The sequence below is a fragment of the Rhodamnia argentea genome, chromosome 3 (genome assembly GCF_020921035.1).
Source record: "Rhodamnia argentea isolate NSW1041297 chromosome 3, ASM2092103v1, whole genome shotgun sequence".
Taxonomy (NCBI): domain Eukaryota; kingdom Viridiplantae; phylum Streptophyta; class Magnoliopsida; order Myrtales; family Myrtaceae; genus Rhodamnia; species Rhodamnia argentea.
The window spans coordinates 10,594,789-10,720,800 of NC_063152.1; the positions used below are offsets into that span (position 1 = coordinate 10,594,789).

The 126,012-nt window shown below is 38.7% G+C and overlaps 7 protein-coding genes, 2 long non-coding RNA genes and 2 pseudogenes across 16 annotated transcripts; 5 read left to right on the forward strand and 6 right to left on the reverse strand.

The window, feature by feature from the left end:
• Nucleotides 1–7,717: 7,717 nt before the first annotated feature.
• Nucleotides 7,718–8,618, reverse strand: LOC115726873. The gene is made up of 2 exons (XR_004013617.2): nt 8,255–8,618; nt 7,718–8,055 (listed from the first exon to the last, which is right to left on the reverse strand). It is a non-coding gene; the product is annotated as an uncharacterized LOC115726873 (long non-coding RNA).
• A 12,539-nt stretch (nt 8,619–21,157) lies between these two features.
• On the reverse strand, nt 21,158–22,884 carry LOC115726866. Of its 4 annotated transcripts, XM_048276017.1 has the most exons (4): nt 22,444–22,597; nt 22,325–22,331; nt 21,869–22,027; nt 21,158–21,564 (listed from the first exon to the last, which is right to left on the reverse strand). In XM_048276017.1, exons 1-4 carry the CDS (start codon nt 22,467–22,469, stop codon nt 21,310–21,312), a joined length of 447 nt encoding a protein of 148 aa, XP_048131974.1. In that variant the 5' UTR covers nt 22,470–22,597; the 3' UTR covers nt 21,158–21,309. The 4 variants fall into 4 exon arrangements, with proteins under 4 accessions (XP_048131974.1, XP_048131975.1, XP_030512796.1 ...); XM_048276018.1 differs by lacking the exons at nt 22,325–22,331; nt 22,444–22,597 and adding an exon at nt 22,675–22,884; XM_030656936.2 differs by lacking the exons at nt 22,325–22,331; nt 22,444–22,597 and adding an exon at nt 22,693–22,870.
• LOC125314232 lies at nt 22,196–22,489 on the forward strand. The gene is made up of 2 exons (XR_007197794.1): nt 22,196–22,336; nt 22,451–22,489. It is a non-coding gene; the product is annotated as an uncharacterized LOC125314232 (long non-coding RNA).
• Nucleotides 22,885–33,723: 10,839 nt separating the features above from the next.
• On the reverse strand, nt 33,724–35,154 carry LOC115726865 (protein E6-like). The gene is made up of 2 exons (XM_030656933.2): nt 34,467–35,154; nt 33,724–34,215 (listed from the first exon to the last, which is right to left on the reverse strand). Exons 1-2 carry the CDS (start codon nt 35,063–35,065, stop codon nt 33,939–33,941), a joined length of 876 nt encoding a protein of 291 aa, XP_030512793.1. The 5' UTR covers nt 35,066–35,154; the 3' UTR covers nt 33,724–33,938.
• Nucleotides 35,155–40,398: 5,244 nt separating this feature from the next.
• On the reverse strand, nt 40,399–46,119 carry LOC115726879. 5 transcript variants are annotated; one of them, XM_030656948.2, is made up of 9 exons: nt 45,879–46,119; nt 44,731–44,858; nt 43,956–44,003; nt 43,695–43,808; nt 41,914–41,982; nt 41,766–41,822; nt 41,435–41,590; nt 40,986–41,066; nt 40,399–40,895 (listed from the first exon to the last, which is right to left on the reverse strand). In XM_030656948.2, exons 1-9 carry the CDS (start codon nt 46,051–46,053, stop codon nt 40,830–40,832), a joined length of 894 nt encoding a protein of 297 aa, XP_030512808.1. In that variant the 5' UTR covers nt 46,054–46,119; the 3' UTR covers nt 40,399–40,829. The 5 variants fall into 5 exon arrangements, with proteins under 5 accessions (XP_030512808.1, XP_048132336.1, XP_030512809.1 ...); XM_048276379.1 differs by having other exon boundaries at nt 41,914–41,958; nt 43,956–44,009; XM_030656949.2 differs by having other exon boundaries at nt 41,435–41,557; nt 43,956–44,009.
• Nucleotides 46,120–47,642: 1,523 nt separating this feature from the next.
• LOC115726875 (triose phosphate/phosphate translocator, chloroplastic) lies at nt 47,643–51,743 on the reverse strand. The gene is made up of 12 exons (XM_030656943.2): nt 51,395–51,743; nt 51,237–51,311; nt 50,948–51,013; nt 50,776–50,854; nt 49,691–49,811; nt 49,472–49,567; nt 48,989–49,101; nt 48,770–48,847; nt 48,553–48,669; nt 48,299–48,398; nt 48,087–48,187; nt 47,643–47,870 (listed from the first exon to the last, which is right to left on the reverse strand). Exons 1-12 carry the CDS (start codon nt 51,661–51,663, stop codon nt 47,853–47,855), a joined length of 1,233 nt encoding a protein of 410 aa, XP_030512803.1. The 5' UTR covers nt 51,664–51,743; the 3' UTR covers nt 47,643–47,852.
• A 5,830-nt stretch (nt 51,744–57,573) lies between these two features.
• Nucleotides 57,574–58,414, reverse strand: LOC115726872 (protein DMP4-like). The gene has a single exon (XM_030656941.2). The coding sequence runs from the start codon at nt 58,223–58,225 to the stop codon at nt 57,587–57,589; it is 639 nt and encodes a 212-aa protein (XP_030512801.1). The 5' UTR covers nt 58,226–58,414; the 3' UTR covers nt 57,574–57,586.
• A 10,043-nt stretch (nt 58,415–68,457) lies between these two features.
• LOC115726863 (UDP-glycosyltransferase 13-like) lies at nt 68,458–69,968 on the forward strand. Its single transcript, XM_030656931.2, has one exon. It carries the CDS (start codon nt 68,570–68,572, stop codon nt 69,956–69,958), a length of 1,389 nt encoding a protein of 462 aa, XP_030512791.1. The 5' UTR covers nt 68,458–68,569; the 3' UTR covers nt 69,959–69,968.
• A 2,972-nt stretch (nt 69,969–72,940) lies between these two features.
• Nucleotides 72,941–74,358, forward strand: LOC115726862 (annotated as a pseudogene).
• Nucleotides 74,359–77,893: 3,535 nt separating this feature from the next.
• On the forward strand, nt 77,894–79,383 carry LOC115726871 (UDP-glycosyltransferase 708G1-like). Its single transcript, XM_030656940.2, has one exon. It carries the CDS (start codon nt 77,909–77,911, stop codon nt 79,301–79,303), a length of 1,395 nt encoding a protein of 464 aa, XP_030512800.1. The 5' UTR covers nt 77,894–77,908; the 3' UTR covers nt 79,304–79,383.
• Nucleotides 79,384–90,085: 10,702 nt separating this feature from the next.
• On the forward strand, nt 90,086–91,895 carry LOC115726861 (annotated as a pseudogene).
• Nucleotides 91,896–126,012: the final 34,117 nt, after the last annotated feature.

Below are 126,012 nucleotides of genomic sequence, written 5' to 3' on the forward strand. Positions count from 1 at the left end.
AATCGTACTAAACACACCCTTAAGCTTGTCTCCAAATTAAGCAAGTAATCCGACTCACTTTCACCCTGGATCTTGGTGTCTTTTTCTTACGGTGAATAATAAATGACTCTTCAATGGAAAATTATGCTTGTATCTCCATTAAATTACGCATTGTTGTTGAATCTAAAAATAATGTCGGTGTTGAATACTTGACATGAAGATGAAATATATGCCATATACTTTGAAATTTATTGTGATAGATTCTAGCCATGCGAGGGTAATTGTTTGTTCATTGGGAGTTAGGAATTGAAAAGGAAGATTTCAAATCAAGGTATTATATAACGTGATTGATCTTACTTGGAACGTATATCGAATATAATTTAAAGTTCCATAATCTTGTTCCTACCCGACGATTGAACTCATGTTCAAGTATCGGTACTTATTCCATGGAGAACATTAGCCCCAAAAATCTACAATAAAGAATATCAAATATTATCTCGTTATGTTCAAGCATCGGTACTTATCGTATGGAGAACATTAGCTGGGAAAAACTTACTATCAATAGAAGAGTAATAGAGTTACAATCTCTTAATCACTCAATTGTTTTCTTGTTCTAAATTACACTCAATACCAAAATATTTGACCTCATGTAAATGCCCAATAAACCGCATGAAGAATTACCTCTCGGCTTTCAAACAATCACACCTTCAACAAGACAAGCAATCTCAATCGGATACACTGCATGAGAAAAACCCATATGAACTAATTTGACTTGGACACCATGCCCAGAAATGCGAGCATCTAAGAAACCCCCTGCTTTCCTTTTTGGGCATTCATACACTCAAACTCAAGACATAAATTAATCCGAAGATACATGAGTTTAATATAGAAAGAAGTAATCTTGGCTAGCTCTCATAGAACATCCGTCGAATTGTTGAGAATGTCGGTAGTTTAAGCAGGTTTCCTAACTCTTTTTTTCCCATTTTAGATATGAATTCAAAATTATATTTTTCTTTCACATCGAATACAAAAGAGTAACAAGAGGATTATCAATTTTTCTCTCTGTAAGTTTTTTGAGTGAGTTCTCTATGGGATAATATTTATGGATTTCCTTGGATATAATCTAAGTGTGGAAACACTCTACCATGTGAGTGATTATAATTATTTGATTCTCTAATTATTAGTGTATTATTTGCTGTTAGTTCTCCCTGTTGAGTAGGTATCGACAGTCGGACTAAACCATCTACGTAAAACTCTTATGGTCTTTGTTATTCCTCATTTATTTCTTTGGTAATTTCATGTAGATTTAATTGCAAGATGTGTTAGCGTTATTTACATTATATTATAACAATTGGTATAATATCTAAGGTTAGGGTTTCTAGAGTTGATTTAGGGCTTTCGCTTGTCTGATCATTGTTTGAAAATTATGTTGTTGCAATTATGACTAGAGCGAAACTTGAGGTTGAGAAGTTCAATGGGAGGAATAAGTTTGTGTTGTGGAACATTAAGATGTTTGCCTTGTTAATAACCCAAGATTTGGAAAATGTGTTGGATGGCAAAGATAAATTGCCAAAAACGATGAAAGAGACCAAAAAGATAGAGTTGATGGAGAAGGCAAAAGGCATAATCCTATTGAATTTGTTTGATGGGGTATTGACTGATGCGGCTAAAGAAAAGGATGTCACAATGTTGTGGCAAAAATTAAGTTACTTCCTCTAATGAAGAGTTTAAACAATCGCTTATATATGCTGAAGATGATGTTTCAATTATGAATGGTTAAAGGCGCATCCGTTAGAGCCCAATTAGATGAGTTTAACAAATTCATGACTGACTTTACAAATGCCAATGAGGTATTGCTTGATGAGAAACGAGGTATGATGTTATTGCATCTCTACCAGATCCTTTTAACACTTTATGGATTCACCGCTAGAGGGGCGTGTTATGATTACTTTGGAAGAGGTAAATTTCGTCTTATTTTCTAAAGAGCGATAGAAAAAAAGTTACGAGAAGATAACTTAGCGCAAAATGCGACGCAATGTTTGGTTCTAAGGTAGAGACAAGGGAAGAGAGTTTGAAGGTAGTAAATTGACAAGTCGTTCTAAATCAAGGTTCAACATTCGAAACCGTAAATGCTATCTATTGTGACGAGGCATAGCACTATAGGAGAGATTGTCTAAAGTACAAGGGTAAATGAGTTAATTAGTAGCTCATTTCGATATAGAGTTTCACCATATGGATGTTAAAACTGCATTTCTGATTGGATATCTCGATGAGGAGGTCGGTGTTACTCGAAGGCTTTGTAGCAAATAATTCAGGTAAGCTTATATGTAGGCTGAAAAAGTCAATTTGGCCTCTAGCAAGCTTCTAGACAATGGAACTTGAAGTTTCAAAATGTTGTCACTTCATTCGATTTTGTTTAGAACAAAGTAGATCGATGTATATATTGCAAGTTTAGTGAGAGAAAATTTATTTTTCTCGTACTTTATGTGGACGGTATCCCGCTTGCGAGCAATGATCATGGATTACGATATGAGACAAAGTGGATGTCGTCAAAGACTATGTTGACATGAATGATCTTGGTGAGACGTCTTTTGTCCTTATCATTGAGATCCATAGGGTCGTTCTCGCTGTGTATTGATTTATCTTAGAGGGCACATATTGATCGTATTTTAAAAAGATTTAATATGAAGCATTGCAAGTCAGGAATTACTCATGTCATTAAAGGTGATAAATTGAGTCTGTCATAATATCCTTATTTTTAGATGTTGAGAAAATCCAAATGAAGAATATATCTTATGCTAGTACACTTGAAAGTATCGGGTATGCTCAAGTTTGCACTAGACTAGATATTGTTTTTACAATAAGATTTCTAAGTAGATATCAATCAAATCCATGATACGATAACTGGGTTGTCGCGAAAAAAGTTTTGAGGTACTTAAAGAGGACTAGAGACTATATGATGATTTACAATACGATCAAAACCCGTAGTTAGTAGGATATTATGATATAGACTTTGTTGGCTATAAGATGACATGAAGTCGACAACATGATACATCTTTATGTTAGTAGGAGGTATTATGAAAAAGTGAAACAGAAATTCATACCGTTATCTACCATGCAAACGGAGTTTGTCGCATGTTTTTTGGCCTCTACCGAGGCTATTTTTCTGTGGAACCTCACTACAGAGTTGATGTGTTTGGAAAAACCCCTAATTGATTTTGAAGTTGACAAAATAATCCATATTCTCTAAATTCTGAGTTAATGCAATGAAATGCTTATTTTATAGATTGTCTTAATGTATATTTGAGTGTTAAAGAATGGTTACGCAGGATTGAATCTAGCGGGAAAGGCTTAGATGATGTCCGATGGGCTTAAACGTTATAGAAGAGCTTAGACATTGAGCGAAAAGCTCATATGTTGTAAAGAGACTCAAGTTCTGAGGGAGTATTTCATGTGCAATGACTAGATTATCGAGAGATATATTCAAGATAGTTTAATTGAGATTATTTATCATAACAATGGCTAACAAATTAAGCTGGATTCGTTCTTGAAGATTATCAATCAAGGACGTGAATTAAGGGAGACGAGGATGACTGACCTTATGAAGAACTCTATCTATGGAAATTCAAAATCATGATTGTATGTGTCATTTGATTTAACGGGAGATTCTTTCCTTTGTCAACCTCAATGGTTATGAGATCCTTTGTATACAATCTCATCCAAACGAGAAGTTTGGAGAGTGATCCTTTAGATATCTTGCAACGGAAAGTTGGAGACCAAGGAGTATAAAAAGAGATCTCATGGCTGAAGAACACATGATGAGAGAGCAAAATCTTAAATTTCAAGATCAAGAGAGCTTTGCATCTTTCATATACCTTTGATCCAAACACTATAATGCTTGGAAGAGTGCATTCAAGTGTGTGAGTGTTAGGCGGGAAGTCTTTCGACCCAAGAGTTGTCACCGAGTTGTAATCTCTAAGATATACACTAGTAGAATCCAGCTAATTGGCTACCAATGTAAAGAAGTGGACGTAGGCTTGAACAAAGCCGAATCGCTATAAACTCTCTATGCAAATTCTCTATCCCTTAAACTCTTTGTTATTATAATGTGATAGTTGAATTGTGCACACCGCTGTATTTAAGGACACTTTAGATCTTATTAGCAATCATCATCCGAACTAAGCTTTAAGCTTATCTGTTTATATCCCGCAATGATTTCTAAATTTCTTTGAAATCGTCTATTGACCTCCTCTATGTGATAATGCTAGAACCAACAGAATGTACTTGACTTTGTGGATAGGCCTATACAATTGTATTGTGACACTAACTCTATAGTGCTGTTTATTAATAACAACAAAAGTCTCGGAGGGTCTAAGCATTTAGCGATCAAGTTTTTTACCACAAAGAAAACGGTTTAGAATAGTGACATTATAGTAAAATATATTTTCACAGATAACATGGTTGCGGATGCACTAATTAAAGGTTTTCGCCATTGTGTATTTGAACGACATGTCGTTAGCATGAGTTTATAAACATCATGAGATGCTGTTGTTTAATGGAAGTTGTTTTGTTATTGCTCTAAAAAAGTTTACATATGTGTATGTTACATTTTGTAACATTTACATATGTATTAACTCGTTTGCACCGATAAAGTGTTTATGTGTATATTCATCTTAAATACAAATATTTGCTGAAAAATATCAAGGTATTGTGTAAACCTTGAGTAAATGCTATGGACATTTAATTATTCGCCTAAAGGATATGTTTTGTTACACATAAAGTAAAGTTAGCTATAATGATAAGATATATATGGGTTCATCATAGTCATAAGGATATTATCGGATGGCATATAAGATATTGTAATATTTATGGAGAGAGAAAGTGGATTGACAAAGGGGATGACACATGAGGCATCCCTCTTTATGAGATGTTATCAATTTGCTACCATATTGAATCCATTGTGACCATGAATGACACTTGAATTAATATAATGCAAGTGGGAGAACATAAATTTTTTTCTAATATAGCTTCATTAATTGAAATTGTAATTTGCCATTTCATGATATTGATATAATAAGGTAAGATACAAAAACTCTTAAGTAATTTAATATAGGGCTGGCTTGTGTGAGTTGAGTAAAGCCCGGCTGGTGATGAGAAGATCCGTGGTTGAAACCGTATAAACAATCCACAAGTCTCTCCTTTAACCCCAATGCACAAATAACTTCACATAAAGAGCAGTTATAGAACTTGAATCGTGAGGGATAGCCTCATTGAGCTAGTGATATAAAGGGCAATAGAGGAGAAACACTTGAGCTTTGAATAATCGCTTTTTTGTACCAAGAATGATGGATTTCAAATTAGGTGTGCAAATCTCTTTCCTCCATTGTTGTGTTCTAGATTCTAGCTATGGTGATCTTAGGACGCGCATGATAATATTTCTGCTTTAGAAATCAACTTACGGTTAGAAATTGACTTTTCTACTTCTACTCAGAAGCATAAATTGATTTTTCTACTTCTACTCTAGAAGTTGATTTACGATCATAGAAATTTATTTGGTAATGGTAGAAAATTTCTGCTTCTAAAACATTATTAATAGAAAATCTTCTATGAAGAATTATTTTTGACAACCGAAAAATTTCTACTTCACTTTTAAACATTTTAAATTTCTTTAAAAATAATTTTTATTATTAAAAATATTATTTACTTCTTAAAAACAAAAAAAATATTTATTTATTTTTTACTCCGGTGGTGGCAACAAAGAAAGGGCGATGGTCGGCGGTGGGTGGCGACGGTGGTGGTCGGCGATCATGGCCAGCGGAGGGTGGTGGCCAGCGGTCACAATCGGCGGCGGCCGGTGAGAGGCGACGGGCAATGGTCGACGATTGGTGGTAGTCACGGGCGAAGATGGGCAGTGGTTGACAGTGGTTAGTGGTTGTCGTCGGCGGTGGTGGGTGTTGGTGGTCGGCGGTGGGCGGCAATGGAAGTTGGTGGAGGTTGGCCTAATCGAAAAGAAGATGAATGCATAATGAAAAGAAAGTGAGGCAACAAGTACTTTGTGAGCTTTTTTTTTTTTTTTTTTTTGTCCAAGCAGTATTTTTTGAGTTGAGAAGCTACTTTTTTTAACTTCTCAAATTGAGGAAAAAACAACTTTAGAAGTGAAAATTCACTTCAAAAGTAGAAATTTTTTTCAAAAGTAAATTTTTTTATCAAACGGATTTCTACTTCAGAAGTTACATTACCAAAATCATTTATACTTTAGAAGCACTTCTGAAGTAGAAATCCACTTCCAGAAGTGTTATCATGCGCACCCTTAAGTGCCATTTTCGCCGCTTACAAACTAAGCTTGAAAGGATCATAAAAAACAACACCTGTCCCATTAATCAAGGTGGTTCTTCATCTTGAGTAAACCCCAGATCTTCAAAACATTAATGAGAATGAATTAACCCTTACCGGTGAGTGCGGTCCAATCTTAAAATTAAGTTAAAAAAAGCTTTAAATAAGGACAATATCATCTCATTCTCTGTCATTAAACGTATAAAACTCCGGCATCCTCCGGAAGGTATAATTGCTATTGTGTAGCTGCTTTAGATCCTAGCAATGCATGCTGGGGACAATGTTGGTTTCAACTTGATTGGGTAGGAAAATCCCTCTTAGGGTTTCCCCCGCCATAAGAAATCTGAGGGGGAGTCGCTCTCCCCCTCCCCCTCCCTCTCCCTTTCCCCCTCTCGTACCCTTTCCAACTCTCTACCTCTGTTGTTCTCTATTTTCTTTTCTCATTTTTCTCTTGTTTGGGAGCTTTTCTCTTCTAGTTTAGTCTAGATCTAGAAGCTTCTCTCTCCCATTTCGGAGAGGTTTCTATCCCGATCTACTCTAGATTTCAGATTTTATGCGTGTATGATTTCGGGGTATCGCTTTCCTCAGGTTTCGTTGATGATCAAGTTCAATTTTGAAGGAGATTAGAGGAGCGTCGTGAAGGTTTCGCTCTCACAGGTATCAAATCTATGTTCGTTTAACCTTTTTACTTTGCTTGGCGATGGTGTTGAGGAGCCTAATATATGCGCGCACCATCGAAAGACAAAGCCGTAGAATCAGATGGAGTTCTCAATGTGTGCTAATTATCGAAGACGGATTCGGTATTACCACCAATTTTGATGTGAAGAAGCCATAGGTATATTATTTGAGCGTATGACCTATAACCTCGTTCTAATGATTTCCCTTATTATCTAGAGCTTCTTTTACGTTGAAATTGTCTAGAATTTGTCTTGATTTAAAGTTTTTCTTTTTGAATTGAGATATTTCTCTCTTCTTTTGACTGTGATGTTTTTCTTTTATATTTCGATTGAAGAAGTGAAAGCAACGTGATTTTGACCCCAAAAAAAAAAAAAAATAGTGTTCTGCAATTTTCAAGCCAAAAGGGCCTCCAATTTTTTTTTTTTTCCTTTGTCGAAAAAGGGCCCCCAACTTGTTCGGCTGAAGATGGACAAAAGAGAAAGGACGAGGAGGAGCATAATCCAGGAACATGGAGATCAACAACCCTTCAGAAAAATTCCCAGAAACATCAACAACCTTTCGTTCTCGAGTTCTCGAGTGGACACAGGATCCATACTGTATCGGCCGTAACTCATGCATATTCCTAACCATAATACTTGCTCACCGCCAAAGCGCGACAACGAGGTTTGAGACTCAAATTGATAGAACCTTCACTTAAACCCTCATGCAGAATCTAGCCAATCATTCCAAACTTGAACCGACTCTCAATCATCTATTCGATATCTGTATAAACAGCAGTACGCAGTGAGTCGCCCCAAGACGAATCAATGAACAATTACAATTTGGCGCAATCATCTCGCCACATCCGTGTCATACAAAATGGCTTCAATCCCTCATCGGAGACTTATTTATATGAGCTACATATAAACCCTCCGAGATCGATCAAAATGAGGTTATCTACAAAATGGTTACAGCAGAGGAGGCCAAGTTCCATCTTCTGCACGGGGTCAGAAGGACCTCGCTTCAATCTCTGATCTCTCCATCGTCCTTCTAATTGGTTCCTACCAGCCAACAAAACCCAGGAAGCTGCAGCCCAAAACACAGAGAAAAAAAACAGAAATTTGTAAAGAAAGAAAGGAAATTTCAAGGAAATTACGGAGATCGAAGGAAACCCCTTTCGCTTTTTTCCCCTAATTTAAGGTAAAGGTTAAAGAAATCGGGCAACAAACGAATCGAATCGAATCGGAAAAGCAAAGCAGGATCGGAACCAGGAACAGAGGCGAACCTGAGGGATCGAATGGCCAAGTGATGAGTGAGGACGTGGAAGAAGAAGTTGGCCCCGTGAAGGAACACCACGACCCCCGTGCAACCCAGCACGAACAGCTCCACCATCATCTCTTCTTCTTCTTGTTCGTCGTCTTCTCGTCGGAGCACGCGGAGAAGAGAAAGCAAGAAAACCAAGAATCTCCGAAAGTTTCAGATCAAAGTCTTAACTTCTGGGGCTCGGGATGTGCTTTTTCTGTTGCTGCGCTCTCCTGTGACGATGACGTCACCCGAGAGGGGACCCACCAACTGGACCGACCAACCCAAGTGCCCCCGTTTAGCTTCCAATAATTTGGGGCCAAATTACGCTTATGGGCTTGAGCGGCGGGCCCTCTTCTTGGGTGACGTCAGCATCACCCTGGGCAGGATGGTAAATTCGACGTCGTCCGCAAGTCCCCGCCGCCCTTGGCGGTTTCCCGGTGGCTCGCGACTTTCGTGGAAAACGAGGATGTTTGTTGGCCGAGGCTGGGTGGGTGGTGGGCGGAGTTCGATGCCCCTTCGCATCACAAAAATACATAAATTTCGATTTAAGCTAGGATATATCTATATATTTTTGGGAAGAACTGTAATGAAACATTAAATATATAAAGAAATTACTAGCCTAACAATTGGATGGCATGGATCAGTTATTTCTTATATTTATCCCTCGATCCTTGGTGACGGCACTGACTATCCCTTTTTGGACGTTTAATTTCGCATTCAATATTGAGCGTACGGTTCGACTCACAATTACGTCACACGAATCACGGCACTAAAAATTGAGGTTGGCCAGGCCGTCGCCACAACCTCACCAAGATGGTTACCGATAAAGGGAAAATCTCTCCACCACGAGTTGTCCCGCGTCAAGGTACGGCAAGATCCGACGAGCGGCGACTGAGGTCAAAGTTGAAGGGTGGATTTCGGCCGGACGAAGAAATGATGGTAAAGAAAGACCGAGTCGCCCCCAAAAGCCCCACCCACACAAAACCGCCCACCTTCCATTCTTTTTCTTTATTAACTGCGCCGACCAACCGCCTCTGGCTTTGGCCCCTCCTCGTCTTTCGTTGTCTTGCGCACGTCAATTCTTCGCTTACGTTTGGTTTTTTTATTGATTGTTTTTGCAGATTGATTCTCGCCTTTGTCCCGACATGATTGGGTAATTTCCGCCCTTTTGGGTTCGTTATTTGTCACTTGTGATTGGGGGCCTCTTGTGAGTTATCTTCAAGGAATTCACGTCTGCAGACTCCTTTAAATTTTTTTTTCAAAATTATGAAACTGTGATTCATACTTTTCATTGTCAAAAAAGTGCAAGAGTCCCTGCTCACATAGCGAGGGCCCGCGAGAGCCGCGCTCGGCAGAGATCTCAAGGGGATAACGCACCCTGAACACTAGAGGTTTTTTATTGTTTGAACTCGTATTTTATTGCTAATTTGAGTTTGGACACACGAATAGCTATCATTATATATAATGTCTTTCTCTTTGTAATTAAGAGATGTGGCAGAGAGTTGATAAATCTAATTATAATGGAATTCTCTATTGGATGTAATCTTAATTTAAGAGTAAATCGAGATAAACTCTTGGGTCTCGATTTTGTTACGATTGGCGCATAATCATAGCGAAGTAAAACTAGCGAGAAAGAAAAAATTGAGACACGAAATTTTATCTTGATTCAACCCTAAATTAGAGCTAGTCCAACAGAGAATTTTATTATAATTAGCATCTCGTATCTCTTGTTACATCACTCAATTACAAGAGAAAAAAAATGTATATATAGCAGTAGTTATTCATGAGTTCAAGCCCAAATTATTAATGAAAAATTACGGGCTTAAATCGTAGAAGTCATATGGTGTCTAGGAGACACCGTCCGTTGAGACCCCCACCGGAACGACTCCCCCGGACTCCCGCCCGCTCGGCATGGAGCGAGACTCATGTGCTTTTCTGTTGTAGGGAAGTATGAGCCACATCCCAATATATTTTTCTTTCTCACTACTCTTTATTTCATTACGGTTGTGCCACCAAATCCTAACGAATACAACTTATAAGTCCATGGACATTCAAATTTGCAAGAAGACAAGAATCTAGGAATTCGCTTCCATAGCTTGCGCGTTAGAGATATATCCCACGTAGCTTGAGTATGAAATTGCCGGGCGCCGAACATTTGTGTGGTTTCCTTGTGCCCCGACAGCCTAAACTTTTCGAGTGGGAATTCCTAACTATGTATCAAAGTCTCAATCTGATTTCTTTATGTCCAAACTTAATCAATCATTCGAGTGCTAATTCTCTTACTCTTGTTGTCGATGAGCTGAATTACTCGAAAAGTGGAAAAATCTTGTGTGAATTGATGTGGGTTTTCGCAAAGTTTGTGGCGGTGTTGTTGGTAAAATATTGGTCAAATGGAATGAACAAAGGAATCGGACTCTGAGGCGTGATAGTACTTTCTTTAAGGAATTATTTGCCCCACAATGTTGTTAATGGTTCCCGGCAAAAATCCTTCGGGATACAACGTAGTCTCAAGCGAGAATATTAGATAGCAATTCTAATATTTCTTCGAGAACTCTCTAGGAAACAATTAGAAACGAAGACTGTATTTCTCTTGTTTGAAAGGACGAAAATTGAAATTAGAAGTTGTGAACAATGAGCAGAATAGTTGAATATATAAAGAGAAAAGAACACACATTTTCACATCCGAAAAGGTGTTAATTCTCACATACATTTTCATTGTTCGAAACAGTTTTTTTTTTTTTATAAAAAAATAGCAACTCTTCGTGTCTAATAACCGATAGTTCAAACATATCTCTTCATGTTCGAAACTATACGTTCAATCACACCTTTTCATGTTTGAATAGGTAGTTATTTTCGAACTGACACAAATATTGCAAAGGTTGTAAAAGTGTTTTAGAAAATAAGCGCCAATTAAATAGACACGACCTTTGTATCCTTTCATCAATTGAACAAATAAAATAACCGTCAAGTGGGACAAGACACCTCTTCATTTGTTTTACAAACAAACCACCAACAATCCCCCACTTTGTTTGTAAAAAAAAATTAAAAAATAAATTTTTTTTTAAATACAGCCAACATTTCCATGAGATTAATATACCTACATAAAGGTCTCTTTCGAGTTAAACCTCTATTTAGTGCAAGTATCTGAAAACTCTATCAAAGTTACAAGTAGCTTGGCTTTAAACTTGTTAATCTAAATAATAGAATCGGACATACCGCACATATACTGACCTCTTGTTTCAGCGAGAAGTTCATAATTACTCAACACTATTATGACCTTGTGCTTGTTCCTATTTCATAAGCTCTCTAGAAAGTAACCCCAACTTTCATAAGAAGCGACACCACTTCTAAGCCCATATAGGTGAAGTATTACCACGTGTTTCTGTTACTAATAAACACGCTACTAAATCGTATTATACTTCATTAAGAGTATAACTCAGTCTCTAAAACGTAACAAACGATGCTGGCTTCTCATGTCCGGGGTAATGTCGGTATCAAACAATCACTTTCAAGAACTTGTTTTTACCCATTAAACCTTATAACTAGTAATGTGCTAGCATTAGGTCGAGTTACCATTACTGGTGATTTTAATCAAAGGGTTTCAGTCCCATTTCTTTTGAGGTCATGTTTACCACATTTCTTGGAAGAGCCTTTGTAAAGGGATCCGCTAGATTCTTGCTTGACCTCACGTAAACAATTGTTATGGTACCATCATGAATCAATTGTTTCACGTACTCATGTCTCATACTGATATGTCTAGACTTACCATTATAAATGCTACTATAAGCCTTTGCTAAAGTAGCTTGACCGTCACGATAAATAAAAATAGGAGGCATAGGACTAGGCCATAATTTGATATCTATCAATAAATTTCTTATCCATTCAGCCTCTTTCCCACTTGCTACTAAAGCAATAAATTCGGATTCCATAGTTGAGTGAGCTATGCATGTTTGTTTCTTGCTCGCCCAAGAAACAGCACATCCACCTAACGTGAAGATCCATCCGGAAGTAGAATGTTTATCTCCCACACTAGAAATCCAACTAACATCGGTGCATCCTTCTAATATTGCCGGATAATTGTTATAGAACAATCCCAAATTTTTAGTTCCCTTAAGATAACAAAAAATTCTTGTAATTGCATTCCAATGTTCTATATTTGGATTGTTAGTGTATCTACTCAACTTACACACGGAAAAAGCAATATCGGGTCTAGTACAATGCATCGCATACATTAAAGACCCTATAGCACTTGCATATTCAAGTTGTGCTCTTGCTCTACCAGTATTATAATTTAATTTGACACTAGTATTATACGGAGTACTTGTTTCTTTGAAACCAAGATGTTTAAATTTATTTAACATTTTCTCAAAATAATCACATTGGCTCAAGGAATAACCCCAACTATGTTTTTTTAACTTTAATACCTAAGATAGTATCTACTTGGCCCAAGTCTTTCATTTTGAAATTTGAAGTTAGATACTTCTTAGTCTCAATGACTCCAGCCATATTAGTTCCAAAGATAAGCATATCATCAACATATAAACAAACTAGAACACCATAGTCTTTAGTGAATTTAGAATAAATACACTTATCAGCACTATTATGCTTAAAACCATTATATAATACGACTGAATCAAATTTCTCATGCCACTGCTTTGGTGCTTGCTTAAGCCCATAAAGAGATTTGACCAATTTACATACTTTCCTCTCATTTCCAGGAAGAACAAAACCCTTTGGTTGTTCCATGTAAATTTCCTCATTTAAATATCCATTTAAGAAAGTAGTTTTAACATCCATTTGATTAACACAAAGATCATAAATGGATGCTAGAGCAAAAAGAATTCGAATAGATGTTATACGTGTTATAGGAGCATAAGTATCAAAATAATCTATTCCTTCTTTTTGCCTATACCCTTTAGCTACTAACCTAACCTTAAAAGCTTGGACAGTAACATCAGAGTTGTATTTTCTTCTGAAAACCCATTTGCACCCAATAGGTTTAGATCCTTTTGGTAAATCTGCCAATACCCAAGTATTGTTGGACATGATCGAGTCCATTTCATCATCTATAGCTTCTTTCCAAAAGGAAGCATCTTTAGAAGACACAGCATCACTAAAAATTTTAGGATTATCTTTTAAATTTAATATTATGGGGTATTTATTTACCACATTATTATCTCTGTCTCCTTCTATGAGGAAAACATGAGTGATAAAATCTGGACCAAAATCCTTTGATTTTCTTGCTCTAGTGCTTCTCCTAGGTTCAATCATGATTTCGGAATCATTTGTTATTTTCTCATGAGAATCTATGTGTGTTTCTATGGGTTCTGAATTATTTGTATCTTGTATTTGAGCATTATTCTCAATAACTTCAGAATCCGTAGAATACTTATTCTCGAAGAATTCAACATCTCTTGATTCTACAATGATATTTGAATTTAAATCAAGAAGCCTATAAGCTTTATGTTCTCAAGCATATCCAAGAAATACACTTTTCATAGCTTTAAGACCAAGTTTTGTTCTCTTAGGATCCGGTATTCGGTAATATGCCAAACACCCCCACAATTTAAGATGTGACAAGTTTGGTTTTCTGCCTTTCCAAACTTCATATGGACTGATGTTATTTTTCTTGGATGGTATCCTATTATGAATATAACATGCAGTAAGCAATGCCTCTCCCCAAAGATTAATCGGTAGCTTTGAATTCGAAAGCATACAATTAATCATTTCTCCTAAAGACCTATTCTTTCTTTCAGCCAAACAGTTTTGTTGTGGAGTGTACGGTGCCAAAACTTGATGAATAATACCATGTTCTTCACAAAAGGCTGAAAAATTGTTTAGGAAATATTCTCCGCCTCTATCTGAATGTAGGACTTTAATTTTCTTTTCTAATTGATTTTCCACTTCAGCCTTATATTTTTTAAACATAGTAAACGCATCATCCTTTGATCTTAGGAGATAGATATATAAGTATCTACTGCAGTCATCCACAAAGGCAATGAAATACCTTTTACCACCACGTGTTATCATGCCATTGAATTCACATATGTCACTATGCACCAAATCTAATAAATTTGAATTTCTCTTAACACTAGGAAATGATTTCTTTGTTAACTTGGACTTAGCACAGATTTCACATTTATCAAATTCTCCATTAAAATTTATCAAGTCTAACTTTTTCATATTACGTAAATAGCGAAAATTTAAATGTGCCAATCGACTATGTCATAAATGAGGAGAATCAACAATGTAAGCAGAAGACACAATATTATTATTGATATTCGGTTGATACATGCCATCATTGGCGTAACCCTTTCCTACAAACAGCCCATTCTTCGACATGATAACCTTATTGGACTCAAACAAAACCCGAAACCCCCTTTTACAAAGCGGATCAACAGAAACTAGATTTCTCCCGATTTCAGGTACAAATAGTACATTAAGAAGAGAAACCTTCTTTCTAGAAGTAAAATCTAAAATGACTGTGCCTTTTCCAACAACATTTGCAAGAGTTTTATTTGTCATCTCAACATCTTAAAGATGCACTTCAACAATCTCTTCAAAGTGCTTAAACATTGATCGATCCTTGCATATGTGCACAGTTGCACCGGAATCGACCCACCAAGTAGATTCGACAGTGGCAGAATTGACTTTAGAAATCATTGTCATTGAATCCTTAATCTTTTCAGAAATATTCAAGTTCGAAAACTTGGTTGAAACCATGGCCACATAGTTCTCTTCAACCATATTTGCATCTGCCTTAACTGTTGAAGTATTCTTGTCCTTGAATGTGCTCTTGCGGTGTCCGCACTCCTTTGCATAGTGACCCTCCTTGCTACAAACAAAGCAACAACCATTTTTCTTCTTCTATGGCTTCTTAAAATTTTGTCCTCTCTTGCGTTTCAAGTTTTGGTAGATTTTGGACTGAAATCCATTTCCCTCCACAAAATTCACTTTAGTATCATACAAAACAGATTTATCACGTAAACGTGACTCTTCCTCAATGCGAAGATGTTTTTGAATTTGATCCAAAGTAATGTCCTCGGATTTATGCAGCATCCTTTTTCCATAATCTTTCCAACTAGGAGGCAATTTTGCAATAATTGCTCCAACTTGAAAAGATTCTGGAATATCTATCTTGAGAGCACGAATTTTATTGACCAATACTTGCAATTCATGGACTTGTTCCAATAAGGGTTTAGTATCAACGAACTTAAAGTCAAAATACTTAGCGATCGGATATTTGTTCGTACCTTGCTCCTCTGCTTTATACTTGAACTCGAGCGCATTCCATATTTCTCTAGCAGACTTCATCTCGGTGAACAAGTCATAGAGACAATCGGATAATGTGTTCAGTATATGGCCTTGACAAAGCAATTCGTATTCTTCACGTTTCTTTCTCTCCTTTTTGACCCTCTCAACATCGTCTATACTAGGTTCTCCTCCTTCAATGGTAGGCACCGGATCCTCTATAGGCATTAAATTGGGGTCGAGGATATAGGAAATCTTCAGGGCGGTGAGGAGAAACATCATCTTGTCTCTCCAATGAGCGAAATTGTTGCCATCAAACCGATCCAGTTTCACCATATCCTGGTTCATAACCTTGATTGATTCTGACTCCATTGTTGAACGAATAATTCCTTAAAATTGTTGGTAAAATATTGGTCAAATGGGATGAACAAAGGAATCAGACTTTGAGGCGTGATAGCACTTTCTTTAAGGAATTATTTGCCTCACAATGTTCCTAATGGTTCCCCGCAAAAATCCTCCAGGATACAACTGAGTCTCAAGCGAGAATATTAAATATCAATTCTAATATTTCTCCGAGAACTCTCTAGGAAACAATTGGAAATGAAGATTGTATTTCTCTTGTTTGAAAGGATGAAAATTGAAATTAAAAGTTGTGAATAATGAGCAGAATAGTTGAATATATAAAGAGAAAAGAACACACATTTTCGCGTCCGAAAAGGTGTTAATTCTCACATACCTTTTCATTGTTCGAAACAATTTTTTTTTGTTTTAAAAAATTGCAATTCTTCGTGTCTACTAACCGATAGTTCAAACATATCTCTTCATGTTTGAAACTATACATTCAATCACACCTTTTCATGTTTGAATCGGTAGTTATTTTCGAACATACACAAATACTCCAAAGGTTGTAAGAGTGTTTTAGAAAATAACCGTCAATTGAATAAACACGATCTTTGTATCCTTTCATCAATTGAACAAATAAAATAACTGTCAAGTGGGACAAAACACCTCTTCGTTTGTTTTACAAACAAACCACCAACGTACGTAACCTCCAATGTCGGTGATGCGAAATTCGGTGATCGACCATCATTTGTACTTGAAAATTATGACAGATCCGTCTTTGAGAAATGAGCTAGTCACTACAGGCTATACCAAGTTAAGTCACTTTTTAGATTTATTTATTTTTAATTAGGTTATGTACCTTTTTTTAATGTGAAATGAAGATTTCATTTTGACCACAGAAAAAAAAAAAAAAAAAAGAAGAGAGAGTCTAATGTCGTACAAGATTTGGAGAGAAAGTGATCTGTAGAAGTCACTCACCACGTCTAATATTCGAGAAAACAAGACAAAAGACAAAAATTATGAAAGAAACTCATTGAGCAGCTCTCAACCAAAATGAAGGGAAAAATGAAAAAGAATACGTGTTAAATGTTTAAATTAAGTTTGAGATTGAATTCCCAGGATTTTTCAACAATCGGGTGTAAAAAACATTACATAGAGCTAGTGTACATGCAATCCTGTGTATTGATGAAAAGAGGTTGATGACTGGTGGATATAGAGCCCACCACAAGGTGTGAGAGCCGGGTGCCGTTTAGCTTGAATGTTGACACCTAAATTTTGATTTCCCTTTTTAGTTATTTTTGCATAAAAAATTATAGCTAATTTTAGTTCTAAAGTAAAAAAAAAAAATCAATTTTCTTTATGCATCACAGTAGTACTCATTTGTGTCGATGGCCAAAAAAGTGATGAATAAAAAATGATGACGGGTGAGAATTCGTCCGGAGTGAAAAGGGAGAGAAGCAGAGTCGTTCTTAGGGAGCTCCTTTTCCCACGATGCACAGGTTCTTCAACACAAAAGTCCCACCATGAAGGTCAAAGCAAAAGGGAACAAGAAGAGAAGAGAAGCTCTGTTCCTTCTCCATGGACTGACATTAAGGGAGGACTTCAAAAAAATTTTCTGCTCACAATAGAGAATTCACGTGAAGATTAAAGAGCAAAAGGGAGAGGCTTCGGTTTCTAATACACCCAATTCCTCCTAGCGTCTGTTGTTCCCGAGACCTGACATTGGCCGATGACGTCCTTGTTCGACTCAACAATGCATCCGGCGCTGACCTTGCTTAATTCAGCATCAACTCGACACGGCATCGGTCTTCAAACCGTTCTTTGTTCAGTTTGGAAAATTGCCTCGATCGCCTCCGGTGGACTTCTGTTCATCCGCCTAAAGCACATTATTGCTCGCTGTTCCTCCAAGCGTTATCCAAGGTCCTCCTGTGCTGCAACTTAGAGCCGAACCCACCGATGTTCGGTGTCATCGCTGCCGCTTGTCTAGCCGGTTGATTGGTGTTAGAGTTTGGTTGTTAGTGAGATTAATTTTGTCTTTGTCCAGCCTGCTTTTTCCTCTGACGGTGCCGTTAGTGGGTTTGGCTTTTATCATGGAATATCCTGAAAATCTCTCCTGTTTTGGCCAAGATTGGGTTAACAGAGAAGAATATTTGACTGAGACGCAAGGATATGAACAAACAAATCAAATTGGTAGCGGAGGAGATTATTTCTCAAGGTTTCATATATTTACTTTGAAGGAGACGAAAAGAAAGGTTCTTGCAAGGCTGGCGTTCAGATTTTAAGAGATTTGATTTCTAAAAAAGATACGCATGAGCCATGGTGAGGATAGAGACGAAAGCTGAAATATATCTTTAAGCATTCCCAAGAGGAAAGAAGCTTTTGTTTCTTTCTTTAATCCAAATTCATCCTCGCCTATAAAAGTACACTCATGGTCACAAGTGGAGGGCGAACGGTCATAAAAAAAATACACGTGAGCTTAGAGAGGCAAAAGGGAAGAGGTGTTCGGTCCAAGCAAGCTTTGGTGGAAAATCCTCCCCCGCGGCATATCATCCCGACGTCGTTTAGTCGTCCGCCATCCACCGAGACGCTGCCACCTTCTGCCATCCAGTGCAGCGTCCCAGCTCCATCATCCAGCCTTGCATCATCCCAACTCAAGCTCGTGCAGCCTTGTCAATATCTAAGGTTCATTCGCACGCTCGAAGTCGTCAATACCCTGTTGTCCAGCCCCTGTTCACACTCAAATCAGCTTTATTTGGGTGGTAAAATAGCTCGTTCTTTTGTCGTTATTTGAGATCTAACAAAGCTACGTCTGGTGGTGGAGTCTTGGCTATTTAGAAGCTTGATTTGCTGAAAATTTGAGCTAAAAAGCGGCTATTTTGGACAGATCACGCAGCGCAGATTTTTTTTTGGAAAAGGTAACATGTTGCAACTTTAGATTGTGGATTTATGCTTATTCAGTCGATAACTTGCACTTATACTATTGTATCTTGCTGAACGTGCATCAATTTATCATTAAAAGTTGATAGAGCAAACCCTTTTCATCATAAAAGAATGGACTTTTAATTGACTGCCAAAAAACTTTTGAGACGTTGCTTCGGTGCATCACCTTCAATCAACCTTGGCTTTTGCATTCTATGTCCTTGTGCATATTTATTTATTCATGTGATTGATTGTTTGTTAAAATTTGAACTTTAGTAAACAATCTTGCCCATAACACATGCTCTCCAATTGTGCCTTGTCCCTCGGAAAAACGTACATTAAAGGCAACATATGACTTCGATCTCGAAGTACGATCGTGCCCGTACGTATGAATTGGATATCAAATCCTCGATCTCGAGGAGCGGATCGCTAATTCCTAAATAGAATTTCAAGGTTTGCCCTACGTATATAGGGATGACGGTAATTCTATAATATATTCACTTGCTAACCCTAATCTCGGGGGATGTTGTGAATAAAAATCGGAATTTCGGATTTGAAGGTGTTTTATGGGCAATATTGTTTATTTTTATTCAAATTTCACTGTTTTCATGGTTTAAATAATTTCCTAAAAAATCCCAAAAAAGATGTCATGTTTTCTTAAGCTAAATCATATTTCTCTTCACTTTTTGCATGAAAATAACGGCTAATAAAATTAGGACTTTGAGAAATCAATTTCTTAGTTAAATTAGATTTTACTTCACGTTAGGGTAGTTTTTACCTTTATTTTTTCATGAATCCGAAAATACACAAAAATATACCAAAAAATACCATCCACGTTGCATAGCATTATAGTTTAGTTTGCATTATTATATTTTCCTTGTCGTGTATATTTGCCACATCATTATGCCATGTCACGTATTTTTGCCATGTCATTACATCTCACATGTCATATAGGTAGATTGCATTAGCATTGCATTTAATAAAAGAAAACCCAAAAAAAAAAATTAATTCAAATCATTAAACTAAGGATTTTTCATGAAAATCGGGTACCGAAAGGGCATTAATTGAAAAGTTAATGTAACCAAGTCCCCGAATCCATTTAATCTCTGGTTCGTATGAAATAAAGTATTTTCTCCCGAATGCTTTATTTAGGTTTCTAATCTACCTACCACAAAAGATTAGTGGCGGCTCCAATTTAAAATCTTGTCATGTAATTGAACATAAGTTGTGATTCGGTAGGGCTTGGGAGAGTCCGAATTAGGTTAGTTAATCTAATTAACCTAATAATCCGTTAACCTGAAAAAATCAATTTTTAGGTTGCGACACTGAACATGAGCAAACCGGCTGGATCGACCGTCTTGGGTCCGATTTTCAGGAAAAGCGGTTCGGTATCCGGTTTTATGAACCTAGAACCGGCCCATGACAGATCGGTTTCCGATTTCAAGAACGGAACCGCCACCTTATCCGGAAACCGGTTTAACCAATTTGAGTCTTGAGTTTAACCAGTACTAAATCGGTTACGAAGCCTCTTTTAGAAAAAGAAATACTTTAGCACCCATTAGGAATTGAACCAGAGACCTCAACCTGAACAAATGACAATATAACTACTAGATCATTTTATAGGAAATGGTCCAACTTTCATATTTCATTATAAGAAATTGATATTTACTAGACACATGAAAAGCTACGATTCATGAACCAGCTGCTCAGAACCAATGGTTTGATTTTGGAACCGAGAGTAAACATGGTCGGTTCCAAGTTCCGCATCAATAACTTGTTCACCCCGAAATCGATGACTCCTTGTCCACTGATGATTTCTAAAGGCTAAAATTTTTCACACTTACTATTGAATCTATCAGTCAAAGCCATTTAATGAACTCATCTCAACTCTCACTCAAACCAATCCTGAAAAAAAAAAATAAAAAAAAAAGCAAAATGCTAGCTTTGTCGCCGGTCATCCTATGTGGTATGATTGCGGAGGATGGTTGTTACCGACGTGGACAATCTTTATAATATTCTTTGAAATTTTACAATTATTTTTTATGAATTTCTTTTCTTTTCTTTTTTGAGAAGTGAATAATGAAGGGAAAAAGAAAAGAAAAGAAAAGAAAGAAAGTAATTAGGAAAATTAGCAAAAAAACATTAGAAAATTGCAAAAATCGTCCACATAAGCGCGGGCCATACTAGGTAGGATGGCCGGTGGCCACATCACCGAATTAGACAAATTTTGGCCGAGAAGGATTATATTGACAAATTATCAAAACGTTGATCAGTAAATTGGTCAAATTGCAAAGTTTAAAACTGAATTTACCGTTGTACAATAGATTTAGGACGTTTTAGACAATTATCCCAAAGAAACTCCAATATTGTCAAGTGTTAAACCAGAAATTCTCTTACTAGGCCTGGCCCAATAGGCCATCACAAGAACAGCAACATAAAGGTATGTTTCTCTTGTGGATACCGTCTGCGATAGATTCAAGCGTGTTCAACATAGTTTGACAGCATCACCTACACGAGGAACAATCATTTTGGTTTGCTCTTACTTGGGGTTATTCTTACGAGGATGCTAAGTAGCAATGGAACGCAGATTCCTCGGGTTACATCTGCTCGCCTCCCCTTGGTTTTCTCTGAGAGAGAGCCCCTTACCAGTCTCGTCGCTGGTTCTTCATGCCGAATCGAATTCGAGTCGGGCAAGTAAAAACGCTGGCTGTTGCTGGGTCTGATCCCGATCAGGCGACCAAGCGACACGCTGCTGTCTTGGAAGAAGGACGCCGACGACTGATCAGTCTCGCAAGAGAATAAGGCAACGTTCAACTCATTACACACAGCAGGCAGAATGCTAATACTAGGAAAGCGCATACTAGTTTCGAGCCAATTGTCACGAGCAACAAAAAGTTTGAAGTAGTTGAAATCATCCGTCGTGATTCCGCGATTTCTTTTGGTGATTGAATGGTAGTTAGAAAAATATCAGGACCCCAACTGAAGTGAAGAAGTCCATGGTTTAATGCACCAGTTACACTAACCATGTTCTTCTTACATTGGAAGAGAAAGGGCCTAGTGACAATATTGAAGGTAGAATTACCTCTGTGTCAAGGGCAGAGGATGATAACGAGGAGAAACAGGTTGAGGGCGCGCGAAAAGATCGGGGATCGACGGTTGCCGATTGTAAGCTCTCGAACAGCCTGAGTCTCAAGTTCATAATCTCGAGCCCGAGCGGCCATCCGATTCGCGCCTCCAAGTCCTTTTACAATAGAGATAAACCTCGGTCTCTTTCAAATCATGCATACAAAAGGCAACTAATAATTCCTATTCCATATGATTTACAGAGGAACAAATTGGTAAGAGGGGAATCAGATAAATTCACATAAAGCATTGCCAAGAAGAATGACAGCCCGAGTGTCCAGTGTCCTAACTGATGTTCTAATGACAAATTGAAGTCAAAATGGTTCCTTTTCAATGCCATTGTCATCACAATGAATCAGGGTATCAAGCTCAGGCATGCCATGACAATAGCAGCTCAAGAGCTCGGAAACCGTACCAAACTTCTTCAGTTTTTGAAGAAAGCAGAGGACTGTCTGATGTGATTCAGCCAGATGAAAAACTGGCAAATCAAGAAGAGTTATGATTCCATCTCTCTCTGTCTCTCATCCTGTTAACAAGAAAGGCGCTGAAACTGAACCCATCGAAGGGTCGTACGACACCCGCGAGAAGCTCTCTTTCTCTCTCTCTCTAAACTGATGGCGGCTCCGGAAAGATCGACGAACATGGTCGTGTCAATGGTCCGAAAGAAGATTCATGGAGGTAAATCATGGACGCTAGTTACAGTCCTACTGAACCAGCAGAATTCGACTAGAATGAAGAACAAAATGAAGTGGGAGATCACATAACTGCTAATAGCTCTGTTACCTCTGTATCCATCTGGTGTTGTAGAGCCCCGTACAGAGAGAAGTCAAAGATAATGAAGATCACTGATCACCCAAACGCATTAAAAGCTTTCGCTTTTCCGGATGGTCCGTTCATAGACTTGCCAAGTCTCTCAGGCCCCCCTAGAAATTTCTTTCTTAAGCATTGGTATTTAGTGCATTATGGCCCCACTGATCTGGTTTTAGCCTTCAAGTCATAGTTGGTGCAGCTCTGAAAATTACCGCAATCCTTCCCTAAAAGGAACAGATTAACCGCCCAACCTTTACAGCCAAATTGCATGTTAGGAGTGCGCAGCAGAAGTCTCCAAGAGAGAGCTTAAGTCCGAATCCGTCAACATATACAGTTGGATCCACCTTCACTCAAAAGCTTAAGCCAATGAGTTATGGGTCAATTATGATATATTAACTGCCTAAGACCACATAAATTCTCCGATATGGTACTTCTTTGACAGGACTCACATGTATATCTCAACATTGCCAATCAATTATGTGTGTTGGGAAATCTCGCTAATCTCACAAGAGATCTTGGATTCATGTTTCGACAAGCGAAGCGAATCACAACATTCACACATTCTCGGATGAAGTTACCGTTTGAATGTACACGTACCGAGTTCTTAATGGAAATCCGATTTCAATCTACCCTTTGAACGGTTTGATCAAGATTGTGCAAGAAAAGTTTGTTGACCACACATCTCACGGTTGAGAGACAGAGGAAGGAAAGGGAGAGAATGAGAAGCGCTCCGGAATGTCACCTGTCAGTTTTTGGATGGGTGAGACTGAAGGTTCAGTCTTTGGTGCATTTGATGTCCTCTCTCTAATTATCACTCTCCTGTTGATTGAAGACAAAATTGAATGCGAGCATTGATGGATCATCACCACCGTGAATTAAACGTAACGTTACATCTCGTGAAGACTCCGTAGCTGACACCCTGACTTCACCATGAAAATAAAAAATGAATAAAATTACATAAAATAATGAGCAATCGCCACAGATAGTTCATCAACTTTGATTTAGCGTGTAACGTCGTCTTTCAACTTTTAATTTGTTCAATATCATTTCGAGATTGGTAAATATTCAATCACGTCTCATAATTTATTCAAGTTGATGGTATTCACCGATGTGACTTTCAATCCGCTAAATTTAAATGGTAGACAACAAAAAATAAAGTAACACATCAATTATCCAAGTAAGATATCTATCTCAAATCAGGTTATAATAATCGACATCATCAAATAACGATAAATATACTAACGCCCTTAATTTTTTTCCTATTTCCAAAGTAAATAGATTTAAAAAAATGGATAAATTGACTCGTCAATCTAAAACTCTAACTCAACGTATAATAAGCAATGTCATTAAATAATGTTCAATTTATTGTTTGAGCAAACGGACGGACTATATTAAATATTCACCAATTGTTTATGGACCACATTAAATAAATCAAAAGTCCAATAATAATATTGCATGTCAGGTCAAAATTTAAAGATTATTTGTATTATTTTTTTTGTGAATAGAAGGATATAGTGAGAGAGTCTCTAGACTTCGAAATTCTTACAAGAAGCGCAGCGGGAAAATTAGTACAAGTAGTGCTAGTTGGCCAATTCCTAAATCACTCAATTTATAAATGGACACCCGTTGAAAATTATTTTGTCATTGTAGTAGTGGTTGGCCTCTCCAATCATAGCTCACAGGCTGGACCATCATATCAAAGAGAACCCCAGCTTCATAAGTATTGCTACGGAGGCATCTTGTAATATTCCACTGTAGTTTTCAAGTACTTGGAGGATTTCTGACCATTGGTTTCTAGATGTCCGAGTTGCAAAGTCCGAAGCTACTTGTCAGAGTTTTCTTTAACTCCTCTTTATTAGGGGTGATCGGTTTCCAATCTAATCCGATTCTCCTCAAACATCGAGAACTGGACAGGTGGTCTCGGTTTTCAATTTTTCGAAACTAGGAACCGAACCACCGGTCAGATCCAATTCCCAGGCGATTCCATTGGATCGGACACATGCAAAAAAAAAAAAATACATTATTCCTAATATGGAGCACATGAGCTTGGTTACTTTCAAAAAATAAAACAGAATGTAACTAAAAAATAGAGAGTGCCAATAGCTTCTCAATTTGATAAAATTTCTTGGACACCCTTAACAAATAAAGAGAGAGTAACTTAAAAAAAAAATTGATCGGTCTTGTCCGGGCGGTTCGGTCCTAGGACTCTAGAACCGGGAACCGGACCGCCACTCCCGGTCCGGTCCGGTCCTGGTAGTCCTAGTTCGGGTGGTCCGATTTGCTCACCACTACTCTTTATGCTCAATTTATTTTACGAAAAATGAATAATTTGAAAATGATATATATATTTTTACAATTAAAATAATTAACTAATGAATATTTTTATTATCAACAATAATTTAGATCTAAATACTTTTGGGGACGATGCAAATATTTTTTGTTCACTCGTTTTTTATAGCAACATAAACGATCATTTTCAGAGAAAGATTTTTTGAATTTTTCATTTTTTGCCAAACAAACGGAGCTTAAAAGAAGATGAGAGTGGATTGGGAATCCGTAGGCTTGTTGATTATAATAAGGCGATGACACTTAAGCATATTTGGATTCTTTTCACCGATAAAAAGTCCTTGTGGTGCAAGTTGATTCACTCAACTTTCTTGAAGAAAACAAACTTTTGGGTAGCTATTCGACCCATCCTTTGTTCTTGGGCGTGGAAGAAAATATTGGACCTCCGCTCCGAGTTTATTTACAGTTTAGATGGAGGGTCGGCAATGGGCTTTCGACATCTTTACGGTTTGATTGTTGGCATTCCCTTGGCCCCTTACACAAGTTGTTCTCAAATGGGGAAATTAACCGATCAAGGATTCCTCATGATGTATCCGTTCAATCTTTCTATGACTCGGTTTGACTTCCGTCTTGTACGTTGGACACCATCTTGGCTTGGCCGGAGCCAGGCCCTTCTTTTGTTGCCAAGAGATTGGATGAACTTACTTGGCAAGGTCACTCATCCGGAGCTTTCTCGGTTGCTTCAGCTTGGGAGCTCATTAGACCAAGACCTAGACCAGTCCATTGGCATTCTTTTGTGTGGGATCGCATCATTACCCCACGGCATGCTTTCCTTATGTGGTTAGTCTCTTTCAACCGTATTCCCACTCAAATTTTACTGCTTCAATATCATAGGATAGTTTATGGTGTTTGTGCTTTTTGCTGCTCTAGACCGGACTCCGTTGACCATCTGTTTTTTGGTTGCGCGATCACCGGTAGCTTAGCTTTATTTTGGGCCTCTAAATGTAATTTACATTGGCGGAACCGTCCATGGCACGATCATATCCGTTGGGCGACACATCACCTTGGTGGGCGGCTCCTTCTCCCACTGTATTGCTAGATTTTCCTTCGGTGCCTTATGTCACTTGATTTGGACCGAGAGAAACAACATCTTGTTAAGAGATAAACCTCTTCTAGTGCCGGCAATTATTAATCATCTTGTCAAGGTTGTCAAAGATAAAGCTCTCTCTTTTGGTCGCATTAAAGATGATCTGTGCAGTAGGCGTTTGCAAAGAAATTGGGGCCTCCCTCCCTCTATTTTTGAGGAAATTCCCCGTTGCCTTGTAGTTGGTCTTTCCTTTTTTCTTCCTTCTGGCCACTGTTTTGGCTATGTAGATTCGCTCTAGGCTAGACCGGTTATATAGTGGTTTCTTCTTTTCCTTTGCTCGACCGCTTGTTTGGCCCTTTACTCTTGTTGTTGTATTTTGTTTTGCCGCTTTACCGTTGCACCCATTAGGGCATATTAGTGTGTCCTAATTGGGTCATGATTTTTGTGTCCGGCAATCACTTGTTCCGGCTCTTTGGAAGTTATATACATACTTACTTTACCAAAAAAAGAAAAAGAAAGAAGAAACAACAGAGCTTAAGTCTACCTTGTCAATCCGATCAAAGGCATCGACACATTGTCTATGCTAGAATCAGTGGACTCACAAGGGATTCCTTTCTCATAACTCGATTGCAAGGTGCTTTGTAAGAATTAAACATTAATTTATTCAATGTGATTTTTGAACTTTTAGTACATATTCAACTTAGTCTTTGAACTAGATCATCTAATGAGCAGATTGAATCCAATGATATAATATTTTATAAGACTAAATTAAAAATTTACCAAAAGTTCAAGGTTCACATTGAATAAACTAAAATTTCAAGAATCACATTACACATTCTGTTAAAGTTGAGGGATCATATTGCAATTGGGGCAAAGTTCCAGGACTATTCGTGTAATTACCCTAAAAAGGAAAAAAAAAAAACAACTTGGGAATTATGAAGATAAATCGATGCACGTGTTGGTTAGAAAAGTTTCACATCCGGGATTTGATGTGGAATAAAGCAGTTAATAAATCTTATTCGACCTGTAATTCATTGGCTTAGGTTTTTTTGAGTGAGGCAAGTCCAATTGAATATCTTGGTGAGACCGCTCTTGAGTTCTCTTTGCTGATCCCGCGGAAGAACTTCCCAACAATTTGAATGGTTCTCGTATGGTGCTGAGATAAGAGCTTCACTATGGCCTCTGGTTCTACTTCTTGCTCCATTGGGCTTCAAATAAACGAACTCGCCTTGTATGGGCCTGGGGTGGTTTGTAAGCCCATAGAGAAAGGCCTTTGCCTAGGTTTAGCGAAATTGGACCAGCCCAATAAGCTGAATCCCCTGTTCTGAGCCCATCCAGACAACGGATGGGATACAGGACTCACTCATGCTGATGTGATTCTAGGATTTTTTATTTCGTTGCTTCGAGTTTAAATTAGGGGTGATTGGTTTCAAAGGTAAGTTCTAGATCAAGAACCTAAAATCTACCATGTCAAAGTCGGTTTTCTAATTTCGGAACCAAGAACCGAACTAGTTTCCTTAGGAACAAGCCTGAAATCTACTCAGCCCATTTCAGGGTCAACCCACGAACGGAGCCCAACTTTAAGTATTATAATTGTTCAGAAAAAATTGTTTATGTGAATAATATGTGGTAAAGTGGTTAAGGCATGATGGATTTCCTAATCTTCCTAGGTTTGAAACCCATCTCCAAAACATTTATTTATTTTTCAAACAAAGTAAGAGAGAGAGAGAGAGAGAGAGAGAGAGAGAGAGAGAGAGAGTGTGAGAGAGAGAGAGAGATTGAGAAGCCAAAAACCGGTTGAAAGCCCATATCAAAATCAATTCATGGTATGATATTGAGTAAGGCTGGTTCGATCCGATTCGGTTCTGAAATTGAACTAGCCCGATTGCTCCCCAGTCTAAACATGCTCATTAAACTCGTAAGTGGAAATGACATTTCCCTTTCTCCATAACGGTGTATATGTTAAGTACTCTTTTTCTAGTTTGTCATTTCGCTTTTGGCACATGCACATTCCACCCACTGTCATATCCACAACACAAGAAGAGGAATTGCAACCTGGATTTTGGGGCAAGCCGAAGGTTGAGGACCTGCTTGAATGGACCACTTGAGGGAGGGCCCAACCAATTCATTGCGGTTGATCAAACATGCATTGCCTCTGCATTATGAAGTTGGCCACATTGATGACATCACAAAACGTGGTTGGTTGGGGTGATGGTGATTATGTCGTCCAGAGGATGACCCTTTTTCTCTTTTTCAACTCATTTTTTTAGCCCTTCTCTTCCCAACATCATGATTGCTGATTCAATGATAATTTTTCCCTTTTTTGTAAGGTAAAATTGGTGCCTTTTGTGAAGTTGGGTTCCACGAGTCCATGAAGGCAAGGCACTGGCAGAAATTAAAGCTGCAATCGAAATTTTTACAGCTGTTTGCTGTCATGGCACTCCTCATGTTACCTTGGTTTTGGTTGATGAACAAATTGATGGGTCACCTTTGCCAAAGGGGAAGGGCAAAAGAAAGACTTACTTAAAGCATCTGTACGATCGTCTGCGGTGATTGTCCCACGTGCAAAATCGCCCTCGTGCTAGTGGGGAGCACGAAGTATCGAGTTCGATTCCTATTCGATCGAATCTCTTCAGATCGGGTGCTCGGAGAAATAGTTGTCGCAAATCCTCTAGTGTCGAAATGAATGACTTGCTATCTATCGCACAAAATTCGACTCGACGGGAGTATGACTACGATCTCGGTTCTTCCCTGAACAAGAAGCGACAAGAGAGAACCGCAAACAGCACGTCGTGGATAGGTTATGGACCCATGCTTGACCAAAACCCTAGACAAAACCCTAGAAAACGCCTTCACTTTTGAGTGTCAAAAAAGACTCGCAGACCCTAAAAGCCCTTTAGATTGACGAGCCCCATTCGACTCCAAACGAGTCGTCCGTCCGTCAATCAAGGAGATGAATGGGCGGTCGATAGGATGCTGTCCTTTCTTGTTATTTCCATTCGAGTCTTTCAACGGCGATCTTTAACTCAATTTGGTTTGTACGGTCAGGACCTTTGCGCTTCGCCCATGTGGCTTACGTTCGCGTAATACAAGACAAAGATAATGACATAAATAATTTATAAATTTTTAATTTATTCAATATGATCTTTAAACGTTAGTCTAATGTTCACTATGATTCCCGAACTTCTAATTTGTTCGATGTGAATCAAAAACTTTTTATACATGTTTAAAGTAGTCCCTCAAATATACGAAAATGTTTAAGATTGAGGACAACAACGAACATTTTAATATATTCTAGGGACTAAATTGAACATGTACCAAAAATTTAGAGACTATATTAAACAAATTGAAAGTTGAGCGACTACATCGCACATTAGGCTAAAATTCATAGACTACATTGAACAAATTAAAAATTCATAGACTTACATTGTATGTTGAGTCAAAGTTCATAGACCATCTGTGTCATTTTCACTAAAAGACACAAGGGACCTCATTGCTTTGCGACCTTGAAACCCAGGTGACAACAGATAGGTTCGATCTTCTCGACCGGCCTCTTAAACAGTGCACGATCCTTGAAGGACACAATTGACACAGACAAGCTAGATCTACCAAAGTAGATATTGGAGACATCTACCCATTTGCCACGGATTAGGTGACCGAGGAAGGAGGGAGTTGTTGAGGTGAGGACCTTGGAATCTTGCGTCCAATGGCCGTGTTTGCTGATTAATTATATTGCTACTATGATGACAACTAGGGTTTGAATAATGGGGACAAGCGAAACTGATCAGACCAACCCTATTCGAAAAGCAAGGACGTTAAAATTGAATCTATCAAAGTCCTAACACTCTACGCCAAGTAGGTTGGGTTGGTCATGTATCCCTCTACTTGGAATAGAAAGGATCGTAAATAAGTGCCTGAAATCCGAGGGATGTGAACAGTTATCATAGTGAAGCACAAAGAGAAGGAGAGTTAGTTTGGCTATCATCATCAGAATTAAGTGTAATGTTATGTGAGAGTTTGAGAGCATTGAAAGACAAGTCTTGTTAGAAAGTCCAATCTAAAATTTCGAGTTTACAGAGAGCGTATAAACTCATAACGACATGTGAAAATTGATGAAGGGGAGCCGCGATATGCATTTTGCGGAAAACTTTGATAGTTTTAGTTGGGGGAGAAATATGGTAGAGAGATATGAGAATAAAATGACAAAAAAGTCATAAACATATTGCACTTTTGTCAATTCACATCTAAACCTTTTAATTGCGTCAATTGAGTTGCAAATCTTTTCACGTTTTGCCAATTGAGTCTATCTGGCCAAGTTTAGCCAAAAATCACCGACATAGACACCGATCGTCCTATGTGGCATGGCTGTGCAAACGTGGACAAATTTCAATAATATTTTAATTATTTTTCTATTCTTTCTTCTTTCTTTTCTTTCAAAATTTTCCTTAAAAAAGTGGCCGACGAGGGTTGGCAAGTCCTCGCTTGCCACAATAAGCAAAAAAAGAAAAGAAAAGAAAAGAAAAGAAAAGATAAAAATAAAAAAAATCAAAATATTATTAAAAATTATTTATATCAACGTTAGCCGTGTCATATAACACGATTGGCGTCCATGTCAGCAATTTTATGCAAAAATTGACTAGATGAAATTAATTGATAAAATATAAATAGATTTATATTTTAATTGGCATAATTAAAATATTTAGTAAGTACGATAAGTATAGGATTTGTTTGGATGATTTTCTCAAGACATGACGGTGGAGTTGTGAGAGATGCCATTGGGTGCTAAATTGACGTGGACATTACTGGTGAAGAGGCAATAGTGGGGCACTACTGTCGAGGAGGAGAGTTTTGCAGCACCTAAATTTATATGGTGTGCTGGCAATTTGGCATGGCATGGGATGTTGGGATTGGATATGGAAGAATGGGTATAGCTGGATTTGACAAAGACCAACTTTTTTGTCCTCTTTTTGGGTTGGTGTGGTGGGGTGGGGTGGGTGGGTTGTGGTGGGGGGGCAATGTACATGTAAATACTCAATGGTGAGCTTTTTTATCAAGTGCTTGTAGGAGGCATTTCAAGTGCTAGAAATTTGTGAAATTAAGGCTGTGTATAATCACTGCATTACCATGGTAGTGAGGCCTATTGTCTTATGATGCATTCAAAGACTTGGTAGCCAAGCAATGTGTGGGACCTAAAACATCATTTTAATTTGGGATAATAATATAGATGGTCCCCGAATTTTAGTCCAATGTAATTCATAAACTTTTAATTTGTTCAATGCCGTCTCTGGACTTTGCACTAGTGTGTAATATGGTCCATGAACTTTAAATATATTTAATGCGATCTCTAAACTTTTGATACATGTTCAATTTAGTTCCTTAACTATATGAAAATGTTCGATGCTGTCATTCCATTATTTCAAGCTCAATAAAAACATCAAACATTTTCATATAGTTTATAGACTAAATTGAATATGTATCTAAAGTCTATAGACCACGTTGCATATTTGATCAAAATTTAAGGATCATTTGTGTTATTTTATATTTTGGTTTTTGGTTCAATGTTGGGTGTGGAGGTACTAGATTGATTGAAGCGGTCACTCTTACATTTGGGGAACCCCGATGACTTATGTTGGAAGTAAGATTATCTTAGGTTAACTTGTTCTTATGTCTATATTATAATTATTACGCCTCGTGACAGAACTCTGGGAGATTTCCGGTTGGTCCCCTAGAAACAGGTTCGCAAGTGGGACAATACAAATGTCCCTTCGATTCAAATTGTTCTCCTTAAATGCTTCACGAGGATGCTCTTGTCTTGTTTTCTGAACATTTTGGATCGGAATGAGGCAGGCACCAGGCAGGCTTCGATTGGACCACTTCGGAGGTGAATCCAAAAAAAAAAAAAAAAAGAAAATCAAAGAAAGAAAAACAGAAAAAGAGAGAGAAGATCAGATTGTTATGATTGTGCATAGGTTACTATAATACACGACATAATTACAATAGATCTAAATAAAATATTTTAACCCGTTATCTAATTAGCCAGTCACTACAATTTTGGTACGAATTGTAATAGATGACGGTTGTATCTAAGATAGTATTTCGATATTCAAATAGTCTTATCGAGACATATTCATATATATGTAGGATTATTTGAATAACACGTCGTTTCAAAATAAGAGGGTGTTACACAAAAGAAAATTTTTTATGAAAGAAATCTCTCGAGGCTTGTATTATCACTGCCGTTTCGATGGATTCGGGATTCTAGATGGAACTCCTTGTATAAGAGAGATTTGGTATGGTCCTTCGAGGAATTATCATGAAAGTTTGGCAAGCCCTTAGACAAAAAAAAAAAAAAAAAAGAGGAACTCTGCGATTTATTGAAAATCTTTCTAGACATTCGTGCATGGCAACATTTTACACAGAAATTACCAGGTTTTTTCAATTTCAATTGTCTGATGCTGACGAGTGATTTGCAGGCTTTGGTGGGGGCTCATTTGGTAGTTCATGGGGGGCATTATCATCTCCAACATTTCCACCCCGTCTTCCTTAATCATGGGTTCGTACAAAAGCATCTGCAGTGTTACTAAGACTCTTCATTGGAACACCAGTAACTTAAGATTGAACAACATGCGCACTCTTTGATGTTTATGTAATGAGATTCTTTAATGCGTATAAGATACAAGATTTTTGCATTAGACAATGGATAAGTGCTTGCTAATACGCATGATTAACTAATTGAGTGTATGAGCATGCCATGGACATTTGGCTAGGGAGCTAGGTAAGTTTAGATGCATTGTGTTACCTTCTAAGTCGAATCGAATGGATCCCAATTCCTTAATAATCATATCACATCAATATTTATGTAATATTATTGCTATGAATGTATTTCCCATTAGAACTTGTTAGTGGTGGTAAGTTTCTTGATGGGTTAATACCAAGGCCGAACTCCAGAACCGGCCTCGTTGGACTTGGTTATGATTTTTCAAAATTGAGTACTTAAGAGTAGTGGTGCATTGAGCTTGTTCGAACCGAAGCTGGTTTTAATTAGTTCAGAATCGGTTCAACCAAGGATCCAGTTGCATGCAAAATCTCTTTATTGTGTTTCTGTTAGAGATGAGCATGGTCCGGATGGGCGGTTCCCACCCTAAAATCGGGAATTTTTCACTCAGGGCCGGGTCTGAAAAATTGAAACCGGAGAACCGTTCGTTGGTTCTATGGACCCACCAAGCAAATAGAGGCGACTGAGAGCAAGAGAGGGAAGCAATAAACGGTCGAAGGTGAGGTCTTGAGTCGATGAGAGTTAAGAGTTGAGGCTGTGAGTCAAGAGATAGAGATGGAGAGACCGGGGTGAGAGCTTAAAAAGAGATGAGCATGTTTCAAATTAGGGATCTAATTTTTTTAAAATTATAATTAAATAATCTATATTATATATTATCGGTCCGGTCCGGATGGGCAGTTCCATACTTGGAACTGGGAACCGGACCAGTTCTAGGTTTCTTTGCGCACCCCTAATTTCTATTTGGACCTACCAAAAAGGAAAAATGCATAATCCCCCTTCCGTATACACTTATTATTATTATTATTATTATTTATTATTAGATCCTCAACTTTGTTCCAAATACATTTCCACACCCCCAACTTTTTCCAAACACGCAGTCCCAGGGAATACTGCAAAACAAGGTCACAAATTAAAGTTAAAAAAAGCTAAAAATGTATAGTTTAACATTTTACGTTTCTCTTTTCCACCACAAAACGCCATAATCCAAAACATATCATGAATAATTAAAACCCCATTCAATTTGATCCTCTTAGGATCCATCAGCTTCATCAGACTCTCTCCCTCTCTCGCTCAGGGCACAAACTCATCGTCCTGGCTCTCCTGGAACTCCTCCTGGTCCTGGAATCGTCCCATGGAGTCGCGGTCGACTTTGTCGAACTGCTGCTCGTAGAGGTTGACGTTGTTGGTGCGGTCGCCGTTGCCGTAGTAACCTTGAGTCGAGTACCCGGGCCTCGAATTCTTGTACCTGTTTTGGTAGTATTTCTCCTCGTTGTCCACGTCGTAGAAGTACTTCCCGTTCTCCATGAACCTCGTGTCACTCATCCCTTCCTGCTTCCCGGCGCCATACCTGACGGCGAACGCGAGATACATCCGTCACATGTTTTCTTTGCATAATTTGAAAGTTAAACGTGAAAAGCATCCTTTAGAAAACGTATATGTAACCACATTTTGTTCAAATTGGAGCGTCAAATAATCAAAGTATCATAAAATTTTATGCTGAATGCGCTTCTTATGTCGCTTGCTTCGAGCATAGCATTAAATCTTGCTAAGTGATGTTTATGCTTAGTCTAATACTATTAGCTCGACCATAACGCTTACCTATTGCCGCCTGTATAGTAGTTGTTGCGGTCATTCGTGGTGGCACGGGAGCCGGTGGCGGTGGTGTAGCTACTATCTTGAAGCCGAGCGTTGCCGTCAAAGTTCTGCTCCTCCGGCAAGTAAGTGTCGCGGGCTTGCTCCCTCTGGCCTGTGACGTAAGCATCCTTGTCGAAGTAGTTGTCGCTCCTCCTATCGTTGTAATAGTTGTTGCTGCTCTCGGAATCGCCATTCGGGTAGCTGTAGAATGAGTCGTCCGGCATCGCCGTCCTGGACGGGCGGTCACGGGTGGTGGCGGTGGTGGTGGCGGGAGTGTCCTCGAACATCTCCTCATGACCGTAGAGGCCATATCCATTCTGGGTCTGCGGGAGGAAGGCCGGCTCTTGCTCCTGGTCCTCCTGCTTCTTCAAGGCCTCTTCTTGGGCGGTGGGGAGAGCCTCTTCCGTGGTGTGGGGGACGACTCGTGCCTTCTCCGTGTCGTCATTGTCGTTGGCGTTGGTGAACTTGCTGAAGGATTCGCGCTCCCTGACCTCTCTTGCTTCGACATGGATGGAGGCAAGAATCAAGAGCGTTGCGAAGAAGAAGTGTTTTGGAGTGACCATTTTGGAACTACGAGAGAAAAAAGAGAGTGAGAGAGATTGGTTTTTGGGAATAGTAGTGTTGAGGAGACTATGGTAGTGAGGAATATTTTGTGCTCTTTGCTTTATTTATATATGGATCTGTCTCTTTCTCTCTCTCTCTCAAGAAAAATTTGCCCACTATTTGGCATGAAGCCCTTTTTCTTCTTTGGGTCCTCTTTTATTACAAATTAATTATGGTTCGATTGATTTAATGTTGCTTTTTTCTGAGATTTTGCGGCACTTATGGTGATTTTGTCCCTTAAGAGAGAGAGGGAGAGGGAGTCATGTGACTTGAAGTTCACACTTTCCATATCTTTTCTCCAAAGCCCCTCTTGCCTCTCTCTCTCTCTCTCTCTCTCTTTCCTCCCTCCTTGAATTGCTTACTTTACCAAAGAGCCAAAGGGAAGATAAAGTCTTAGGCATGAGCGTACAAGGGTTTATGATTGAAAACACCGGTATAAAAAGGAAATTCTTCATTGAATGAACGTAATTAGAATAAGAAAGAAGAACAAGCGGACGTCACCATCTGTGCGCAATTTAAAAGAACACCCTTTTTTTTTTCTCCGCTGTTTGTGCATGAATTAAAAGTCCGAAGCATAATGTGCCAACTTAGGTTTTTTTCTTGTATCTTATGAGCGGGTCCATTGTAAGTTCTCGAACATTGTACATTGGATTGAAGCGAGGGTACCATTTTGAAGTTTAGTTTAGAATGGGAAAAGGGCAAATTGGGGAATGACTATTAGAATTGCATATACATATAAACATATATGGAGCAAATAAATCCAAATAAATAAAAAAAACCAAAAAGCGAAAGGGAAAGATGGGCGGGTGATTATGCGTGAATTGAGGAGGAGTGGGTGGGGCACGCGACATAATGGCCATTTCATAGTGCACGCAGCATGTGCCCCTCCTCTACTTCTTGTCTACTGCCATGCTCTTCTGGGTACTAGTCCCTCTACTCTCTCCAAAATCATCCTCCCATGCCCCCAGCCCCATCACTCGTAGCGATTGGTCGGGCGCTCAAAGATCGATGCCCTTAAATTTGCATGCCGTCGGGGCAGATCCTGTATTTGAATCACAGCGTCTACCACTCGCAGCAGCTCCGAATGCCCAACTCACCGCCTCGCGGACGAAATTTTTCACCTCTACCGCGCGGAGATGTTCGGTTGAATCGAAATCTTCGGACATCCCGTGTTATCTCGGAGGAGTAGAAAGGTCCATGACACCCTTTTGGAGGAGGAAACGAATGACAATAGGATAAAATACAATGTAGCCTGCATAAGTGAAGCCCTACCTCACGTACGCGTGACAGCTAAAATAATGCCACTATTCTTGCGGTGGGGGACTCATGCTATTGCATGCTACTCTTGGGTTAATTCACTTTTGCTGTGGAGTAGTACTCTTTAGGGTTTGATCACTAGTGTGAGGAAGGTGAGCCAAACCTCAATTTCAACTTTTTTTTTTTTTTTTTTTTGAGGTTCTTCCATAAAAGTTGGATTTGGAGAATAATATGTTATGGGGACAAGTCCATAATAATCACCATGAGATCTTCCCGAAGGCTCTTATCCGTTCATAATTAGAGACCTTTAAAGGTCATTTTGTCTTTTGGTCCAAAGTTAACTATACCATACTTTCTAGTTCTAGCTGTGTTCCCATTGCACAACTCTCTCGGATGATAACTTCTTGGAGAAAATTGCATTCTGGTTAGGAAACTTTAATCAATTGTATAATAAAGTCATTGAATTTTGATTTTAAGAATCCCAATACACTAAATTTCTATTTGGACTTTGTTAAAGAGTGCTTCGGGGTCACATTTTTAAGCAACTGATTAGCTAAACCCTAAAGTTTTCGATACATTGATTGCTCTCGTATTATGCGCAATCGGTGTCTTGAAAACTCAACAATTCCGGATAAAGTATACTTCACTAGCTCGGAGACACCTGTTAATATGACCCTTTTTCATTTCTTTACGGTCGATGCATTTTAAAATGTATCGGACCCACTCTTTGCTGAAATAAATTGATGTGGCGAAAACTGAGTTATCCAAATTGATGGCGGTAGATATGACTTTTATATGAAAATGATTGCACGACCCGCGTATTATGTACAAACACATATGTCATAACTTTCATTAGTAGATCATTTAACAACAATGTGCTCATAACTGATAATCTTCAGACTCAACCAATAGAAATTAAACCTACTTATGAGGAAAGGGAGTTGCCAACTAAAGCACGTAGGGCTTTGAATTCCAATTTTGAGGGCGTTAAGCAAGTACTTGAAATCGGACCCTCCAAAATTCAAAGATGTTAGGTAAAAAGGTTACATTTTGAGTTGGCCTTCAACACCAGATTCATCGGCCACTTTTACTTTCTTATTGAATGCACTTCGCTCGAGGAAGGAGATCGAGGAAAATAAAAATGTGTTTTTTTTTTTGGAATTTCGCCGATTAATTAAATGTATTGATTGTAGATTATTAAAGTACCTCATATCATTTGTCTATAGAGCTTATATGCTATTCATATGTATATAAGATATATCCCTATGCTTGCAGACTTAGCTTTTGGGGTAGGGCATCGTGGCTTAGTATCAGAGCCAAGTATTGTCCAAATTTCTCTCGCACATGCGGCCTCAATTGACAAATTCCACATGTTGCTGTTTATCCGACTTACACGTGAGTTGGGGTATTATGATATCTCGCATCGCATGTCTGCGAGATCCATATGCTCTTACATACACACAATATTCCTCCATCTATTAGCTTAAGCTTCTTTCATTGAGCAATACAAAAATCGATTTTGCTCCATCAATCCAAGAACATGGTGGCCAAAAGGCAAATAAAATTAACACGTCCCAAGAGTAAAGCCCAAAAGAAGAGTCGGCAATGGATTGATAGGGGGAGGAACAACCCCACACAAACAAAAGCTTTGGTATCCACAAAGTTGGGCAATGGCATTTACTCTTTAGCTGTGGCATTCAATTTTGGAAGATGAAATTGGAGGTGCATAACAATATCATCCAGTCCACATCGAGGAGTAGCTTTAGTCGTTAGATATATTGATTATATATACCCTAGGAAGCACAAGCTTGCCAAAAATATAGTCGTACTATATTAGATTATAAAAAAAAAAATTTTAAAAAAATGGAATAATTATGATAATAATTAAACGGAGAAGGAAAAGGAGCAGTTGGAATTCAGATGGCGCAAAGTCTTTTTTGTCAACTCTTGCGTTGGAAGGTTGAACCAAAAGCTGTGTCTCCCATGTCTTCGACCCTCCTCTTTTGTTTCTCCTTGTTCTTTTTTGTTTTTTCCAGCTTTCTTTCTCGGATTTGGTGGGGTTCATTGCGTGATTAGCGGGGGAGACTTCACCATTTTTCACAATCGTTGGTGGGGGAAATTCAAAAGAACCCACCTTGCAAAATTTCGAAATAACCGCCACCGCCGTAGAGAGTAAAACCGCACACGAGACGCACGTGGTCGCCGGACGGTGAAGATTTAAGACAAGTACTATTTCGAAATCAACAATTTGAGGGTTTTTTTTAAAGACAAGTACCATTTTGAAAGTTCGTTTGCGAGGGGTTTGAAGTTTTTCCATAGAGGTTGGCTTTGTTGTTATGCGGGTCATGAATTTTTTAACCAGTAAAGTGAAAGTGAAAGTAGAAAAGGGAGGAGAAACAGGACAAACTGAGAAAATAGAAAAAGGAAAAGCATCCAAAGTTACAACCAAAACACGGCTTTGATAATAAAAGGAGTCACCATATCTCGAACATAATCTTAGCTCCAAGATTACGCGAGAATAGGAAAAAGGAAAATCCTCGAACTGTTTTCCGGAAAAAGAGCCACGAACCTTGACGTCCTAACTTTGATATTCCAAGGGCGTTGACCGACGTGGGACGATGAGATCGATTTCCGAAACTCTAACTTAACGAGGATGTCACGAGTCCCCCGACAACGGTGTCCTGTCGATTTGGAAGTGCTTGGAAACCAACTAGTTTGTAAAACGAAAGTGGATCGGCATAAGTTGGAGTTTTATTCAGTTTCAATCCAAAACTGAGCTGTATCCCCCCCGAGCCAAGTTCCACCTCGATACCGTCAAGAATTCCTAAATATTGGATGGATAGGAGAGGAGAGGAGAAACTCTTTTCTTTTTAACAGAAAGCAGTGATGAATGGGACGGAGCTGCTCCAATCAAAAGCTTCAATTGGTCCTGTGAAAGAAAGCTTGAAGGCGCCCGCCCCATACTTGAATGGGCTTACTTCATTCCGCCCCTATGACTCTTCCTTCGTCACCCTCTTCTCGACCAGCGAGCGGAGGAGCAAGTGTAGGCGAATAAAACTGAGAAACTGTCGTCTAGCCCTCATCGAACAGACATATTGCCTTCGACTTGTGTAGTCTATGAATCAGTCTAGAAAGCAACGGATACGCTTCTCGAAGAGGTTGTTTCCCTAATTAGAAAATGACAGACAGGAGGGTTTAACGAAAGAACAGGTCTTGCATGAGAGTTTTATTGGAAAGATAAAAGGGTAAATTCTGTGTGTAATTGAACCTCTTACCCATGTTTTAGGATCTCCATGTGCTCTTTTATTTTGGTCAATGCCCCCCCTCCATCATCTGTTGATAGGGTTTTGCATGATTCATTAAGATGTAGAAGCCATTCTAAATCAATTTCTTTACTACCAAGATTGCTCTACAATGATTTCCTTTCTAAAAGACAACACACAAATTTGCACAATGTGATGAGTAATCTGACAAATTTGTTATAGTAGAGGTTGCGGCACAGGCTTGACATGGGCAGATTCAGTTTACCTTGTAAAAGCAGGGGACATAGCGTTTTGATCTAAGATTTCAATTCTTCCGTGTTTCAACAGTAGTATATTGTACAGTGGAGCTAAGGTCCAAAATAGGGAAGAAAGAGATGCTTCCACGACTCCGCCACTCAATCAATTCTATTCCACTTAATCCCTCTATTTTATGGCCACATATTTTTCCGGTTCTAGCAGTGAGGCTCGACATCAAACCCACTCGTCAAAACCCGCCCCATCACCGAAAAGTTGAGGAGCTTCCTCACCCAATTGATTTCGACTAAAAACTCAGGAACTTCTTCATGCAGCCAGTTGATTGGGCCGTCCAATGAGATTTATTAAAGGAGCCGGCTGATCGGGCTGTCGAATGAGATGTATCATCCAGGCCACTTAGATGTTGATCCAGCCCGGGAGAAGGCACATTCATTCACACATCAAACAAGAGGAAGAACCATATCAACCTAGACGTACTAAACCTGTTTTTACACATCAATCCTGAACTTGCTTTTACCATCATTACTTCTTTCTAAATCAAAGAGATGAGAAAGTGAAAAACCCAACCAAAAGATCAATTTCTGTTTGGATCACTAACGATCCAAATCATTACAAATCAGGTCAAAGGCAAAAGTTGTAAAGAAAAAAAGTTTGAAAGCACAGCAGAAAATGTGACAGTGCATTTTCCATACTAGTCTACAAGATATTTGACCAAGACACAGTGCCTGTCCCAATCAAGAAAAGTTCGAAAAGCGTGAATACCATTTTAGGCTCACATTGTCAAGAATGCAGCTGGAGACAGTATGTATTGAAGTAGATTGAAAATGAGTTTCAGTGCTATGTACAGATCTAATTCAGCCGTGCCAATATTTTCCTACCAATACCAACGTAGAGAGCAAGGCAGGAAGCGTTGTCTTCATTTTGAACAGACAAACAGAGCAAGCTTCTTTTATTGGAGCAGTGATGAGAACCATACCCAAATGCTCATTATAGGGAACATAACGATAGCAGATGCCTGAAATGTAGCAAATGTTGTGAAGGCTAGTAAGCTGCTGATTTTTCAGAGCAATGGAACAGAAGAACTAATATATAGGTAGAATCATACCACAAAAAACACCACTTCATCATTTGCAAGTGGTGCCATGATCTCATTTCTTTCCATCTCTCTCTTGATGAAACCTTGTAGCTGCAAATGAAATCAAATAGCTAAATTTTCTTTCACAGAAGATTGTCAAGACAATATACATGTGTGTGTGCATTTCATAGTTTGCTTGTAAAATTATATGAGCCCCCATATTCTGAACATACATAAAATACTAAATAATGCACTTGATACAAGAAATTTACCAAGTTTTACACATGGCCTCAGATTTAAGTTGACAATGGTTAACAGTTATAGTTGCAGGCTAGTCAAATTTTCAGCATATATCTCCATTCACAGCAAAGAAGTTCTGACGATAACCAAAAAATGGTCTCCACTCCAGTACGTAGCTATGCAATAAGCTAGAACCCTGTTAGGGTATACACTACATGTCCTTGTTGTTATGTACACACCTCATGATGATACTTCTTCCCAGCCAAGAAGGCTTTCTTGGACAGATGCAGAGCCCTCGAGAGATGAGAAGTTGATGTAGGTACTTTGACAAATGAATAGTGATGTAACATCCCACGTACCATCTGAAGATGATTGCTGGTGATGCTGTCAATAAACTATAATCCACGAAGATGAAGTATATCTCATTAAAAAACAAAAACTTCGCGAATTATGAGCTTAAAAGACAGGACCATTTGCTAAACCTATCACCATCACAGCTAATTGACCAGACCAGATCATATTCAGAGCTTCAATGGCATCCAGAATAGTACGTAATATACCAGCAATTACCTTTAAGAATGTGCATCTTGTTGGATATACTCTCCTTTGAGCATTTAGAGTCCTCACCTGATCAACAAAGGAGCATATTGAACCAGGAGGAAGAAATGGTCTATATGAAGTAAAGTCAATCACACAAGAGGCGGATATCAAGATATACTTCTGTAATCTGGAGAGCCTGCTCAAGGTGCTGAACTTGAATCCACTGCTCTGAAACAATGTCAGCCAGCTGTAAGCAAAGTGAATGAAAGATTACTATAACGGATGTGCCACAACAAATACACAATCCTAGCGCGAAAATAGGTTTTTAATGAGCTTCTAGAACTCTAGACAAGCTAGAACATCATATCTACCTTTACATTTTCCGTATTTGTAACTCTACAAGTGATTTTCAAGGGAAGATTTGCAAGGGAATCTGGAAGATTAGCAAGTCAACCTGGACTCTTGAAATTTTTCTAGAACACATGTTGCACAAGACTACAGTTTAATAGAATTCTAGGTCCTTATGGTATAAATACACCACTAACTAAATTCCACAGAACTGGGAACACATATCGTGAGAAGAAGAGCAAATATAATTAAACAAAGAACATAGTACAACAATGCGCTCAAATATCCACGGTAGAGAAGTTAAAAGCATTGGTTAGGCCATGCACAATACTTCTCTTTTGTTCCAAAGCCTCTGCACAATTGATGGCATACGTTGTAATATTCTTGTTTCGATAATTATTGAGAAAATCTACAGCTTGTACTTGCGATGTCAAACCAACGTGATGGTAACGTCATAAAAAGAATCAGACCTAGGATGGCTCATTGAGTCCTCTGTAACGTAAGATATATAGGAAAATTTATCAAACCAGCGAATTAGGTGAAACTGTACAGTTCCACTAAGCAAGTGAAAGACCAATGGAGGCTTTGCTATTTGTACAGCATTTAGCATGAAGTTCATCCCTCTTCTATTTATTTTTGTTTTTCTAAAACAAACAGTATTTTTATTTTAAACTGTTATAAGAGCTCACTAAACCATTTGGACAAAAATCCCCTTAGACATTAGGGAAGTCCCACAAAACAACCAAAACGCAAACAAAGAAATGAAAATGTGAAAACAACGCAAGAAAAGTTGGATAGTTCATCAGTAAAGAGTCTTAGTTCGAAAAGCTTGTTACACATCTATACAAAGATCTTTGTTGTTTCAACACCACCAGTTATTTGTTCCTTCAAGACCTACTACTTCCTTTCATGGCCAAAGAAAAGCTGCTACTCTCTTTCTCCATTACAAGATATAGACCAACCATTTTCCAAGCTGCAAAAATCCCCTATCGACAGAAACCCTTTCTGAAAGTCCTAAGAGTCAATGTGAAGCCTTGAAAATAACCCTGATGCACCAAAACATAGTCTCTGCCATCAATCAACTGTTTACTACTATGCTTTATTTTATATACTTGAATTGACTAAAGTCCATGATGTAGCTCCTTTGGTAAACTTCTTGTCACATGCACAAAAAGAGAAGTATATGTTCTCAGGTATGATGTAGCTGCTCTAGGCTTGAGTCAGTGTTTTGCATGTAAGAAGTATATATACATGTGTTCTACAGGAGTTAATTATGGTGTCTAGTCAACTCATTTTTGGGGTTCCTCTGATAATGCCAAACTGGAAGATAATTGAGGACCTGTAGTTAATGAAGATCAGAGTATTGTAACCCATGATACTAGACAATAAGGAGTTCATTCAACGACAAAGGTTGCAAAACAGACAATCTGGTAAGACAATGTTAATGATAACAAGGTCTGTCATTTATACATATCTAACACAAACTACTTAGAGATGATTGAAGAAAGCTCGTGACATACAAGTGTTTTATATATAGCCACAAGAGTTCACCTTCTCCAGCATCCTTAACCTTTTTCAATAACATATCATCCTGTATGTAGGAATTTTCACCTTTTCGACTTTTGAAGCAGTAACTTCCAGTCTAGCCTCAGCTTCCTTTGCTTTAGATTCCAAGACATGAAGATCAAAGTTGTTTTTTCTTGAGGCAGCCCATAGACGTCTTACCTAATCATCCAAAGGTTATTTTTGAATAACAATTGAACTTTCAGATTCACTCCCCAACATTTATAATTTTGGAAACCCCAGAGCAAGGAAAACTGAAAAAGTGATACCAAATGGGATGCTCTAAGCAAAATGTAACAGAAATGGAACCTCTTCCTCTAGAGCTCTTAGCCTTTTATCTGCATTTGACAAGTCATCCTGCAACTTTTAGAAAGAAAAGCAGTCACTAAAAAGCTTCTCTTGAAGAATGCATCCGACATGGAATTGATGTTAATCAAAATCAAACTAGGATCCGTATTTACTGTCATAATATCGTCTTACAAATCATGCTAATAGTCGAGATGATTACTTAAATCTGCAGGTAGATGTTGCATCAATATGTAGTTGTGCCTTAAGCAGGTACAAACCCCACTAGGGTGCATGCGCTCCAGTGCATGCATTTACAAGCAAACGTGTCAACATGGGCAGGGCATAAGCATGCAGGCGCATATGCGCATGCATACTTGAGGGGATGCACATACAACACCATGCAAATGTCCACACATGCGCACACGCGTGGGACATGCGCACAACGTTAAACATGCCCATACTACACATGCATACTAATGCACATATGCAGAAACATGAATGAGCATGCACATACACAAGATGTCAAACGTCATTTAGTGAAGATTAATCTAGTGAGTGCTTGAAGAATCGAAGAGCAAGATGGGAACACATATGCACAGGGAGAGAGAGAGAGAGGTCTCAAGCGATAATTCATGGTAAATGATACAGAATTCCCGAAAACAAAGTAATGGTTCTACATTTTTACATTGGCCGAGAGAAGCATTTATATCAGGAAACAAGAGGAACGAATAAAACTGCATGGATAAAAAGGTTGTGCAGTAATGACTCACGTAGAACCTTGACTTCTGTTACTTACATTGGCATTGTATAGAGTCGATTGCAGGGAAATGATCTTATGTGACAATTCTTCAACTAGCTTCTCATGCTGTTTGAGATGAAGGCCTTTCGCATCCAAGTGTTGGGTCCTCTCTTCAAGGATGGATTCTGCATTGTCCCATCAGTGACTCTCATTTAAGGTCGGTACCCTCTCGAACAAACAGATGCAGCGGCAGACAAAATTCCAGGGACAATAACCATGAGTTTGAGATTTTTTTTTAAGTGCTATACAAGCAAATAACCAGGATGTAGACAGAGTAATACGATAAATCTCCATATTGATGGCAGAAGCAATTGCATTCAAAACTGGTTTAATACTGTGAGTCTTTCCACCAGAAGCTAGTCGGGGAAGCCTAAAAGAAGAACTGTAATGGAAACCAAAGTTGGTTTAACACTGTGAATTCCCCAAAAGAAGAGTAAAGGCATCCAATGGTGCATAATATGAACACACACAACTTATTTTCTTGTCGTCAAAGATGCAATGGCCAAACAGATATAGCAACTCAAAGGCTCTTTCACACATAAAAAAAATCACTACTTTGAACGAGAAACGTCAGAGAGATATATATATAGGCAAGTGAATTTTCATTGCATATCACGTGACAAGACACAAATCACTCAGAGAATGTTCGACCCAATAAGATTATAAACATGACCTTGCCACCCTACTTCCACGATCTCCCAAGCTGTACACTGAAGCTTTGTGCCAAACACTAACTACTCTTCTACCAATACCAGATAGCATAACCAATCTGAATTTCTCATCATGTTCAGCAAATTTACAATATCGTCAGTTGACTGTGATCCTCCCTCATCAATCTTATAATTTCTGGCCCTACAAAGATACTGAATTGAAGCACACCAAGCAATCTTCAGAATGAGAACCTGAACTGACTTGCGTTTCAGGTGCTTAATTTCCCAAGAAAGATCTTTACAGAGACTAATACCTTTCGCCATCGTTCAGTTCTACTCCACAACCTTCCAGACGTAATCATTTGCCCCAACCCACAAATTCACAAGCTCGTTCACAGTTCGGACCTCCTTACGATCTATTTGGGCCAGCCGTCTGCTCGCTCAAACACAGGCTCCACTGAGCTCAACGCATTCAGATTGTAGGAGGGAACTTACCGAGGCGAGCGACCTTGAGCCTCAAATCGCGCAATTCACAGACCAAGCCGTCGCGGACTTGTTGAGCTGGGCACGTCGTTGACTGAGGGAGCTCGGTGGAGGCATGCGAGAGATGGAGGAGGAGGGGGAAGATGGCCGGAAGCAGGAGGAGGAGGAGGAGGAGGCTCGCCGCCATCTTCGGACTCGAAAACGGCGGGATCGGAGCGAGACTCTGCTTCTCAAATCCGACTTGACACTTTACGAGAAAAAAGAAAAAGAGAGAAATTGGAAAAAAAAAAAAAAAAAGAGAATGAGTTAATTTCATTCAGACTTATATAGCCACGTCAGCAAAAAAATTTAAATGAAGTTACGTAAAAAAAATTACCTGGAGAACTAGTATAACGACAAAACTAATGACTATACATAATTCCATAAACCAAGGGCTAGTGACTCTTGCCATGGTCTCGACAAGGGCGATCGGGCCTGGCCGATGGATGCAAGGGCCCTCGCATAGCGATGACACCATTGCTTGCCACTACTGAAGTTTCAATGAGGGCGTCGACCCTCACTCAATAGTGACATCAAATGATGGCATCTACGATCGACAGTAAATTGGCTCTCGTAGCCCTTATTTAGTGATGGCAAGTGGTGGCGCCACCATCAAGGTGAGGGCGTACAGGCCCTCGCTTGTGGTTGGCAACTCACTCGGGCCATTGCCGGCGATGGTGGAGGCGGCAAGGGCTTCTCCCCCAGACTTGTTTTTTTTAAGTCTAAGGGTTTTTTTTATTTAAAATTTTAGCTTATTTTTAATTTTATTTTAAATAAAAGTTTGTATTTTAAATTAATTTAATTTTTACCTAATTTTTAAATTTGAACTTGTTTTATTTTAATTTATTTTAAAGTGCAAAAGTCCACGTGGATTTATTTATTTTTTTAAATGTCATTTTTATTAAAAAAAATAATTATTAATGACACATGACAATTTTGACTGGAAATTCTCGCCCGAGGCACCAAAGTGATCTTTTTATCTTCGACTTTACACTAAAGTGATCCGATTTGATACTAAAGTGATCCGATTGAAATTTTTGACATCAAAGTGATCTCCGTACATAATTTTGGACACTAAAAGTATACTTTTCCCACCACCCACCCGGGTGGCGCCGACGGTTTGCGCACTCTTCCTCTCGCAAAAGGTCGAGTGTTCGAATCCCATGGGCGTCGCAGGGTGACTTACCCAATGGCACGTGTGTGGTGGCTAGCACGTGTTGCCCCCGGGATTTACCCCCGGCTGCCGGCCATGCGAGAGTTCCCTGGGTCACCCAAAAATAAAAGTATACTTTTCCCTCTTGTTCTGTTTTGTGGGCCACAAAGGACCTCCACTCTATTTCCGGGGTCTTGCATCACTATCCGAGGCGATGAGGTGAGGATGGGGAGAAGAATTAAGGGCCGTGGCATGGGGCGCTGCCGCCGCTGGGAGTGCCAATCCGCACCCCACCCCGCCCCGCCCATTGCCATCCGTGTGACTGCATCATACCTGACGCGTTCAGTTTGAAGTTCCTAGTTCTTCTTTGTACTGCACAGTCTCTTCTCATTTCGCCCCGATTGCCTAGAATCAACTCTCAGCGGGGTCGTCCCCCTGGACAAACGTGTCAACCGGTTGCAGGCCGGCACGGTGGCGGTTTCCATTCTTCCGTTGAAGTGAAATCTTCCTCACGATCTTGCTGGGAGTGGTTTCGCGTGTTCATCTTCCGTCATATATCGACTGCACTTTTCACTCGCATAATCTCAATAAGAGAGAGCAGATGATACATTATTCTTGGTATCAAGGGATGATTGTACAACGGCACTTGCTCAATGCTTCCGAATAAAAGAAAATTATCAAAAAAAATAAATAACTTCATTATCACATTAGGATTTTTTGCTTCTTTCATCTTTGAGGGAGAAAGTACACAAGCCTACAAGGTTCGTCGGTCCGCTTCCTCGTCTTGCTTCTTCTCAAGTCGATTTCAGTTGCTGCAATGAAATTCCAAGTATATACAGAAGTCAATAACATTGGTTTGGACCTTATTTCATGCCACAGAAGATTAAGCATGCACAACCCGAGCTTTCTCTAGACTCAAAAGCACTCTGCTTGCTGACCAAACGCAACATTAAAAGTTCAGAGACGATGAAATCGGTCTTGGATTGGAGCATATAATCTCAAATGTCAAGCCAGCGATCGGGACTCACCCGTTTCTCTTCTTCCATCTTTGCCTTAATGAACGAGTAGATTGCAACTCCAGCAATTGCAATAACAGTGCCAATACCAGTTTGAGTTGAGATCTTGTTACCTGCAAGGGAAGCACTCAATCAGTATCCCATTTTTGCTAGGATTTCTAATCAAGTAGTAGAGGGGGAAGAGGAAGCGAAACTAATTAAACTGAAATCCGATCCACACTCACCAAAGACTAAGATTGAGAACCCGATCACAAAGACGCGTTTGAGGACATTTCCAACTGCATGTGTTAGCGGTGCGACTCTTTCCAAGGTATTGGTGGCCAACTAAGAAACATAAAACAAAAACGTTTTGACATTTATTAGGACCATTCGACTTGATACAAAGCAAATTGCAAACTCACTTCTCCGTCCATAATAGTCAGTCCACAAAATATATTTTCTAGACATCCAAGTGGGATAGACATTAGTGGAATAGTACCTGATTGTAGAGGTGGTAAAACATTCCCACCCAAAAGAGATCAGAAACAAACTTGATCGCACCCACTTTTGCAATTGCATCACTGAAGCCGTACTTCATCAGTTGAGGCCCCTCAATCTTCACATAACAAGACACAAGGATGAATTTTGGGCCTTCAACTTTAAGTTATCACTCATAATTACACCAATCGGGAAAAAATAACACAAGCATTGCTCACAATAATGGCCGGTGGAATGCAGACAAAGAGGGCGATGATGGAAATGTAGGCATAGACATTTGTACTATCCATATCGGTCTGCAGAAGACGACAAGGAAGTATTCGCCAAAGATACTTTTGAGTTAGACATATTAATCATCGATTTATCATGCCCAAAAGGAAAAATCGTGATAAGTTGAAATATAAAAGAAGAATGATAATGGTATAACTGAACATCACCATGGCTTTCTTGGAGTATATACTTCTGTAAGTGAATGAAATGTTGGAAATCATAGCACTAATAAATCCAACCCAATTGAAAGAGAGTTCAGTCAATGATGCCATGGATACACCTGGTTGATAAATCAAGCCAAAAGAAACAAATCATATGATATAGATCAGAAAATACTCCTACAGCATTTTTTTTTTTTTCCCTTTTTTTTTCTTGCTCCTCCTCCTCCAGCATTTACAATTCCAAATACTCGCATAATCCACCATGCAGCTAACTCCAACACATCTAAATACATGAACCAACCTAAATACCTACGTGAGTGCACTCATGCCTGTCTGTGTAAACTAAGCTGCATGAATAGCAGTCATCAAGGAGCTAGATCCATGAAAACGGAAACCTACAAGACTAGAGATTTGAAGTCGAATGAAGTGACTCAAACATGGTTCTGCGCTATTGATTCCAAAACGACAGGAAAAGAAGGTAGAACCGACCAAGGACGACGGGAGCCAGAGATAGCCACAAGGTAATGGGGATTTGTTGTCCAAGTATGAATTGAGAAGCAGCAGCATTGAAGAACGGCTCAAGAGCTGAAATCAACATAGCAGGAATTCAAGAAGTAGAATATTATAAAACTCACGGGAAGAAGATGTAGAAAAGCGGGCATTATCTTAATCTTTTGCTCCCTATCAGACAAATAAATGCTATTTTACCTTTAACGGTATGCGTGAAGGAAACGGCAACAGCTGCAAAGGAAACATTGCTGGTAACGTGACCAAGTGCATGACAAACAGCAACAGGAATAAGCAGCTTCAGCAGGTTTGAATCAATCGGCTGCGCATAAATTCAACAGCTTTTATAGTTTAGAAAGCAGATAATGTCGCAGAAATTAATGACAGCAGGGATGAAACGAAGATATAGATTCAATACAACCTCAAACCCATTTGACTGTAGCAGATGCAGGGGTTAATATGACATTGTGCACTGGATGGAATTGCACGTATGATATTCTACTATCGTGTAATCACTATGCTAAAATGACACATGGGTACAAAAATAGAAAGAAACATCTCCATCGTGCAACTTTGTCTCAATCAAAACAGCGAAGGAGATAATAACACTACATGGAGATTTAACCTCTTCGATTTAAGATCGATGCCCTTCAAACGCCAATCGCCACATAACGCTGTTGACAGACAAAAAAGAAGGAAAAGGCCAAAGTAGCCGGACACTGCTAAGAATGGTAGCTCAAGGCCTCCATCTACTTTGATTTCCAGAAGGTAAAGGGAGGTCATATTCGTACATTCCTTTAAGGAAAAAGTTGGGTGCACACACATCAACCAACAGTCCATGAACACTTACCACAGATACACCTGTACCATTACCACAATTAGCACAAGATCAATGCAGGGCTGTTTGCCACTAAAGGAAAGGTTGCCATTCTAGTTCTTTTTAATTATGAACTGGGACTCAGCAAATTATCATTGGACGATCATGAACTAAAAAATGCCAGCTTTGTGTGCTTAAGCCACAGGAAAAAGAAGACGGCAGTCATTTGTCTCTGTCATCCCACATCCGACATAGGTAGCTAGAACTGAGAATGCAGAATCTGTGAATCTTTATACTCCAATGTTACAAGACAAAAACAAAACTGTTTTTGGTACTTCTTGTTGCAATCAAGCTCTGAAAGCTTTGGACTTTATGCTTCAATTAATCGTTAATAGAAAGAAAGAACAGATGTAAAGCAAAAGAAAAAGAGCCCATGGATGAATAAACAAAATACTGGGTCTGGACTTACAGCTCGCTTTGGGAGGCCCACGGCCCAGCTCACCAAACAATACACCACCCCAACAAACAAATGCACGACCGACACGAAACTGCAAAGTCCAACACACAAAAACCGGACCTTCGTCACCATCTCGATCCTCAAATCACGACTAAGTCTCATCACTAAAAATGTTCGAACTTACTAAGGATAGGGGAAGTAATTGTATATCTTCTTGTTCAGGATGTTGAATATGACGTTCAAGAAGTACCTGCAACAGCAGAAACAACAACGAAGAGGGGCATTTACGTAAATTTACAACGGCCCATCCCTCCCCCTGGACCGGAGGCTTTGAATGACTACTATTCGACCGTTCCGACAGTTGGCCACGCGACACTATCGGGCGCCATTCGCACCAGGCTCAGTTTAGCGACGAGTCGTAGAATGTAACTTGCGTGAGTGAACGGTGATTTCGGAGGAGATTGAACATTTACCACATGAAGAAGAAAAACCCGGTGACGAGCGCCGGGTACTTCTCGAAGAAACCAACCGGCGCGATCTTCGTTTCACTGTAATAAGCCAGAAAAAAAAAATGTCAGTAGGAACTCGCTCGCCCGAGTTTGCCGAGTCAAAACAGGACGACGGACCTCACCCGGCGGAATCGCCGCCCCCGGCCGGCGACGAAGCGGCGGCGAGGCACGGGCTGAGAATATCCCTCTTCCCCGCCCCTTGCGAGCTCTCGAGCAGCAACGCCGGCCGGAGCTGCCTCCCCCAAATCAAGTTCCCGCCCTCGCCGACGGTCCCGATCGGCTTCGGCGATGCGAAGCAGAGGCCGCCGCTCCGGCAGCTCTCCCGCGGGAGCTTCCGGAGCTGGGGGACGGCGGAGAAGGCGGCGGCACGCGACAGCACTCGCGACTCCATGATTCCGGAGGAGAGAGAGAGAGAGAGAGCGGGAGAAGGAAAGATAGAGAGAGTGCACTATCAGTGGCTCGCGCGAGGCCTCTTTTGCTTATGAGGATGGCGAGCAGATAAAATTAACTTCCGCCGGTGACGCTACCATGCGCCGCGAGACACGGGCGAGCTAAAAGTGCGCCCGTCATTCTCGTGATCCTCTGCTTCGCGCCCCAGGGTAGCGCGTTGCAGCCAGCGAATCAGATTAACCGGCAATAATGGCTGTCCACCATATTTACAAATATAAATCACAACATAAAAGATTATAATAACATGCAACATGGCATCTTTAATTCATATAATGATAAAAAAAAATTGATTTCTTTTTCGTTACGAGTGAAATTTTACTTTTCCGATATCAAAATCGTGACCCGAGGACAGATAAAGGTGGACGGTGGAGATTGACGGGCTCACGGTGATACCATGAGGAGGAGCGGCGGATGGCGCTGATGATTTGTGGTGGAGGATGAAGGGGAGGAGGGTGGTGGGCCAGGGCTTATCTCCAAGCGAATGGATTATGACTGAGGGCTGGTCTTGTCCAATCGTTGTTGCCCGTGAGATCCCTTATCGGCTTTTTTTTCTTTATCTCTCTCCTCCTAAGATTTCTTCGGTTTTTTTCATTTTAAGGTCGGCAGTATAGATTAATATTTTCATAATGAAGTTGATTTGCGATGAGAAGTGCATGTGAATTGTATTTATATATATAATCAGAGATTAGTTGTGGTACAATGCGATTTGTGTACCCTAGTGATCCGTACTTTCATCCTTTTAGGTTTTTTTTTTTTTTTAATGGAAGTTGGTTTTCACTTGATATCTTTAATATGCCGAGACTTGATTCTCTCTCTTGATTAGGGGTGATTGATTCCTGGTCCAGTTCCTAAACGGTCCAATGAAACTGGTGATTTGAGTAATGAATTGGACACGTGTCAAATGGCTGATGAAGTAATTGGTAACTAATCAAAAATGCCCCGCAACATGCTCATGCAACGCATCATGTTACATTTTTCTTTTGACTAATGCATATTTTTTTTTCTTTTTTTTTAAAGCTCCTCCTCAAAAGTTAATTTAATCCTATTGGCTTAATCACAAATTTATATTGTACTTAATCCTCGAAAATGCGAGATACCATGTTACAGAAGACTTCTGCTGCTATTACAATCTGCAACACTTGATAAATAGAGGATTTAGACATTCTTTTCTTGCCTTATAAAGAAGACGATATATAAAGTAGTTATCACCACACACACAAAATATATATATATATATGTGTGTGTGTGTGTGTGTGTTGCACAAAGAAGTATGTGTTACTAAGAAATAAAAATAAAGAAGTGAAAAGACAAACGGAAGTAATTAAGGAATGTTTATAAATAGTTAAGTAATGTATCGAACGAGAAACAACACAATACAAGTTTGCATTAAAAAAATTTAATAATCGGTCCGGCCATGCGATCCAATTCCCCCTTGAAATCGGGAACCGAATTATTCGGACACTTGTTCCACTTTTAGGGATAGGGAGTCGGACCGGCGCGCCCGAAAACAAGACCCAATTGACCGATCCGGACAGTTTCCAATTCGGTCGGTCCGTCTTATTCACCCCACTGTCGGCGGTAGATGAAAAATATTGTACTTATGTTGCTCCTCTAAATAAGTGATATTGAAACCGATGATTGATTGGTTCACCATTCTCAATGTGTATTTGGGTTGGTGTTTGGCGAAAATCTGGATGAAGAAATCTCATGTTGACTTTCGCCCGTCAATCGGAATGGGAATCGCACGGCTTGGGCAAAGCACGGGCTACTGCTCTTGGATGATCCAAATGCCAAGGGACTAGTTAACGGCATGATGCACGAGCACGATGCAAGTGCATTGTTTTTTGGTTCCTGGACGGTATGGTTTTGACGTCGACAAAACTATTTATCGCTTAGCTTTGCTCGATAAACACATATGTTACTTTATTCCAGGTTAACGTTCACATAAAGAACGACGCAGTGGCTATAAAGACCATTAGGGAGGCCCGATTCCTCGGAAAAGCACAAACTTTAACTCGAGTTTCAAATTTAGTCCGAACTTTTTTTTGTACGAAAAAAAGAGAGCTAATTTTATCTCGTGTTTCAATTCTGCCTGAACTTTTCTTTATCTCGTGAAAATGCACCAATTTTCAATTGGTTTCCAAATCTGACCCCCCGTCGAGTTTTCGATAAGAATCTATCGAACACATGTGAAATGACGCGTCGAATCTTTACTAGGGCATCATTGGATGATAACTCAATAAATGGGTTGGATTTGGATACCAACTAAAAGTTGGTACTTTTTTAGAAGACGACAAAAAGTTTGAGGCAAAATTGAGATTCGACATAAAATTGATGCCTTGTTACGAGACCAAAAAGAAAAGTTTGCACCATAATTGAGGCGCGACCTAAAGTTATTATTTTCCTGTGGAACAAAAAAGGGTTTGGGCCACAAGTGAGACCAACTAAAGTTGGAGCTCTTCACGGGAATTAGGCCTCATTAGGGACGTGAATTGATGCCTTTAGAGAACGTTTTACCCCGGCATTGATCGTGCGAAACCAATAGAATTAAAGTCGACTAAACGGAACAGTTTCAAAGTTGCTGAAATCAAATCTGACTCGAAGGATAAGAAGAGCACGACAGTTTTATTTTTCAGTCAAACTCTTAAGCGGGAACAATTAGCAAAGATGGCGGTTGATGAAGGGAACGGATCACATAAACAAACGCAGCGAAATTACTCCGAATCAACAAGTCGTAAAATCATATTGAATCACCGATCGAAGAAATATATTACGTAACAGACATATCTCGGGTTTTCACAGATTAAGTATCTACAATGCGGCGAGAAAATCTGTCACCTATTTGACGTTTCGGAGAGAAGAGCGGGAGATCATCGTCATTATACTTGTAGTTTTTTATTCTCTGTTCAATAAGAACGTAAGAGGAACGTCGTTCTTATTTTCAACGACGAAAGGTCGTGATCTTTGATCACGTTTAAAACTGATAACTACCAAAGACAGTTATCCAATGTGGAAAAAGGCTACGCTAGCCTATATGGGTGGACAACGGTCCTTCCCATATACCATTGTTTTCCAACAGTTGACAATCACCATCATTTCTTTTCTTTTGTCAATCGAACACTTGCTCTTATTCTTTTCGATTTTTTTTTTTTTTGTTTTTTTGGTTTCGTTAGTAGATTCTTCTCATCAGTTTTAGGACTCGATCATCAAGCTATAGTTCCTTGGAGCAAAATCGCATCTCAATTCGAAGAACAAAAAGTACGATGTTGGGCTAGAATCGTCATTAATGCGAAATATACCATATGGCGGGACTAGTCCTTTTCTTCTCATAAATAGAGTTAGAATTGAGTTAAGGAACCCAAAAAAATATTAAAATAAGGGTAGCCTTAAGTAAAATTCGTGTAAAAAAAAATGTGGACTCGATATGTACCATGAGACAAATCTATAGTAATCTGCTCCGATCCGAGACATAAAAAAAGACGAGGATAATCAGATTAGAGAAGGGAGCTCAAGAAAGTTTCGGTAACACCGAATCCCCGTGACGACTCGGTAAACTATTAGAGACCCGTCTTCTGTTTACGTAAATTTTAGGTTATGCATTTCCTGAATCTCTCCATTCTCATGATCCGGTTCAGTTTATGCTCGCAGTTTCCCTATCACTTTGGAGGGGCTCTCAGCCTTCTTATCTTTATCTCTAGCTGGTTTGGTATTTAACCCTCCAAGGGAACTGCTAATAGATTATCTTTCATACCTTTTTTCGGCACTCGAATGATTCTCATATCGGTCAAATACCGATACCGATCTTGACTAGGTCCGCTGTCGGTGTTAGAAGTAGGTGACGCGTTAAACCGTGCAAGAATTTAGTCACGAAAATATCACCCGGTGTTAGAAAAGGAGCCGGTAGGAAGGAGGTTCGTCAGATGGCCGATCAAGCAACACGCCATTTCGACGTAGTTGTGCTCCGGGCAGCAACACTGGCACGATGGTGGCTGAGGCCAAGGCTGCGGAAGCCGCCGCAGATTGCACTCTACATCATGGACAGAAGAACATTTCTTGCCTATGGATTTCGCCGAGGAGGATCGGTTTGGTGCATCGGGCGAGAGTTGAACGAGCCAGGAAGGAGGAGGGAGCAAGAAACCAAATAAGAAAAAATGGTGGAATAGGGAGCAAGAGTTGCACGGCCTGGTCCATCGGCCGATCCGCGGTATGCATCACGACCACCTTCGTATGTATGTCATCCTTATACATGCTCAACATCCTGAGGATGTTCCCCAAGGCGGTGACAGAAAGATGCAAGAGTAAGAGTAAAGGTAACCGATTCTCCCACGAGAAGCAAATTGCTGTGCAGATTAAGTCATGAATGCCTGGATTTGTTATGTTTTGACGCTAATTTCGATTATTCTTTCAATACTGAAAGTTAAATGAAAGTGGTTCGCTTCGACACACACACAAAAAAAATAAAAACAAGATTATTGGCAATTTTCTCCTTCATGATAATTTTGATAAATTAGCCTTTCTTTATACATTTTTTGGGGCCAAAGAAAAACTTTTCAACCATAGTACTTGAATAAAATTTGGTTGGTTGGAAGAGCTGGCACCCGTGATACTCGGACTAAATAGAGCTTAGACATATGCCTTATCCTATAAATACAACTCTATTCAACTGTCTACCTTAATAGAGAAATCAAAAGTGAGAATCGCCTTACCAAAAAAAAAAAGTGAGAATCGAATCCTATTTCTTCGACAAAGGCAGATGTCTTTCTGCGGACCTAGGTGATCCGAATATGCTATCGATTGTAGAAAATTTTTTGGTTGTTGCAAAAGTCGATAATTTGGCACATTCATTACAAGAATGGATGGTCCTTCTTTCAATTCCGACAAAAAGACCAGGCTTTAAAATCTAGGATAGATAAAAGGGATGAGCAAAATGTATCTTCGAAAGAAAAAGTGTCCAATTACCGTCAAATATCAATCTATCGGCACGAGAACGGAAAATGGAAATCCTCTGTCTTTCTTCACTGCCTCTACTTTTGTAATTTGTGAAAATCTACTGTGAAATACTCAATACAAGAATTATCATACGTATATATACATGTGTATATCCTTGCAACTTTAGAGGACAAATGGGGTCCATATAGCTTTATTTCTAGCACAAGCTTATATTTGCTTGGACGCTTCACTAGGCCACGCGTTCCACATGGCTCCTTTTGCTTGTACGACGCAGCACCATTGCATCACATGGTAGAGGAACAAATCTTGCCTACGTCAAGATCATATGAGCCCAGCTCACATGAATCGTCAGATCAAGTAGGTCCCACACGAGCCCCTCGTCATCCGAAGGCCCATAGGAATTGGACTCACATGATCCGAGCGCAGACAATACGCGCGTCCCATATGTTATTAGGGCAAAAGCGATGACACGCAAGACTCGCGATAAGCACAGTCTAATTGAACTACTAATGTTCTATTTTGCAAGGGATAACGTGCCAATATAAATTGTCCTTTTTTTTTTTGGCAAATACAAATCGAATTGCCATTTTTTTTTTGTGAAAATATATTATCCACGTGATCCTACGCTTGGTTTTAATGATCTCGATCGGTCAAATATTAATGTATTACAACGTATTTTCACTTTGAAATTATATTGTAGTTTATATTGATTTATGCTCTTCAACTTGTGAATCCATTTAAAAAATGCATGTGTAAAGACAAGATTATGGTGAGAAATTTTTTATTTTTTGTTTTATTGTTCTCGATGGCATGATCTACTCCGAAAGGAATTAGGACAATGTTAAGAAATGAACGCATTCAAATTTACAATTGTGCATTGTCTCAAAAGATAAGGATTCTAGATGTGGTGTGGTTCAATTACTGGAAAGCGGAAAACCGATCCCGTGCCGCTTGGTCGGGAACACGACGAACAACATAGTGCAAATGACTCCGATCCCCACCGGCAACGCCGTCAGCACCTCCCTCGTCTCGTCCGACGGCGTCGGGTAGAAGCAGTTCACCGTGTTCTCGTCGAAAAGTGCAACCGCGCCAAACACCAGAACCGACATGAAGGCGTGCGCAAAGTCTATGAACCTTAGCCTGTATTGATCCTTGAGCTCGGGTGGGAGCGTGTCCGACCCGTCAATCACCCAAAGGCCGCGAGGCGTGGCGAACCCGTAACACACATTTCCCTTCCTATCCCTGAAGCTATCGGTGAAGCACAGGAGGAAGCTGGACAGGCCGCAGAGGAGCACTAGGCCAGCCATCATGACCCGACTGACCGGGTCGCAGTTGCCTTGGTTCGAGAAGATAGGGGATAGGAGTTGGAACGCGAGGACTGTCCCCGTCGGCAAGAGGTTGGCCAAATGGGCAGTGCTCTCGAACGTTTGGGTCATGGCCTTTTGTATCAAGCTCTTCCTCCCGGCGTCATCCGGACGGGGTTCGCCCTTCAAGAGGGGGTGCTCTTGCTCCGTTGAGCTCTCGTCCGGCACTTTGATCTCCATTTTCGCCATCGCTAACGCCAAACCTGAGCCTTGAAACTGCAAGAAGGGTTCAAATTTTTTACCTATTCGCACGTGTGATGTTGAGTTCTTTGTAGATTGGATTGGTAAGAGAGGAGGATGTGGTTGTTTTTATAGGTTGTGTGGGGATGTGTTGCGGGCAAATACGAGTGGAGGATAAGGGAGGGAAGGCTGGGTTTTGTGATGTCTTGCAAGAAACCGAGACCGACCCAAAAGTAGGTTTTGCACGTTACTCGCAGGTTGAGGTTCCAACTGTTTCTGGTCATGAACATCAGCTTAAATAAAGGTTGATCGGTGCCGGTGTTTTGTTGAGAAAGCATTCAATTCCGTTACCATGGGAAGCTCAGGAGAATTGTTTATTACCGGAACGAGTATGCTCAGATTCTAGGTCAACTATGTTGCTTGTTGTAAGGAAGCGACATCTTCCAAGATACCCTTTTGGAAAATGAACGGGAAAAAAAAATTATATTTAGCCCCTAAACTTGGGCAATTCTTCCAATGTGATCATGGAATTTGGGTCCTCAGATTTTTTAGAATTTTGCTGATCGGGAATCTTCTTAGTTTGATTATGCCCCTGCACACTCACAGTCCGATTTCGCCAAATTTAAACTGACATGACTTTTAATACCAATCAAAAGTCTAATATTGAAATAGTCAATTTCGCCGGGCACTTAAATACTGTTAAATATTTACTTGATTGTATCGTGAGATATTGTTCACGATAAGTTTTGAAACTCAAGTGATTTGTTGAAATGTAGTTAGTAAGATAGCTTGACAACTTCTAACGTACTTTCCCTTCAATAAGACCAATATACAGATACAATGGCTTTCGCTCGTAAAATACAAGAGACTCCCTATCTTATATCGGGGGATTCCGTAACAATGATAAACTCTGAGCTTATGAAGTATTATTACTAACATCAAGAATCTATTCAGATGTCATAAAAAGAGAAACATAGGAGAGCAAAGATGAAATCAATCCTCAATTTAGTAGCGCATGCGAATCGAACCTACAGCCAATCAATAACCGATAGATAATCTTAACACTAGCGGGTTTTGATTTTGGGGATCGTACGTGGAAATGGGTCACGGTCCAATTTCAATTTCACTCATATTGACAAAGACAGTTGTGGGATATCCGTATACAAAATTGAGATGACAGGAAGATGTTTGCTTAGATTAAGGTCAAGCAAATCCAGAATCGTTGCTTAGGGCAACGACTCTTCCCTTTGCACGCCATGACCCACCTCATCAACCAAAACGGCACGCCGTCTTCGAGCTCATTTCTAAGGCAAGGCCAATAGGGATGACGAGGGAGCTCGTGTCAGATCGTCTGGTGCAGCCTGAAACCGATTAGGCATGCCGCAGTCCCTAAAACTCAATAATAGAAGCTGCACAAGGCGATCTAGGATGAGCTACTCGCCCGACGTCGCCGTCCCTACTGGGTCGGCGGTACCTTGAAAATGAGAGCGCAGACGACGTGCCGGTTTCTTTGATGATGTTTATATTTGTAGCCCCTTGTAGGGGTGGCTTACCAGAAATTACAACACCATTAAGGACTATTTTCTACTAGTTTTGCAGCGAAAAGTGAGTTATTTAGTGAACTTTAAGGAAATAGTTAATACTACCAAAAAACCTCAAATCGATACACATGTGATAAATTTACATCCTAACTATATTTTTACTATCAAAAACTCCAAACCGGTATACCCGTGACAAATTTACTTTATGTTAGTTTTGATTAAATTTAGTTAATATCACGAAAGACTCTAAACTGGTACACATGAAAAAAGGAAGATAAAAACACCAAACTGGTACACCGGTTAAATGCCAAATGTCATCCAAGAATTTGACAATACAATTTAATAGAAACTAATGGAGGGTAAATTTGCCACACATGTACTAGTTTGTGATTTTTGTTGGTCAAAAAATTAGTTTGGGATATGTATCAGTTTGAGGTTTTTCGTGGTATTCACCTTAATGACATTATCCATAGGTTTGATTTGAGCATAAAAAAAAAATTCTGACCAAAAAGAAGAACCATATAAATAAAATTCATAATTTCTATTAGTCTGACCCCATAGTGGAGTTTGACCCTGCCAAAAAAATTATACATGAAGGATTTAGCATCATTTGAACTTAGAAAAGCTTGAGCTATAGAATAGATTTTCCAGATTTGAGACTATCTGAGCAGGCTCAATTCGAGTCAAGTAGATTTCGAGCAAGACTAGCTTTAGAGTTCTGTTTTTTTTTTTTTTTCTGGTCGGAAAGCAACTTGCATTACTCAAAACAGCTGAAGTACACAAGTTCCCAAACTCTGAACATCAAATTTGTTAAATATGTCTCTAGTTTAAATCGTTTAATGATATATGTTGGTTTGTTAAATTGATTTGAGAAAAGAAAATCTTTAACGGATTAAGAATTGAGACTTACGCATTCACGGAAAACTTTTGCAGATTTTCTATTGGCACTGAAAGACAAAATAAGGGGTGAACTTATTTTGTATATCTATTTAGTCATGGGGATCTTGTTCAGCTGAATAAAAGAAGCAAAAGGGCTCACACTTCCATTCATATAATTATCTTGTGGGGCGGATTGGAGAAAAGGACAAAAAATAAAAAAGGAAAAGGTGGTTTTCTCTTCTTTCTCTCCAAGCCTCCAGAAGTCGTCCAAAATAACAGGAGGACTTTTGGGGTTTCTAGTTCTTCAGCCGAGACGAGCTGAACGCAGCACAGTCATTTTCGAAAGGCTGAACACAGAGCACTTCGGGCAATGGACTCTTGAACACGCGGAGATTTGTGCGTGAGTTTTTATATATATATTCAGTTAAGTTGTTTTATTGTAAACACTTTGGGTTTGGGTATAATTTAGTTGTGGAATTAAAACACTAGCATATTGAACGATTGTAATTTCGATTCTCCGATTATAGTGGATTTTTCTTGCGGCTCTCTCCATGAATGTAGGTACCGATATTCGGACCAAACTACGTAATTTCTGATATCCTTTATCGTTCATCGTTATTTTTCTGGGTTTTTAGCATTAACTTATTTACAAGATCCCGATTAGTTTCCGCATGTTATATTACAACAAAATTAACCAAAGAGATTTAAACAACTAGCTTTATAGTTTGCAAACAACAAAATTGACACGAATGAAACGATTGTCTCTTGCCAGGATATAATCATTCATCTAGCGAATATGCCTGAATCACAAAAAGTCTCAAAGTGGGTAAATTAGTCAATGCTGAAGTTTTACCTAAAGAGGATGGATTTAAACCTGAGATAGGTAAAGACATGACTAGAACTACATAAAAAATATATTTGTAAATGTTGAATGTAGCCCAAAGTTTAGACCTAAATTTTTTTGGTGTCAACTCGAATTTATTGAGATGTGGTTCATACTCTTCATCGATAAGAAAGCACGGGGATTTGGGGGAGCTACCCAGCTGGGGTCTCCACGGGGCAGCACCCCTATGGACACTAGAGAGCTTTTGTATTTTAAGCCCATATTTTTTTATTAGTAGTTTGGGCTTTGGGACATGAATAGATACTGTTATATATACTATTTTCGCTTGTAACCGAGTAAATATAACAAGAGGTGTGAGGTACTAATTATAGTGGAATCCTCTGATGAACATAGCCATAGGATAAGGGTGAACCAAAGATAAATCTCGTGTCGATTTCCCTTTCTCGCTTTCTGCTTTACTACGTTGTGGTTGTGCATCGAATCCTAATAGAATTGGTGTTCGAGGATGCCAAAAGATAGCAAAGGTTTGGAGCGCGCGAGGACAAGATATGGACGTCCTAAGTTAAGTGGCAGACATTCCAAGGTAGGCGGAAGACGTCCAGATTGAAGCACCAAAAGCTGGGTAACTATTGCGAGTCTGAACTTCTTGCCAAGTAGAGATTTGTTGATTGTGGCTCGAAGTTTAGATCCCAATTTAATATGGAACCGACTCGAATTGGAGTTCAAAGACATCCGGAGACAACAAGGTTCAGAATACGCGAGAACAAGATTCGGTCGTTCCAATTTAGGAGCACCAAAAAAGTTGGGTAGCTAGTGTGAGTCTGAATCGCAAAGCTACCCGGGACGTTTCGACTCGAGACGCGACTAGCAGCAAAAGTGGATCTTGAACGTCCGACCGAACGTCCAACCTCGACGCCGAGAGAATGAAAGCCTAGTTCAAGAGAGGTCAAGGATCTCTCGTGGAGTGGAGACGCCCGACTAAGCCACGTTAATCATCTGTCTAAGCTTTTATTTTCAGTGTTGATTGCGAGCTCAACAATGGTGTTTTTTTTTTTTTTTTCCTGTTGAGAGATTCATAATACTCTGCTATAAATTTTAAATTATTATCAAAACCCTTTTTAATTACATTTTCAATACTTAATTATCAACATTTAATATTTAGCACTTAAATTTTCGGTTAGTTAATATTGTTACCAAACAAGTCAAAACTCTATCTCTCTCGCCAACCGTCCCCTCCCAAACTGGACTTTCCCCTCTTTTTTTTTTTTTTTTTTGGGGAGGGGGGGTGTGGTGGGGGGTTGGTGTATTTTCAGGCCATACATGTCCTTGAATTTAAATGCAATTCGTTAGGTTCACCGTTCTATAAGGTCAACATCGGTTTCAATCAATGAGAGAAGTTTCTCTTAATGAGGCGCTGCCCTACTCCTAGTTTTCCTTTAATAAGTGTAGAACTTTGATACCACTTTTAGACTCCATTCGTTTCACCAAAAATAACTTCAGAGAAAATATTTTACAAATTCTCCGCCATTCAGTTTACGGAAAACAAAAAAGTCAAGGAAAAAAAATTTCGTTAATGAAAAAATTACCCTAAAAAATGAAGAAAATAACTCCTTCTTTCGAAATCATTATCGGTGGAGTCCAATCTCTCTCTTATCTATTCTCTCTCTATCTACTTGCTTTGAATTTTTTATATTTTATATTTTAATAATTTTTATATTTTATTTATTTTTTTCTCTTCTTTTCTTTTCTTTCCTCCGCCGGTCGCTCGGCCTCAGCAATCGATCACAAACACGGCCCGCCGAGCCTCCAGCTCGCCTGTGGACGTTGTCGGCTGATCACGATGGAGGAAAGAGGAAAAAGAAAAGGAAAGAACAGAAAAAAAGAAAAAGAAGAAAATGAAAAATAATTATATTCAATTAAAATTTTAAAAAAATTATTAAAAAAGGAGTTCACGGGGAAAAATCAAATTTGATTTTTCATACTAAACAATGAAAAATATTTTCCTCATTTTCGGATTTTAGTCAAACACCGGAAAATATTATCATTTTTCTGGAATACGTTTTTCAAAAACATCCTATTTTTTGCGAAACGAACCGGGCCGTAGTGATTTAGTTCCACTCTACATGTGCCACTTAATTCGTTAGGTTCACCGTCCTATAAGGTAAACATCTGGTTCAATCTATGAGAGAAGTCTCTCTTATTAGGCCGCTTTCCTACTCCTATTTTTCTCTTTAATAGATGTTGTAGCACTTTGATACCACTTTTAGTGATTTAGTTCCACCCACATGCGCCAACTTCCAAGAAGAGTACCGAGGATATGACCTTTCGAAAGAACCATTTCACAATCTTTTTCACCTTACAGTAAACTTGGTGGGTGAAATAATTGCAAAAACCATCGTCAATTTTATTCTCCAAATCAAATATTCTTCTCGTATTTTGAAGCTCATATTTTAGATCTCTCCAATTTAAGAACGTTCCTTTGCTCGCATGCACAACCCACATGTACACCAAAACTTGGGGAGAATTCCTTAAAAAGTCCTACACTCATTGTAATTTGTGCGAATGTAATTCTAAACATTTTTTTTTTTGCCAATTGACTAAACCTTTTGCAATTATGCCAATTCAGTCCATTTGGCTACCCAACGCTAACATGATAAATTTTTATTAATATTTTTTGAATTTTTTATTATTTTTCTATCTTTTTCATTTTCTTTTTTTTTCCGATTTAGCCTCCCACTGGCCCAGGGCCGAGAACCTCCGCCGACCCCCGGGCAAGAGGGCCTATGAGCCCTCGCCGACCACGGGTGCCGCGACCCTCACCAAGCCTCGGTAAGGGTTTGTGGCCCTCTCTAGTCGTTGGGCGAGGGCCGGATCTGGGGGTAAGCCCTTGCCTAGGGGCCAAAGGTCGCCAACTATCTGATGTCAATACTAACGAAAAGAAAAGACAAAAAAATAATTAAATATTAAAAAAATATTAAAATATTATCAAAATTTTCTCACGTCGGCGCTCACCAGCCACATAGACTGAATTGAGACAATTGTAAAAGGTGTATGACTCAATTGGTAAAATGAAGAGAAGTTTAAGACTGAATTGGCACAATTGTAATAGGGTTAGGACTTTTTTGGTAATTTTTCCTAAAAAATTGTGTCTATTCTCTTCAAGAGCCATTTTTCTCTCTCCTCACACCTAGCGCACAGCGTGGCTACTCAGCACCATAGCCCGACCCCGACGTTGATAACGACACCGTTCATCCTTGCCTGCTGCCCGCACTCCTCTCCCTGCATCCATTGTCTCGGTCTGTCGTAATATCGCGGTTGCCGAGACCGTTTGAGATTGGCCTTGAGCTTGGGAGGGCCTCAACCAGCCGCACCTTACAATAGTCTCGTGAGCCATGCGGAGGTTGGCCATGGCAGTCATGCTGCCTAACCTCAACCTAGCCTTGAGCTGACACAGAGACCATCGCCGACCTTAGATGTAAACGCCCTCCGAAGAAACAACGGCAGCCCGGTAAGTGGAAAGGGGGAGACGCGATGGTAGGGGCGTCGGACTATGCAAGCCTCTCGAGTGGGTGGGGAAGGTGTGGGTAGGAATAGGGTCTTTTTAGAGTGGGGGGTAGTACGAGGAGTACAGTGGACGTACGTGAAACAAGTCTAGAAGAATGGGAAGTTCATAGAGACTTGGAGGAACCATGGTGAAAAAGAATCTACATCACCATCGTGCTCGAAGTACCTAGTGAAAAGTAGTAGGATATAACTAGAAAAAATGATATACACGGCGTTTGATATCACGAGAAACCCGAAATAAGCAAAAGTCTAATATCACTGGGAAGCTGGAAATAACCGGGGACCGATGATATAAGCAGAGCGACTACACTAACTTTGACGAACAACCTTGTCAAATGCTTAGAGGAAAATATTCCAAGACGAATTATTTCATCTTATTTTTTGACATCTAGTGATATGGTATGAATTTCTGTTTTGCACGTAATTGATTGATTGTAAATCTTAGGAATTATCTATGTGGGAAATATCAATCGCGAATGATATCTTGGTTTAATGGGAATCATCCTGAAGGCGGGTTACTTTTCATAGTTGGAGCTACTTTATTTTTGGAAACAAAAGGTTTGATTGTATGGGCGGCCAAATCTATAGAGACTTAGATTGATTAACTTCAATGGCTAAATTGATCTCTACCCAATAATCGTCCAACGAATAACTCGGAGATTGATCCTTGTGAAGATTGTTCAACAAGGTCGTTGGATGTTGAGGAGTATAAAATGAGATCAACAAGACGACGAAGATAGAGATTGATTAAGAGTGACAACCAATCCTATTATAGAGACAACTTTGCATTCTCATACTATCTTCTATGTACTGAAATGTAATCTCTTGAGAAGTGTGTCGGTGGTATAGTTGTGTTTATGTGTGAGATAATGAGATCTATCGGCTTCGGTAAAAGCAGCACCAACTTCAAGAAAAAGTGTTTGGGGATAAGCGGCACATACTATTGTGATTCCTCAAAGATTGCTAGGTACAAGCAACATCGGCTTTTTTTTTGGACAAAAAAATATATATTGTTAGCGAAATCCAGCCAATAGGCTGTTCGTCTAGAAGAGTAGACGTAGGTTGACTACAAGTCTTATGAAGTTCTAAATGCATCATTCTTAAATCTCTCTACTTATGTTCCTTGTTGCCTGGTAGAAGTGCACTACACTAACTGGTATAACTTGCTCCTGTTTATAACATCTCATTGCTTTTACGCTTATGTCAAACTTAACGCTTTTAACTCCATCATATTTTGTCAAGTTTCTTGAAATCACCTATTCACTTCCTCTAGATGATACTGTTAGCCAACTTCAAGTATTAGGTTTCGAAATGTGAAATGAGTATTTGATATAGAAAGTAAAGTTGATGATGTTTCCCTTCTTATAAACCAACTTTATATATTGTAAAACTGCTAAAAAAATTTTTTTTTTTGGTCGGGTGCTTAAAATTGTATAAACGCTAAATTTCCGAGACGTTTAATAGAACAGACACATACTTTTTTGAATAGATTTTAAGAGGAACTTTTAGATTAAAGGAAGAACTTGGATAAGTACGGTAATGTCAAATTTTAGGGGAGTAATAAACCTTTTTAGCTAATATAGAGTGCCTATGGAACTTTTGTGGTTTTGAGGTGATGAGGCTTAACCTAAACAATTCGTGTTCCTATTTGCAAATATGATAGATGTTAGATATTTGATCCCTCTTAATAAGCAAGCCAAAAATGATTATAACGTCAAATTGTCATTAAATTCCATGAAAATAAGTACATTAAAGGAAGGATACCATCTCGATAGTAGATTCAAATTTACATCTTTCTTACCTCTTTTGGTTTTGACCTTCTTCTTCCACGGAAAACAAAATCAAGAAAAAATTTAAGATTATGTTTCATCAAAGAGACGAAAATTAGGATTGGGATAGAATAGGATAAAAAACGTGGGGAGATTTGTTATATCCTATGCTTGTTTGGCGGTGACTAGGGTAGCAGAAATTTAAAAAATTCTTCGAAAGGGTAAAAAGAAAACCAAAGGCAGTGTGTATTTTTTGTTCTTTTGGGTCAAACTAAGCTAGTTGGGGTGGTTGCCATTTCTGCCGGTGACCTCCACGGCGGTTTCAATTGACCATGGCGGCCACCACGATGGTGTTCCCCTCGTGAGCGATGACAACATGTGGTGGTCGCGGAGGCCCTTGGATGTAGCCACAATTCAATAGTTATAGAAACAAGGCAACAGCAATAGAGACGTACGATTGCAATGTCTACATATCCTGAGAGTTTTGACCACCTGACGACAGTTGCCTGAGGTGGGCAACCGCCGAGCAGTGGTCGATAACACCGCCATGGTGGTGCCACTGGTTAGGCAAATGTGAACAACAAGCCATATATCCTATCCAGCCAACCTAAGGGCCACTAAATGAACCATAATTTCAAACATTTATACTAAATTTTTTCCTACCTTTTTTTCATATCGGCGAAAAGTTTCCTAAATGGCGTAAAGTCAACTTCTCTCCACGTCAAAGAGCCTATTTAATTGGATAAATACATGATGTTGCTGACATGGCTATGAAGACAAAAGGGCACTTTTTACGTCAGCCAATCTATCATTCATTTGTTTTTAACTTCTCTTTTCAGGTTTATATCACACGCCAATACAATGTGATACAAGACACAACACGTCCATATATAAATTATCAAAAAAATAAAAAATTCGATATGTTGAGACACGTTATATATTATAAAAATATTTATATATATAGATGATAAGTTATCTGTTTCATGATAATAATAATATCATTAAAAAGAACGGAAATGACAATTCCGACCTCTGTCCCTGCTCTTAACTTTTTGTCGTCCACTCAAAGCTCTTTCTTTTTAACTCTTCTAATTTTGACTCAGTCAACTCTTTACCCCCACCAAAATCTGCTCTCTTGTGCGGAGTGGATGTGTGGGCAGGTGAGTGATAGGTGGGCGGCGAGTGGACGTTTGAGAAAGAGTGGATGTGTGTAGGTGTAGGTGAATGAGTACACCCCTCTAACTTTTTCTTTTCTTTTCCCCCATTCTCTCTCCTCTTTTCTCCATTCCCCAAAACCTTCTCTCTCTCTCTCTCTCATGGAAGTCTCCGAGGTTAAAAAAAAAATTCCATTTGGAACGATAAGGTAGAGAATTTGTTGGCGAAAACAAAGAACCATGGAAAGCATCTAAGTTTCTCAGTTGCTAGCCTGATAGTCAAATAAAGCCTGATAGTCAAATAATACCATCGGTTATTTATGATCACACGATCTCTCAATCAATTAATACTTTATACAAAATATGCTGCGATGATATATGAATCTACAGTTGAAATTATATCGTCCATCAACTGTACTATCCTTAATAGTACTGTCAAAAAAGTATTTTCCTTGCTCATTTGATTCCCTCCACCTAACCACCTCCCATTCAATCCGCCAACCCCACTGGACTCATCCTTCAGTCTTCTTCACAATTGCTTATATAAAAGACACATCTTACACTCTCTTCTCAGTCCAAGTAGAAAGTAGACCAATTCAGCAATGGCCACGACACAAGCTCCTCATATAGCTCTTTTCCCGAGCGCCGGAATGGGCCACTTGATGCCGTACCTCCGGCTTGCTGCGATGCTGGCCAGGAGAAACTGCATCGTCACGCTCATCACCGCTCACCCCACCGTGTCGGCTGCTGAATCGGAGCACATATCCTTGTTCCTTCGCCACAATCCTGAAATTAAGCGCCTCGAACTCGAGCTCACTCCGAGCTCCCGGCAAGCCGATGCCACCCCTATCGAACCTTTCTTTCTTCAATTCCATCTCATCAATCAGTCGATCCATCTCCTCGGCCCTCTGTTATCTTCGTCGTCCCCTCCTTTATCGGCTATGTTTGTGGACTTCGCTCTACTTGCCGAGACTGCTCCAATTGCCGAGGACCTCCAGCTCCCTATATACGTTGTTTCCACCACCTCGGTCGAGTTCCTCTCTCTCGTGGCGTACTTTTCGGTTGTCGCATCGAACCCAACCGAGTTCAACGAAGCTTCCACCGAACTCAAGATTCCGGGATTGCCGCCGATGGCCATGTCGAGCCTCCCGCCAGCACTCCTAGATCACAGCCATCTTTTTACATCGACCATTGTTACGAACTCTCAAGCTCTACCCGGGGCAGAGGGAATATTGATGAACACCTTCGACTGGTTCCAAGCATCAATACTCAATGCTCTCAACAAAGACAGGGTAATGGCGAGCTTACCGCCAATTCTCCCCATAGGGCCACTAGAATCGTATCACATTCCACAAGACGGAGATCACTGCTACCGGTCATGGCTAGAGAACCAACCATCTGAATCCGTAGTATACATAAGCTTTGGAAACAGAACGGCAATGTCCCGGGATCAGGTGCGAGAGCTGGAAAAGGGGTTGGAGAAGGCCGGGTGGAGATTCTGCTGGAACCTGAAAACCACCAAAGTAGACAAGGACGACCGCGAGGACGTGAAAGACATCCTTAGCGATTTCTTCTTAAAAAGAACCAAGAACAAGGGGGTGATCATAAGAGGGTGGGCGGACCAGGAGGAGATCTTGGCCCATCCCGCCATCGGAGGGTTCGTGAGCCACTGTGGGTGGAACTCGGTGATGGAAGCAGCCTGGCAGGGCGTGCCGATGCTCGCGTGGCCGCAACACGGCGACCAGAAGATGAACGCGAAGGTCATGGAGACGGCGGGATTGGGGCTGTGGGAGAGCGGTTGGGATTGGGGTCCCAATGGGATTGTGAAAGGGGAAGAGATTGAGAGGAAGATTGTGGAGTTGATGACGGATGAGACGGTGAGGGAGAGAGCCAAGAAGGTGAGAGAAGAGGCCAGGAAGGCTGTTGAGAGTGGTGGGAGCTCTGATAGGGTGATTAGAAATGTAATTAACTCCGTAACTCTTCCATCTTAACAAAAATTATCTCCTGTAATCCTGAGAAACTAATTGCACCAGTGGTTGGCTCACAATCTGCAACATGGAAAAGATTGCCAAGCAATTGAAGATAAATTTGTGCATTTTGTTGTTGCTTTTTATGCCGTCGAATGTCAACGACGATCACTAACTTTAGTAGCTTATTTTCGTTTTCCCCTCAATAGATCTTTGAATTTCCGGTATCGTGTCATTGTCGGCTATTCGATTTGCCCTTTTGGCTAACTTGGCTATTTGGAAAAAATAATATTTGAAATGGAAAAGAAATGAAATCAGAATAATTTGAAACATGATAACACTCTCTTTAAGGAATTATTTGCCCTCATAATGTTGTTAATAGTTACCGGCAAAATCCTAATGGATGCAATAAAGTCTCGAAACAAGAATATTAGATAATAATTCTAATATCTTTCTAAGAATCCTAAAAGAAAACGATTGGAAAGAAGGCTATATCTCTTCGAAAAGAAACAAAAAAAAAAAAATGAAATTTGTAGTAAGTGACTATTGAATAGACTCGGTGGATAACAGCGAAAAGAACACAAGTTTTCATGTTGTCCGAAAAGTACGCACATTTTCATGTACGAAAGAACACCATGTTTCATGCTTGAAAAGTTGTAAATTTGGACACAAATCTTCCTGTCCAAACACCGGTAAATTTGTACAAGCCTCTTCAGATATTATAAGAGCCCCTAATAACCATTAGGCAGAAATGAAAATTTAATCGTAACTCCTTCGTGAAGATTACCGCATGCTAGGTGCCCCTAATCCAGATGCTTGCTAGGTGTGCATAACATTACCACAGCCCGCAAGCAGATATTATAGAGTCCAACCCATTTAGCCCATTGTCTTCATTTATAAGATTAGAAGGCTTTCGCACTTATAAATTGACCCATACACTCGCATCTTTCCTGTGTGGAGGCAAGGAAAGAAACCACTTTGTTTGTTTACCATCATTGGCTTGGGATAACTCTTTGGTGAAGGAAAGACTATTGCTAAATGTGCTAGATAGGCTTGTGAAAGGGAGAGCAAATGGTAGGCATAAGCACTAGGTAATTTCACTATTTTGAAGAAATACGATAAATCACATTACATGGTCAAACTTTTGATCTTTGGGTATTGTTAAGATGCACGTGTGAGTGAGTTGTGTTAAAGAAATCTAATATCGTAGAATTAAAATGGTATAGAGCAGTTAGTATATTCTAGTTGAGCCATAACTCATTAGCTTAAACTTTTGAGCTAAGGTAGGTTTGACTGTATATATTGATGGGTTCGGAGTTGAGCTTCCTCTTAGCGATCTCCTCATGTAAACATACTCGACTTACGCTCACGCTCTCATCAAATGTTCAAAGTCGATTGTTGGTGAGCTTGTGGCGGTTTCTGGGCGGTAAGCGTTGTGGTATAGCAACAAGGGCCCAATAGCGGACTTCATAATTATGAAGTTGGGCTTTGATGGAGATTCAACTTGAGATAAATTAATACTGAAGAATACTTAAATTAAGAAGGAGCGGACCTAATACCGAGCTCACATGTGAGGGGGAGATTCTTAAAATGTACGTTTGAGTGAGTGATTCTTAAGATGTACGTTTGAGTAAGTGGGTTGTGTTAAGAGATCCAATATCGGAGAATCGAAGTGGTGTAGAGCAGTTAGTATATTCAAGTTGGTCCATATAACTTATTAACTTAAACTTTTGAGTTAAGGTGAGTTTGATTGGATATGTCGACGAGTTCGGAGTTGAGTTCTCTCTTAGCGATCTCCCCAAGTAAAGGTATCAGATTTCTGCTGTGCGCTCCCATCGGGTGTTGTAGTCTCTCGACCCAACTACATCAAATAATTATGAAATCACACGAGTTCGCAATACTATGTGGTCGCCCCCAAGAAATTGGCAATGACACAGGTTGTACTTGAGATCTCTTGTTATGTAAGGCAACAAGCCAACACACTAGGAGTTCCCAGGAATTCTATCGATTGCGCTTTCTTGAGCTACATCATCTACAAAGTCTCTTGACTAATCTCTATCGGGTGTTTGTTTGTAAAACAAACAAAATGATGACTTTTTTCTTATAAGTGAAAAGTCATTCTAGCCTTTCAAATGAAGACAATGAGCTAAGCATGTTGGCCCTACTATATTTGCATGCGGGTGCGCGAATAATTGCACGATTATTAGGTGCACTTAGCACTTTGCTCGCTTGCTCGGTCGTGAATTGGAATTGACACTAATCAAAGATTATTTTTATTTATTAAAGTATCTAATCTTAATAATTATAAAAACTATTGTCTCCTAGCGAACAATGCAACTGTTCATAAAGTAGTTAAAGTTGCAAATTTTCAGACATGGCAGCTTTTGCACATGAAGAGTTGTGTCTAAATAAACTTTTCTTTTTTTTTAACATTAAGAATTGTATCCAAATTTACAGATTTCAAACACGAAGAGTTGTATTCTTTTCAAACATGAAAAGTTGTGTTCTTTTCGCAATTACATATTAAATGATTCTATTCAATATTCGCTCACTTCAACTTCCATTTTTCGTTTTATTTAAAAAGTAATACAGCCATCTTTTTCATTATTTTCCTTTGAGGATTTTTTGAGAAACATCAGAATTACTATTTTATATTCTTATTTCGAGATTTTGTTGTGTGTCGGAGGATTTTTGTCAGTAATCGTTAGCAATATTGTGAGATAAATAATTCTTAAAATCGATATTTTTGCGAGTACCATGTAAAAGGAGGAAAAAAAAAATCCCTTTTGATTGATAGAGGCAGGGGAGAATAGGTCGGCTAAAACAAAGCTACGATGAGGCCACTCAATCCAACAGCCCACCTGCCCTCATCCTTTGTGTTCTTGACAATCGCTTTCATAAGGGGCACAAACAAAGGGAAGAGAAGTGCAGTCTCCACTGTCCGTAACACAGCGACCTCTACATTAACCAGTTTTCAGCAACTACTTGCGATCATCTACACTCTTGATCATCCGAGAAAGCCAATTCAGCAATGAGCACGACGCAAACTCCTCATATAGCTCTTTTCCCCGGTGCCGGAATGGGCCACTTGATGCCGCTCCTCCGGCTTGCCGCGATGCTGGCCAAGCGAAACTGCACCGTCACGGTCATCACCGCTCACCCCACCGTGTCCGCCGCCGAATCGGACCACATATCCTTGTTCCTTCACCACAATCCTGATATTAACCATCTCAAACTCCGGCTCAATCGTGGCTCCCGGATTGCCGATTCTGCCGCCACCGACCCTTTCATTCTCCAATTCCATCTCATCAATCAGTCAGCCCTTCTCCTCCATCCTCTGTTATCTTCGTCATCTCCGCCTTTTACCGCTATGTTTGTGGACTTATTTCTAGTTGCCAAGACTGCTCCGATTGCGAAGGACCTCCACCTCCCTATGTATGTTGTTTCCACCACCTCGGTCGAGTTCATCTCTCTCATGGCATACTTTCCGGTTTTCCAATTGAAACTGGCCGAGTTCAGCAATGCTTTCGCCGAAATCAAGATTCCCGGATTGCCACCGATGGCCATGTCAAGTCTCCCACCAGCACTCCTCGATCCCAGCCATCTTTTTACTTCGATCATCGATCACTATGAAATCTCAAGCTCTATCTGAGGCCAAAGGAATCTTGATGAACACCTTCGAGTGGTTCCAAGCATCAATACTCGGTGCTTTCAATAAAGACAGGGTGATCGCAAGCTTACCGCCAATTCTTCCCATAGGGCCACTAGAATTGTATCACATTCCGCAAGGCGAGGACCACTTCTACCGGTCATGGCTAGAGGACCAACCATCTGAATCCGTGGTGTACATAAGCTTCGGAAACAGAACGGCAATGTCCCGGGATCAGGTGCGAGAGCTGGAAAAGGGGAAGGAGAAGGCTGGGTAGAGATTCTGCTGGAACCTGAAAACCACCAAAGTAGACAAGGATGACCGCGAGGACGTGAAAGACATCCTTAGCGATTTCTTCTTAAAGAGAACCAAGAAAAAGGGGATGGTCATAAGAGGGTGGGCAGAGCAGCAGGAGATCTTGGCGCATCCAGCAGTCGGAAGGTTCGTGAGCCACTGCAGGTGGAACTCGGTGATGGAAGCAGCCTGGCAGGGCGTGCCAATGCTTGTGTGGCCGCAACACGGCGACCAGAAGCTGAATGCGGAGGCCGTCGAGGAGGCGGGATTGGGGCTGTGGGAGAGGGGATGGGATTGGGGTGTCGATAGGATTGTGGAAGGGGAAGAGATTGAGAGGAAGATTGTGGAGTTGATGACAGATGAGGAGCTGAGAGAGAGAGCCAAGAAGGTGAGAGAAGAGGCCAGGAAGGCTGTTGATAGTGGCGGGAGCTCTGATAGGGTGATTAGAGATGTAATTAACTCTGTAACTCTTCCATCTTAATAAAATTACCCCCTGTAATCCTAAAAAAATAATGGCACCAATGGTAAAAAGGTGTTGGTGAATTAAAACTGATTTTGGCAAGATTCAAGAAATCAAATATCAATCAGCACAAATTTCAGCAAATCAAACACCGGTAGTGTCCTAATCCTATATAAGAAAGAAGTAATGGCCAATCAAGCATGATCTAATCGCCTTTTCCTAGAATCGAGAGTTGAGACGAGAGAGACCGAGACGAGACGTGACAACTAACGAGCGAGTTCAAGCATTTGGGGTTTCAATTTTTCTTAAATATGAAAATACATAAGTATATATTACCGGTCCGGTCGGGTGGGCGGTTCCACACCTGGAATCGAGAACCAAACCGGTATCCTCCGGTTCTAGTTTACTAGAATCGGGAACCGGACCGATTCCTTTGGGACACATTGGTTCGGGGCCGCTCCGGTCCAGGCAGTTCCGAATTCCTTTGCACATTCAAAGGCAACGCTTTTTATGCCCACGTTGCTCGGGTCAATAACAACTTGGATACTCAGTATAAAATTTTCGGTGAAAAGGAGCTTAAGAGGTCACTCTCAAGGAAAGCCGTGTCCCTAAGTTTAAAAAAATCCTGTAGGAATATGTTTAGGTCAAGAGATTTATAGTTATTAGATACTTCCTACTTTGAAGTTTCGATGGCGCGCTTATGATAAATGAATATAATTGTGTGCTATTTCTCATGAATTTCTAATTTTGGGCTCCGTATATTTCGCACAAAATGTGAGGTTTTCCAAAAATATTTTCAGGAAAGTTAATTCCAGGAAAATGAAAAAAAAATTCCGATGTTTAGCTAAATTGTGAAAAATAGTTGGAAAATATTTTCCGTCATTTGGTGTGACAAATCGGATTTGACCTTCTTCCATGGACTCCTTTTAATAGTTTTTCTTCTTTTATTTTTTCTTCTCATTTTTTTTAAAGAAAATTAAAATTTTTAATTATTTATCTTTCTCTATTTTATATTATCTTTTTTCTCTCTATTTTTTTTTTTTTATGTTTTATAGTTTTTCCTTCTAGTTTCGATTGGTCGCCCACCACGGCGGCGGATGGCAACCGGCCACGGGCAAGCTTGAGGTTCTGCCGGTCCCAACGATCTCGGGGTCCCCCGAGGCCGGCAAGCCCGAGTCTTACCAAAACCGTTATCGACTACATTGGCGATCCGTGCAACATGAAGAACGTGCTCACCATTGCTTAATCGATTCACCGATTCTTCCTCCTCCTCGTCCTCCTCCTTCTTTCTAGAATGAGAGGCAAGCTGAAACCACCACGTCCTTTCATTTTATATGAAAAGAAAACCACCCAACGAACGAAATGTGATGCGATGTAAAATTAAAAGTGTTGACACTTAAAATAATCCAAGAAAAACTCGTGATGAGCACGTGAGGAAGCGATAATCAGCTACGGGAAGGAACACCGAAGCAAGGTACGTGCCAATCAGAAAGGTGCCACGTGTCGGGGTAAATTCTGGCGCCACTTCCTTCTAGAACAAGAAAAGCGCGTGGAGGGAGGCCACGATCGAAGCGGTTAGCGGTAATCCCCACGAGGTAAAAAGAAAAGGCGCGAAGAACGGGAAACCGTCATCCACGTGGCTTATGGAAAAGAGCAAAGCGTGGGGCCAAAGGAAGAAACCGCTCGCCAGTTACCAAAGAGCTCGCCTATAAATACCTCGCAGTAGCAAGATACACACACAACAAACCCAAAACACTTGCATTTTCAACTAAGCTCTTAGCCTTTAGCCTAGCCTAGCTATAGTTTTTAGATCCCCGTCGTCGATTCAATTCTGGCGAGTATCATATCCAGAGTTAGGTGTCGTCGATTAGATTCGGGCGTCTACTCATTAGGTTCAGCACCGTTGATTAAATTCCGGTGTTGCACCCTTCACCCATCTTGTCCAATCTTGTCGATTCAATTCCGGTATTGTGTCTTACAACCCCCAGTCAAGTCTTGTTGATTAAATTCCAACATCGTGTCCTATATCATCTCCCGATCCTGTCGATTTAATTCCAGGATTGTGTCGAGACTTGTTACATACCGCCACTATTACACATATTGGGCCGTCGAAGTTGTTTTGTAACACGCATTTTGTGTCAATCTACTGCATTTGACATTCTCTATCCAAAACTAACCCAGAACTCCTTTTCGGAAAACGAACGGATTAAGTTCGATAAAAGATTCTCGCGTTAGTAACCATTTTTGGGCCATAGTCGTTTTGAGCCTAGAACCCATAACCAAAAAAGCCTTGTCGAAGGATTTCGACGCGCAACAAAATGGAACTACCTATTTTGTTGCGAGGCCGGAGCTCACCGGCCTCAACCGAGCTCGAAGCTCACTTGGATTTGGCGAGCTCGTGGTTCGTCGGCCTCGGGAGAGCCTAAGATCTCCGGGACCAGCCAAGTCTTGAGCTCATCGGCCTTCGTCATGGCCGATCACCCGGCGACCGACCATTGTCGAGGTCCGTGATCGGCAAAGGAAGGAGGAAGGAGTGGTGAGCGGAGGAAGAAGGAATAAGGGGAAAAGAAAAATATATATTTAAAAAAAGAAAATGAAAAAATTTAATAATTTTTTTTTTTGAAATTTTACTAAAATTAAATTAAAATTGAAAAGGAAAAGGATCAACTCCTTGATATACAATATTCCAGTGAATCAATTATATACAATATCAATTGGTGTGAAGGTATCTTCATCTTATCAATCAGAGGTAACCATATCTCCAACAATAAGTTCATATATTTTAAACATTTATATGGAAAATATTCCTTTCTTTTTTCACATTTGCAAAAACTTTACTAGATAGGCCAAATTTAACTTCTTTCCAAATGCAAAGCGCCAGTACTTTTTCCTAGTACTGTGGAAAAATTTCCCTTCTGAATGACACGGTAAGAGAATCAGTTGGCAGAAAGCAAAGTACGATGAATTGATCCTTTGGCAAGCTTATAGATGGCCAAGGGAGCAAAAATAAATTGAAATATGCACAAAATAAGGGGAGAGCGATTCCGAGATATATATGTGAAAAATGAAATTAATTCACAGAGACGCCTTTTGAAGTAACGGCAACTCTTAAAACTCCCAAGTCAAGAGTGCTCAAGTTAAAGCACTACCAGGGTAGGGATCTCCTGAGAAAGTGGCTGCCTACAGTGCTCGAGACATATTTAAGGACTCGTTCTATCCATGCTTGCCCGCCTCAAAGATTAATGCTCCGGCGGCGACTGTTGGAAATATCAATTCACAATCACATTTCCCACTCCACATGGCAAGTTAGATTGTTAAAGAAAGGTTGCGCCAACACTTTTCCCCTCGATCGACATTAATTTAAATTGTTCACAAATAACTTGGAGCTGACCGCGGTAAGTCTATTCCACCCAACCTTTAGGGGTAGATGCCATCTGAGTTTCTCACCTAATCCCGCACGTGCCACACGAACCCTACCCTACATTCATTCATTGTTTCTATAAAACCTCGTTTCAGCTTCTATTTGGCAATCATCTACAGTCTCTTCATCATCCAAGAACGCCCTCTAGCAATGACTACACCTAAACTTCCTCACATTGCTCTGATCCCTAGTGCTGGAATGGGCCATTTGATGCCATTCCTACGGCTCGCGGCGATGCTGGCGAAGCAAAACGCCATCGTCACGGTCATTACAGCTCAACCGACGGTCTCCATTGCCGAGTCGGACCACATATCCTCGTTCCTCCGCCACAATCCCAAGATCAATCATCTTGAGCTCCAGCTGACTCCTAGCTTTGGGCAAGCCAATGGCGCTCCTGTCGACCCTTTCTTTCTCCAGATGCATCTCATCAATCAGTCGATCCATCTTCTCCCTCCGCTGTTATCTTCCTCATCTCCACCTATTTCCGCTATTTTTTTGGACTTCCTTCTCGCTGCTAAGGTTGCTCCCATTGCTAAAACCCTTCACCTTCCTGTCTATATTGTTTGCACCTCCTCGGTCGCTTTCCTCTCGCTCATGGCATACCTTCCGATGCTGGTATCGAACCCAGTTGAGTTCAACAAAACCAAAGCCGAAATAAATATACCGGGATTGCCACCCATGGCAATGTCGACCATTCCGCCAGTATTCCATGATTCCGGTCATCTTCTTACGTCGATTATTATTACAAACTCTCCAGCTCTATCAGAGGCCAAAGGGATCTTCATGAACAATTTCGAGTGGTTTGAAGCGTCTGCACTCGCCGCTCTCAACAAAGATAGGGTGATTGAAAGCTTGCCGCCCGTTCTGCCCATAGGGCCATTAGAACCATATCATGCTCCACATGACGACGACAAAAGGGATAGATACAGGTCATGGCTGGATAATCAGCCAGCTGAATCTGTGGTGTACATAAGCTTTGGGAGCAGAACGGCGATGTCCAGAGATCAGATACGAGAGTTGGAAAAGGGGCTGGAGAAGACGGGGTGGAGATTCTTCTGGGTACTAAAAACCAGTAAAGTAGATAAGGATGACCAAGAGGATGCGGAACACTTTTTGAATGAATCCTTCTTGGAGAGAACAAAGAACAAGGGGTCGGTGATAAAAGGGTGGGTGGACCAGCAGGAGATTCTGGCGCATCCTGCCGTCGGAGGGTTCGTGAGCCACTGCGGGTGGAACTCGGTGATGGAAGCGGCCCAGCAGGGCATGCCAATGCTTGCATGGCCGCAACATGGGGACCAGAAGATGAACGCGAAGGTCACGGAGGAGGCGGGATTGGGGCTGTGGGAGAGGGGATGGGATTGGGGTCCCAGTGGGATTGTGAAGGGGGAAGAGATTGAGAGGAAGATTGTGGAGTTGATGACGGATGAGAAGCTGAGGGAGAGAGCCAAGAAGGTGGGGGAAGAGGCTAGGAAGGCTGTTGGGAGAGGTGGGAGCTCTGATAAGGTGATTAGAGAAGTTGTCGAATCGTTAATTATTCCTTTTTAACGGAAGGTACGTTTGTTGTCCGGAGAGATTTGTCACATCGAACATGTCTATGAACTAAACTAGAGGAGTGTCGGCTGGCAATCTACGAGAAAATATTGTGTACCCCGTTGTTGAGCTCGAGCAGCCATGGCCGAGGCAGCCTTGCCGGTTCGTGGCCATGGCCGCCAGATGTCGAGCTTGCAGCTGCCTCACTCGAGAAGTTATTGTCGTTCTTAGTTCTATATTGTTAAAATATATCTCGAATTTAAATCTTTGCTGATCGATGCATAAAAACAAAACGGTGGGCACAAATAAATGGACATCTCACTTTGATTGTTTTTACGCTCCTCGTTAAATGGAAGGAGACTTTTGTCTTGTCACATATGGAAGGTCTGACACGTTAGGTCCAACTATGGTAGTAAGGCTTATCCACATATTTGACACAAGATTGATTGAAACTACCAGTGCCTTTGATTTTTGCGTAAATCGTCAAATTGAAAATCCAATCAAAGTCACATATCATTGTCATGACGAGCAGTCCATTTCCTATCATGTGATAAGAGTTATTAGCGCCTTTGAATTCTTTGCTTATATTTGAAAATTGTTTTGAATTATGAAATAGAGTAGTTTATTAATGGCATAAGAAAATGTGGTAATTTTGTTAGATCTTAACAAGTAGTTAAACAAAACGAATAACTAGCATATTAGATATGACAATTATTGCTTAATAAAAATGATTAAATGAACATCTATATTTTGATGAAAACGCAGATTATTCTTTAATTTAGAAACGTTTAAATAAATTAAAAGCAAGCTAAATGGTTTTATTGTTTACAAACCACAGCAAAAACAAAAACAAAAACAAACAAACAAACGCCACCTTAATCTATCCAAAAAGGGGCCAACATTATACTTATAACATATTTTTCAAAAAAGATATGAAAGGGGTATTACATTGTGGAACATCAAATTGCAAGGTCATTTTTTGCGTTAGACAGGTTAACAGGTTATACTACTTAAATGAAGCATCTTGAAATTGAGATACCATATTACCATCAATTGGAATCCAATTACAAGCGTGCCGGTTTGTTTTAATCTGCTAAACAAGGTGTATATTTTCATTATGAGCTGAACTCTAAAGCTCTCTAAAATTTGAGGAAATGAGCTAACATGACCCGTTCAAAAGAGGTAAAGGGAAAAATACTAACGAAAATAAAGTTTAAAAAAAAAAGGGACAATGGGGTTCCTGCATCAAAGATAGAGATTTCATTAAAATAGAGAAACATTGTGATTAACGGGAATTGCCGATTTGGATCAGAGGGAGACACGACTTTCTTAGTTCCACAAAGAGACAAGCTTCAAGTCCAACTTAATCGATTATTGGCTTGGCGGGTCTGCTGGAATTCTCACTGAACTACAGTATATCGATTTAGGGTTGGCAATAATCATGGGTGCCATGACGTGGACTCTTTTTTTTTCCTTAAGCACAATGGATGGGAATGAATGATCAGTGTCGACGACCACCCTTAAGCAGTACTCTATACCATCGATCGGAATGTTCGATTTAAGTCATAACTACTGCTCATTTCAAGTGAGCTCGTGATAATCCTACTAGCGAAATTTTGAGCAAGTAGCACCTCATCACACGAGAGTAAGCCTTGCCCCCTTTTTATAAATGTCAAATTTTCGGAGAAACAAGCGGAGCCTGAAATTTTGATTATTTCTCGTTAATTGTTGCTGGAAGGCTCAAGAGAAAGCGAAGAAGATGAAGGAAGGCGGGTTAGGTTCATCTCTTTATATCGGCATTAATTGAAGGAGCCCGCAAGTATGATGAAGACTCCATGGAAGGGGAAATGGAGAAGACATTAAGCGCTCCAAATTTCTTGTTGGTGGCCGAGAGCGACAACGAACTTTGACACTATACCGAGGAGAATTGTGCAGGGCGTTCTTCCGGTTTGCTTGTTATAACTTATAAGAACACCCTCTAATAATTTAGTCACGTGGTACTTTACTAAGAATTGTGAGGACTAAATACTAAGTGGATTATTGAATGAAATTGAGGATTGAAAAATATTGAGAGAGTATTTGAGTGCTCGAGTGATTGCAATTTCCCTTGTATCACTTGTTTTATGATAAAATTCTGCGCTCTTTTCTCGTGAACGTTGGTCACTCCGGCCGAGTCACGTAAATCTAGTGTTCTATATATTTCCTTTCTTCCGTCTATTTTATTTGACTGCTCGCTTCATTTGCTTTACAACACGAATCCGTATCTAGTGCCTTTAATATTTGATAAATTTAGGGTAATGCAAAGAAAGAAGATAGGATTTCATTAAATAAAATTTCTGAATAGATTTTGTAAGCTCCCGTAATGATGAAATGACGAATCGTATGAAGTAAGAAGAAAGGATAAGCTCCCGGACACCAACAGTAAGTGTATGTTATCATTTGTTCAATTATGTCTTGAGTTCGAGTCGTTTACGAAATCCGATCTGATTGGACAAGTGTTCGAGTTTGACCGCACGAATTAAATTCAAGAGGTGGACTCTACATTGCTGGGGGTTGGACGAATAAAAGGAGGAGGGAACCCTAGGTCTGCTCTCTAGCCTACTGTTGTTGCATAATAAAGAAAAAAGGGGGAGGAGTCGTGGGTTTTCTTCACCTCTTGACATGACCGAACAGCTGCAAGATGCGTTCCTTCAGCAAGGAGAAGCCGCACGCTCACAGAGAGGAATTGAAGAGCAACCACACAGTAAAGTCCTCGAAATCAGTGAGTTGAGTTTTCTTGTTTCGCTCGATGGTGGGGGCAGAGATTAGTGCCGTGAGGGTTATAGCCAGATGAGTTGTTTATTTGTAAATCCTTGAGTTCAGATTTAATTTTAGTATAGGAAATATTTGAGAGATGAACGATTATAACTTGGATTCTTTGATTATAATATATTATCCGTGGCTGGCTCTCCTTATAGATGTAGGTTCCGATATTCGTACCAAATCACGTAAACATTTGATGTCATTTATTGTTCCTCATTTATTTTCTCTTTCTCTCTTGCATTGATATGTATTTACAAGATCCTGGTTAGCGCTTCCGCGTATTAATTATTAAATATGACAAACTTCTTTTGTTGAGGTGTTTAATGAATGCCCCCTGTTAACAAAATCCAAAATTTATTAACTTAATAGGACCCAAGAGGAATGTAAGTATCACCTGATTCGTCGGTCTTAGAAGCATGGAACACTCATTATTAGTTGCTATATTGAAGTGGATCATCTTATCATACTGTTCCAGCAGGTGTTTCTGTCTCGCAACTTATCTTCCTAATTTGTGAAGCCACATACTTAAATTTGTATGCATCGGCATTGGTATGACTATCGAAATCGTGAGCATCGGTGCCCTTAGCTATTATTCTGGAGAAATGATCCGATTTGGCCCACTCTTCAAAAGAAGTTTTTATGGGATCACTATCTACCAAAATTTTGATTTCTAATTTCAGCGAACGAATAATCACTTACCCCGGATATGGATTGCTGCAGAAATTGTTCGACAATTTATTGAAAAAAAAACATGGTACTCTATTATTTTATCGAGGGGTTAAAAGGACTAATGGATAATAAGGCTCGATTTTACAGCTCAGTTATTTCAGTATATCATCGAAAATGACTGTAATCAATTTCTCAGTGTTTAACACACACAAGCTATGTGTCCCCTCGGGAAATTTTATTGTTGCTTGGAGCAATATACATGCAACGTTTCGGTGAATAAATGTTAGTTCATGTAGAGTGATGGCGTCATAGATATGCTTCCTTAGATGAACTTATAAGTTGTCAATCATCATATACTTCTAATAACAAGCTCCACTCCTTCTAACCTTACCTTCTGAATCCCAATAGCTCTAGATAAAATTTATTGTGGGGAAATTTGACGAGCATATTGGTGAACTATCTCCTCTAGTCAATTTCGACAAAAAAAAATATAATGACTGGAATAATCTGAAAAACGGATAACAATCCAACGGAGACTGATTTTATGAAGTCAAAGAAGAATACACCCAAATCTCATTGACTATGATCTAGAGAGTAAAACGTAATATACGAAAAACCTTATTAATGTTAAGACTTAAATCACAAGACTATCATACCGCAGTTGTGAAAGTATCAAAAAAGTAATAAACCTTGCATTGGTATAAATTTAGTTCTAAATTTGTCGTATTTGTATCAATTCAATTCATCCGACGAATTTTGACCCAAAATCACTAACATAGATAACATTTGTCCTACATGACATGATCGATCTTGACGTGGACAAAATATATAAATTTTTGATATTTTTTTGAAATTTTTTTATTATTTTTGTTTTCATTTTGTCTGATAATGGTAGCAACGGAAACTTCATTGCTATCAACCATCAAATCAAATGTCCTTAGTTGTCATGACGAGCAAAGGGGGCAAAACTCTAGTTCTTCCACTTTCATTCATTGATTCACTCCTTCTTCAAATGAGCTAGAAATTCACCTTGCGAGATCAGAACAACAGATTCTTCTTTTGAAAGCAAGATCATGAACCGAGCGACCGACCCCGGGTTCCTCCCAAATCTGTTGTTGCTTGCAGAAAAACTCACTTGAGTGACTCGGTTTGGTTCCTTCTATTGGGAAATTATATTTGATTTTGAAGGAAAGGAAATTATATTTGATTTTGAAGGAAACAAAATTAACATATTTTGTTGAAAAGACTGTGATTTATGCTTTGAGGATTTATTACAAATATATCTCTACACCTTTTGTACTTAATGTGTTTAATACTTTCATTACGATAGAAACAGGATTCGTGGCAAAGGTATACTCATACGAGATTCCAAGAGAGATATATTTTGATATTCATATTAATCCTCACTGTTTATTCAATCTTATTATTGATTCTTTACCATATTAAATTTTCCCCACTAACGGTCAATTATCTGGTTAGGATTGCATTTTTAAGTTAAATTAATTTACCATCAATCACAAGGATATTCACATTACTTTCCATATTGATTGATTGGCAATCACCTCGTAGATAATTTTCTTTATTAGAAGCTTGATTTATAGCGTCAAGGATTTGATTGTATAGGCGAGCAAATCCTCTCAAATCTCCGGTTCCTCTCATCTCAACGGCTCGTGAATTTTATTTGACAATCAACCAATGGCTTGTTTTGGAGATTGATCATTGCAGTGGTTCTATCCAGTGAGAGCTTGGAAGACGATAAGTATATAAAGAGCACCAGGTTCGAAGAGAAGTGAGAGACATCGAGAGATCATCATCCATATTTCAAGAGAGCTTCATCTGTTTCAATTATCAGTTCGAGCTTAACCGAGATCTTGTGAGAGGTAATATAGAGTAAAGTGTGCAGAGTGGGATAATTTTGGTAGAGGCAAAGCTCGCTTCTGTTAGAAGTGCTTGTGGTCAAGCAATTACATCTTTCTCGTGACTCTCTTTTGATTACTTAGAGGAATCCGGTCAGTAGACTATTAGTGTGGAAGAGTGAATGTAGGCTTACCAAAAGCCAAACCACTATAATCTCTTGTGCATTGTCTTCTACTTTCTACGAGCCTCTGTTTCTTGTCTAGTAGAAGCACCGCATGGTCCCGTTAACTACATCCGCTCCTATCAAACTTGATCATTTTATTTTCGTTTTATTTTACCAAGTTTGATTATAATCACTTATTTACCCCCTCTAAGTGATAGTTGTAGCCAAACAACATTGTCTCGTTCTTCCCCACACGCAACAAGCAAACTAAAAGCCTTGTGAGCATTAAGATCACTCGGTCATTTCACGATTCTTCTATATTTCCGATCGATGGATTGCTCTAAGACATTTGTGAGGACTCATGTCAATTCATGCTTGTCAATCATGGATGATTGCTCTGGTGGCAACTCTTGGAAATATCAATTCACAAACTCTTTTCCCACTTCATATGGAATGTTAGATGTTAAAGAAGGGATGTATATGTTGAGAAAACCTCTTAATATATTTTGAAGTAAGACAAAAAAAATTTATGTTTTATATCGATCTTGAGTGATGCAAGAATTGTTTATGTTTCAGGTAAATTCACTTTGAAAGGATTCTCTATGACCGAAAGACCTACACGAACATATCTAGTAAAATGAAAACTCATATCGACTTTGAAGCATAAAGGCTTATGTCTATAGAATCTATATCATTATCGTTGCTATAAAATCTTGGCAAGAACAGCTGAATATATCCAAGAAGTTAGAAACAATGATCCGCATGAATATCAGCAAGATTATTGCATGAATATCAGCAAGGCTACTACATGGATATCGATAAGGCAAATGCTGGATATCAACAAGGTTTATACTTGAATATCAGCAACACGCTGGATATCACCAAAGTACAACAAAAATTGAATATTAACAAAGCACTTGTTCTACCTATGACGAGATTGTTGACACAATCTTCAATATTATCATTTTGACATATTTTATCGCAGTGCTTTTCAACTTGTGATCTAATATAGATCCCTACTCTAGAAAATCTTGATTGCCTATCAATTTTAAAGATTATCTTCACAGAATATTCAATCACATGAGATATCTTCATTGAGTGACAATCATCTCGAAGACAAGATTATTTCCCTAGCTGAAGCACTCCACTTGTGGAAACCAAAAAAAATTTTGTATGGGCGACCAAATTGGCAGGAACTCTTGATTGTTCGACATCAATGGCTTCCCTAATATTCTCATCAATTGTCCAACGGCTAGCTTGGAGATTGATCCTCATGAAGATCGTCTAAAAGGAAGTTTTGGACACCAAAGAGCATAGAAAATGATCAAGGCGCCGAAGAAAGATAGATTAAGAGATCAAATTTCTTAAGTTCAAAGAGGGCTGCAAATATATTTTGTTAGTGAGCTTACAATTATAATCTTTTGAGAAGTGTTGATAGAGTGATAGTTATGCTCAAGTGTGAGATAGTGAGTCATATCAGCTTGTATATAAGTAGCATCTACTTCGAGAAGTATTTGAGTATAATCAGCACTCACTCTAGCCAGTTATTTGTTACATGGAATAGTAGACGTACATTTATACTAAACCGAACCACTAAAAAGCGCTATGTGCAACGTCTTCTATCTCTCTGATCATATTCACTTGTTAATTGATAGTAACTTTTGCATTGCTGAATATTATCATCACACCGATCATATTCGGTAGGGGTGTCAATGGTACGGTACGACTCGGTTCGGTTCGATTTGGTTAGGTTCGGTTTTTTTAAATAATCGAACCGAATTGAACTATCATGGTGAATGGATGAACTGAATCAAATCACGACCCGAACCGAATATACACCGAACCAAACAGAACTGAATTTTTTGATCGGTATAGTTCGATTTTTCGGTTTTCCTTTTCCCTTTTTTTTCTTCCTTTTTTAAAAGAATTTACCCAGACTCCTAGATGTTTACGGAATATTCTTTTCTGGCAAAGTGGAAGTTTTTCAATCTCAAAAAACTTTGGTTGAACAATCATCATCAATTTTTTTTAATGACATTTTATTTCGATTTCGCAATTTTTAAGACCAAGCCTTGGTATGGAGATTGATAGCTACCCTATTACGCCGTCAATTTTTTTAGTGCCATTTTATTTCATATCACACTTGTTGATGAGATAGCGTCCGGTCTGGGGCATCAATTTGCTGAATAAGTGAACACGATACCGTAACATGCTGCATTGTGTAGGATGATAATGTCAAGTGAGCAACCACAACACATGCATTCACTCGATGGTTGCACTCCATCCGCTCGAGTTCAACCGGCAGATTATATCTTCATTCCTAAAGTGAACACAGATTGTGAAAAACATAGCACCGGAAACAAAACAAGCGAGGTAATGTAAACAACAGTACTAGTATCGGTATCACCGGATACTAGTATTGTCACAAGCATCTAAATAACTAAATGAACAAAGCTACAAATGTACATTTGCCTCTATTCTCAATTTTCCTTTTTCTAGGAGGAAGGAAAAGATGGATCACCATTCTCAGTTTTCCTTTTTCTAGGAGGAAGGAAAAACTTCGGCTGGACTCTACTCACAAATCGCCGAAATCCCTCATTTTCTACAAACTTGAAAGGTAATTCACCGATAATTTACATGGCTACTAGATCCTTTCGACCAACATCTTGGTCAAGTTTCCGTGGTCCAGATGAAGTAGAACTACCGACCCCATGAATCTGACTCGATGAACTTTTTTGCCTTTTCTGCCTTTTCTCCAAGTTTGCATATGGATATTCCTTGCATCTAGCTAAATGATTATACATCCCACTAGTTCCTTGACTACTAAAACAACCAATGATAGCCCCACAATATATACATTCAGCTTTATCTTGGTTATCGTTTGTCCTTTTAAAGTGTTCCCACACAACAGATCTTATCCTCTTTCTATTTGTGCCAGTGGATTCATTCATTGAAGACATCTATAAACCAGTAACAATTTCAATACCATGATCGGCAGACATTTTTGCTTAAATAGAGTGGAAGAGGAAAATGAAGTTCTCAAACAAAATGAAAAAAGCTAATATAAACTCAGCATAATAATGGGAAAATTGAATCGAATCAACTCCACAATAAGCAAATAAGAAACAAAGATATAGATAAACATCCCCATTTTGATTCGGAGAAAAGGGATTCCATCAATCAAAAGTTTAGAAAAGAAAATAGCAACATGTTGCAAAGACAGGAAATGGGTGAGAAAAAACAGTGTACTACTTCTTACTCCTTTTGATTTTTCTCCTCAACTAATGCAATTTTACATCCCGGAACAAAGATCAAATATCGGTTCATCAACAAAACATAAACATTTTCGTTCTTTGATGAGTAACAAACACAGAAATTAAACGTGTTCTCTCGTGTTACTATAGAGAAGACCCAAAGAGGTTCCCTATAGTAACATAACCCTTAAAGCAGGGAGCCCCAAGACCTTCTTTTTTCAAAAGAAAATCAGCCAAAAGTAGCAAAAGAGAGATACCCATTTTAGATTCTACCCCGCTTTTGTTGTTTTTTTTTTTATATATAATCAAGGTGTCCGCGCGGCAAGCAAGCTTGCGCTCAAACCAGCGGTGAAGCACGACTAGTCCTCAAGGGCAACTACAGGACCCCACCACCACGGTGCCCGGGTAAGACATTGGCACCACGAAGTTTTGAACCCATGACCTCTCGTGAAAGGAACCGAGCGCAAACCAGCGCGGCCACCAGCCGGTGGGTCAACCCCGCTTTTGTTGTTCTCTCCTCCATTTTCCAAAAAATCTTTTCACAAAACACTCCATCGAATTCGAGCTTTTCACCACTCAAAAACCCTCAAACCCTTGTCGTTCATTGGGTACAAATTACATATGGGTGCAAACAAAAAATCTCTTAGGAACTTTCTAATGAAAAAAACTTATGTGGAGCACAAGAATGGCACTCGCACAGGCTTCCCCCTCTCTCTCTTTGCGGAACCTAATTCTTCCGTGTTCTTGGCCCGGAAAGACAGATTCCTTTAAAGTCGTTCCCCACTGGTTGGAATCAACAACACATGTTTGGATGCCACAGCAAAACCCAGGCAAAGTACAAAGAAAAATGAAGAAAAACAGAAAGGAAAATCCAAATCGGGGCATGAAATGGCACACAAAAAGCTATAGACCAGAAATGTGATTATTGAGACGGGACTCACAGTGTCTTCTGTTTGGATGTGAACTTGCGTCGAAGGAGTAGAAGCAACCAAAGCGGTTGCAGAGTCGGCCATTGAGCGGATTGCGAGTGAGGAGCCGAAGCGGTCGTGTGCAATCTAGGAGGAGATAGCGCGAAGTAGGATGCGGTGAAGCGGCAGTCCCGTAATAATACCTTGAAGGTGGGATAAGGTACTACGACGACACGGGGCGCTGCGGACTGCTAACTTGATCTACATCTTGCCGTGAAGTCAACTAGACGATCAGATGAGCTCGTACATTCGGATCTGGTCCTTATCTTGCGGGTCAGGCAGGTCCTTGAGGTGGATTAGGAGGGACCCAATCAAGGGTTTGGGGGTATCGAAAGGTTTAGAGTAGAAAACTTCGAGGGAGAGGACCGAATCGGGGAGGGGGAGGGGGAGGGCGAGAGGGATCGTGAACTATTCATTTGGGACAAGCCGAGTCGAGCCGTAATCATCAGAATTGATAGCGAGGCAGTGATTGGGATTGACCCAGAAGATGGCGTAGGGCTTGAGGTCGCCGTTCCTCCAATTGACGTGCTTGAGGTGCGGTCAAGCTCGAGGGGCTTCAATGGCAGGATGTGAGAGGAGAGGCAGATTAAGGTTTCACAGAAGCTTTTCTGACAGGGGTGTAAAAGAAGAGAGGTAACGTAAATGTTAAATTAATAAGATGGGCCTTTTTCAGTTCAATTAACCGCATACCGAACCAAATCGGCCGAAGTATCCCGAACCAAAAAAAAGAATGATTTTTTATTTCATTATCTAAACCGAAACCGTACCGAAATATATGAAATTTTCGGTTCAATTCGATTCGGTTTTATTTTGACACCCCTACTATCTACCACTCAATGAGTGCTATCTACCACTCAGACCTGCTAATATTCAACTGGACTATTTTATTGAGTGGTAGATAGCACATGAGTTTCTCACCTAAGCCAGCACGTGACTGCACAAACCCACCAAACTTATGGTAAAAGAAAAGCCAACATTCATACATCGTTTCTCTGTCACTTATAAAATAGAAAACACAAGCGAATTGGTCGACAAATGTATTGTCACACAATCTGCTAACAGCAAAGAATGGTTGTTCATCTACTGTAAAACCTCTTTTCAGCTTCTATTTGGCAATCATCTGTGGTCTCTTCATCATCCAAGAACGCCCTCTAGCAATGACTACACCTCAACCTCCTCACATTGCTCTATTCCCTAGTGCTGGAATGGGCCATTTGATGCCATTCCTCCGGCTCGCGGCGATGCTGGCAAACCAAGACAGCATTGTTACAGTCATTACAGCTCGACCCACCATGTCCATCACCGAGTCGGACCACATATCCTCATTCCTTCGCCACAATCCCGAAATCAATCATCTTGAACTCCAGCTTACTCCTAGCTTCCAGCAAGCTGATTCCGCTCCTGTCAACCCTTTCTTTCTCCAGATGCATCTCATCAATCAGTCACTCCATCTTCTCCCTCCACTGTTATCTTCATCATCTCCACCTTTTTCCGCTATATTTGTAGACTTCCGTCATGTTGCCATGATTGCTCCAATTGCTAAAACGCTTCACCTCCCGATTTATGTTCTTTCCACCACCTCGGTCGCTTTCCTCTCCCTCATGGCATACCTTCCGGTGCTGGTATCAAACCCAGCTGAGTTCAACAAAACTTCCGCTGAAATCAAGATCCCAGGATTGCAACCCATGGCAATGTCAAGCCTCCCACCGGCATTCCTTGATTCCAATCATCTTTTTACGTCAATCATTATTACAAACTCTCAAGCTCTATCAGAGGCCAGAGAATCTTGATGAACACTTTTGAGTGGTTCCAAGCATCTGCACTTGCCGCTCTCAACAAAGATAGGGCGATCAAAAGCTTGCCGCCTGTTCTGCCCATGGGGCCATTAGAACCATATCGTGCTCCACACGACGACAACGGCGGGGATCAATACAGGTCCTGGCTGGAAAATCAGCCAGCTGAATCTGTGGTGTACATATGCTTTGGGAGCAGAACGGAGATGTCCAGAGATCAGATACGAGAGCTGGAAAAGGGGCTGGTTAAGACGGGGTGGAGATTCTTCTGGGTACTAAAAACCAGTAAAGTAGATAAGGATGACAAAGAGGATGCGGAACACTTTTTGAATGAATCCTTCTTGGAGAGAACAAAGAATAAGGGGTGGGTCGTAAAAGGGTGGGTGGACCAGCAGGAGATTCTGGCGCATCCCGCCATCGGAGGGTTCGTGAGTCACTGCGGGTGGAACTCAGTGATGGAATCGGCCCGGCAAGGCGTGCCGATGCTCGCGTGGCCGCAAGGCGGTGACCAGAAGCTGAACGCGATGGTTGCGGAGGAGGCGGGATTAGGGCTGTGGGAGAGGGACTGGGATTGGGGTCCCAAAGGGATCGTGAAAGGGGAAGAGATTGAGAGGAAGATTGCGGCGCTGATGACAGATGAGAAGTTGAGAGAGAGAGCCAAGAAGGTGGGAGACGAGGCCAGGAAGGCTGTCGGAAGAGGTGGGAGCTCTGATAAGGTGATCAGAGAAGTAGTTAAATCCTTAATTACTCCGTTCTAACAGAAGGTACGTTTTTATCTAGAGAAATTGTCACGTCGGGCAAGCCTCTGTGACCTAAATTTAAGAGTGTCGGCTCAAAATTTACAACATGCAATGGATGGTCAAGTGATTGTAAAAAAAAGAAAAGAAAATGGCATTGGTGAGTTAAAGATCGATGAGCAAAGCGAATTTGCAAATCAATCAAAAATTGTGTCGCGACATAAGAAAAGAATCAAAAGCCAATGAAGAACGATCTCATTATCTTTGCCTGTGATTGTGATGTTTTCGCTATTCTTAGTTTTGTGTCATGTTTGCTACCGCCTTATAGACGGTAGATGTAATGAAATGCAAAGAAAAAATATGGGTTTTAATTGAAAAAATAAAAAACAGTTCCTTTTTAGTGTTTGTAAGCGCTCGTATGGATGAATCATTCGACATAAAGAACAAGCACCGGCCATTTATAGTTAAGATCGTAGTCATAGTTAACAAGGACATGTATTCAATTTCAATGCATTTGATTACACATAACACGAGAAAGACAGCACATCAAAAATGATAAACCTGTCATTTATAGAGGTGCGTAACAAGCAAGGGCAATTGATTCTAGGGAGGGTAGGTCACAACCCTCTTCAAAGAGCCAAGGCCGCCACTAAATATGTTGGGGTCTAAGCCAGTGATCTCCCTTCTCCTTCCATTTGAACACCAACCCAGAACTCTCTCTTTCCTTTTTCTTTAAATCTCAAACACAAATTCAAACCTACGGATACAAGAAAGAGACCCCAACTCTCTTTGACTCAGTCTGAGGCAAGACAGGTCACAACTTTTAAGAGGTCACATGAATGGGGGGTCGTTGGCGGAAGCAGAGAAGGGAGACTGTACAGTGAAAAGGAAATCACATTTAAGATGTGGCGAGAGAATTGAGAGAGGGTAGAGAGCGTCCGCGAGGAGGCAGAGGATAGGGTCTGCAAGAGCCGTATGTACGAAGCTCGATTAGGGTTTCTTCCTTTACAAATATTTATTAATATGTGTTAGTATGCATGTAGCAATCCGGTCTGGGTGGGCGGTTCCACACCTGCAAACGGGAACCGGGCCGGTACTCACCAGTCTCACTAAATTAGAACCGAGAACAGGACCAGTAATCATGAGAAACGCCGATTTTGGGCAGGTTTGATCCAGTTCCGAGCGATTCCCGATTCTTTTTGCACGCACCTATTATATTGACAAGTGCCCCTTGTTAGCAAAATTCAATAGGTAATAACTTGACAGTGCCCAAGAGAAATTTAAGTATTACATGATTCATGAGTCTTAGAGACATCATCATCATCAGAACACTCATCATCGGTTGCTGCATTAGAGTGGATCATGCGATCATACTGTCTCAACATGTATTTCTGTCTCACAACTTATCTTCCCAATACGTGAAGCCGCATATTTAATTATTTTTTATTTTATTTTTTTGGTATGCAGTCTTTACTTCTGATGTGCATTTGCTGCAGAAAAATTCAGCAATTCGATTAGAAGACATGCTGCTCTTATCTTAGCAGGTGTTAAAGTGGAAACTAATGGATAACAAAGGTAGGTTTTAAAGCCTAGTTATTTCAATATAAATGAAAATGACTATAGTTGAATTTATCACTCTTTTACCAGGCCCGAGTCCGAGTGGCTGCACCCTGCAGGCAGTAAGCAATGAAGTGAAAGTTACCTCTAGTATCCATTTCTGCCAAAAGGGAGGCCGCCAAAGGAACTCATGGTTTCATTCAATGTGAGATTTTATAAGATCACTATCGAGTATTCTAAATATTTAAGCTTCGTTTAGTATGTATATATTCTAACAATCCCGCATATGACAGGAAAACTGAAAAGCCTCGTGAGCACGAAGATCATTGAGATGAGAATAGTCCGTAACAATCGACGTATTAGTAACAACATCGCGACCGGTCATTTCGTCAATGATCTGGATGTGTCCTCAATGCCCCCCACAATAGTAAGAGCTGAAACCCCACACCCCACCCACCCCCAAATACATCTGCATCGAGACCAAAACTGAAAGCATCCACTGAGCTCCTCCCCAAATTCTGGATGTTCCAACTCCACACAACTTTTCAAACCAAGGTTTCATTCGTTTCGCAAAAAACAACTTTCAAGAAAATGTTTTCCTAATTTTCTAGCGTTGATTTCACAAAAAATAAATGATTCAAGGAAAACATCGTTCATTCATGGAGAAAAAACACGTAGAGAAAATGATTTTCTTTTTATGAAGAGAGGAAATCATTTTTCCTATCTTTCCTCCCTCCATTTCTTTACCTTCATTTCCTTTTTAGATACTTTAAAAAAGAGTTTTTTCTTATAATTTTTACTTTAAATTTAATTTTTTTTCTTTTCTTTTTAATTATTTTTTTCTTTTCTTTTTTACTTCTTTCTCGGCCAGGCTATGGCCAACGAGCTCGAGGCTTGCCAGATTCCGATGAGCTTAGGATCGCCCTATAGTGGCCAAGAAGTGCGCCTTTCTTGGCCTGTACTGTACTCTTAGGTCTTAGCTACCTCAACCTCAGGACGAAGTAGTCCCCAGGCAATCCCACCAAGTTTCTTCTTTTTTTCTTTCTACTCCTCCTCGAAGCCCTTAAAAGCCCATAGAACACGGTTACTATGAACTTGATGAGATTCGAACCAGTGATATCCCAACTTGTAAGCAAGAAATCCCGTTTACGACCCAATCTACTACGCCAATCTCCTTTTTTTTTCCTTATGCGAGAAAGTCCATTTTATGAAAGAAGATGGACACATTATACATCATTAATCACCCGAATCAAATGAGATGCATGGTTGGTTGATCTCGGGTATGATCCAAATATGAAATTATTTACCCTTTGATCTCATGTTCTAAAGAATTAAGACGTCCTTAAAGCAAGGGCTTCTTAATAACCTCCCGCCTTCCCACGGACCGGCATTTTCTTTAAATTAGCATAGAAAAGCAACTTTGCAATGAACGTTGAAATGAAATAGTGAATGCAAAATGAGTGGTGACGTTCACAATTCTATTATTTTTATGCCGACCTAGATAGGTCGGATGATGGGCTTTGGCGATGAAGTCCGCGACCCAGTTGTCCATTCGGCTGCAGTGGGTTATGTGAATATTCTTGTAGAAGCCCAACAGAGAATGGGCCAAAACCTCCCCAACCCCTTTAGGATCTTCTTTATTTGGATCCCCTTCTGCTGGGCCTTTTCCCTTTGAACCCTTTATGCTATAAATAAAGTATAGGTCGGATGAGAGTAGGCATAACACCTACCATTTGGAATCATATGGATAGTTTGATGTTATCGATCAATGCTATGCACGCCCGTAGACCTAAGGTGAGTTCCCTAAACAATTATTCTAGGAATCGATAGAACAACCCAAAAAAACAAAAGTGTAAACGAAGAGTATAGAGAATCAAATGCAAAATGCCTGCATGATTGTAGGTTAACCATGTTAAACTTGATGCGTCACTTCAAAAGCTAAAATCGTCACACTTGGTGTTGAAGCGTTTAAGGAATTTTGGTTCAAAAATTGAAGGCGTCGCATGTTCAAATCTCACCAACTATGTGTTTACTGTTCTGAATCAGAGTCACAGGCATAGATGAAAAACCTAGACGGAGCCACCCGCATAAGGGATAAAACCTAGATTTGCATCCCTTCCTTATTAAAAGCTAAAATGGTCAAAGAATAAAATAAGACATTTGTTTTCCTATTTGACCGTGGTATTCAAAATGCATATGTAATAGACACTACATGCGGCTAAAAATGGGTACATTCCAAAACCTCCATAATGGACTAGAGGACCATTCTCAAAATGCCACTAGTGCTTGTCTCGTTTCCCCCTCCTACATTGAGTTGTTACCACTATCCTATCCACGAACATGTCTGCCTCAACCTTCAATAAGTTCGACCAAAAAAAAAACCTTCAGTAAGACAAAATACACACGCAAACCCAAGCAATAATTTACTCTTCAAAATCATTTCAATCACAAAATAGATGTGTATACCTATAAATATAATATTTTGTGATTTGTCGAGTCGCTGTTTCATTTTAGTTATTTACGGTACAGTAAATGAAACATTCACACTTCTTAACTGGCCCAAGATCCACATAATTTTTAAACAAAAAAAAAAATTGTAGAGGTTTAAATATGTTGCCCGAAATTATTTACGAATGTCGTCTTTCAATTCCTCATTTTTGTGTTTTTTTTTCATCTATTTGCTTCCGTACCGCAGTCATAGAGCTATATGTTGCATGAAAATGTGATGTATTAACTGCTTCAACATTTGATCTCATGTGTTTCCAGAACGAATCGGAACAGTTCGAGCGTGGGGCTAATTAAAAAGGCTGAGAAACCCATATAAGAACACTCAAAATGGGAAAATAAATCATTTTTCCAAAATTGAAAAACCTAGTAATACCATAAACAATGGATTTTGTTGTTCCTACAATAGTAAGATAAAACGCGCAATGGACGAAAATAGTCCCTGCTTGTACTTCCATGGCTCCGTGGCTGGACACGAAGGAAATGAATATCACTTTTTCAACAAACTCTTCCCTCAGGAAAAAAAAAATAACTCTTTCACACTTATCCAATATTTTCGGTTCGCATTTTTTCCACTCCTTTTATGGTCTTGACACTCCTTTTTGTGTGTGTGTTGACCTTCAGAAGCGAGATTTAAATTATTAGTTATTGGAGGGAAAGGGAGGCGCCGAAGCGAACCTCGTGCAGGATGGAAAACAGAAAGGAGAGTGGGAGGCGTCGAAAGGAAGAAGAAGAAGAAAAGGAGGACGGTGGGACCCACAAGAGAAATAAAATAAATAAAAGAATTAACAAAGAATAAGAATCATATAAAATTTTATCAAATTAGGTAGGCCACACAAAGGATAGGATGGCCAAAACACACACAAAAAGGAATATCAAAGCCATAAAGAGAGTGGAAAAAGTACGAGCTATATTATCTCATGACACGAACTCGAAGACCCGACTACCTTGAAAGCCCATAACACACCTCCTACAACCCTTGCGATTTGGTTAAGTTATTGGCCTTTGACATGTGTAAATGACCAGATCCAAAATGGTTTGTTTGCACTTGATGGAATTCGAACAAGCGACCTCGAGATCCTAAGTTGGAAATCCCCTCGATACTCTCACCCTATTGCACCTATCTTCTTTTTCTTATGACAAGAAAATCCATCACACGTAATAAGTTGCAAGCACGTACATCATTAACCACACGAATTAAGTAAGATGCATGGTTAAACCCGGATATGGTCCAAATATTATATTGTTTGCACTCTAATCTTCCTGTCTAAAGAAGTGAAATGTCTTCAAATCAGTGGCTTCTTGACTGGGTTATTGTTTACATGATTAAAAAGCATCGTCAACAGAAAACGGGCAAGCGCGCAAGCACATGGACATGCAGTTTCTTTATGTTGGAGTAGGAAGACAATTGGGCAATGAACTCTGAGATGAAATACGAATACAAAATGCAAGGTGGTATGAAGAATTCTGTTATTAGGCAGACCTAGATATGTTGGATGAGAGTACGCACAACGCCTACCATATTGAATTGGATGGATCGCTTGCGTTATCACATCAATGCCACACGCACGGACGTAGACCTTGAGCTTGATTATGGCTAACCTATTAGTTTGATTGGAATATGTGGAACCGGGTCTATGTGTTTAGTTATGACTCTTTACCCGCATAACCAACTTTTATTATGTCATCTGATTATCGATTCGTCAGCAGCATGATCGGTCAATGGCGTGTGAACTTGCTTCTCTAGTCTAAGTCCAAAATTTTTTATTTGTTTTGGTAATATTTGACATTGTTATGATTTGTATATACGACGCGTCGCGAAAAGCATCTAAGGTTATGATGATAGCGACTTGTGAATCGTCTATGGCTCATAAACGTTTATGGGATGTGATATGATCACTTTGGATTTTTATCTTGGTTAAGGTGAGTGCCCCCAAGCAATTATTTTAAGAACCGATAGAATAACTCATTCAAAAAGGGTAAAAAGGAGAATATAGAGAATCGAATGTGGGATGCCTACATGATTCTAGATTAACCATGTTAAATTTGATGTGTTACTTCAAAAGCCAAAATCATCCAACCCCATAGGCACGGTTTGTTGGAGCGCTAGGAAATTCGCAATTCAAAAAATTGAAGGTCGCCTATTCAAATCTTACTGATCGTGTGCAAACGCTATGAATCAGATCTATCTGTATAAGCGAAAAACTTGGAAAAAGCCACTTGTATTGGGAGAAAACCTAGACTAAACCGGTTCGTGGGGGTTATAGGGTGTTCCATTGGCCTCCAAGTACGCGAGGCTTCTGAGTTTATATCTCGAAAAGCTAAAATGGTCAAAGAACAATATAAGACATTCATTTTTCCTATTTAACCGTGGTATTCCAAATACATAGGTAATAGACATTATGTACGGCTAAAACATTGCGACATTCCAAAATCTCAATAATAGAAATTCGTTGCCCCTCCTCCATTGAGTCGTTGCCTTACAACTAGCACCCAAAATATTACATTCCAATATCCTATCCACGAAAATGTCTGCTTCAACATTCTATAAGATTTTAAAATAAACAAGCAAAAGCAAGCAACAATTTACTCTTCAAAACCAATTAACTTTCAATGGTTAACCACATTTATTTATTTATTTATTTATTTATTTATTACGGTACACATAAGTGGAACATTCACATTTTCTTGACTGGTCCAAGAATCCACATAATTTCTAGATTAAAAAAAAATTGTTCGAGGTTTAATTAAAATGCCGTCATTATGTATGAATGTTGTCTTTTAATTCCTTATTATTATTATTTATCTATTTGCTTCATTCACTCTTCGAGAATTAGGAAGATTTTTTTCAAGTTTGATTTTGTTCATTTAAAATCCGAGTTCTTCTGCTTCGTTTTTATTTACTTATTTTTCCTTTCTTTTGTTGTTTCTTTGTATATTCCCTTCCATCATACCTCAAAAAAAATTTATTAAACTAAAAAAATTATACTAATATACCTAAAATATTGATATACCTACTATATGTAACAATTATAAATAATAAATACGTATATCTACGGACTATTTATTATAGAATAGAAATAAATTCAAATATATAAATAACATAGGAATAAATAAAAATGATTTTTTTGTTATTTTTCATTTTCCTTTTTATATTATAATTTTACAATTTATCTATATTAATTATTGTTTTAATTTTATTGAACTTAAAAGGTTCATTATTCGAGAAAAATCATGGACATAAGGAATCTTTATGTCACCCTCCACATGAGATATTTTCATACGGGTCGGATCTCTCTTATATGTGACCTTATCCTATCTTGAGCAAAGACCAAATGTTGGATTATCATATCTTGACTTTTATCGTGACATCAAACGTAGCCAAAGTAAATTATTTCTAAGGACATCAATTTCGCAGTACTTAGTGTTGCCGTTTTCTTTTAAGAGAAATTGGCCAATTGATGTGACTTTTACTTCTTTGGGCTAACTATGGCAATGGCCCAACAACCGTAGTAACGGATATTAATCTCTTCTTCCCCTTCCCCCTATCTAATATTTTCTCATAATTCGGGAACACAAACTCAAAGGCTCGGCTATCTTGAAGACCCGTAAAATAACCCTTATATATGAAATTATTCACAGTTAAACCTCCATGTCTAAAGAAGTGAAATGTCTTCAGATCAATGGCTTCTCAACTAAGTTATTGTTTACATGATTAAAAAGCATCATCAGTACACATCAACAGAAAACACTCACTCGCGCGAACACACGGAGGGGCAGATTCTTCAAATTGGATTAGGAAAACAATTGCGCAATGAACTTCGAGATGAAATACGAATACAAAATGAAAGGTGGTATGAAAATTCGGTTATTTTAGGTGGACCTAGATTTGTTGGATGAGAGTAGGCACAACTCCTACCATATTGAATAAGATGGATCAATGCTACACGCTCGGACGTAGACCTTGAGATTTATTGTGGCTAATCTTTTAGTTTGATTGGAATATGTGGAACCGGGTCTATGTGTTTAGTTATAACTGTTTAGCTGCGTGATCAACTTTTATTATATCACTCGATGATTGATTAGTTAGCTGTATGATCAGTCAATGGCTTGTGAGCTTGCTTCTCTAGTCAAGTCCAAAAGTTTTTATTTGTTTTAGTTATATTTGACATTGTTTTGATTTACATACATCATCATCGCGGAGATTATCTAAGTTTGTGAAGATAGCAACATGTGAATCGATAGAATAACTCATTCAAAAAGCGTAAAAGGAGAATATATATAAAATCAAATGCAGGATGCCTACATGCTTCAAGGTTGACCATGTCTAACTCGATGTGTTGCTTCAAAAAGCTAAAATCCCACATACCCCGCGGAGTTTCCGCAGTTGGACCGCATCCACAATTGGATGGAGTGTCAGGGAACTTTTTAGTTCACGAATTGGAGGCTATTTGTTCAAATCTTACCAACTACATGCAAATTGCTCTGGATTAAAGCCACCTATATAGGCAAAACATTTGCACAAAACTACATGTATTAACAAAAAACCTAGACTTAACTGGATCGTGAGATTTGCGAGATGTTTTACGAGTCTCCAAGTACTAAAGACAACCACGTTTGTATCCCTTCCTCACTGAAAAGGAAAAGCCAAAATGGTCAAAGAATAACGGAAGACCTTAATTTTCCTACTTAACTATAGTATACAACATAAATATGCAATGCACAATATGTATGGGTACATTCCAAAACCCGAATAATTGACTAGAGGACCATCTTTCAATGTGCTTTCCCTCCTACATTGAGTTGTTACCACTGAAATTATCACATTCCACGATCCTATCCAGGAAAATGTCTACTTCAACCTTCAATAAATAAAGTATATGTGTGTATGTATATCTAGCTGTTACATGTTCTTTCTAATGGGAAGAAAAGAATCGTTTCAGTGGAATCGTTCCTGGACTGACTCTCTTTCTCTCAAGGACTCTTGACGATCTATTGAGACAATCTATGGCCCCACAATTGTGAACTATGGCGAAACATCTAAAAAATAAAAAGCCCCCCTTTATTTTGATTAATTTTGGTACAAAGTAGTTGCAACCTATCGTAAATTTATCTAAAACCTTAAATGGCTAGAAGAAAATATGATGCATTAACTTGTCTACACTTGTTCTCGCTTGTTTCTGGTTCAAACCGGAACAATTTGAGCTTACTGCTAATTGAAATGGCTGAGAAACTCGTATTAGAACCTCAAATTTTCGTTTTTTTTCTCATATAATTCAAAGCCCCAATAAAATTGTAAATAATAATATCGAACATTAGCTAATAAAAGACGCAAAAGTCTAAAACAACCAAGAGTAACAGAAAAGTTGAACCCGAAATTGCTCCATCGGGCCAATTCTAAGCTTATCGGGTCGAGCTGCCTTGTTGGGCCGAGAACAGCAATGGCCCGACAAGAGTTGCTGCTTTCCTTCAATACATGCCATAGTTTCTAGAAATTACGAGATTAAAATCCTTAATCCGAGATTAATTTATCGTTTATGACAATGAGGAATCTTCCATTAATTAAAGATGCGCCTTCAATTATGGAGATAGGCATGTCAACATCATTAGCTTCGCACCCTATACTCTTATTAAACTCGGAACTTTATAGCTAAAAACAGTTAAAAATACAGTATCAAATTAATTAATTAACTAATTAATTAACCAAGTTTGTCGACCTACTTACAACCGTTCTGGATGGCCATAGCTCTTCTGAAAATGACATTCTTGATTGGTTATAATACTTCATCATAACTGTAATGACCCAATCCGACGAGGGCGGGGAGTAATCGCCTAGACTAGAGGGCCTGGACAATGAGCAACTCTTAATAGGCTTCTAGGATGGCAAGAGCTGGGATAAACTGAACTATGAACTGAACAGAGAGAAAGAGATTCCAACATATGTGTGTGTGTGTATAAACTGAAATTAACTCACAGAGACTCCTTTTGACGTAGCGACAATACTTAATTTGCTTAGGTGAGAGCACTCTCAAAATAGGTGATCTCTTGGGAATATGCCCACTTGTACGCTAAAGGACAAAATCATGAGGTATGGTATGAGACGAGTCAAAGCGGATAATACCTCAGTGAGTTAAATCCAAGGCGTCACAATAAAAATTCAAAGATAACAGGCCGCAATGATTTTATTTTAATTAGATATGCACGAGTACAAGATAACGAGCTAAATAATAAAACGAAGAATACAAAGAATAGAACATGACGTGGTTCGGACTGTTCCAGTTCGCCACTGCCCATAATAAATTGTCACGAGCAATTATATGATTAATTGAGAAAGAGACAGAAATTAAGAGATGGTAATTAGTTGAACAAAAGCGGAGGGAATCAAATTTGGCATTACTCGAGTAACTTAATCTTAATTGGACGCGTCGACACTCAACATAAGCAAACTTAATTATACAAATTTATCAAAATAAATAAATAAATAAAAATTGTTGGGTGAATTTTTAATAGCACGAGATTAGTGAAAGAGATTGATATTCGACGGGGCCTTACGACATCTAAGTATGTGTGACGCAAGATCACTTGAAATGACGCCGGAAATCCACACGGTATTCTTACAATGCTCTTAAAACTATTCAATGCGCGAATTGCAAGGCGGATATTATAAATTGATTTACAAACCAAACGCCCTTAAATTATTTAACGCACGAATTAGAAGCCGGTATTCTAAATTGATTTACAAACCAATGTTAAATAATCACTCATATTTTTAATTTTATCATATGAACTTGTAAATAATTTGTCAATATTCTTGATACTGGTATTTATTTATACGGTTGATGCCATTGAAAAATTTCAAACTCATGTATCTATGACAAATTTACTACAAACTAAATTTTTTTATGACCGAAAATCTTAGCCTAGTACACCTGTGACAACTTTACCCTCCGCTAGTTTCTGTCAAATTGTTGAATTAGATGTTACGTGACGGTTAACGGGTGTATTAATTTGCCAACCGTTTGTCACGGGTGTATCGGTTTGAAATTTTTTGTAGTATTAGCTCAATTTTAATGGAAACTAACGGATGGTAAGTTTGTCACAGGTGTACCAGTTTGGAATTTTGGTGGTCAAAAATTAGTTTTGGGTAAAGTTGTTATAAGAGAACCGGTTTAGATTTTTTGTGACCAAAAAATTAATTTGATGTAAATTGATCACAAATTTATCAATTTGAAATTTTTCGTGATATTCATCTTTATTTATAATTAGAAAATATTTCCAGAATCAGCAGATTTTCAGGCCCAATTGGTGTGGTCTCGGTCTGGACGTTAACGTTAAACCTTTCTTTCTTGCAAGCATATTTATGGCAACGACGCAAAACATGTGAACTCTCTACTCAGTCCAGACGAATATTGAAACTGATGTAAAGAGAACGGGAACGAGAAATCTAAAATCCCCACATGTTACTCAAAAAGTACTTATATGACATCCTTAAATTGCACTTTCCAATGTTATTTTGGGATTACTTTTATTTTCAATAAAGGCTGAGGACTTAATTGGATCAATTGAAAGTTTCAAAATTTAATTGCACTTTCTGATAGAGATTTATGACTCAACTGTACCAATTTAAAGATTCAATACTCATCTGCATTTTGCACGTAAGGTTTAGGATTTGTGGTGCAATTTCTCCAACAATATTTCGATCTCAATTAGCTTCAAGGCTCGGGGATTAAGGATCAGGTTATCTCTTAACCATATGCTAATTTCCTTATTTTCCATTAAGGGGTTGATGCATTAATGTACTTCAGCATTTCCCATATGCACATACGCAATGTAGAACCTGTTGTTAGGAATATTAAATTAGTAGCTATATACAATAAAGCACTTAAATTTTGTAGTGAACGACTAAGGTAAACCATGGTAATTAATTATTATTTTTAAGTTAGATGAGAGTAGGCACAACGCCTACCTTATTTATGAATGTTCATGTTGAGTCCAGAAGATGTTATCATATCTCCAAGGCAATGAATCTATAATTTATTCCCATTTTTTTGGGGCAAAAAATTTAATTTGAGTCATAGCTGGGAATATCGGAATCCAGTCCAACGAGTTTGGTAATTGTTCAACTCGCCCCTTTTTGAAAACCCTCAAAGAAAAATTTTAAAAAAAATTAAAAATGTCCACGTGAATTAGAGAAATTGTTTATGCAAGGTCTCTACCTGAAACGTATAAGTGAATTAATTAAGCTCGATGATTTACAAACATTGCTAGGCTAGACTCTAATGGATTATCGAAATCAGTCAAATGTGGGTATTGTATAATGATGCGGGGACAAGTGCACAAAGCACGAGTAAACTACCACATGACACCAGCAAAGGAAGGAGAGAGAGGGGAAAAGAGAGGGATTAGGGTTTGGATTTCGATTTCGATTTCTTGAGGGTGCTCCCTCTAAGTCCAGAGGCATTCTCGTCCTTTCGAGATTACGCGCTCCTAATTTTCGAGGATCTCTGTCCGCATACGGCACAAAAATGAAAGCATGGCTTGATATTTCAAGATCCATATGAACATATTACAGTAATGATTTCTCCAAAGTGTTGCCTCTATTTGTGCCGCTTAAGATTATAGACGGGGAAAATTGGACTCTTTTAATTATAAGAAAATGTTGTGAAACTTTCTTGACAAATATAACGAAACAAGTATGCATTCATTTCTCACCTCAACCCTTCTCTATCTCGTCATTATTTTACGATCTAATATCGTTAAATATGTCTCCTTACGATCATTTTATCGATTCGCTTGCCTTATATTATCAACATACATAATGCATTTGTATTTAAGAAATACTTTTCATTTTCGGCATAATAACTCACTTCTATTGTTCATATACATTTCAGAGGTAGTATGGCACTTACAATACATAAAATTTTACATTATGGTTGGACATCTTTATTTTCATACTAACTCGTGATTTTGCATGTACCTTTCGCAACCAATAATATGTCAAAAAAATTTTGTTTTTCATTTTAAATTGGTTTGTGCTCAATTTTGATTATACTTTCATATGACAACCCGCATTATGAATGTCGAGTTAGGAGTGGGTGCGCGCACGAGCGAACACGGCCGAGAGAGAGATATGTTACACGAATGAACCATGATGAATTGTATCTATGGCATTGAGGACAAGCCATGTCTTTAGGAACAGCTCATCGATTGGCCATTTGCACAAACATTATTGATAGAGTGCGACTCTTCAAGTTAATGTATTTGCTTGTTTTCATATCCTTTTCTTTCATGATTGAATTTGACGGCCCCATGAGACCATCGAGTTCCATAGATTCGTTTTTTATCGGGGACTTTTGATTTTTTTTTTTTTTCCTCTCTAGTCATTCACTTTGTTGAAGTATCCTAAATGGTCTCGAGTTTTATGTCCAATCCTCCATTAGCTTAAGCATTTGGATTGAATTTTCCAACATGGTATCAGAATCAATGTTATCCCTTTCACGAAAGTATGTTCACTCCCGATCCTATAGTCAAATTTCACATGCTCGCTTATAATCCGGCTTGCACGTGAGATGGTGTGTTAAAATATGATTTCGTATCTCTTGACAACGAGTCCTATCCTAAATACTCTTTATATTCAAATTATTTCTCCATTTATCAGCTTTAACATTTTGGAGTGTACTGACAGACCTGAAATTGCCCTCAATCTAAGGATGGAAGTGAAAGAGAATGTGTGCGAAATAATGCAAGGGTGCCATGATCGCCTCTCTCCACCAGCTTGCATTATAAATGCTCGTGATGGCTGCTCATTCTCGTATGTCGAATCCTTATCATGAAGCCACTCCCCATCATTATCTAAATTGATTAGGAACACAAGGACACGCCCTTACGTGCTGCCTTTGTGTTTTTTATTGACATCGAACGACGTCGCTACTCTTTACGAGATCTACCGGGGAAGTTTCGCAAATGCTACGAGATGGTTGAGTTTGCAACCGCAAAGGGGTCGTTGGTACTCTATGCTGCATCCCCAGCACCGGAATTCATGAGGCGTTAGAGATCTAGCCATTTACCAATACAAGAAATAGGGTATGCAATTATCTATAGGACCGTCATAATTAAATAGGCCTGGTTTCACTCTACACGACAAAAATCTTGTATGATTTATATGTTTAACACGACTAACCCGACATAATAGGAATTGCCAACCTTAGCAAGAAACACACTATTATCGGCGTGTTCGAAATGGCAACCTTGTGGAAAATCAACCCATGCCATTTGGCTACCACTTTCTGTGATTCACACAAAAAAGAAACTTAAGTTAACAAATGAAATGATTAATATCACTAAGAATTCAAATCGGTACACTCGTGACAAATTTATCTTAATTAATTTTTTGACCATAAAAATTTCAAAATAGTATACTTGTGAGAAATTTACCCTCAATTAGTTCCCTTTAAATTTTCAAACAAATTGATGTGTTATATGACACGTGACAATTAATTGATATACCATTTTGGGGTTTTGACCATCCAGTTGTTACAGGTATACTAGTTTCGAATTTTTCGTGATATTGACCCAATTTAAAGGAAACTAACGAAAGGTAAATTTATCACAAGTGTATCAATCTTTTTTTATCAAAATATTAGGTTGTGATAAATTTATCACTAGTGTACCAGTTTGAAATTTTTTGTGGTCAATATATTAGGTTGGGATAAATTTATTACTAGCATACCAGTTTGAAACTTTTTATGGTCAAAATATCAAATTGAGGTAAATTTATCATTAGTGTACCAGTTTTGGAGTTTCTCGTGACATTAACCTTTCAAAGAAATTTTTTTTTTTTTTTGCCAAAAATTCACAAGTTGAACAGCTGTAATTTTCAAGATAATTGTCCACCAACCAAACCTCTAACACTTGATTGTATTCTGGACAAAAGTTTTTAAAATTAATATTGCATTTGACTCATGCATCTCCAGATTTTATTTGGTATCCACAGATTTCATTCGCTTTTTTCCCCGTGGATTCTGGGTTTTTGGGGACGGAGTGATGATACGACCAGTTAACGAAAAGGGAATGAATTGCTGTCTCCGCCAGTCTCGTTCTTGGAAATGAAATTGGCATTTCGCAGATGGAAATCGCTGTTAAAACGTAATTGCTTGTGCAGTCTGCGATGATGTCGGCACATTGTCACTTCACCGTCGCATTGTTTTCCAATTTTTCCCTTTCTCTTTTTCCATGAGGATAATAATTTACTTCTTATTATCTTTTTTAGGGCAAACACAGTCGAAAACCGTAAATTATTTCCATTAAGACATAAATATCTCTACTTTTTTGTGCCATAAAAAATCCTAAACTTTTCCTACCGTGACAAAAATATCTCCAACTTTTTTTTGTCATGAAAAAAACACAAATTTATACATGTGTAACATATATACTCTCTAGTACGGTTCCATCCGAGGTATATTTGTCACATTGATATATGCTCGAATTTTTATGATACAAAAAAAAAAAAAATTTAGGTGTTTGTACCACGGTGAGCGTAGTTTGGGGACTTTTGACTTTCACTTACAACTTCTTCTCTAAATGTTGAAAATACAAAATATCGTCTTAATTTTTCAAAAATTATGTAAAAACTTCGACGCGATCCTATACGCAATCTCGAAATATTTTTAAAAATTGCAAGTATTTCATGTTGATTTAAATCAGAGTAGAAGTTTCGCACAACTTACAAATAGTCGTGAGAAAACGGTGCTTAATTTTTCAAGGCAAGACTTTTTAAAGAAAATTTTGCGGAAGTCATGTCATGCATGCTATTAATGATAATTCTCTATGTTAGTAGTCAGTCATTCAAGAACGTTAATGTCATTATGTTTGGTATTTATATGTTTCTCATACGCTTGAGAGTCAAATTCAAAACATTCCCATTCTACAATGATTTCAATTAATTTTTGTCTAAATCTTCACAATATACATATATATTTGTTTCTGACAAACGTGTATGCATTTTCCCAAGTATGAAGATAATTGATTCTACATTACTAGACACGGCATTTAACCTTTTTTGAAAAATTATTCTTGGAATCAAATGGCCTTTTTTCCCTAATATCTAAATAAGAATTTGAAGTACCCTCATTTTATCAAATAAGGATGTAAAATGTACCTTATTTCAAATAAAGACATGAAGTGGCCAAATCGTCTTAAATAAGGGTTTAAAGTGAATTTTATTTCAAATAAGGACCTAAAGTAACCATATTAGTCTCAAAAAAGAGTCTGACCTCGCCGGTCAAAGGGCGTTTTCATCATTTTGCTTTTTTTTTTTTTAAATATTTTTCCTTTTCTTTTTTCTTGTTTCCTCTTCTTTCCGTCGGCCATCGCTAGCATCGGGCGAGGGTTACCCTTTCCCTCGCCGAATATAGCGAAGGTTGCCCTCGCCACCCTAGAAGATGGAGGCCCTCGCCGGAGGCCATCGGTGGCCAACTATATCTAGGGAGGGAAGGAGAAAAAGAAAAAAGGAAAATAAAAAAAATAAAGTAAAAAAATTGAAAATTAAAAAAGCTATATACTTAGCATTTTATTTTACTAAAACACCCCTTCTTCAACAATTAGAATTTTCACATGCTCGTCAACCAATCAAAAGTCCTTATTTGAGACGAGTTAATCACTTCATGCCCTTATTTTATATGATTTGATCACTGCAGATCCTTATTTGAAACTTTTTTATTATTTTTTTCTAAATCATCCATAGAATTTTAATTATATACATGCCGATTTGTTTATGAAAAACATATATGCATTTTCCCTAGGATCGAGATAATTAATTTTACATTGCTAGAGATGGTATTTAAGCTTTTTGGAGAGATTTTTCTTGGAATCAAATGGCACAATAATTGATGTCCAAGTCTTGGTCAACTAGAAAAAAAAAAAAAAAAGAATTACTAACACTCCGTTTTTTGCATGAAAAAAAAATAAATTAAAAAATATTTTTTTAAAAAAAATAATTTATATTCTTTGAAATAATTAGTCAATAAATTGAAAAATCACTAGCGCATGAGTTATTTCGAAAATTTACAAAGCGTGCTAGGAGTGAGCACCGAGTCCAGTTCTACTCGATAATAGTATTGAAAATGGCCGATTCAAGAATCGGCGGTTCCATAACCAACTGGTTCAGTTCTAATATTTTATAAGCGTGGTTCGCAGATTCGCTAATCCGTTCTAGGCCGGAAATCGATCAATTCTGAAACTAATCACCTTTAAAGCGTATAACAATCGTTTAATCTTCTTTTGTCATTGGTGACTTTACTAGGCGAATTCTAAGCCGTGATCATGAACCGGAGGACTCGTTTTTAAGCAACCTTTTTCGCTCTTTTTGGCTTTGCTTCCAACGCGTTGTTGCATCGCAAGGTCCATCGTTAGCCCCAAAAGTCTCCACATTCCATTTTAATCTGTCTTGGAAGACGCCTTTAGTGGGGGAAAATAAAGACAGAGAAGAGCCGTCCATCAATCACACCAGCAACAGTAGTGGAGCCATCCAGTGTCATTTTCTTCGCGTGCTTATTGCTTAAAATAAAGACAACTTTCAAAAGTTAATAAAGGTATTTAGACACATATGGCTATACAATGACATCTGTCAAATTAGTCATTGTGAACATATGTCAAGAGAATCTAATTCGATTCACTTTCAATTATTGTGAACTATTACTGACCTAAATTGTTCTTTTAAACTGATAATTGCACATTTGTGGGCGCTTTTATTGACAGTGGGTTTTAATTGAAAGAGAGATCATGTTTAAGCTGCAATCAGTGAGATACTATGTGCATGGGGCCACTTTTTCAACGCCAAAACGACTCTTGTCGTATTGTATCTTTTGGACAACTGTCCCTTTCATTGGCCCTTCCCCGCCCTTATCGGCTGCCCTCGAGGGGGCCGGTTGAGGGCGTCACGGCCCTAACCTAGTACTAAGAAAAAATAAAAAGACAAAAAAATATTAAAATATTTAAAAATATTTATGGTAGTACCGGTCGTACTACGTAGGATGAATAGCATTTATGTCAGTGATTTTTTATCAAAATTAGCCATGTAAACTCAATTTGTACAAATATAAAATTTTGAGAATTAAATCAATTCCATTAAAAAAATTTATAACTAAATTAGATTTTTTTTTGGTTTTTTTGCACTTTTCATCCTGAATTGCCTCCTTCAATTTGTCAAGTAAATTAAGCAGTGTTCAAGTAAACTTCCAATCAATCAATCATGCAAAGCAGTCTTGACATGAAATGTCATTTTGGATTTTAGTGGGAGTTTTCTTGATCATGGTGCTCTATTTTGGATGTTATTGTATTTTAATCTTTTCCTGTTTTTCTCCTGCCGCTGTTACTCGAAAACCACAATCATGGACTTTTTTTTTTTTTTTTCAATCATGGACTTATCAGCACTTAAAAACAGTGATTATGCAAGCTGTCCTCGCTATCACCATTAATTGTTGGAATTAGGTGAAAATTGGAGGGTCCCCCTTCCCCACATTCGTCACCCTCTTCAAGCCATGTGATCAACTATGAAAGCATCAATTTTGCACCAAACATGCATTTCTCTGCCAACAAATAAAGCAGATCCTGCTCTTTTCCCCTCTCTCTCGATCTCTCGAGCAATATATAACAACGGTCACTTGCTGTAGAGCACCCTCGTACTATAATGAGTGAACCCAATTTGAAGAAACCCCTGAAGATTTCCTACATAACTAGCAAGAATCATGACTGATATCATGCAGACTTGATCTCTCTATGATTGTTTAGGAACGAAAAATAAAATCTAGTTAGGTGTGATGGGATTATTTCCTGAAGCGCTGAAGATGAGAGATTTATGCTACGAGACAGTAGGATAATAGTTGCTCAATCAGCCAAGATGGCCGGATTTCAAGAAGGCAAGATTTCATGGAAAAGCACCATTACTGAGAAAGGGAATAATTGTCCAAAAAGTCCAAAACTTATTATACCGTAGACAATTCAATCATAAACTTTTCAATTTCGTCAATATAGTCTTAAACTTTTTGACGATTTGCCAATTCAGTCATAAACATTTCAATTATGCTAATTTAATCATAAATATTTTGACAATTTACCGATTTAGTCCTAAACCTTTTAAGAATTTGTCAATGTAGTATTTTCTGCCAATATAAGTTTAGGAATAAATTGGCAAAATTTCAAAAGATTTAGGATTGAATTGAAAAAATTCAAAATGTTTAGGACTAAATATTTAGGACTCAATTGGCATAATTGAAAGGTTTAGGAGTGAATTGACCGCCGTACAATAGGTTTAGGGCTTTTTGGACAATTTTCTCTTCTGAAAGAATAAATTAGTGTTTTGTATGTAAGTTGCCTTGAGACATAGAGTTGTGGCTAGTCTTCTCAAATTCGCATCCTGTGAGCCGACCTCTCAATATGAATTGTGCAATCCATTGTGGGTTTGAATCAACACCAAAAAAGAAAATGTCTATGCCCTGTTGGTATTTTCTTGCAAGATTATTTTCCAATGATTGAATTGTGAGAATATGTGTCTCTGTTTACCACGAAATTCCGAGGAGGTCCCATAAAGGGTATGGCCAAAGTGTTGTGGCTCAATTATTGCTTCATCTTGCGAGTTCCATGAGCAAACTTCTAGATCATCTCATTTGAATCAATGTGACCAAAAAGCAGTATCATACAATTCTTAATTCATACTTGTGGAAAGAATATATTGCACCTGATATGCTCTATCCGAATATCAAATAAAAGAACACAAAAGAAAAAGGGCTTACCAAATATAATAGGATATCCCCAAGTCCACACAAGTAATCATTCAAGAGAGTAGGAATGTGGGGGTGTGATACCAAAAGAAAACAAAAACAAAAGACACTCCCACGCTGTGAGAAAAATCTCCCCTTCAACAGTCGCAAAGTTCTCTTTTTCCCCACCAAAAAGGGGTGAGAAAGGGTGAGAGAAAGTGGGAGATGATGGCTTGGCAGATAGCCACGAATTTGAAGCGTAAGAGGACAATCATGATGGAGAATGGGAACAGACTCAAATGGGTTGGAGCCCTCTTTCTCTTCTCCCTAACTTTTTCCACTGTTCAAATCCTCAAAATCCACATAAACTATAGTGTATGAAGTGGGTTTGCCTCAAAGTTCGTAAAGAAAAGAAAAAGCTTATGTTATGGTCCCAAAGATCTTTGCTTCATGGGGACCTTGGAAATGCTCTCAATTGTTTTCTTGCGCCACCCCCTAACGTGACTGATATAGTAGGCTATTCTAGTACAAACCTTCCAGCATAAAGTGTTGGATCATATGAGTATTAAAAGATAGACCACTAAAGCATAAAGCATGTGTCTTTTTTTCCACTTTGCTAGTCTCAAATATGTATACTTCCTAGATCAACCTCATTCAAAATATAAATAGCGCCTGGAAAAGTATTTGTTGATCAACCTTACACCAAGTTGCTAATTTTTTTAGGTGATCCTAAAGGCTGGACCATCATGAGGATGGAATGTGCTAAGTTGGGTATTTGTTGGTCAGACCATAGGAGATTCCTTTTAGACCAAGGCATTGAGAAATAAAATAATTCCGGAGGTTGATTAAACTAAGGTGGGGCTTGCACAACCGGCCTGGTCAATCTGATTGGACCACACTAGTTGCTCTTGCACTATAGTGACCAGAGATTGGAGTTCCATAGAGGGAGTGTTCCACGAGTCTTCGGGGGAGAAATCAACTCATGGTCGTCTGAAGTGATGGGCTTGAAGAATGCTTTTTTGACAAATTGGTTGGATGCATTCTAGCCTTGAATAATTTAGTCATTACAAGAAAAGATTGGAGGGTCATCATAGGTTAACTTATGCACAGGCCCTAAAGTGTTTTGCTTGAGAAATTAAGCGGGGTGACTTAGGAGGTGAATGATAATCATTCTGTTCTAGAAATAAATTTCTGGCTAGAAATAATTTTTTCTATTTCTGTTTCTAGATAAGTTTCTGAACAAAAAAATGCATTTGATAACGACATAAAATTTCTACTTCTAAAACAGAAATTTATTTGACAACTGTTGAAAATTTCTACTTCTAAAAAAATGCGTCAGCCACCCGACGGCCGGAGGTCGGCGGCCGGCAGAGACCGGCGGGCAAGGGGCCGGCGGCGGCGACCGGTGGTGGTCGAAGATTGCGGGTATTTGAAAAAAAGTGAGATTTCTATTTCTGTTTCTCGGAAAAGTAGAAAATTATTGTTTCTCATTTCTCCTTTAAATCTATTTATGAAATAACTTTTTGTTTCAGAAATAGAAAAATAGAATTATGTTACCAAACGAGTTTCTGTTCCTTAAATAGGTTTGAAACAGAAATTCTATTTCTAGATGGTTTTCATGCACCCCCTTAGACTCCATTTGTTTCGTGAAAATGAATAATTTGAAAAGTATTTTCCTGAAAAAAATCGTTTGTGTCGCTTGAAATAATTGGTCAATAAAAAATACTTTTATTAAATCAAAAATAATTTATTTCTAAACATTTTCGTGAACGATAAAAATATTTTCGTTAGTACGATTTTGTAAGCAATATTACAGAGAGCCGACAAGGAATTCCATTTCTCAGTCAATGATTGAAGAAATGGAAGAAATCAAAAGGATTTTCGTCTCTCATTTTAAAAACTTGCGTAAAAGTAACCCAGAACGAGTTCAATATGTCAAATTAAACTTTGCAAAGCAAATCAAATAGAAGGACCAGTAAAGAAAAAAAAAATCAATGGAAGGACCGGTAAAGAAAATGGAAGGAATATGCTATAAAAATCCATCCTATCGTAGGAAAAAAAATAACTCTCACTGACAAGATTTTATATAATCTCATGCAGAGAGAATTTGTATAGTCGCATACAAAATCTTATCATTGTTTGTGGCGATTGTCTTCGATTTGGGTTATGAGATGTTAAGATAATCAATGGTTGAGTCAAGCAGGAATTTGTATTCGAGGTTTTGTGAACTCTTTGATCGTATTTGGTAGTCCTGGTTGTTATTTGATTAGACATGTTTGGCAAGGAAAAGATTGGATGTCTAATATTTTTCAAAATTGTGTACAACTTGGTTGGACCACTAACAGTTTCATGGATGTAGAATATGTGAGGCGAGAATAACTTGCTTACATACTGAATTTTGGCCTCAGCTTAAAGGATAAAACATGTAATTAGATAGGCAAATAAGGGACAAATATTTTGACCTAAAAACTCATGTTTTATTATTATGTAAAAATTTGCCGGACCACCATCCACTGCTTTGAAAATATAATTATTTCAAGAAGTACGTGATTTAATATTTAAATACTTCAATATATCGTTTTGACATAGTGGACAGAGCACTAGATGAAGACTTATGCTATCCCATTTAATACGTAAGATTTGTGAATTGGACAAGATGAACATATTAATGTTCATAAAAAATTTAATCTTTCTTTAGCAAAAAGAAAGAGGCAAAACATCCGGATATCAAAGAATAACTTAAGCACATCTAAGGGTCCGTTTGTTTCACAAAAAATGAGTGATCTGAAAAATATTATCTTAAAAATGATCGCATGAATAGAATAAAATAATCAATCAATGAAAAATATTTTCACTACGGATAATAATTTGTGCCAAACATTTTCGTAGACGATGAAAATATTTTTTGTTCATTCATTTTTGTACATTATATAAACGATAATATGTTTGTAATGTTTTCCGGATCACTCATTTTTCGCAAAACAAATGAAGCCTAAAAACTTTCTGTGAGGTTTTTTTATTTTTTTGGATCGGATTTTCGTGAGGTTTAATAAGGTACAAGAACTTAACTTTAAATTATGCATGACTATTATTGTTATTTTCATCGTTTTCTTTACTTGCCAAACCTGCATCTCTAGGCAATCAATTAACATCATCTAGTATTATCTCCCCTTAAGTAGCATGACCCTGATCTATATTAGTAGCCTTTTTCATCTCAAACTTGATTTTAGTTGTTCCTCTCATGCTTGGCACCTCATTGAAAAGACTTTGTCATAAATTTGTTGGGGTTAACTTACCATATCTAAGACTCTAGGCAAATAGCTACATAATTGAAGTTAACTAACTATATCTAAGACTATAAGTAGCTATTGTTACTTCTCGAGTTAGTTATAGTAGTGGATGGTCCTTTCATTTTCCGTTGGAGGTGGGTGTCATACATAGATGTGAGGTGCTGTCTTATCTAAAGTTAGTCCTTCATAATGTTAGAATGTTCAATTTAAAATCATATATTTGAAGGTAGATAGAGATCACACACACACACACACACACACACATATATATATATATATATATATATATATATAAAGTAAATAAACCACGTAAACAAATGACTTGGGATACTTTAACACCTCCTTTCACATTCAAGCAAGTTAAGAACAACACATGGAACTTGACAAATAAATGGTTGCACAGGCAAAATAAACTAGGGTAGAACCTGACTATGATATTGTGTTAGAACTTCTAATAAAAACCCTTGAATTTCTAAGTAGAGGGAGATGGCATGCATATAAAGAGCATATAAACCTGGTTGAAAAATTGTCCAAAAAGCCATAAACTTATTGTACTTTCGTTAATTCAGTCATGAACTTCTTAATTGTGTCAATTGAGGCCTAAACCTTTTCGTGTTTTGTCAATTGTACCTATCCGGCTAATTTTGGCCGGATTCATTAACGCGAACGCCAACTATCCTATATAATGCGGCCGACACCGACGTGAACATTTTTACTCATATATGAACATTTTTTAGAGTTTTATTTATTTATTTATTATTTTCTTTTCTTTTCTTTTCTTTTTCTTTTTTGTGTTTCTCCCCTTCTTTCTCTAACCGGTCGTCGGGCCTCTACAATGGCCAACGATTGGCCAAGTTGACCTTGCCGGCCTTGAGCAAGCCTCACCCGCCCCTGGCTCAACCTCACTAGCCCTCGCCTCCGGTGAGTCGCCGAGCTTGAATGATAGGCTAGAGAAAGAGGGAAAAAAAAAAGACAAAGAAAAAGAAAAATAAAAATAAAAATAATATAATAAAAATAATAAATAGAAATATTTTTAAAATATTATTAAAAAATTATCCACGTCGACGCCGACCGTGCCACATAGGACAGCTGGCATCCATGTTAACAATTGCCAGCCAAAATTGATTGGATGGATTCAATTAGTAAAATTAAAAAATTTAGAACTGAATCGGTAAAAATGCAATTGGTGAAGTAGCATGGAATACTTTAACATATAAAAATTGTCTCTATTCAATCAGTTTACTTCTTCAATCTTCATCACATGAGGTATAGATAAATCACACTTCATATGTGATCTCTAAATGAGTCTAGTTTGTCAGAGATCAACCGTGAATATAGATGTGGTATGTTGCTAAAGCGAGTTGCATGTCTAAAAGAGCCTACGATTTTTTTCTTCGAAATGACAATCATTTTGGCATAGGGATAACTACTATGGTGTATTCCGTTCAATTCAGATAGTTTTCAATTTTGTATGTATGTGTTCGAAAAGGCTCTTTTCTCCTTCTTTTTCCAAAGGTCAAATGAATTAACTCCGCTCAAAATACTTTAACTTGTCTATGTAAAATTTTTAGGCGTTTTGTTCTTACATCTTAATGGTAAAATCATGTTTTCATCTACCGATTTAAACTTTTTGAATAATTGGCAATGATCTCAACAAAAATTTTCAAATTTTAATAAGACGTTTCAAAGAAATCGGTGTAATTTGATCTGCAAGTGTTCCTCACTCAATGCGCAACTACCAAAGAAGAATATTGACTTTTACTCCTTTCATCAAGGTGAGAAATTACTAAACCCAACGGAACTTTCGACAATAAATCAGAAAGTTGGTAAAAGGGTAAACAATTCTTAATGTTGGGTCCTTCAAAGAAAGCATTGGCATACTCTATGATTCGTAGTCATACCACCATTGAATGAAAATGTCAGTACCCCGTAAAGGAAGTTGGTCAAATGTATTGATAACGGTTGGCGTTTATACTGACAAAAAATTCAATTTAGACTTCATGTAAAGGATTTATAAATTCTCTAGTTGGTGGTCTCTTAAAAGCTCATCTAACAAAAACCCAAAAGTGCAGTAAAGAACGAAATAATAAGGGAAAAATTACCTAAAAAGTCTTAAACCTATTACAATTATGCTATTTCAATACTAAATCTTTTTCTTTTACAATTGAGTCATAAAATTTTTTTAATCATACCAATTTAATCCATTTTGCTAGCCACCGCTTACATAAATAATTTTTAATAATATTTTAATATCTTTTATTTTATTTTTCTTTTTTTCTCTTTTTCTTTTCCTACTCCTACAGTGACCGACGAAGGACACCACAGATGCTAGCCACTGGGTGAGCGCCGCGAATCCCTCATCGGTCGCGAGTGAGACTAACTTGCCTAGATTTGGGCAAGGGCAACCTCGCCGATCGCGCGCAAAGGCGGCTTGGCCCATGACTAGCGAGGCCATGGCGAGGCTACCCTCACCCAGACTGCCTCACCTAGCCTAGGCGGGGGCCGCAAAGCCCTCGCCGGCCACAATAGGGGTAAGAAAGAAAAAAAAGGAAAGAGGAAAAAAAAATTAAATATTATTTGTCCACTTCAGCGCCGGCTAACAAAGTGGACTGAAGTGACATAATTACAAAAGGTTTAAAACTAAATTGGTAAAATAAAAGGTTTATGACTGAGTTGTCACAATTGTAATAGGTTTAAGACCTTTTTTGTTGAGTTATCAACAAAAAAGATGACTTTATCTTATCGGCAGCCAAGAGTGCGACTGGTTTATATGCATGCATGGCCAACTAATATATAGATGTTGTTGAAGTAAAGGTGATCAATATAAGAAAATTAAAATTTCATTAGTGTCTCACACTGTATAAATAAAGCTATCAATGTACTCTTTTTTCAGGTCAATTGAGTAAGATATGTTTTTGACCTATAAACGAGTTATCCGTCGAATTTGATCCTACTTGTAGCCTCAATAATGGAAAGTTGAAATTGTACAACATTTGTGGAATAATTATTAGCAATTCTCCATATTTAACTCGCGCGCATCCATGTCTATTCTTAAAATGTGGTCCCTTCGATAAATTTTTTTTACATTTTATTTTTATGTTTTTAAATTTATCACCTATTTGCGAACTTAAAATTTGTGTTTTGTGTTTTTAGCTTTTGAATTTCAGTATAACCATAGGCTTTTGGGTCAGAATGAACTCTCTAACTAGCGTGCTCCTTTTTTGCTCCGTTTGTTTGCAAAATGAATAATTAGAAAAATATTTTTTTAAAAATAATTGCTCGTATCGCTTGAAATAATCAATCAATAAAATATATTTTATTGGTGACAATAATTTATCGTCAATACATTTTTGTGAACAATGATTTTTTTTTTGTTCTATTATTTTTTAGTAGGTGATACAAGCAGCTACTTTTAAGAAGATATTTTTCAAATCATTCATTTTTTACGAAACAAATAAACTCATAATTTTTTTTCCGGCGAGTGATTGCTTGCTCCCAAAGACACATTTCTCACCTGGGCTAATCCGAAGATGTGCTTGACCTTGATGTACGGTTGCGTATTTGATGCATATATACATTGCCCATTTCCACTCTTGCCCTAAAGTTGTTCTTCATGCATTCATACATATGATTACTATCAAACGGTTTGGGAAAAATAGGCTAGCATCGCCAAGGGCGGGCGAGCTTCACTGGCCCTCACATCTAGCCTGTCGCTAGCTGGAGAAAGAAGAAGGAATATAAATAAATAAAAAATAAAAAATATTAAAGTATTATTAAGAATTGATCACTTCGATGTGGGCCGCCTCATTTCATCGATTTTCTGCAAAATTAGCTGGGAAGACTGAATTGACACAAATATAAAAGGTCTAGGACTGAATTGATATAATTACAATAGGTTTAATATTTATTTTGTAATTTTCATCAGTTTTGTGACAAGACCTTCCATGTAAGTTAGTGCAATGTGATCTCGAAGTCTTTCTCACTGAATGCGCAACTACCAAAGAAGAACAAGGACTTATTCCATTCATCAAAGGTGAAATTACTAAACCCAACAAAACTTTCGGCAGCAAATCAGAAAGTTGATAAAAGGGTAATCAATGGTTAATGTCGGGCCCTTCAACAAACATTGGTACTCAATGCTTCAAATTCATGCCACTATTAAATGAAAACATGAATACCCCGTGAAGAGAGTTGGTAAAATTGTATTGATAAGGGTTGGCGTTTACACTGACAAATATATTTATTCTTGACATTACGTAAAGACGAGTTGCAAAATTTTGTCAGTTGGCCATTATTAGGGAAAAACACAAGGCTTGCCATAGCCCAAGACATTACTCATCATTGACTCCTTCCTCCCTTTTCTTAGAATTGATGACAACGCCTGCTTTCTAGCGACGACAAACTCGGCAGAGATCGACATCTTCCCAACAACAACTTGACGTAAAAACATTTATAGACATGCGGAGGCAAGCGTGTTTGATTGGCCTTGTTTGTGGTCTCCTAAAGGTTCATCTAACAAAGACAAAAATGAAAAAGTGAAATGATTATGTAACAGTCTGTAATCTATTGTGAAATTAACGGTCTATTACAGGTAATAAAAAATTGAAAAAGAGAAATGATTAGTAATTATTGTGGATTCCCCTCTTTCAAGAATCTGTGGCTCACAACATATTGCTCTCACAGTCACTGGAAGACTATTATGCTAGTCAAGCCCAATGAAAAAAATAAAATAAAGGAAAGGCTCGTCTAAGGGAAGTCATGAGTGCCATCGGATTGCATGCATGCTTGAGCAATCAACTATTTTAAGAACTAATGTTACCAAAAATCCTAAATTTTCTCCATAGAACACCATCGTGAGATTTTGGAAGATTAATGCCAATTGTTCTAAAAGTTTAAATTGTCGGATGAATGCATGATTTAGTATCTAAATTTTCTATCAAATATTCCTGAAATATTTTTCGGCTCACCAACATCCTAAATTTATATCGATGACACAATCTTATTTTCCCTTCGATTTTCGTCCATAATAATACTTGAACGTCCAAAGTGGATTTATTTAGAGTTATTCTTGATTTCTACGCATGTCGGCACGTAGGAGTTTTAATGGTCATTGAGGACGAAACTATGATGAAATGCATTTTTGGATCACCACTTTGAGTTTGGGATATCTGCGAGACAAAAAAAAAAGGTTTAAAGTATATGCGTTCCAAAAGAAAAATTTTAAGAACTTTTTTAGTGGGATTTTTCCCTTTTTTCTTTTAGTCGAATGGCCCAAAAATATATGAGTAGTTCTCGTACCTAGTTGACCCCAATTGATATATAAATCTCAACAAGTTATCCGTCTAATTCGATCCTCCTTGTGACCTTAATAATGGTAATTTGGAATTTTGTAACTTTTAAAGATTAATTATTAGTGGCTCTCTATATTTCGATAGCAGGAATGCTGTCAACTAATCTTAAAGCGTCTCCAATCTATATAACTTTTACTTTTTACTTGTTACTTTAAATTCTATCGGATCTTATGGTTCTATCAAGTGTTGGTAAAATCACACAAATGATATCTAAACTTTAGCCAAATATGCAATGTGATCCATGAACTTATAATTTATTCAATATGATATCTAAACCGTAACCCAATTTACAATATGGTCCCTAAAATTTCAATTTGTTCAATATAGTCTCCAGATTTTTGGAATATACTCAATTTAGTTCCTAAACTATAAGAAAATGTTTAACGTTGTCTTTGAACTTGAATTGACGGGAGGACAATATTGAATGTCTTCATATAATTTAGGAACCAAGTTGAACATATTCCAAAAATTCAAGTATCATATTGGACAAATTGAAAGTTCAAGGACCACATTATACATTGAACTAAAGTTCATGGATAATATTGAACAAATTAAAAGTTTAGAGATCACATTGCATATTGAACCAAAGTTCAAGAAACTCTTGTGTCATAATCCCATCAAACATATTACTGGCCTATTTAATTTTTTCAAACCATATAACTATAAAACGACGTGTCAAGTTGTGTATCTTATGTTATAGATTTTTTTGAACTGAAGATGAGATTTTTTTTTTGTAATGTGATAATCCCGGATATAAATTCCTCGGTTGGAATCTTTTACAAAATCTCATTCAATCCCGAATCGATGTTAGGAGTCGCCGATTATTCCTGATATAAATTCAACGGGCAAATATCTGATTTGAAGTTACGTGAAGAAACAACCTACCATAACAACTATAATTATTTTGCAATCTGAATTCAGCACAGTGACAGATTCTAAAATTGTACGAGGCTGGCTAGGGCCCACCGAATGATCCTGCAAAATGCCACCAACTACCAGCAAGGCCAGATTGATTGACTGTGCACTTGAAAAAAAAAATTCTTTGCCCAGTACAAAAATTAAATTTATACATGCACACAATAATCTCCATGCAACATTTTACCAGGATAAGTCCACAAATCATGAAGTGTTACTCCATAATTTTCACCATATCATGCATTTTAAATAGGAAAAATGGCATACACGGTTCCCGAACTTTTACCTAATGTGCAATGTGATCCATGAATCTTTAATTTGATCAATATGACCGTTGAACTTTTGCCTAATGTTCAATGTGATCTCCGAACTTTCAATTCAACGTAATCCTTGAACTTTTGAAACATATTCAATTTAGTCCATAAACTATAAGAAAATGTTCAAAATCATTTCTGAATTTGAATTAATAGAAGGACTATATTGAATATCTTTATATAATGTAGTAACTAAATTGAACATACTTCAAAAGTTTAGGGATCATATTAGTCAAATTAAAAGTTTGTGGACTACATTATACATTGACTAAAGTTTAGGAAGCATATTGGTCAAATTAAAAGTTCAGAGACGACACTGCACATTAAATCAAAGTTCGGGGACCATTTGTGTCATTATCTCTTTTAAATACAATTCAGCATGAATCAATAGAGAATCATTAGCATTATCCCGGAACCAAAAACTGGAAATTTCGGCTTACTAATGTAATTTCCATTATAAATGGATAAAAATTCCTATCGATCGACCTATTTAATATTAAAATAAACCTACTATTAACGTGGGTATTTTCGTCTTTAAAGTAAGAACCGAAGTCAAATCAAAGCCTTGAACATAGGATCCGTAGCTCAAACTAAAACCATGAAATAAGGAGTTGGGAAAATATATTGCAATCAGTATAATTTGCAGAATTAGAAGTATTTGCAAATTCTCTTCTTATCTCGATAAAGCTATCTAGAATTCGCTGGCAAGAGATCATGTGGCATCTCCTTCTCATATTCCTTTAATAGCTGGGACATTAAGGAATATCCAAAAAGGCAATAGTCATCTAATGTTTTTTCTCCCCCAATTTGAAAGATTAGGAATCTCAATTACCCCATGAGAAAATATACATCATACACGAAAACATGTTCCTAATCTCGGCCATCTAATATTTTGTCTTTTTTTTTTCATCTTCGAGCTGAAAAAGGGAAGAGAGAGAGAGAGAGACGATATATGCAAGGACTCGACACATCACATGTGGATTAAACTTCTAAAAAGAATACTATTAATAATCACATGAGATATTACGGTTTGAAGGTAGGTAGTAGCTAATATATCAAGTAACAACATCTCTCTTATTCAATGTGAGACTCGCAATGTTGCAAAATATACTTATCTGTATTTGGGAGCTGTGCAATATAAGCGACTGTCTAGTTACTACCGGCCATAAAAATGAAAAAGTCGAGTTGAAAAGTAAATAAAAAATAACTAAAACGCATGCTTATTGGCCCTAATGGTAAAAAAAAAAAACAAAAAATAAATGCTTGTCGTTTTCCCACATGTGTAACGTGGAACTGGCTGTGAGGACAGGAGTCTTCTTCCTTGGACCTTTTCCATAGCGTTTGTCGGGGACCAATGTCGAATGCAACTTTGTCCCTTTTCGACTATTTTTCACTCTTTTTTCTCCCCTTTCTTTTACCCTCAATCTTTTTGGCTTGATTTCACCCGAGCGATTTTTTACTGGTTGTCACGAGAGGTTAAGCAAAGGATAACAACATGGGGATCTTAGTTAACACTCGTCAACAATTGAGCATAATATGAAGAATATAATGTTTTAATGAAATATAGACAAAAAAACCAAAAAAAAAAAACGATTTGACGTGAAAGTTTTGTAATATTCGAGAGATGGGAATCTCGGGAACAGTGACAGAAGGTGCTCGCCATCGCTGCTTTTCTTGACTTTCTTTTTGGGTACTTCCCAAAGCAGATGTGACATAGGACGGATTCTCTCTCTCTCTCCTCCTCCTTCTTCTTCTTCTTCGTCTTCATTTGCTGTTTTCTGATAACCCCCAGACTCTCTCTCTCTCTCTCTCTCTCTCTCTACACTTCGTCTTCTTCCTCCTGCAAAATTTTTTTTTTTTTTTAACCTGCACCCTTTTTGTATTTTGCCTCTGCAATGCTCGTGCAGTGCTCAAATCCAGGGCGTCCTTTGCAAATCCGCCATTGTCAGCTCTCGTGCAGAGAGAGACAGAGAGAGAGAGAGTGGCGGGAAAATGGCTCTGAACTTCACTTCTAAATGCGTTCTTGTTATAAGGGGGGTTGTGCTTCATTTGGTTCTTAATCTAGAAGACAATTTGTTGTGATTTATATTCATTTTTTTTTCTCTGTCGATTGCATCTTTATTTTCTTGTTTTTCGCCCCCTCGAGGAACACAAAGCCGAGGACAACCCCCCATGGCATTAATATTTGTGGAAACTCGAAAATGTGATCGGTCAAGACGGATCGCAACGACGAAAATGACCGTCTCGGTGTGTACGAAGCTTAGGACAACATGACGATGCAGAAGATGATCGAGTGGAGAAATCCTTTGCTTTTCGAGCAGATATGACGAAAAATTCCAAGCTGGTGCAACTCTGTAAATTAAATATTTTTCTAGAATTGTACATTAATTACGAAAAAAGAAACGGTTTTGTGGGAATTATATATTTCTCACTCACCGGGATTAAATTTCAAATAAAAGAAGTAAAAGAGCAATTAAGAAAAAGTTCCATGTCGGACGACCAAATCTCGGACTCATGCACACGGTCGGTCAACGACCCCGGAAAACAGAGAGCTGAGCTCGGCTGAGATCAAGACGAAGCGCGCGCGCTGTGGTTTTAAATCCCAAAGCTTTTGCCTAAAACGACGTCGTTCTGGAGTCGACGTCCCCTGTTGACCTTTTGCCTTTTTCACTGCAACCCTCCGCTGTAGCGTTGTTGGGAATGACATTCCTATTTTCTCCTTTAAATTTTTTTTTCCTCCTGTGAAAAAAAAAACCTAAATTATGCTCATTGTCAAATATTTACCCCCAAACTTGTACCGTGTGACACATCTGCCATAATTATAAAAAACCTATAACTTATACCCCGCATGACACATTTATCCAAAATAGTTTTTTTTTTTTGTGACACGAAATATTCTAAACTATTTAAAATTTGTGGTAAATGTGTCACGTTGATACGAGTTTAGAATTTTTTATCTCATATCGGTGTAAATTTTGGTTAAATTCGTCACATAAATAAAATCTTAGGTTCGTTTTGTGCCGTAAAAAGTAATTTGAGAATAAATGTGTCATGGTGGGCGTAATTATAAGATTTTTGATGGCTTTTTCTCAAGTAAGAAAGAGGTAAAAATGTCCCTTAAAGTTCATCCTCCTCCGAATTATTTGATCAGTTGGCATCAGAATCGTACTTGATAAAAGACCTCTCTATCGATTACTTTGTAAATGTACTGGTAATCCAACATGACAAGTTGTAGTTACTAGGACGGTGTTTTTCGGAAACCGTCTCCACAAAACCGCAGAGCGAAGTTCTACGATTGTTAATCTCATTGATAATATTCGTTGGATGACTTGAGTTACGATGGAAAGTTATGGTGCTCTTCTCGTGGATGTAGGTCTAATCGACCGAATCGTAAAAATCGGGTGTTTGATTTATTCTATGTATTCCGACTTGTTATGGCTCGGTTGCTTGTTTTCACTAATAATCGATGTGCTCGTAATGCTATAAACATTTGAAAAACCGAGAACGACGCGCAAGATTCTAACTCATTTGTTGTAGTCTCCCACTATCATGATTAGTAAAAGATCGTCCACAATTATTTTGCGGCTTGGACACACTTCATGTGCATCTGTTCCACTTTTTCACTAGTCATTACTTTCAGCGCTTTCGCTAACTCAAAACAAATTATTGTGTTCACAATAATATGTACATTCGTATTCAAGAGTACATATGGAATGAGCACGCATGGAAGACGTGAACTTGACCAATTGATAGTAGGTTGAGCATCGAGACATGGCCATTCGATCCCATTTTGCAAAATGCATTCATTGTGTAGTGCCTTTGGATTGGTGTGAGGGAGCATAAGAATTATGCTTGGAACAAGCCCATGCCGAGTTCGATTCATGTCTTGAGAGATGTAGAGAAGCAATTCGCGTATTTTTTTTTTGGGGGGGTGTATCGTGTAATGATTGTTTTTCGTACGATTAACTTTGGAGACATACGGGCTAATTCATCGAATTTCTGTCGAGATAGTTGATAGATACCATCAAGATTTTTGGAAGAAATTTTTTAATTAGTCCTAAACCTATCGTGCATATGTTGATTAGTTCGAAACTTTTGAATTTTGCCAATTTAGTCATAATTATAAATCTTTGCACCAAATTTCAATGAAGTCCTTTCGGCTAATTTTCGCAGGAAATTGCTAACGTGGAGGCGTGTCATGTAGGACGATCGTTCATGACCGGACCATATTGGTTATGTGAGTACCCTTTTTGGTCATCTCATGTTCTAAAACACGCTCAAACCCACCCGCCCAACATGGAATCCCACGACAGGACTAGCAAAATTTCCCCTGTCGACACTCGGATTGCTCAAACAGCATCATGAAGAGGAGAGAAGACAAGCAGGCCCTCCAACATGCTGGAATGACACAATCATTTGTTCAAGCACTCGAAAGAGGCACGAACATTGTAATCGATTTGCGTATGGAATTCAGACGTAGAGCCAAAGATGGATCTGATTCATTTTCGAAATTGGGTTTTTCGTGTTGCAATAGAAATCTTATCCTAAAAACCGAATCTCAAAAGACATGACGATCATTGCTCTAGGGGTTCACCGTCCTTGCACAATCCAATTTCGAGACGAAATGACCGAACATGCCATATATTTTTTCCAGGCATAACAAACGTCGTGAATCGACCTATATTCCCATGAGATTTACATTCATTCGTGCGACCTTACGAGATTTACGAGGAAATGCGACCAATTTATTCATCATTGAAACCGCAAAGATAAGTTCCCTAGCCGTTGTTCCAA

Bases quoted from the DNA above. Each gene is read 5' to 3' on its own strand.
- LOC115726866 (XM_030656935.2), bottom strand. From the start codon at position 22,255: ATGACAATGGCATTGAAAAGGAACCATTTTGACTTCAATTTGTCATTA. The intron at 22,028-22,162 runs GCAATGCTTTAT...CTATTGTAAAAG, and splicing joins TCGGGCTGTCATTCTTCTTG to GACTTGGAGGCGCGAATCGG. The intron at 21,565-21,868 runs GTAATTCTACCT...GAGACTGATCAG, and splicing joins CCTCTGCCCTTGACACAGAG to TCGTCGGCGTCCTTCTTCCA.
- LOC115726865 (XM_030656933.2), bottom strand. From the start codon at position 35,065: ATGGTCACTCCAAAACACTTCTTCTTCGCAACGCTCTTGATTCTTGCC. The intron at 34,216-34,466 runs GTAAGCGTTATG...GTTCGCCGTCAG, and splicing joins TACTATACAGGCGGCAATAG to GTATGGCGCCGGGAAGCAGG.
- LOC115726879 (XM_030656947.2), bottom strand. From the start codon at position 46,053: ATGGCGGCGAGCCTCCTCCTCCTCCTCCTCCTGCTTCCGGCCATCTTC. The intron at 41,823-41,913 runs GTATATCTTGAT...TTTGTTGATCAG, and splicing joins AGGCTCTCCAGATTACAGAA to GTGAGGACTCTAAATGCTCA. The intron at 40,896-40,985 runs GTATGATTCTAC...GCTACATTTCAG, and splicing joins ATGAAGTGGTGTTTTTTGTG to GCATCTGCTATCGTTATGTT.
- LOC115726875 (XM_030656943.2), bottom strand. From the start codon at position 51,663: ATGGAGTCGCGAGTGCTGTCGCGTGCCGCCGCCTTCTCCGCCGTCCCC. The intron at 50,855-50,947 runs GTAAGTTCGAAC...TGGACTTTGCAG, and splicing joins AATTACTTCCCCTATCCTTA to TTTCGTGTCGGTCGTGCATT. The intron at 48,188-48,298 runs GTGAGTGTGGAT...CTTCCCTTGCAG, and splicing joins GTTCTCAATCTTAGTCTTTG to GTAACAAGATCTCAACTCAA.
- LOC115726872 (XM_030656941.2), bottom strand. From the start codon at position 58,225: ATGGCGAAAATGGAGATCAAAGTGCCGGACGAGAGCTCAACGGAGCAA.
- LOC115726863 (XM_030656931.2), top strand. From the start codon at position 68,570: ATGGCCACGACACAAGCTCCTCATATAGCTCTTTTCCCGAGCGCCGGA.
- LOC115726871 (XM_030656940.2), top strand. From the start codon at position 77,909: ATGACTACACCTAAACTTCCTCACATTGCTCTGATCCCTAGTGCTGGA.